General features: G+C 36.0%; 5 protein-coding genes across 15 annotated transcripts in view; 4 read left to right on the top strand and 1 right to left on the bottom strand.

The window, feature by feature from the left end:
• The window catches only part of sec24d (SEC24 homolog D, COPII coat complex component), a 47,487-nt gene extending 35,957 nt beyond the window's left edge, over window positions 1–11,530 (bottom strand). For 5 of the 6 annotated variants that reach the window (XR_015494758.1, XR_015494759.1, XR_015494757.1 and 2 more), the window contains exons 1-6: window positions 11,462–11,525; window positions 6,127–6,325; window positions 4,105–4,207; window positions 3,877–4,019; window positions 2,159–2,401; window positions 13–167 (exon numbers count right to left, since the gene is read on the bottom strand). Coding sequence is in view for 1 of the 6 variants with exons in the window: in NM_001177932.2 (NP_001171403.2) it covers window positions 13–167; window positions 2,159–2,401; window positions 3,877–4,019; window positions 4,105–4,207; window positions 6,127–6,277 (795 nt within the window). In the remaining 5 variants the exon portion in view is untranslated. Of the gene's footprint in view, window positions 1–12; window positions 168–2,158; window positions 2,402–3,876; window positions 4,020–4,104; window positions 4,208–6,126; window positions 6,326–11,461 lie in introns of all 6 variants that reach the window. The other variant, NM_001177932.2, reaches the window with a different exon arrangement.
• A 4,826-nt stretch (window positions 11,531–16,356) lies between these two features.
• Window positions 16,357–44,155, top strand: synpo2a (synaptopodin 2a). The gene is made up of 4 exons (XM_087262334.1): window positions 16,357–16,524; window positions 31,955–32,106; window positions 35,021–35,697; window positions 37,193–44,155. The coding sequence occupies exons 1-4, from the start codon at window positions 16,414–16,416 to the stop codon at window positions 40,897–40,899; spliced, it is 4,647 nt and encodes a 1,548-aa protein (XP_087118460.1). The 5' UTR covers window positions 16,357–16,413; the 3' UTR covers window positions 40,900–44,155.
• A 6,053-nt stretch (window positions 44,156–50,208) lies between these two features.
• Window positions 50,209–53,409, top strand: LOC147836226 (uncharacterized; the record flags this gene model as incomplete). The annotated part of the gene is made up of 1 exon (XM_087260118.1): window positions 50,209–53,409. A coding segment is annotated over one exon (642 nt), but the record flags the coding sequence as incomplete, so codon positions are not given.
• A 7,926-nt stretch (window positions 53,410–61,335) lies between these two features.
• myoz2a (myozenin 2a) lies at window positions 61,336–78,012 on the top strand. 4 transcript variants are annotated; one of them, NM_200899.2, is given in 7 exon segments: window positions 61,336–61,400; window positions 65,621–65,707; window positions 70,677–70,843; window positions 71,432–71,546; window positions 75,262–75,445; window positions 76,839–77,655; window positions 77,988–78,012. In NM_200899.2, coding segments are annotated over 5 exon segments (795 nt in total). In that variant the 5' UTR covers window positions 61,336–61,400; window positions 65,621–65,625; the 3' UTR covers window positions 77,086–77,655; window positions 77,988–78,012.
• Window positions 78,013–89,064: 11,052 nt separating this feature from the next.
• Window positions 89,065–105,000, top strand: part of usp53a (ubiquitin specific peptidase 53a) — a 90,518-nt gene continuing 74,582 nt past the window's right edge. For 2 of the 3 annotated variants that reach the window (XM_087262247.1, XM_087262246.1), the window contains exons 1-2: window positions 89,065–89,136; window positions 89,270–89,358. The gene's annotated coding sequence lies outside the window, so the exon portion shown is untranslated. Of the gene's footprint in view, window positions 89,359–105,000 lie in introns of all 3 variants that reach the window. The other variant, XM_087262245.1, reaches the window with a different exon arrangement.

The raw sequence follows: 105,000 nt of genomic DNA, 5'->3' as shown, positions 1-105,000 counted from the left end.
ACATAGCATTACCGTGCTTGGAATAGAGTCTGGGTCCAGCTTCTTCTGGGGAGGGCCTGCCATTTGTGCTGGTCCTCCAGCAAAGCCTCCTGGGAAAGCGCCTGTCTGTGGTCCTGCCATCTGTGGTCCTGCCATTTGTGCACCATACGGGCCAGCGATCGGGCTCCCTTTAGATCACGGAAAAAAATAACGGTTATTGAAGATAGTCAGTGTTTTGTGGGAAGAGGTGAAGTGTGTAATTTCTGCATTGAAAAAAAAAAGAAAAAGAGTAGAAGACATTAAGCTTTTGCAAACACAGACAATCCAGTTACAAATTCACACCATTGGTTAAGTTAATGCTGCTGTATTGCTTCGAGCTTAGTTTAGTGATGCATGAAATATTGGCTGCCATATCAATATCAGCTAATAAATGCTATTTTATACATTACCGTTATCGGTCTGATGACACAATTAGTTTAGGGACACTAAAATTAATTAAGGGTTGAATAATATATCATTTTGTCAATATCAGCTATTAAATGCCATGTTTTATATTAACGTTATCCGCCTGATAACAAAATTAGTTAAGGAATACATGAAATATCGGTGGCCATATCAATATCGGCCGATAAATAGTATTTTTAAAATTAACGTTATATGTCTGAACAAAATTAGTCTAATGATACATGGTATATTGCCATATTAATATTGGTCAATAGATGTTTGTGTTTATATTATCGTTATCAGCCGGATAACAAAATTAGTTTAGAAATACATGAAATATCGGTGGCCATATCAACATCGGCTGATAAATGCTATTTTTAAAATTAATGTTTTTTTGCCTGATAACAAAAGTAGTTTAGGCATGCATGATATATTGCCATATAAGTAACAGCTAATAAATGCAATTTCTTTTGTTATCGTGATCTGTTTGATAACAAAATTTGTTTAGGGATGGATGAAATATCAGTGGCCGTATAAATATGGGACTATAAATAATTGTTAGAGATGCATGATATATCATCTGCGATATCAATATTGGCTAATAGATGCAAATTTTAATATTATCATCATCGGATTGATAACAAAATTAGTTAAGGAATACATGAAATATCTGTGGCCATATCAAAATCGGCCGATAAATGCTATTTTTAAAATTAACGTTATTTGTCTGATAACAAATTTAGTTTAGGGATGCATGATATATTGTCATATTAATATTGGCCAATAAAAGTAGAGATAACAAAACTAATTCGGATAACAAAATTAATTTAGGGATGCTTGAAATATCAGCAGCCATAACACGATTGGCCGATAAATGCTATTTTAATGTTATTGCTATTGGTCTGACAACAAAATTGATTTAGGGATGAACGATATATTGCAAAATTAATATCAGCTAATAAATGCTATTTTTTATATTATCATTAACGATCCGATAACAAATTTATATTAGGAATGCATGAAATATCAGTGGCCACATCCATATCAGCTGATAAATGCTCTTTTTAAGATTATCGTTATTGGTCTGATAACAAAATTAGATTATGGATCCATGAAATATCAACAGCCACATCAATACTGGCTGATAAATGCTTTTTTTTATTATCGTAATCAGTCTTATAACAAACTTAGTTTAGTAATGCATTATATATTGCCATATTAATATAAATGCTGATAAATGCATTAATTACTTTAGGAATGCATGAAGTATCAACACCAATATCAATATTGGCTATTTTTTTATATTTTTGTGATGGTCCAATAACAAAATCAATTTAGGGATGCATGATATATCGGTGGTTATTTCAATATTATTTCATATTCTAATTTGAGAGTAAAGATGCTACAAATTCAGCTGCCAGAAATAAAATACATTTTAAAATACAGTATTAGCAAAAAGAAAACTGTTCTTTTAAATTGTTACGATATTTCACATTTTTAATGTTTTAATATATATCCGATCAATATAAAAATTCTAACATTGGTGATTATAAGACTTCCAATTTCCGCTTTTTAAAAATCATAATTATCATTATAAGCATTTAACCAGTAGAGTAAAAGGCTTTCAAATTTTTAAAAATTGAAGAAACTATATCAACATAAAAAAAAACATAACCTTTACCTTTAAATTGTAACACTTTTAATAACACGCTTTTCATTGATGCTCAGTTTTTACCGGGTTGCTGTGGATATCCCTGTGGTCCATGTGGCGGCTGGTGGACTACTGGTCCAGGCGGGCCAGACATTCCCATTGGTGGAGCTGGCATAGATCCCATTGTGGCCATTGGTGGAGGAGATCCTAGAGGAGACGGCTGCTGTCCTGGTGGAGAAAGCGGTGGATGTCCCATCACAGGTGGAGGTGGTGAAGTTTGGAAGTGTGCTGGTGCTGAGTTTGAGGGAGACTGCACAGGCCTTTGACCTAAAAATCAAGAGCATAAAATGGGTTGATTTGCTTTAAAAGAATACGAAATGCCATCTAACTTAACATATCCAGGGTTTCTGCAGGTGTCAGTCAAATATAAGACTTTTTAAGACGATTATGAATAAAATTTCAGACTTAAACAGGGCTAACGAGTAATGCCGAGTTCAGACTGCATGATTTTCAGAGTAGTCGTGTCACAGATGTTTTCACACTGCATGACTATCTGGGCTAGCGTTTCGTCGCTGCTTTGTTTACACTGCAAGATGGATCGGCGACAGGGACATTCACATTGCATGACTTTACTATAGGAAGAATCGCTAACAACTTCGTCCAAACTACGTCTCACAGCCAAAAACACATAGTATATCTTTTGTTATTAACTATTGAGAAAGAAGCCTTATGCCCAATGGGGTAGAACGTACATGTTTGCTCACCTGGGTTTAAAGGTAATTAGCCATTTCTCCTCAACGCTGATAATAAACTAATTTCCTTATGTATGAAACGTCAAACAGACACGGTTGCTCCTGAGTCCTGTCAAACCTCCACTAGTTTTTCCTCCATTTCGTGGGTCCAAATAAACCGAGAAAGAGCGCTTTTAACTTCTCCCCCAGCCTCCCGCTGGCCTGCAGCAGGTATACACACACAGGCACACACAAGTGAATGCCGCTCTCTCATTGGCTGTGGGCGATCGCTGATGTTATTTTCAGTCAAAACTCAATTCACACGGCATGATTTGAATCGCCGACAGCTCCAGATATTCAGCACGCCAAATATCCCGTAGGCATCAGCGACTCATCGGCGATTCTCTCAGATCGCGTCTTTGATAGTTCATACTGTGTGATTGTCACTCACGTGCACGAGCAGCGATTTGCCTGTGATTTCAGGCATTTGTCGGCGATTTCTCAAAACCTGTCGGTGAGCCAAAATCGGGGCTAAAATCACGCAGTCTGAACTAGGCATAAGGACTTATTCTATAGGCCTGGTTAGGCCTTTACATGCCCAAATTGGTTATATCTTAGCCACATCAAAACAAGCAAAGCCTAGTTGTATACATGCATTTTTTTAACATAACATATCTTTAAAAAGTATTTGACAAGTTTTTAGAAACTATCATAAACTACATGTACAACAGTCTGTACAGGCTAGTGTCCTCACCATTTATGGTCCATAAATACAAATGTTATTGTAAGAAAGATATTTAAACCATATTGGTAAATTGAGTTATAAATATATAGAGTATATACAGTATAGAGTTCTATTAAAAGTTTCATTGCATTGGATTTTTGGTGATTGGATGGGTGTTGGCCCAATTGTTTAGTCTAACATGGACATATAGTAAAAAATAAGACTCGTTTAACATGATTTGAGAACTACAACACAATATTTCTGTGTCTTTTAAGGCCAACACCTTTGTTTTTTTAAAATTTAGGACGGTTTAAAAATTTTAAGACCTCACAGACACCCTTGCTTACCATATCCTGCAATATTCATGGCACTCATTTGATTGGTCAGCTGCTGAGTTGGAGGCAGGGCTTGTGCCATACTATGAAAAGCAGTTGGAGGAGGCTGACCATAAGGAGACATAGAAGGAGATGAAGAAACTGGAGGAGGGAAACTGAAGGGAGCACCAAAAAATGCATTAGACACAATATAGTAACAGAACTTTAAACAGTGTTTTATTATAGTGAGTTCATTTTTACCTGTGTGGATGGGCGCCGTTCTGCTGAATGTTAGTGCCATACTGGCTGGATACCGGTGGTGGAGGCATCCCAGAAGGAGAGGAGGCAGGAGGCTTGAGCACACCTGAAAAATCAACAGTAAATTACAGGATTTGCAAGCACTGTATGAAAACAAAAGAGCACTAAGGCCATGAGATATTTAACATTTATGATAACATGTACAGTTGTGATGCACGGACGGTGGTTATATCCACGGGCACTGCGGCACTGTATAATGCCTTAATCATGTTAAGTTATCACTATAATGACTTTTGCCATAATCACGCAGCCCTTCAAAAGGTATTATGAGGAAAACTATAATGAAGAGCAGGGTCCTTATGGGTTATAGACCCTTTTCAGATTTCCGGGTTTCTCAGTAGCGGAAGACGTCATGGCTGGGTAAACTTAGAGCGAAGTGAATGGAAGAGTACGACAAATAGTTTTTTTTACAATGCTATTTGCTGAATTAATAAAAGAAAAACGCCACGATGGTGTAATCAAGACTTTCAGAAAAAGGAAAAAATAGTGCGAGACTGATAACAGCAGCCAGACGACAGAATAACGTCATATTTACTCTCAGCACTATAGGCAGTTGTTACAGTCAGATGTACATGCCTGTTTGTTTTGCTTGTGTGTGTGCGCTCTCTTTCTCTCCCTCTCTCGCTCGCTTGCTCCCTCCTTCTCTCTCTGTCAATTCTCAGGTTCGCCCAGTATCCCATTCGTCCGTGAAGACGTCAATCTCAATTCCACCTTGTGACGTCATCATCTTCACAACCAATCAGCATACGAGCTCAAAGTTTAAAAGGGACGCGAGCGGGGAAGCTCGTTCTGCTTTCGCTCTGACTTACTTGCTGTCTTTGCTAGCTTTTGTGTGTGTTTTTGGCTTGTTGTTAAGTGCTGTGATGTTGACGTGAACTTAGTTTTGATTTCGGTCTTGTTCTTGTGTTGATCGCTGTTACCGTCTTGGATGTGTATATGTGGCAATCCCCTGAAGTCTGGCGTCAGCCTTTCCTTTGGATTCGAGGAGTTTAGATGTCACGAGCCATACACTTTGCATCACGCAGATGACTCCACTGTCTAAACACACTAGTTTAGAAGCGAGCGCCACGCGCTGTAAGTTTTCTCCGTATTTTTGGTTAGCAGAGTAGTTTAGTTATAGCGTGTTAACGCTGAAGATGTTTTGTTTGTTTATTTTGTATTAGTCAGTTTAGAGCAGGGATGGGCAAACTTAATCATTGAGGGCCGGTGTCCCTGCAGAGTTTTGTTCCAACACTAGTCAAACACACCTGAACAAACTAATCAGTGTCTTCAAGATCACTAGAATCTATAAGCAGGTGTGTTTGATTAGAGTAGGAGCTAAACTGTGCAGGACACCGGCCCTCCAGGACCGAGTTTGCCCACCCCTGGTTTAGAGGGTAAATATTAGTTAGATTTGGGGTTTTTGTTATATTGCTTTCATTTATTTGGCGCCACTTAATTCTCGTTTCCCCCACCATCCTTAATCTATATTGATTGATTTATTTAATGTTGTAAGATCTTGTAAATAATACTTTATTGCTTTTTGACTTCCTTTGACTATTGCAAATAAATTCACTTATTTTTGCAGTATTTTGGTTGTCGTGTTGATATTTTGCCACCAACTCACCACAAAATATTATCACCTTAAATGTTACCTTTTAAACCCTAGAGACAAAACTTAAAAGTCGTAACAGCAGTGCATTAGAAACGCCTCGCATAAGCAGTAATTTGTTTTGTAATTTAACGCAAAGATGACAGCACATTCATAACTGCATTTAAATGTTCATACATTTAAAAAAAAAAATTTAAATACTAAAATCTTTTTTTTTAAGATTATGATGACCGTTAAACGCGTCATAACAGGCTTGTGAAAAGGGTCCATTGTTCATCTGAGGCTTTGCTAATAGTATGTTATTGCTACAGTATATTATAAGGGCAAGGTGAAACATGCAAGTCAAAAAAACAACCAAAGCAAGTTTATTTTACCTGTCGGAGGGGCTGAATAACCCTGTGTTGGAGATCCATAGGCCCCATAATGAGACTGAGGTGGAGGGTTCCCGAAACCTGCAGCGTATCCCCCCATTCCAGCCTGGGCCTGGGAGTATGGAGGGGTGGCGACATAACCTTGCTGACTCATCTTACTGTTATACCTCTTTCATTACAGTTTGGCACAAAAAAAGGTAACCTGAAATAAACACATCATTTACATGTTATTATACACCATTATGCACTGTAGTTTCAATTTCTACAAGATGCTATTTAATGAATTTAACAGTGATTTTAGCAGAACTTCATAACTATTTCTTCTACTTTTTGTGTTTATTTCATTTTATATTTTATTTTAGTTATTTATTATACGTAGTTTCATTTCTTACTTTTATTTCCTTCAAACATTTCTTACTTCTTTAGAAATAATTATTTCTATTGTCTTAGAAATCTGGCTACAGTATATTTCCTGCTTATATTACATAGATATACAATCATATATTTGTAATTCCGTGAAGCTGTAATTTAGACATTTTCAAATATATTAACACTTTATTTTAAGATGACCTTCTCACTGATGTTACATGTACTTACTATAGTATTAATTATGCATATTAGGCAATTATGCATATTAAGCATGCAACTAACCCTAAACCTAACCCCCATTCAAACCATAACCATAGTAGGAAATAAAATGCAAGTAATTAACATCACCCAGTATTAAATGAATCGTCAAACTGGTACAATGGTCACCGTAAAATCAAGTGTAACCTAAATTAAATATTGAATACAAGTACAGTTCATATTACAATTCAATATCTGCTTTGCTGTGTTAGTAAAATTATTCAAAATAAGCGAATGAAAGTCAAAAGTAGTGTGCTGATATTGATAAAGGTAAGATAATATAATCTTGCCTTTTGTTTAGAGTTTACCTGATATCATTAGCTCAACCCTCGCACGTGTGAACAGAACTTTGTCACCAAGATAACAGCAGTTTGACGATAACACAATAAGAACACATACCAGTACAGATGTTAATGTCATTGTTTGACTGTTGCTTTCAGTTTTCAAATTACTTAAATGCATAAGTTTGCCGTAAATAACCCAGTAATGTACTGCCAAAGTAATAAAATGGTTAGCATTGTAATAACTGTACATTTTCAAATCCGTATATGTAATTACATCATGCAATGTTAATATACCAACCTACAGTATATGAGCGATTAAACTCTGTGTTACTTGAAAATATATAGTTTTGATAGTGGTTATGACTCTGTAAAAAATGATTTCAACGGTGGAAAAAAAACGGAAAAAATACTAATGTAATAATAACTAACAAATGTAAAATTATAAGCAAAATTACCCAAATAAATACTAAGCAATGTTCTCTGGATTATACATTTTTGAAATATCTGAACACTAGTACCTGGTCTTCATAATAATGACTGTCATGAATGACCCGGTTGAGATATCAAGTCAGTATTTCTTCAAGAGGCCTTTAATATTTCTTGCATTAATTTATATACTGTACTTCACCACACGGTATTTAGTATAGTAATGCCATAATACAGATGCTTGAGTAAGACACATGTGAGACAGCTGGCCTAAAAACAGCATTAAGGTACAGAACTACTTATGAAAGCATTCACTTTTAGACATTAACTATTATCTTTAACAATGTGGAAATGCAGGAAAACACGCATACATCAATAGGTTATTCTTACTTTGTGTTCATTTAAAAAAAAATAAATATATATATATATATATATATATATATATATATATATATATATATATATATATATATATATATATATATATATATATATATATATATATATATATATATATAATTTTTAATTTATTAATTTATTAATTTTTTACTTTTAAAGCTGATTAATAAACATGGTGTCACTGTTTTTACATTACAATCACTAACATTGCCAGTAATGATAGACCTAAAGTTTGCAAAGTTTAAAAAAAAAAAAAACTAATGAAAGTAAAATTATAAATAAAAATTCCTAAATAAATACTAAGCATTTCCCAGAGATAGCTTGCGGCTGGAAGGGCATCCGCTGAGTAAAAACTTGCTGGATAAGTTGGCGGTTCATTCCGCTGTGGCGACCCCGGATTAATAAAGGGACTAAGCCGAAAAGAAAATGAAATACTAAGCAATGTCAACTGGATTATTAAATAAAATTAAAAGAATCTTATAGCTAATAGTCAGCTAATAGTGACTGTCACGAATGACCCGGTTGAGATGTCAAGTCAGTATTTCTTCTTAAGGGTCTTTAATATTCCTTCCATTTAATTTATAAACTTATACATTTCTAAACTATTCATAAATTTATAAAGTATCAATGTAATAATAATAATGCAGCTTGAGTGATACACATTTGAGACAGCTGGCCTAAAATCACCTAAAAACTTAGAACTGCAAAAATGTACCTAAATAAAAGCATTAACTTTTAGACATGAACTGTTATCTTTAAAAAATGTGGTTTGTGCAGGGAATTCTCTACACATTATTATGTTGTTCTTACTTGGTCTTCATTTAAAATGTCTTTTTTACTCTTGAAGCTGATTAACAAACATGTTGTTAATGCGTTTACATTATAATTACTAACATTGCCAGTAATGATAGGCCTAGAGTTTTAAAAGCGATCAAAATAACTCTGAAAACTGGACTGACACGGTTTCAATTTACTAGAACTTCTATGTTAAGCTGCTTTGACACAATCTACATTGTAAAAGCGCTTGAGAACTAAAGATGAACTGAAAAAACAACTAATAAATGTAAAATTATAAACAAATTTTGCAAATAAATATTAAGCAATGTCCTCTGGATTATTACATTTTAAAAATTTAAGCACTATTCAGTCTTCATCTAATAATGACTGTCATGAATGACCCGGTTGAGATATCTGTTTTTCTTCAGGACGCCTTGTATTTAATTTATAAATTTGAACGCACAATATTTAGTACAGTAAGGCCACAGTAGAGAGGCTTGAGTGAGACACATGTGAGACGGCTGGCCTAAAATGGCCTTAAAACAGTATAACTGTATAGAACTACATATGAAAGCATTAACCTTTAAACATTAACTATTATCTTTTAAAAATGTGGTTGGTGCAGGGAATTTCCATTACATCAATACATTAAAAGATTATTCTTACTTTGTGTTCATTTTAAACATTTTTGGTTTGTTGAAAATTATTTTACTCTTGAAGCTGATTAACAAACATGTTGTTACTGTTTTTGCATTATTCATTCATTCTCTTGTCGGCTTAGTCCCTTTATTAATCCGGGGTCACCACAGCGGAATGAACCGCCAACTTATCCAGCACGTTTTTACGCAGCGGATGCCCTTCCAGCGGATGTCCTTCCAACCCATCTCTGGGAAAAAGCTTTGCATTATAATCACTAAAATTCCAAGTAATTGTAGGCCTATAGTGTGCAAAGTTATCAAAATAATAACTAATGAATGTAAAATTATAAACAAAACTACAAATAAAGACTAAGATAGAGGTAAAGTTGATTTTATATTCGCACATTCGTGTATTTAGAAGTCTCTATATAGTTTACTATACTAAGTTACTTTAAATATACGATCGGAATTAGCAAGCAATTATGACTTGAAAACAACATTAACACCGTTTATTTGACCATGAACAATGTTGTACTTTGATAGTCATTGGCTGCTGATATGATTTCGCTATTTAGAGTTTGCAAATAATACTTTTATGAAATTATATTATTAAGGGGAAAGTCAGAATGTGCGAATATAAAACCAACTTTACCTCTATAAGACTAAGCAATGTCCTCTGGGTTATTACATTTTAAAAATTTAAGCACTATTCGGTCTTCATCTAATAATGACTGTCATGAATGACCCGGTTGAGATATCTGTTTTTTCTTCAGGACGCCTTTAGTATTCCTTGTATTTAATTTATAAATTTAAACGCACAATATTTAGTACAGTAATGCCACAGTAGAGAGGCTTGAGTGAGACACATGTGAGACGGCTGGCCTAAAATGGCCTTAAAACAGCATAACTGTACAGAACTACATATGAAAGCATTAACCTTTAGACATTAACTATTACCATTTAAAAATGTGGTTGGTGCGGGGAATTTCCATTACATCAATACATTAAAATATTATTCTAACTTTGTGTTCATTTTAAACATTTTTGGTTTCTTGAACATCATTTTACTCTCGAAGCTGATTAACAAACATGTTGTTACTGTTTTTGCATTATTCATTCATTCTCTTGTCGGCTTTGTCCCTTTATTAATCCGGGGTCGCCACAGTGGAATGAACCGCCAACTTATCCAGCACGTTTTTACGCAGCGGATGTCCTTCCAACCCATCTCTGGGAAAAAGCTTTGCATTATAATCACTAACATTCCAAGTAATTGTAGGCCTATAGTGTGCAAAGTTATCAAAATAATAACTAATGAATGTAAAATTATAAACAAAACTACAAATAAAGAGTAAGATAGAGGTAAAGTTGGTTTTATATTCGCACATTCGTTTATTTAGAAGTCTCTATATAGTTTACAATACAACTTTAAATATACGATCGGAATTAGCATGCAATTATGACTTGAAAACAACATTAACACCGTTTATTTGACCATGAACAATGTTGTACTTTGACAGTCATTGCCTGCTAATATGATTTCACTATTTAGAGTTTGCAAATAATACTTTTATAAATTTATATTATTATGGGAAACGTCAGAATGTGCGAATATAAAACCAAATTTACCTCTATAAGACTAAGCAATGTCCTCTGGATTATTAAAAAAATAAATCTGAACACTAGTACTTGGTCTTTATCTAATCAAGGTCAGTATTTCTTCAAGAGGCCTTTAATATCTCTTGCATTTATTTTATATCAGTCAACACACTAACTTAGTACAGTAAATCCATAATAGAGTTACTTGAGTGATACACATATAGCGAATGTACAGTTTCAGCCACTGCCCTGAACTGCCACGTCAAAGACCGTTATGACAGTCACAGTCAGACCTGTAATAGCCTATATTCCAGCTGACTTTACAGAATAAAGTCCACATTGAAGCATTTGAGTCCACACCACGAAAACGATCGATATATTGATACGGAAGCGCGTGCACCAGCTGTCACCACAGTGATACGAAGTTACGAAATACCTTCTGCTACACACGGAAACCGACATTCATGACAAACTTACTAAACCTGTGTACAGAATTACGCTTTCAGACTACTCTAGAAATACGGCTGCCTTCATGATAACATTACAGGTTGTGTTTGTTTATTGGAAAATAGCGAAATGAGAGAGACTGACCTGAAAGAAATTGATGAAGAGCGTCCTTTCCTCTGGTGATGTTGAATTGCGTGCCGAAAGTGCCACGTCAAACTCCAGCACAACACCGGTGTGTGCGTACACAGCGTCACAGCGCGCGTCCGTCCTGCGCATGCGCACACTGAAGGGAACCGCTACACGTCAGCAGGGCATACAGATGTGCGTATTAAGCGAATGGCATTCTGGGCTGCCTTCACAGAGGATGATGATAATATGGTTATAAATAGTTGATTGTAAGTGTTCATAAACGTAACATTGAATCATTAAAGCTACTGAGCTAAAGCTACCATGCTACTGTTGTAACACTGTGATACTTATACAATACAGACAGTGTAAAGCCATCCAATTCACTATTTTAAGAGGCATGTTTTCCCAGCACACAGTATAAACACAGTGGAGACCAACAATCTCAATTAACTTAATTAACAACATGTTGTCATATAGTCACAGTGGCCTGAAATGCTGCGTTGTCTAAAGTAGAGATGCCCCAACTAGGGCCTGAGGGCCAAAGTTGGCCCATGATAACCTTTAATTTGGCCCGCCATCCCATCTGAGAAGAGAGGGAGAACGATGTGCATGGTTTCAAGGTTGTCAAATTTAATGTAACCTTTTGTTTGTTTGTTTGTTTGTTTTATTGTTAAAGGTTTGCTGTTTCAATTAAATCCCTGCTGAAAAATCCTACTTAAACCAGCCTAGGCTGGTTGGCTGGTTTTAGCTGGTCGACCAGCCTGGTTTTAGAGGGGCTTTGGCCATTTCCAGTCTGGTTTCCAGCCTGGTCTTAGCTGGTCAGGCTGGAAAATTTCCAGCCAAATCCAGCTAAAACCAGCTTGACCTGCCTGGTTTAAGCTTGATATAGCTGGTTTTGGTTGGACTTCCAACTTGGCAAGGCTGGTCGAGCTGGTTTTAGCTGGTTATCTCCCAGCCTGACCAGCTAAGATCAGGCTGGAAATGGCTGGAAAACCAGCCTGGAAGTGTCCAAACCCCTCTAAAACCAGCCTGGTCGACCAAACTAGCCAACCAGGCTGGTTTAAGCTGAATTTTTCAGCTAGGATGGTGTAAATGAATCAGATTTTGTTTAGACACTGTCATACTGTGTATACTGATAATCCAGAGACTTTGGTTAGCAAATCAGATTCTGCTTGACTAGTATTCAGCATAGGTAGGTAGGTAGGTGGGTAACTTTATTTATACCCGAAAGTAGATTTGGTCTCTCACAACAGTGCCACACTAGGAACTCACATAACAACAACAAATGAACATTAAGACAAAGTGTCCACCCCCCGACTAAAGATAATGTTTAAAATGATGTAAAATATACAAGTGACTGAAACAGCTCTGCTTCAGTCTATTCCTTATTTGAATGTCTAATAGCTGCTGGTATGAAACTATTTTTGTATCGTTTTATTCTACAGCTTAACACTAGAAACCTGCAACCAGAAGGAAGGAGCTAAAACTCTGAGTGTAGGGGATGAGCAGTGTCACTTAAAATTGAATTTGTGATTCTCTCTAGCTGCCTAGTGTACACAGCCCCTAGATTGGCTAGTGACAACCCGGTCAGCTTACTGGACCCCTTAACTATTTGATTTAGTGAGTTTTTATTCTTGACAGAGAGATTTCCAAACCAAAGTTAAAACGGATTCAAGAAACGCATGATAAAATGAGTCATCATGAGATTATCAATATGGAAATAATTTATCTTTCGCAAGCAAAATAGTCGCTGGTGCCCCTTTTTACACACTGCTGCACAATTCTCCTCAAAGGAAAGTTTAGAGTCAATAATTGTACCAAGGTATTCGTATGATTGTACACTTTCCACAGTCTGATTTTTAATGGAAGTGCTCAACTGTGTGTGAGCAGCCTTCCTAAAATCAACGACCATATCTTTCATTGAACTGAATCTACGTTATAAATGTGATTGTGTTATTAATGCAATGAGTTGTCATTTAAAAAGCTGTACTGCATTAACTAATACCATATAACGTAAGGTTTTTCTATTGATTTTGAAATATTATTAAATAACTTCGCCATGTTAGAAATTAGCCATGGCAACTTTAATGTAATATACTGTACTTTGGTATATATTTACCTTCGGCCAAAAGCTATCAATGACATTTGGATTTTGGCCCTTTATACGAAAAGTTTGGGCACCACTGAACTAAAGTATATCAATCATAATACAGTTTTTTCAGCTATATTAAACGAGAAAACAATAATAAACTAAATTAACATCTGCAAATACATTAATAATATAAAGTAATATTCCTATTATCACAAAATTTAGACAGTACAGAGCATAAATAAAATAAATAAATAAACAGACAAGGGGAAAATTGATTACTAAGTAGTTGTTATGACTACTTTTATCATTCTAATGTCATTTTAAAAACATATCATGCCTATTTAACTCATTTTAAAAGTATTTCTCAAACTTAACATCTAGTTAGGGGAGAGTGGCGACGAAAGTAACGTGGGACAAAAGTAACAAAGCAATTTTCTCGAAGCCCTGACAGATTTCCAGGCTATAACAGCACATTCAGCATGCAACCCTTGGTGGAGCTGCTGCTGTAAATATCATGTGATGTGTGTCCCGGAGTTAGCTTTTTTCCTTATTACATGTTGTGTTTCTCTTTTCATGTGTCACAATGATCAATCTACAGGTTACTAAATGCAATAACACATCTTTAAGTTTGAAATGAGTTTTTCAGTTTAAAGGTAGATCAGGTTTAAATGGGGTTAGGGCTGAAAGTGACACAGACAGTGATTTATCTGCTAATAGCCATGCCTTATTTTTCACTTCCACATTAGAGTTTGCAGTGCTTTGACTCATATGTTTCATAAGATTAATGCATATTGCCAATAATAATTTAAAAATATTTTAAAAATTGTAGAAAAGTTTAACATTTTGCATTGGTGGGTTGCCTTTGAAACATTTGATGGATCAAAAATGAAAATGCAGTTTAATTTTTTTCTTCCAAAAATAAAAGACAAAATATGTCTGCATTGAACTTTAACAAGGTCATAATCAGATATATTTAAAATAATAAACAAATATTGTTGTATTACTTTTGACCCAGGCGTGTGTTACTTTTGCCCCTGCTGATGGGGTCAAAAGTAACAACGTGCAACGTTTATATAAAGTGAAGTTATATCGGAGTTGTTCTACACTGATACAAAATAACCTTCAGTTATAAGTCTTAGTAACCACAACAAAAATGTATTTCTGCTAAAAATATTTAATCTTTAAAAAAATTTCTACCCAAATTTTGGGTTGAGGCATTTGGGTAATTTTTTTGGGTAGTTATAACCCAGCTCTTTGCGTCAAATCAACTCACAGCAGGGGCTGACTGGAATACCACATATTATATACTAATTTGTTTAAATGCAATGAAAATAGTGTAGCATAAACACAGATTCCTTGCGTTTTCAGATGATTAAAATGAGATTTTTGCCCATAGCAGCCCTTAGTCAGACCTTTCTGAATTTTTGAATTTCTTACTTTCACCTTTTGTACACCTGTAATCAAAGCTGCACACCCCCCACCGTACTTCAGTGACACCAAGTCACAACAGCACAATTGGTGGGTCATCTTTCGTGGACATTTTTGGATCAAATTAACCTTTTATTTAAGTAATAAATAAATAACCAATTATTGGGTAGAAAAAACAACCCATTTATGGCGTTAAAATAATAACCAAATTACTTGGGTTAATTTAACCCCTACCCAGCAGTAGGGTTAAAATACAACCCAATTGGGGTAGTTTTTAACCCTGTGTTTTTTTAGAGTGTATCAGCTGTTTAGATACACCTTTAAATTTCTATTCACAATTACTTGTCAAATACTGTTAATCCAATTTATCAGTTAATTGGTGAATTTCTTTGGAACAGAATCTATGAATTTAGTAATTTTTATATAATATATTTTTATTGAAATGCAATTATTTATGTGCAACTATCACTTAAGCGAGGCAGTGGCGCAGTGGGTAGTGCTGTTGCCTCACAGCAAGAAGGTTGCTGGGTCGCTGGTTCGAACCTCGGCTCAGTTGGTGTTTCTGGGTGGAGTTTGCATGTTCTCCCTGCCTTCGCGTGGGTTTCCTCTGGTTTCCCCCAGTCTAAATACATGTGGTAAAAAAATTGAAAAAAATACCGTATTGTATGAGTGTGGATGTTTTCCAGAGATGGTTTGCACCCGGAAAGGCATCTGCTGCGTAAAACTTGCTGGATAAGTTGGTGGTTCATTCCGCTGTAGTGACCCCGGATTAATAAAGGGACTAAGCCAACAAGAAAATGAGTGAATGAAACATAAGGTCCATTCCTCTATAACTTCCGCATATATTCGCATTTGGTTGTTTTGGAAACGAATTAAGAACGTTATCTGGAAGCGTTCTCCATATGTTTCTTTGGGTTATCAAAAACGAATCTTCTAGCAACGTTGCAGGGAGGTTTTTGTAACAATTTAAAAATAACCTAAAAGAAAATGTTCTGGAACCGACAAACTAATGCTGTTTCTGTGGTATTTGAATAATATATTTTAGATTTTGAAATTAGAATTATTTAAATAAAATCAAGTACATAATAAATTATGTCATGATTTGATTTGATTTTTGGAAAGCTGCTCATCCAATCAGAACGTTCTCCTAACCATGTCGTAAAAGATGTAGGTTACACTTTTTTTCAAGAATGCTAAAGTGTAGCTACTTTACTTTTTCATATGTTTATCTTTTTTTCAGTACTCAGGACGCTTATTCTCGTGTTGTTTCTTTAAGCACAGGTTAAGTTAGAGCAGAGTTTATCTCCTCAGGATGGTCCCTGAAAGCATGACGCAGAAAAGAGGGCCGGACTCCAGCTGTTGTGCTTTTCCACCCACTGAAGAAAGCCTCAGAAACTGCAGTGAACACTAATTCGCTTTCTGTCAGACTAGAGGATCTGCTTGCTTGATGATGGGAACCGGGGAGTTTGTGTGCGTGACGCTGCGCGGCGGCGCGCCGTGGGGATTCAGACTCCGCCAGAGCGCGCACGAAAGCCAACATCCAATCCAGCTGCTTCAGGTGAGACCAATGGCTCTTTTTTATGATTCTACAATCCAGTTAAACTACATGTGGGAAGAGATCTAGTTAGAGTGACGAATTAATTATTTATTAATTTGTTATTGTGCATGAATAGCTACTGGTTTCATTTCTCAAGATCTTTAATGGAGTTATGGAAATGTAGAAAGCTGGCTGACCTGATAAAAACAGCCTGGGCAGACTATAAAGAGCAGTAAACTTAAGTTTTAGGTTGGTTCGAGCAGCTTTTTAGTCAAAATGATAGATTGTTATATTGATTAATGCTAATTTTACATCTAAATAATGTGTCTGACTCTGTCCTGACCCGCTATTATTATGATTTATCAATAATCCAGTTTACACCACCTGTGAGCAAAGACCTGGACTGATATCTATTGTATTTTTGACTGTGCATGAATTCACTGGTTCACTTTCTCATGATCTTTAATGGGGTTTTGGAAATTTAGTGTTGCCAAGAAAGGGATGCCAGCTGAAAAAAACAACTTAGACAGTCAATACAGAGCAGTAAACCATGTCTTAGGTTGGTTTGAGCTGCTTTTTAGGCCAGACTGATAGATTTGCTTAGTGATAACATCTTATAATACTGAACTGTGACTCCCAACTCGCGTTTGATTCAATACTCAACACCAGTGGTTCTCAAAGTGGGGGTGGGGGGTCGCCTGGTGATTTCCAAAAATCTTTTTATTTTTATTAAGCCATAAGAATGACCATATTTTATCCATAACCTACTGAAAAAAATAGTTGTTTATAGTATATACTATATAGTAGCTTATAGTAACTAGTTCTAATGGATTGCGACCCCTGAGGTAATTACATTATATTAAAGACTGATGCAGCAGGCTGATTTTATAATGTAATATATTATAAAGTAATTTTATAATTAAAAAAAATAAGCCAAGAATAGACTTCGGTCTATTGGTACATGCAATTGCATGCAAGGTTTCTGTATTTATAGCCACCTCAGAGGATATTGGGGGTCGCGAGTCACTGCCATTGTTATTTTGGGGGTTGCAGACTGGAAAGTTTGGGAACCCCTGCTCTGTGGGCAGAGAGAGTGACGTATAACACATTTATAAGTTATCGTGCATGAATAGCTTCACTGGTTCACTTTCTTAAGATCTTAAAATGTGTGAATGTGTGATTCCTGACTCTCTGTGATTCAACAATAGTCCAGTTTTCACTAGCTGTGGGCAGAGATCTGGTGAGAGTGATGAATATCTGTTGTCTTTTCTATCATTATTGTGCATGAATATCTTCACTGGTTCACTTTCTCAAGATCTTAAATGGGGTTTTGGAAATGTAGAAAGTGATGCCAGCTAGCTGACCAGCTAAAAACAACTTAGACAGTCATTTCAGAGCAGTAAACCATGTTTTAGGTTGGTTTAGGCTGCTTTTTAGGGCAAAGTGAGAGATTTGCTTAATGATAAATGCAAGTTTACATCTTATATTATGAATGTGTGACTCCTGACTTGCTCTTATTATAATTCAACACTCCAGTTTACACTACCTGTGGGCAGAGATCTGGTAAGAGTGACGAATAACGAATTTATTTGTTTTTGTGCATGAATAGCTTCACTGGTTCACATTCTCAAGATCTTGTAATACTGAGTTCTGACTTGCTCATATTACGAATAAACAATAAGCCAGTTTACACAATTGGTTTACACTAGCTGTGGGCAGAGATCTGGTGAGAGTGATGAATATCTGTTGTCTTTTCTATCATTATTGTGCATGAATATCTTCACTGGTTCACTTTCTCAAGATCTTAAATGGGGTTTTGGAAATGTAGAAAGTGATGCCAGCTAGCTGACCAGCTAAAAACAACTTAGACAGTCATTTCAGAGCAGTAAACCATGTTTTAGGTTGGTTTAGGCTGCTTTTTAGGGCAAAGTGAGAGATTTGCTTAATGATAAATGCAAGTTTACATCTTATATTATGAATGTGTGACTCCTGACTTGCTCTTATTATAATTCAACACTCCAGTTTACACTACCTGTGGGCAGAGATCTGGTAAGAGTGACGAATAACGAATTTATTTGTTTTTGTGCATGAATAGCTTCACTGGTTCACATTCTCAAGATCTTGTAATACTGAGTTCTGACTTGCTCATATTACGAATAAACAATAAGCCAGTTTACACAATTGGTTTACACTAGCTGTGGGCAGAGATCTGGTGAGAGTGATGAATATCTGTTGTCTTTTCTATCATTATTGTGCATGAATATCTTCACTGGTTCACTTTCTCAAGATCTTAAATGGGGTTTTGGAAATGTAGAAAGGGATGCCAGCTGGCTGACCAGCTAAAAACAACTTAGACAGTCATTTCAGAGCAGTAAACCATGTTTTAGGTTGGTTTAGGCAGCTTTTTAGGGCAAAGTGAGAGATTTGCTTAATGATAAATGCAAGTTTACATCTTATATTATGAATGTGTGACTCCTGACTTGCTCTTATTATAATTCAACACTCCAGTTTACACTAGCTGTGGGCAGAGATCTGGTGAGAGGGATGAATATCTGTTGCCTTTTCTATCATTATTGTGCATGAATATCTTCACTGGTTCACTTTCTCAAGATCTTAAATGGGCTTTTGGAAATGTAGAAAGGGATGCCAGCTAGCTGACCAGCTAAAAACAACTTAGACAGTCAATAGAGAGCAGTTTGGACTGTTTTCAGCAGCTTTTATTTAATGGCAGAATGAAACAAATTTCTTTTGGACAAATGTAACTTTAATAAACATCTGTAATACGCTCAAAAATATATATATACTTGCTGTTTGTTCAAACTATACGTTAAAAATAAGCTGAAACAACACAATTCTTCAGTGTTTTTGGGACAACTTTATTATTTTATGCTTAATCCACTTAAATTTGTAAAAAAATAAATTAATTAATTAATTAAAAAAACAATCGATTGTGTGTAACCCAGCATTTTTTTTTACATTGTAATAATATGTGACCCCTAAGAGTTGTTTATACAGTAATAAATGAAGATTTTACAGAACATAAAGGCAGTTCTCCTATAAGGATACAGTTAAATAGGACAAAACAGCGAGCGTTATTCGTCTGTGTTGTATGTATACGGGCAGTGTTGTATACAGATTCCTGCATAATGACAGCATATCTCAGTGGCCACCCTCAGAGTTCAGACTGGTCAGTTGGTTTGATAAATGTTCACTGGCAAAGTTGTTTTGCTTGAGCTGAATTTTTACAGGCAGATCTGTGCTGCGCCTGTCCCAGACTGGAGCAGGGGTCCTTATATGGTCACAGCAAAGCTAACAAAGTTTGTTGGCCGAGTTTAGGCTGTCTGTCATCACTCCCATAGACATCAAGAATCTAAACTGTTAGTATTGAGAAGCTGGAATTATTTGTTGATCCCTTTTTTTTTGCTGATTTAGTGCTTGTGTGAGAATTGGTGAGACGTTTTGTGAGTGGGGAATGTATAGGATATCATGCATATGTTTTATGTTCTGATGATGGGGTATTTGTATGGAAATGCTCAGCACAGCCTGTGGAGACTCCTGTTTATACTTAAATGCTTTGCTTACTTTACAGTTTAATACATTTAAAAGATCATCGCAGCCGTTAAATATATTTATTTAAACCAGCTTGACCAGCCTGGTTTAAGCTGGACAAAGTTGGTTTTGGCTGGGCTCTCAGTCTGGCTAGGCTGGTCGAGCTGGTTTTAGCTGGTCATCTTCCAGCCTGACCAGCTGACCAGGCTGGAAATGACTGGAGACCAGCCTGGAAATGGCCAAAACCTCTCTAAAACCAGCCTGGTCGACCAGCTAAAACCAGCCAACCAGCCTTTTTTCAGTAGGGCAGATTTAGCCAGGATGCCGGGGTTAAACCCCTACTCTTTATCGAAGGACATCCTGGGATTTTAAATGACCACAGTTTAACGTCTCATTTGAAAGACTGAGCAGTATAGAGTCCCTGTCGCTATACTGGAGCATTAGGACCCACACATACCGCAGGTTGGGTGCCCCCAGCTGGCCTCACTAACACCACTTCCGGCACCAACCAAGCTTTCCCATGTGGTTTCCCATCCAGGTACTGACCAGGCGCAGCTTCAGTGGGCGACCATGTGAGAGTTGCAGAGAGCTTAATAAAGGCATAAACACATTAAGGGTGTTTATTTGTTGAAATTCGTATTAAGATGAACTAAAGTTTAAAATACGATATCGTACTAAAGCACCACCAGTTTAAAATACTTAAAGGCATAGTACACACAAAACAGATCACCCAAAAAAGGAAAGTTTCCTCACAATTTACTCAAACTTAAGTGCATCTATGCTGGAATTAGTTAGCTAAAGGTCTGTGTATTATTCTGGAGTACTATAAGTCTCTGGCATCTAATAAGGGGTCGAATGTTGAGTTCATTAAAAGTACAGATTGATACAGGCTCTTTTGAACGTGCACCTACAAAAATATTTTCATAATCAGCCGTTGGAAGGCGTTCAGAAAATTGTAGTAAGGAGTTGTGTTTAACTTGAAGTCATTTAGCTTTCAGCATTACAGCTGGATTCACTCTGGTAAACCGCTACCCGACTTACTGCACGAGTTTATGAAAGTTTGCCCTAATGTGGATTTAACAATGGGAACGTGACCGTCGGTGGACCACCGTGGTTAGTTTTACCTGAAATGTACGCTGGAAACACTGAAAGATAATTGCTGAAAGCTGTGGGAGGCAGAAGCTGCCTGAAAGGCACAGGAACTTTCCAGAACGCCGCTTTTACTCAGTGTGGGAATGAATGAGAGCGAAACTAACCATGCATTTCTTCTCTTTCTCTCTATTTCGGTGCCAAATGTTGTTGGGTTACAATGTCCAAAAACAAAGGGTCTATAACAAAATTAGCTTTGCTTGCAGACATATGAAAATCAAAGTGTTTAGTAACAAATGCTCATGGTTACTTTTAAAGCAGCAAGACATTTATTGAAAGACTTATGAACCCTTTCTTTACATGAGCAACATGTTTGCAATATTGTAAAAAATTAAAATGTTTTAAAGGGCTCCTACTGTAACCTTTACAAGATGTAAGATAAGTCTTGACCACAGAGACCTCAGTTTAACATCTAATCCGAAAGACGGCGCTCACTGACAGTACAGCAACCCCTTCACTTTTACTGGGGCGTTAGGACTCACACAGACCACAGGGTGAGTGCCCCCTGCTGGCCTCACTAACACCACTTCTAACAGCAACCTAGTTTTCCCATGTGGTCTCCCATCCAGGGAGTAAGGGGAAGCTGCAGGCCCGGAGACCCAACTGCACGCTCAGACCTGCGCGCACAGATCTGCACTTCCAGACCAGACAGTGCCCACTGCTGTTGGGTTGGGGGAAGCAGCAGGTACGGAGACCCAACTGCACACTCAGACCAGCACTTTCTAGTAAGTAGCAACATCAGAAACGTCAGTAAGGTTATCGATTATTAAAGCGATTCCTGAAAATTACCAAGTTTTATGGCATAAATCAATGTGGTGTAAGATATTACACTAACAAACAATTATTTCAGTGTTTGATTTGATCAAAATTAGTGTCAAAAGAGCATTATTTTATGATATTTACAGCTTGCACTTATTTTATGAATGATTGTACCATTCTGGGACAATTTTCTAACAATGTTTTCTTGCAAAATAAAAAAAACTTTAAAGTAAAAATGTTAAAATAAAATGTAGGCTATAGCACAATTATTAATTGTAACGTATTTTAGTGCTGTATAGGTCTACTGTTCATATTACTGTATTATCTATCTGAAAGTGCTACGAAAGACAATAACAGTAACACAATAACAGTTTATCAATTATTTATAAGTTCTGTAATGATTACAAACACGTTTTTTGGAAATCAAAATATCAGTTAATCTGCATAGAATTTACAATATGAGCTCTCTTAGGTGAAATCAAAAATAATTTGCTTGTGGTGTGTATTTTTCCCCAAATTTATATTACATTTAAAAAGTGGGTCTCTGCCAACACTAATACAATGTGCCAAAGATTCCAGATATTTCCTGTTTTTTGCTCTAGTAATGAAAAATCTCCCCAATAAGAACGTAAAGCATTTATGTTATTTTCTGCGTAAAAAATAATTTTTACTCCAATTATTATTTTTCACAATTTTTCTATGCATTGTTTACAACTTGACTTGTAGGACCTCATGAAAAAATACACAAAAATAAAGTTTGTTGTGAGACAATTACTTGTATGTGAAGAAATTTATTGTATATGAAGATAATATTCATTCCCTCAACTCAATACGAAACAGTGATAAATCCTCAATAATGAAAAACAACAACAAATGTCTGACAATATTGAAGTAACTGAACAATATCTATTTACAAATACAATTAATAAAATACAACAGAATTAATGCATTTGAATCCAAAATCTAGCATGTTTAATATTTCATATAATAATTTATTCAATCATAGCCTGATATTTTATAGTAGAAAAATAGTTAAATTACAATTTAGAAGCAGCTGAAATCAGGTTAGTCGATCTTTTAAACAGCAGGTGGCACTGTGAAGGTCTGGAACAAGTGTGCCGCAAGCCTACGTTTGAGTGAAGGTTTCGGTCGTTAGATCGCCCCCTGGGGGCTGGCTGCAGTACAAGTCATAAAGCCCGCCTCCTCCGTGTTAATGAAGGAGACTTGAGCCCAAATAAAAAAAAATATTACACTTGCAATAAAATGTCCCGAAAGATGGTTCTGGTCGATTAAGGCACTGGTTATTGTGCTGAAATAGGTGCAGATCTTCATTTTTGTAAACAGTTTGTTTTTAGCAGTAATTTAATGCTGGGCGTGTCATCGTGATTGACAGCTGTGATTGACAGTTTCTAAAAGCAGCGCGTCTGAGCTTCGGCAGGAGACTGAAGTAGACTGAAATGTTATTATTCGATTTCTGTGTTATTTTACCATGACAAAATGAGTTCAGCAGTAAACTATAGTTTCTGACATACATGATCCTGGTGGAACACTGTTTATTCGCTAAGTTCAGGGCTTTTTTCGGGCTTTATTAGTTTGCTGATACACGCCTAGCCACCCAGATAGCAAAACACAGTTCCGGCTAGATTCTCGCCTGCCGGAGACTTATCTCTTAGAGCTCAGACTGACTAATGTTACCTCTGCTGGACCTACTCCGGATGCCTGGACTCACTGCCCGATTCCAGTCCGAGTCAATCGAGCCAGATGCGGCGGCCGAGCGAGCCGGTGCTGCCGCATGCGAGCCGGAATCAGCCCGGGTCTCCAGGCCTGCAGCTTCATACTATTGCATCCAGGTACTGACCAGGTTCAGCCCTGCTTAGCTTCAGTGAGTAACCGGTCTTGGGCTGCAGGGTGATATGGCTGTGGCTAACTTTAAGATCTAAAGTTTTTGTGGAAGGGCGTGTTCGTGGCGGACTGACATAGTTCAGTGCTTCGCCATGGAGAAGGAAGTACTTATAACTTATCCACAAAATGTCTGATCTGCCTAAAAAAAAAAAAAATCACAGGTTCGATGAAATTCCTCTCCTGAAGACATGCCGATATTGAGTCACAGTCATAGCGCCACCTGCTGACAGATGGAAGTTTGCCATACATCAGTGATTTTCTGTGTGTATTTATCAGCTTAAATTGTTATTGTCCGCTGTTCTCTGTCATCCTAAGGCCACCGGGCGGTGGTGAGTCCAGGTGTGAGGTCCCTTTCATCGCTGCTTGCAGCTTTAATTTTGACTTATTCTTTCTGAAAGCAAGGCAATATTTTTTGGTTGTCTAGAAAAATGCTACTTGATTAAAGAATTTGTAGATATTTAGACTAGAAACAAGACAGAACCTCTACGTAAGAATGCAGTGTGTGTGTATATGTGTGTGTGAGCAATGTGTGATTTTTTTCTGTTTGTTTTATTCGTGCACTGTTAATATTCTAACCATAATATTTTAGGCAGGAATGTAGGGATAATCTTGACCGGAGACCTTAAAAACATCCCGTTTGTCGTCATCCCTGAGGATTAAATATGATTTACTGTGGTCACAGTTTCGATTATCTTTTGGTTCCCCTCCATTTTTGGATGCACTTTTGTGTTCAGATCTTTGTATCTGAGCAGTGATTGTATAGGCTCGGTCCCTCTGTACAGCCCTTATACGGTGACCGGAGCGGATTCATAACAGTCCATGTTTTTATTCAATTAAAGATCCTTCACCTTTAATCCGGGCCTCGTGCCAACGGCTTTAAAAGGCTTTGCTGTTTTAACCAATTGTTAGCTCGCAGAATATTACAGTTGAGTACACTGCAAAAATGCTTTTCTTACTTAGATTTTTTGTCTTGTTTCTAGTCCAAATATCTACAAATTCTTAAATCAACAAGCATTTTTCAGCAAAACATTTCAAGAAAATGTTTCAGAAATAACATGCCAAAATGAAGTGAGTTTTCCCTTAAATCAAGCAAAATAATCTGCCAATGGGGTAAGCAAAATAATCTTGTTTTTCGATTTGTGATAAGATTATTTAGCTTACCCCATTGGCAGATTATTTTGCTTGATTTAAGGGAAAACTCACTTCATTTTGGCTTATTATTTCTTAAAACAAGACAATATGTTTTGCTTGTCTAGAAAATGCTTCTTGATTTTAATAATTTGCAGATATTTGGACTAGAAACAAGACAAACATTTTAGTAAGAAAAGCATTTTATGCAGTGTAGCTGTATTTGTAGACTACTTTGTTAATGATTTAGAACAGGAAATACAAGTAAGTGTTGGTTTATATATGCGCCACACTGCAAATAATATCTGTAATTACCAGTTTCCCTATTTTTAATCTTTCGCTGTCGGCTTCTGATGTTGAAAATTCAACTTTTTTAAACAAAGTGACATATTTATTAGTTTTTAAATAATAAGAGAAATCATATATAAAGAAATAAGTCTCTATATATTAACTGAAAATGTACTGGCAGTTTATTACAAGTTTCTTGTAGCGTAATATGTTGTACCAACCCATTCAATATATCACTTTCAACTATTAAAAATGTTAATAAAAGCACCTTTTTGGTTTAGATCAAGGTGCCATAATGCAATTCATAAGAATAAATATACAAAAAAGGAAAAAAGGAATCACAAAATATGGAAAACTTCTAATTTACAGATACTTTTTACAGTGTATAAAGCGGCATCAGGCCAAATACTGAGTAATAGTTCACCCAAAAATGAAAAACTCTCCCTTTACTTACTCAAAACCTGTATGAGTTTCTTTCTCCTGTTGTTTCAAACAAACAAAAAAAAAGATATTTTGAAGAATGCTGAAGCCGGTAACCATTGACTTCCATTGTTTTGTTTTTTTCAAACAATGGAAGTCAATGGTGACCGGTTTTTAGCTTTTTCCAAAATATCTTTAAAAAAAAAAAAAAAAAAAAAAAACAGAACCAAGAAACTCATAAAGGTTTATAACCACTTCAGGGTGAGTAAACAGTGAGTGCATTTTCCACCAAACTTTCCAAATATCTTTTTGAAGAATATTTTTGTCCAGTAAGACTTATGTCAGCTGTAAGAAATCATTTGCTTTACAGATTTGAGTTTGCTTGCTAGCTTGTATCTTGTACAGTGAAGAAAAAGTGAAACTACTATGTCTTTCATTCAAAGTACATATTTATATTGGATTAAGTGAAATAAGGTTTCTTATTTTAACCTGTTTTATTCATTTTGCCCTAAACAAAAACAAATCACTAGGTAAACCTAAAAACATAATTTATTCACAAAGTAACACATTTTTACCTTAAACCAGCAGCTTTCGTGTCATGTGACTACATGAAAAAGAAGCTTCTGTTAACAGGGAGTAGTACATTATTATTTTTGGGTGAACTATCCCTTTAATGAAACATGTTCATCTGTTTTTGGCCAGTTTTATATTACATTGTATTTGTAGTCGTGCAGTTTGGTTTAAATAAATTTTAAAGAAGACAGAAGCTTTCAGTAGATCATTGACAAGCTGAATTATGACAGGGTTTGGAGTTTCAGAATCGTGTTTGTGTTTATTTTTCATCTGAGAATACTTGGAACGTTCTTTCTTGAGTGCGCACTGCCCTCTTGTGGTCAATAAGAGGACAGATTGTTCTCTAAAATTGATCTAACATTATGCAGTAAATACATACTACTGTACTACTACTACTACTAATAATAATAATAAAAATAATAATAATAATGTAAAAACTTGATACAAGATCTTTACTACTACTACTACTAATACTACTACTACTACTAATAATAATAATAATAATGTAAAAACTTGATACAAGATCTGTACTACTACTACTACTACTACTACTACTACTAATAATAATAATAATAATAATGGAGACATCTGACACAAGTTCTAGAATGGTGGATGGGCAATTTATTATATTCATATGACCTTAAGAATAGTTAATTTTTGTCAAACTGTGTTATTTGAATATGCTCGGATTTGAATAATTTTTTTGCTGCAATGTCATCTGTATATTTACACTGTATATTTAAACTCGGCTTAGTCCCTTTATTAATCTGGGGTTGCCACAGCGGAATGAACCGCCAACTTATCCAGCATATGTTTTACGCAGCGGATGCCCTTCCAGCTGCAGCCCATCACTATGGACATTTAAGCTTACCCAATTCACCTATACCACGTTTTTGGACTTGTGGGGAAACCCATGCCAACACGGGGAGAACATGCAAACTCCACAGAGAAATACCAACTGACCCAGCCCAACACTGAGTAATTCAAACCTTCTTGTTTTGTGACTTATTTGCGTTATGTCAAGTGATATAATTGTATAAACACTATATAATGTAAAATATATACAGTTGAAGTCAGAATTATTTGCCCCCTTCGAAATTTTTTCTTCTTTTTAAAATATTTTCCAAATGATGTTGAACAGAGCAAGGGAATTTTCACAGTATGTCTGATAATATTTTTTCTTCTGGAGAAAGTCGTATTTGTTTTATTTCGGCTAGAATAAAAGCAGTTTTAATTTTTTTAAACACCATTTTAGGTCAAAATTATTAGCCCTTTTAAGCTATATTTTTTCTTGATAGTCTACAGAACAAACTATCGTTATAGAATAACTTGCCTAATTACCCTAACACGCCAAGTTACCCTAATTAACCTAGTTAAGCCTTTAAATGTCACTTTAAGCTGTATAGAAGTGTCTTGAAGAATATCTAGTCAAATATTATTTACTGTCATCATGGCAAAGATAAAACAAATCAGTGATTAGAGATGACTTATTAAAACTATTATGTTTAGAAATGTGTTGAAGAAATCTGCTCTCCATTAAATAGAAATTGGGGAAAAAATAAACAAGCAATCTAATAAGTTAGGGGGGCTAATAATTCTGACTTCAACTGTATATTTTAAAAAATCTCAAAAGGGACATAATTATATTAAATGTATTTTGTATTCCAGCCAAACTAAAAGTAATAATGATATTTTCTCCAGAAGGAAAAAAACAAATCAGTGGGGAGATATTTGAAAAATAATTAAAATTTCACATGAGGGGGCTAATCATTTTGAACTGTACAGTATGCATATATATAGAATATAAACATGAACACAATAATATTTCCTTCATGAATTAGTTCACTGTATAAGGTTTACGCTGACATCAATTCCAGTATAGTAAATATTTAGTAAATTCATTCATTCATTTTCTTGTTAGTCCCTTTATTAATCTGGGGTTGCCACAGCGGAATGAACCGCCAACTTATCCAGCAAGTTTTTTACGCAGCGGATGCCCTTCCAGCCACAACCCATCTCTGGGAAACATCAACACAAACATTCACACCCACACCCATACACTACGGACAATTTACCCTACCCAATTTACCCGTAGCGCATGTCTTTGGACTGTGGGGGAAACCGGAGTACCCGGAGGAAACCCACGCGAACGCAGGGAGAACATGCAAACTCCACACAGAAACGCCAACTGAGCCGAGGATCGAACCAGCGACCCAGCAACCTTCTTGCTGTGAGGCGAACGTGCTACCCACTGCGTCACTGCATCGCCTATTTAGTAATTATTAGCCACTATTTGACATGGTGGCTCAGTGGTTAGCAGCAAGAAAGTCGCTCTTTCGAGTCCTGTCTAGTCCAGTTTGCATGTTCTCCCCGTGTTTGCATGGGTTTCCTCCGGGTGCTCCGGTTTCCCCTACAGTCCAAAGACTTGCGGTACAGGTGAATTGGATAAGCTAAATTGTCTGTAGTGTGTGTGTATGGATATTTCCCAGTGATGGGTTGCAGCTGGAAGGGCATCCGCTGCGTAAAACACATGCTGGATAAGATGGCGGTTCATTCCGCTGTGGCGACCCCGGATTAATAAAGGGACTAAGCCGAAAAGAAAATGAATGAATGAAGGAATTCACCTATAGCGCGTGTGCTCGGACTGTGGAGTAAACCAGAGCACCCGGAGGAAACCCACACCAACACAGCGAGTACATGCAAAGCTCCACACAGCTGGGACTTGAACTAGAGACCTTCTTGCTCTGAGGCAACAGTGCTAACCGCTACCATGCCACCCTTATTATCTTCTTACTAGCTTGTATCTTGTGTCGCTCGCTGTATAAACGTCTGTAATACCATGCGCTAAATTAAGCATGTAGACGGCAGCACAATTACTAAAGGCGACCTCAGATGAACAATTGCAGAGCTTTACGACTTGACCTTAAAGCCCAGCTGATTTGTGATGCATACAAGTGACAGATGACTGATATTAAATCTAATGTTGAAGTGTCTCTGCTTCTCTATGCAGGGTTTACGGGTTACAGACCGGCTTTGGCCACTGTTTAGTCATTTGACATGCAGCTGTTGTGATGCGTAAATTAGTGCCACTTGGTCTAAATTAAGACGCGGTGTCTGTGAACCAAGTTATATAGTTCTTTATCCAGTGTGTACAGTATTACACAGCACGAGTGAGTACAGGTCTCTATTTTAAAAGCGATCTGTATTGTATTGGTATATTGTGTATTAATTTATGCTGAGCACTGTATGTGTGTATGAAGCAACAAAAACACGAATAAACTGTTCGGTGTGGATTGTTTTTGTTTGTTTAAAGTGTGTTTGTGTATTTTCCCTCCTCTTAATTAACACCATCAACCTTCATAAGCATTAAAATAAAGATTTTTATTAGATGTAATTTTTTAAATTAAATATACACTCACCGGCCACTTTATTAGGTACACCTTACTAGTACCGGGTTGGACCCCTTTTGCGTTCAGAACTGCTTTAATCCTTCGTGGCATAGATTCAACAAGATATTGGAAGCATTCCTCTGAGATTGTGCTCTATGATGGCATCACGCAGTTGCTGCAGATTTGTCGGCTGCACGTCCATGATGCCGATCTCCCGTTCCACCACATCCCAAAGGTGCTCTATTGGATTGAAATCTGGTGACTGTGGAGGACATTTGAGTACAGTGAACATGGCGTGTAATCCTATTAGAGGTAGCTATTAGAAGATGGGTACACTGTGGTCATAAAGGGATGGATATGTTCAGCAACAATTCTCAGGTAGGCTGTGGTGTTGACATGATGCTCAATTGGTACTGATGGGCCCAAAGTCTGCAAGAATATATCCCCCACACCAATACACCACCACCACCAGCCTGAACTATTGATATAAGGCAGGATGGATCCATGCTTTCATGTTGTTGATGCCAAATTCTGACCCGACCATCCAAATGTTGCAGCAGAAATGTAGTCTCGTCAGAGCAGGCAACGTTTCTCCAATCTTCTATTGTCCAGTTTTGAAGAGCCTGTGGGAATTATAGTCTCAGTTTCCTGTTCTTAGCTGACAGAAGTGGCACCCGGTGTGGTCTTCTGCTGCTGTAGCCCATCTGCCTCAAGGTTGGACGTGTTGTGCGTTCAGAGATGCTCTTCTGCAGACCTCAGTTGTAACAAGTGCTTGTTTGAGTTACTGTTGCCTTTCTCTTAGCTGGAACCAGACTGGCCATTCTCCTCTGACCTCTGGCATCAACAAAGCATTTGTGCCCCCAGAACTGTCGCTCACTGGATATTTTACATTTTTCAGACCATTATCTGTAAACCCTTGAGATGGTTGTGCATCAAAATCCCAGTAGATCAGCAGTTTCTGACATACTCCACCAATACAGCAACAACCATGCCACGTTCAAAGTCACTTAAATCCCCTTTCTTCCCCATTCTGATCCTCGGTTTGAACTGCAGCAGATCATCTTAACCATGTCTACATACTTAAATGCATTAAGGTGCTGCCATGGGATTGCCTAATTAGAAATTTGCATTAATGAGCACTCTGACAGGTGTACCTAATAAAGTTGCCATATTACAGTTTTACTCAGTCGCTTTGGTGCATTTCTCACTACACTATTTACATCTGCACAACAGTTAATGCATTTCTCAAAACAATTAGTGCAAACTGCAAAACCTGGCTGATAACCTGCAAAAGCGCGTCACATGCTCAAAATAGATAGTTCATTCGTCAAAAGCAAGTATTCATGTCAATCAAAGAGTCAGTATCATCAAAATGAAAACTCCTGACACCACTGTTTATGAACAAGATAGTCAAATGGCTTAGTCCTGTTTTCATTATGAGTTTACTCTGTACATTTTTTTCCATTGCAAAAAAGTCAGATGTTGGTGACACTTCCTAAAAATGCTCAAGACAGCAATTAATACTATTTACAGAACCATTTGAAAACTACAGTAAAGTTAGACATCACTGCATTTAGTGAGCTATCTGAGTACAAGACACTGAATATGTATGTTTCACATTTTTACTGCAGATGCTCTTTGCAATTATAATTTATTCACAGCATTGGGCAAAAGAATAAACACACCCTTATTTACAACAAACATAAACTCCCTTTGGGTAGAGCTGTGCACAACTGTAAACAATATTGCAGAACATATTGGAACTGAAGCTACAACATACACAGGTCTGTAAATCATTCATGAAATTGTTCAATTTTGAAGACATTTTCAGGAAAATAAAGATTTAAATTTGTTTTTAAAAAATTTGTTTGACAGATTTTGACAACTAGTTCAACAGTTTTGTATGTGATGACTCAAGTAATGAAATGAGGACTATTAGTTTTATATGGAGTGACTATTCAGCATTCACAAGTTTAGTTCCTTTTGACTGACATGATATGAGCAAATGATAATGTTATAAATAGCAGGGAGTTGTATGAAAGCGATTGATGCATGTCCAAAAGCATTCACAATTTGTTGAAAAGAATGAGAAACTGCTACTATGATGTGCACAAATGACTAATTGTTTTGAGAAATGCGTGAACTGTTGTGCAAATGTAAATAGTGTTGTGAGAAATGCACCAAAGCCACTGAGAAAAACTGTAATAATGGTATTAATTTATAACAATAAGATATTAATTAATAATATGTTTAATGTAATTTCTAAAGTGACTCTTGATTAATGTTTCCTGCAGATCGAGGCTGGCAGTCCTGCTGCGCTCGCTGGCCTGTGTGAGAATGACGAGCTACTGTCAGTCAATGGAAAGCCATGCTCGAACCTCAGTCTCTCCGACACTATAGATCTCATCGCGGCCTCAGCTGACTGTCTGCAGCTGCTCGTCAAAAGGTATTTTATGACATGCACAAATGGTCCTTTGTCAACTATCAGTGTATTTGTCAATGCTAAGCTTGATGTGAAAAATCGTGGCTTAAACAAATTGATTGAGATTATTTTACCAAATCTCCTCCCTGCAGATGCTGTTTTCTTGCTTTTTAGTAAAGTTAACTAATCGCTTTAAAAGCAACAGGTTTACTCACATTTATAAGTCAACTAATTGTTTTTTTAAAGCAATAGGGTTTCTTACTTTTTAAGTAAAGTAATTTAATTACTTTAAAAACAAAGGATTTTCTTACCCTTTAAGTAAAGTTTACTAATAAATAAAAAAAAACTATGGGTTTTCTAATTTTTATAAGTCAACTAATCCCTTTAAAAGCAAGGGGTTTAATCACTTTTAAAGTAAAGTCAACTTATTAATTTTAAAAATAATGGGTTTACTCACTTTTACAGTATATGTAAAGTCATCTAACCGTTTTTTAAAGCAATGGGTATTTTTGCCTTTTAAGTAAAGTTAACCAATTAATTCTAAAAACATTGGGTTTGCTCACTGTTATAAGTAAAGTCAATTAACCGCTTTACAAGCAAAGGGTTTTCTAATTTTTTACAGTTTTTCTCAGTGGCTTTGGTGCATTTCTCACAACACTATTTACATTTGCACAACAGCTGATGCATTTCTCAAAACAATTAGTCATTTGTGCACATCCTAGAAGCAGTTTCTCATTCCTTCCAACAAATTGCAGATGCTTTTGGACATGCATCAATTGCTTTCATACAACTCTTGGTTGTTTATAACATTATTATTTGATTATGTCATGTCTGTCAAAATTAACTAAACTTGTAAATGCTGAATAGTCATTCCATATAAAACTAATAGTCCTCATTTCATTACTTGAGTCATCACATACAAAAATGTTGAACTAGTTGTCAAAATCTGTCTAACAAATTTTGTAAAAACAAACAAAAAAATTATCTTTATTTTTCTGAAAATGTATTAAAATTTGAACAATTTCATGAATTGATTTACAGACCTGTGTATGTTGTAGCTTCAGTTCCAATATGTTCTGCAATATTGTTTACAGTTGTGTACAGCTCCACCCAAAGAAAAATTGTTTGTTGTAAATAAGGGTGTATTTATTCTTTTGCACAATGCTGTGAATAAATTTGAATTGCAACGAGCATCTGCAGTAAAAATGTGAAACATACATATTCAGTGTCTTGTACTCAGATACCTCACTAAATGCAGTGATGTCTAACTTTACTGTAGTAAATTGTAGTACTGTAGCATTTTCAGGACGTGTCATCAACATCTGGCTTTTTTGCATTGAAAAAATGTCCAGAGTAAACTCATAATGAAAACAGGACGAAGCCATTTGACTGTCTTGTCCATAAACAATGGTGTCAGGACTTTTCATTTTGATGATACTGACTCTTTGATTGACATCAATACTTGCTTTTAAGGAATGAACTGACCATTTTGAGCATGTGACGCACTTTTGCAGGTTATCATCTAGTTTTTGCAGTTTGTACTAAATGTTTTGAGAAATGCACTAACTGTTGTGAGAAACGCACCAAAGCGACTGACAGTTTTTCTTGTTTGCTTTGACCTGGTTAAAGAAACTAGGTTCCACTTCATTTTCATTTTCACTATCCCAGCAGAGCAGAAGACCGGTCTTGCAAATGTGTAAACGCTTTCTCATTGGGTTGACACATTTTCCCCACCATTTTTCAAAACAGTTAACACAGATGTCATTCAAGCAGTCCAAACTCCATTGTTTTAGTTATGGTAACCAAACAGAAACCATCTATTTCTAACCATTAGAAACTACCAACATCAATATGAATTCACTGAAGCACCGGTTTGACACTCCTTCACACAAATCTTCAATAAGCAATCAGTCTGCAAACATTAAAAACGGTGGAAGGTCTGTGTTGTTCTGTGCCAGCATGGATGGAGGAGGTCAATAATGGCTATGTCCTATACTCCTAATAGATTTGACTGTATATTGGTTTACATGTGTTTTCTCTAATGTTTAGAGAAAGTATTTTATTACTTTTTTTCTGCTTTAAAAAAAAATAAAAAATAAAATATATATATATATATATATATATATATATATATATATATATATATATATATTTTTTTTTTTTTTTTTTTTTTTTTTTTTTTACGTTATTTCAGTTTTCAGCCACAGTTTGAAAAATGTCATGAATTCAATATAAGTTTAATCAAAGCATTTTTTTATTCTGGATCCAATTCTTTACAAAAAGGCAAATTTGACAGCCCAAATAGAATTCACACTGAGTTCTGTGTTTTGTTTTTTGTTGTCCATTGTCTAATGATTAATTAAAAGTGCTCAAATACTTGTTTGCAAGTTGTGTAGTTTGAAGGTAAAATTAGCTTTTGTTGCATATTTTAAATGTTTTGACACGGTATGTGCATTTTGCAAGCATAATGTTTCATTTTGACCATGAGGCCGCTGTTTAGGCCTGTGTGTTAACTGTTTCGAAAATGTGGAGTTTCAGTTGACGGCTGCATCAAGGCAAACAAGAAAAACTGTAAGTAATGAAATGAGGACTATTAGTTTTAAATGGAGTGACTATTCAGCATTTGCAAGTTTAGTTCCTTTTGACTGACATGACAGAAGCAAATGATAATGTTATGAATAGCAGAGAGTTGTATGAAAGCGATTGATGCATGTCCAAAAGCATCTGGAATTTGTTGGAAGGAATGAGAAACTGCTACTATGATGTGCACAAATGACTAATTGTTTTGAGAAATGCATCAGCTATTGTGCAAATGTAAATAGTGTTGTGAGAAATGCACCAAAGCCACTGAGAAAAACTGTAATGATTAGCTTGATGTTAAATATTGTAGTTTAAACAACTGGATTAACGTTATTTTACCGTGATCTTCTCCCTGTAGATGCTGTAGCCAACCTCAAGAGGGCGTTGAACTGGTTAGCACTACTTTTCGGATCCCTTCTCCATCGAGGCCTCATGAATCTCAGCCACAGGACCTGTACATTTCCGAGTCCCAGGATGAAGCGTATTATGGGGAAACAGACAGCGATGGAGAAAGTGCTGTGGGAACTCGATTGGTCCGGACCCAAATTCAAATACCTGCATCTAGGAGTAAAGAAAGAGGAACTTATGCACAAGTCGGCGGAGGATCTGTGGTCGAACTGCAGCTCTCGTTGTCCAAGACCACCCTGAAGGAACCGGATTGTACTGCACTAGGTAGTGCATGTGGAGTTGTGGGAGATGTTTATCACAGGGAAACGGATGAGAGCATCATCTCTCCAGAAATCCCGCTTTATGTTCCCAGACAAAACCGGCAACCCCTTGGTCAGCGGGGTGTGTTGATTAGCAAAGCCAGTTGTTTGCCAGGACAGGTGGAGGTAACAGTGCAGCAGATTTCTGCTTCAGGAAAGGAGGGGGGGAAGGCCAGTGAACGGTTGGATTCTGGTGGGGAAGAAGGAGGGAACATTGAAGAAGCTCCCACCTCCTCCTCTGTGTCCTTTGGACTTCCCTCAGAGGAGTGGGACTCCGAATCGGAGCGGGAGGTCTACCAGCCCAACAAGCACCGGGCAAGGCACGCCAGTAAGTGACATCTGATTTTCATTGCGCTGCTTCTTATGGTGTGGTTTGGTATCTGTTTGCAAGAATAGTAAGTGTTTCGTTTTTTAAATGCTTTAGAATTGATGGAGTCTGTGGATTGCTTGTGCTCATAATGTTTAAAGTACTAAATGAAAAGGGTTTAACAAGTGTATGCGCATTTTATATGTATTTTTAACCGCAGTTGTTTGTGTATTCTGAATACTTTCTGTGATTTGTGAACAAGAGCATGCATAGATAGATAGATAGATAGATAGATAGATAGATAGATAGATAGATAGATAGATAGATAGATAGATAGATAGATAGATAGATAGATAGATAGATAGATAGATAGATAGATAGATAGAATAAAAAGGAAAGGAGCATTGATTCACTGTGGCAGTTATGGGTGGGGGCTTGCAGGGTGACATGACTGGTAAAGTTAAGAATAAAACACGGGCATGCTAATGATGCTGGCAGAAGTGCCATTTGACAGACATCAGCATGTGTGACTCTGGCCTGTTACCCGATCCTTTAAAATTGGCCATCTTAGCAGCACTGAAAAGGAAGGAGCGCTCAAATCTTCACCTTGAGATTGGAAAGACAAGAATTAGAAATGTGTCACATTTTAACCAAACCTTTTTTTTTAAAAAGACTGACACAGTCAGGTGGGACTATGGGGCTTTAAAGCACTTCTGTGTAAACAGACTGCAACAGGACAGTGTCTTTATTTACAGCTTTGGGAGCTACACATATGGGCTTGTATTAGCACTCATGCCACTTGCAAGCCTACTGGGCTATTTTTACCCCTTTTTTTCTTTTGCTAGGTTTGCTATTGGGTTAACCTCGCTAACGTGCTCTAGACACATTCTCTGTAAGTGTCCTATGTTAGTGTCTGGCTGTTATACATGGATCACAGATTTAGTTAATTGGCGAGAGTGATGTCAGGTCTCTTATTGGAGCAGGATTTATTGGATCATTGGGAATAATATAGGTCAGAGGATGTAAACTCTTGTTGTTTCTAGACTCCATTATCTCGTATTGTCCAGTCTTTTAAAATCCTGTGTTTCAAACAACATCTCAATTAAAATTGCCATTGCCACAAATTTTAAACCAGGGCTGCTCAACCCTGTTCCCTGAGATCGACCTTCCTGCAAATTTCAGCTCCAACCCTGATCAAACACACCTGAACCAATTAAACAGGACCTGAACAGCACTTGATAATTACAGGCAGGTGTGTTTGATATGGGTTGCAACTGAAAACTGCAGGAAGGTCGATCTCCAGGAACAGGGTTGAGCACCCGTTTTAAACATTTTAAACAAACAATTGTGGCTTTGGTTTCAAGTTATACTAGTTAACTGCTCACATAGCTGTGCTATTTATATGCTTCATATGCACAGTTCAGTGAATAAGGCCACCAGGGCAAGCCATGAGCAATAGCTCTTGTTTATGACCTCAGCCGCTCGATACCCTAAACTCCTTTTTTGTCATTCTTAGGGCTCCGGCGCAGTGAGAGTCTTTCAGAGAAGCAGGTGAAAGAGGCCAAGTCCAAATGCAAGCGCATTGCTCTTCTGCTGTCTGCTCCGGCCCCCAACCCCAATAATAAGGGGGTGTTGATGTTTAAGAAGCATAGACAAAGAGCCAAGAAGTATACTCTTGTCAGCTACGGTACTGGTGAGGACGAGTCCGATTATAAAGACGAATACGACGACAGTGACAAGGAGGAACATGCTGTTGAGTTCACTGTCCTAGCCACAAGTGAAAAAGAAATTGGTACCGATTTCTTCACCAATGCCTCAGCTCAGAAAAGTATTGTGAGCTTTGATTGGGATACTGGATTACTCGAGATAGAACGCAAGCTTGACAACCAGCAGGATATGGAAGCTCTGCCTGAGACCAAGGGTAAAGGAGCACTCATGTTTGCCCAGCGCAAACAGCGCATGGATGAGATAGTAGCTGAGCATGAAGAGCTGAGACGTAAGGGGATCCCTGTTGAAGCAGTGCAGGAGCCTGAGACTCATCAAACATACCAACACATGGAGGAGCATGCTTATATGCATGCCCAAGAGACCCAGAATTACATGGATGTAAATTTACACCACAGCATGTCTGCTCAAAAGCAGCAACAGCAACAGCAACAACAATATCATCAGTACCAAGAACAATACTATCAACAGCAGCAGCAGCAGCAGCAGTATCAAGACTACCAACAGCAGCTACAATACCAACAACAACAACAACATCAGTATCAACAACAGCAAGAATATCAGCAGCAAAAAATGTATCAACAAATGCAATCATACAATCAGCAACAACACTTCCAACAGCAGAAAGTTGAACAGTACTCACATCAAATGAATGGGATGTATGATCAGCAAACGCAGAATGAAATGCAGGCATCAGTAGCAAACAGGAGTGCCAAACCATTTTCAACTCAAAACAGAGTAGCTGTTCCATTTTCCTCCCCTCCAAATGCAGACAATCAAGAACAATCTGGGTATTCTTTAGGGCAAGGTGAACAGATCGCCTCCCGTGATGAGCGTATATCTGTACCTGCTATCAAGACTGGTATCTTGCAAGACACAAGGAGGAGGAATGCCAGTAAACCTATGTTCACTTTTAAAGAGTCTCCCAAGGTTTCACCTAATCCCGCTCTGTTGAATCTCCTTAACAGGAATGACAAGAAAGCAGGTTTTGAGTCTTGCCCAGAAGAAGATTATTTAAGCTTAGGGGCTGAGGCATGCAACTTTCTTCAGTCCCCTAAGATGAAACACAAAACTCCACCTCCAGTAGCTCCGAAACCTCACATTAACCCTGCTTCTCCTCCATGGACTAGTCCAGAAAACGCTGACCAACCTAACACACTGCAAGTTGAAAACAGTGTCCCAGGACCTGCAGAAGCTCCAGTCACAATGGCTGATGCTGCTCCTGTCCCCACCCCTAAATTGGGAGTCCAAGTCACGTCTGAAGAAGAACCTACGTTGGCCTCTGAATCTCATGATGTTTCACACAGTCCTGAAGAACTTGCTCCAGCTCATGCCTGGAAACAACCGGAAGCTCAGATGGAGCAGAACCAGCAACCAGAAACCTGGAATGAGAAACAGCCACAGCTACAAATGAACTCTTCTCATCCTGTGGCACCACCTGTTACCCAGTCAGATCCATCTGCCAGATCGTGGGATCCAGCCTTAACCCAAGGTCATGAGCAGAATCCAGTAAGTAGTTGGGGTCCAAATGAAGTCCAAATGCAAGTCCCATCTCAAACACAGCCACAGTGGATGACGCAATCTCAAGCTCCTCCAGAGGTACAATCACAAGTGCCTCCTAAAACTCAGTCCCAGCCTTCTTGGGTAACTCAGGTTCAATCCTCACCCCAACTCAAGCATCAGCCACAGCCTCAGTCCCAAATAAATGCTTGGGCACCAAATCCAACATCACAAGCCCCATGGTCTCAACCATCACAACCATCTACTGGTGTTTGGCAACAAGATCAAAATCAAGCTCAAGAACAACCACCCTGGACCCAGGAGCAACAATTCCAAGAATCTCAGTTAATGCCACATTGGGCACCACCCCCTCAGCAACAGCCACAGCCTCCTTGGGCTCAACCTCAGAGGCAGACACAGCCACAGCCACCTTGGGTCTCTCAGGCCAAACAGCAAGAACCAGCACAGCCACCGGTAAATGCATGGACTCAATCACAGAGTCCAATTCAAGCACAGCCTCAATGGCCTCAGCAGAGTCAACCACCGCCTCAGCCCACAGCACAATTGCAGCAACCTGTGAATCCTTGGACACAAATGCCACCCCACCCCCAACCACAACCACACTGGGGACAAGAACCTACTTCTCAACAACACCCTCAACAAGTAATGAACTCTTGGGCACCTGAGCAGAATCAAATTCAGCCTCCCTGGGCTCAAGGAATGCCACCAACTCATCCCCAGGCACATCCTCCATGGGTACCAAAACCTCAACAGCAAGCATCACAGCCACCTGTGAGCCAATGGGCACCACCACAGTCTCAACCAGCTGTAAATACTTGGGCTCCCCAAAACCCACAAGGTTCAGTTGAAAGCCAAAAGTTGCCTGCCCAACCAATTAAGCAGTGGAGTCCACCTCAGCCCACTCCTCCACGTCGAATCAACTCGTATACCACTGGGACAAAAGTACCATCTCCCGTGCCAGCAAGCAGTACTGTGGCATCCCATGGTTTTGGTTCGGCTTTTGAGATGCCGGCATTGAAAGGGAAAGGGGCAGAACTTTTCGCCAAGAGGCAATCCAGAATGGAGAAGTACATTGTGGATTCTACCACAGTGCAGTCAAATAAGGCAAGACCGTCTTCACCTTCTCCTTCTTTGCCAACTTCCTGGAAATATTCACCCAATTGTCGGGCACCCCCACCTTTGGCTTATAATCCAATTCATTCACCATCATATCCCCCAGGTGCTGTCAAGCAGTCTCCCTCCTCTAGCTCTTCCACAGCAAACAAAAACAAAAGCAAAGACAAGGGAAAACCTGCCCCGAAACCTCTTCATGTTCTTGATGTCATGAAGCATCAGCCCTATCAGCTGAATTCCTCCCTTTTCACTTATGGCCCAGCGGCAGAGAAACTTGCTGCAGAAAAAGAGGCAGCTGAAAAGCTTGCAGCTCAAAAAGCAGCTGAGGCTCAGGCTCAAGCCCAAGCCCAGGCTCAGGCCCAAATTCAAGCTCAAAACCAGCAAATGGCATATAACCAAGGCCCTCCCCCTTATGGTTTTATGCCGCCTCAGGCCCAGCAACCTTACGGGATGGCTGGTCAGCCACCAATGCATGATGGCATGTACCACCAAGCCCCTCCAAATTCATATCAACCTACTCCTAATGTTTATCAGCAACATCCTCATCAAGTCCAATATCAACAGGAATACAACCCCCAACAAGCTTACCAACAACCCCCTTTAAATGCATACCAACAGGCACCAAGCCCTCCCTACCAACAGTCCTCCCCACCCTCCTACCAGGCAGGTCCTACTCCAGCCTATCAAACTGGACCTGCAATGGCCTACCAACAAGCCCCTAGTTCTTATGTTGTTCCATCTTACCAAGTAGCAGCAAGGGCTGACTCTGCCTCAGGAAGCAGTGTTACTGCTGCCCCCAAGCCTAAATTTTCAGCCAAGAAAAGCGCTGCCCAGGTTTGGAAGCCAGGCACTGCTGAAAAATAGTTTTTTTGAATAGGGATTTTCCGACATGTTATTACCTCAATGCAGGGGTGTCCAAACTCGTGCACCCTGCATATTTTAGTCCAACCTCAATTAGACACACCTGAACTAGCTAATCAAGCACTTTCTAGGTATACTAGAAACTTCCAGGCAGGTGTGTTGAAAGAAGTTGAAGCTAAACTATGCAGGACATCGGCCCTCCAGGGCTTGGACACCCCTGCCTTAAAGGGATAGTTTGCTTCTAAACAAAACTTGTTCCAAAGATGTTTGAGTTTTATTCTTCTGTTGAACACAAAATAAGATATTTTAAAGATTTAGTTTTTTTTCCCAATGCAATCACACATTAACTCATAACATTTAGACTTATGGGATATTCATATTCATTTGTTCAGTCTCATGCGTACATTATAGTATGAATTGCTCACACTCCAATGATGGATAGGTTTAAGGGTGGGGTTTAGGGGCACGATGGCTCAGAGGTAAACACTCATGCCTCACAGCAAGGAGGTCGTTGGTTCGAGTCCCAACTGGGGCAGTTGGCATTTCTGTGTAGAGTTTGCATGTTCTCCCTGTGTTGGCGTGGGTTTCCTTCGGGTGCTCTGGTTTCCCCCGGCAATCCAAAGACATTCGGTATATGTGAATTGAATAAGCAAAATTGGCCGTAGTGTATGTGTGTGAATGCGAGAGTGTATGGGTGTTTCCCAGTACTGGGTTGCAGCTGGAAGGACATCCGCTGTGTAAAACATATGCTCGATAAGTTGACAGTTCTGACAATACATAAAATATTTACGTTTCCTCGTGAGATCAGGCTGGGTTTTCCTGCAATGGATGTCAGTGGCTACAACATTCTTCAAAATATCTTATTTTGTGTTTGACAGAAGAAGAAAAAAAAAACATGAAACACTGGAACTACCTCAGGTTGAGTAAATAGTAAGTAAATGTTTATTTTTCGGAAAACTATCCCTTTAAGCTGAGATGCAGATATTTTAAGTAGAAGCGCAATGTTTCAAAGACCTACCAGATGGGTAACATTTTGAAGCCATTTCAAAATACAAGCAATATATCACACAGTGTTTATAGAAGAATGCTCTGCCGAATACTGATATTTATAGACCTTCACATAAGCATTCTTGTATTTAACTCAAAAATAACCAATTAAATGCTTAAGACTTTATGTTTGGTCAAAGGGAATCAGTGTTGAGATTGAGAAAAGAAAAATGAAGGCTTAATAATGTAGATGAAAAGGTAAGAGATGATAGCAAAATCCGCTTGTTAAGTCGTGATATATCAGTAGGCCCACATGGAATCTGCGAGCAGATTTTCTGCAGATTTTAAGCCCATCATTGATTCTGTTTATTTACTTGAGTAAATGTGTGTAATATCTATATTTATTCAGTTTTTTTAATTAATTACAGTAATATTATTGATGAATATGAAAATGTTCATCTGATTTATGTTACAATGCAGTGTGTAAAGTAATATTTTCTGTCTTTTAGTAGAGATATTTTATGAGTGACTTGCTTTGTTTACCAAATTAAATGGATCTAATTGTATTTGCATTTTAAACATTAAATAAAATTTTAAAAGATATTATTTTTATTTCACATATTAAGGTTTTAGTTATGATACAACCAAAATAATTCCACAGAAATCCGCAGATTTTTACCAAAATTCTCTGCAGAAATAGCTAAAAAACGTCCACAGATTCCGTCTGGCCCTACATACCGGTGATGTATGTAATACTATTTCCAGGTCCATATGCTACTCATTTCAATTGAGAAAATATTTGTTTATAGCCACTTTTTAGTCATATCACACATAAAATTTAAAATAAAATTATGCTGTACACATCAATCTCTGGACTTGCTGCATCAAAGACAAAAAAAAAATTTATTAAGACATATATATATAGCGATTGTGATTTTCGAAATTATTACAGAGCTTTGTAAACGTTTATTATTACCACTTATTGAGTCTCCCCATACAGTTTAATCTAGAGCGCTTGGATCTGGAAGCCGCTTCGCGTGACGTCACACTTAACAAGCAGATAGTCTGTTATGAGGATTTCTGAGAAACTGATTTGCAATACAGCCTATACAAGCTTTAGATGACATCCAGAGGGGTTTGCAGTATCAGTTTTTCCACACTAAACCTCAGCGGACACACAGAAATATATAAACAATTGAGGTCAGAATTATTAGTGCCACTTTGAATTTTTTTAAATATTTCCCAAATGCTGTTTAACAGAGCAAGGAAATGTTCACAGTATGTCGGATAATATTTTATCTTCTGGTGAAAGTCTTATTAGTTTTATTTCAGCAATAATAAAAGCAGTTTTACATTTTTTAAACACCATTTTAAGGTCAAAATGATTAGCCTCTTTAATAGATTTTTTCGATAGTCTACAGAACAAACCATCATTTTATAATAACTTGCCTAATTACCCTAACCTGCCTTGTTAACCCTTATTAACCTAGTTAAGCCTTTATGTCAATTTAATCTGTATAGAAGTGTCTTGAAAAATATCTAGTAAAATATTATTTGCTGTCATCATGGCAAAGATAAAATAAATCAATTAGAAATGAGTTAATAAAACAATTACGTTTAGAAATGTGTTGAGAAAATCTGCTCAAAACAGAAAACAGGCAAAAAATAAACAGGGGGGCTAAAAATTCTGACCTCAACTGTATATATGCACAGTGTAATGACAGTTGGAATATGCAAGTAAGCAATGTATTAACTTCTGGCAGAGCCAACAGGAGAAACTGTATGACAAAGAGACAGAATGTATTACGATAAACGAAGTTCAATCATTTCTCAACCTACGAGGGGAAAAAAAAACATTGTTATCTTTTTAACTTTCAAGAGGATTTTCAATACAGAAATGAATGTACTCAGAGTGTGAGTCTTTTAAGTAGGTTGAATAGTAACACCCATTTAACAGCTGGTGCATAGTCGGAGCACCTTCATTTTTACTTTTTATGTCGATTAAGTTGACTTTGTGTTGGATTATTTTATTTTAAGGAAGGAATTTATATTCACTTTTTTGTTTGCTTTAATATTTCTAGCAGATCTACTAGAAGAACTTTAAATAAAACAAACTTAGGGAGGGAGGTAGTTATAAAAATGTTCATTTTTAGTTTGACTGCTGTCTTCTGTTCATTTTCATTTCGCTTTCTTCTGTTCTTTTCTTTGTGTGTTTCTTCATAATACGCTATTTGTAAAATGTACCACAGTGCCATTAAAATCATTGTCTTCAGTTTTGTTCATTTGCTTTTGCATGTACTGCACTGCACTGTACTGTACACACGTCATGATTTTGCCAAGTGCGATGCGATCCTGGATTAACATCTCTGTTGATCCTGGAACATCATTTTTGTTGGAAAATGTAATACCTATTCGCTACACCCAATTGTACATAACTGTATATTGTTCACAAAATCAGAGGGGAATAATAGTTGGATTACATTCATAGAACTGCATAAACCTAATCGTAAGCCATAAACGGTAAACATATGGCTTAATTCTGATTGGCTGATTGGAATGTTGTTCCAGGATCAACATACAGTAGATGTGAATCCAGGATCACGCCCTACTTGGTGAAATCAGGTTGGTGGTACTGCCCTGTACCTCAATCACTTTCATCTTTATAATCATTATCACTACAACATCCTCTACCTTCAAAATCCTCTTCTTTATCTGTCTTTAGTAAATTTATTGTCAGTTTAAAGGAGGTAAGTGAAATGTTAACTTCATCATTGCAGTATTTATCCCCTTTTTGAGTGCAACATATAAAAGTCAGTGGATATTTTGATGAAATAATGTTCATAGAATATTTATTAATATGAATATTTATTTATTTGTTATTTAAATAAATTTTTGTTAAATTTTTTTCAGTAACACTAGTTACTTTACTGTAGCTTCTTTGTGTTACCGTAGTACTTTCTCGATTTACTTTATGGTATTGAGTATATTATTTAAAAAAAAATTGTATTCTATAAAATATCCATAATATTTATACCAACAATAGAAAATGTCTAATTTTGAGCTTTTATTATTATGATTTTGATTATGATTATTATTATTATTATTATTATTATCATCATCATTATTATTATTATTATTATTATCTTAATATCTTTATTATTATTATTATTATTATCATTATTATTATTATTATTATTATTATCTTTATTATCTTTATTATTATTATTATTATTATTATTATTATTATAACTTTAAATTCATTTATCTGTTAGTTTATTTTATTTAATATAACAAAAATATTTTGAATTTTACAATTATTTGAAATATAATTAAAAATAAATATTTATTATTATTATTATTATTATTATTAAATAAATATAAATATTTATTAAAATTATTTTAGAAAATAATAATTATTATTCACTTTAGTCAATACAATACTAATGTTTTAACTCCAGAAATATAAATTAATGAATCATTATTTGACAATATTTATCCCAAAAATAAAAAATGTCTAATTTTGAGCTTTTATTATTATTATTATTATTATTATTATTATTATTATTATTATTATTATTGTTATTATTATTATCATTAGTAGCATAATTACTTCATTATTATTATTACTTTATAATTAATAATAATATAATATTATTTTTCCTTATTATTAATATTTTTATTACCTTTATAATTATTATATAATTTATTATTATTGTTATTATTATTATATTTACTATTATTTTTACTTTGTTATTATTATTATTGCTTTATGATTAATATTGTCTTTATTATTAATATTACTTACTTATTATTATTGTTAATATCTTTATTATTATTATAACTTTAAAATAATAATTTTTTTGTTTATTTTATTTAATAAAACAGATTTTAAAATTATTTTAAATATAATTAAAAATAAATATTTATTATTATTATATTTAAATAAATATAAATATTTATTTAAAATTTATTTTAGAAATAATAGTTATTATTCACTTTAGTCAATACAATACTAATGTTTTAACTCCAGAAATATAAATTAATGAATCAGTGTTTACATTTTTGTTTGATTTGGAGGAAATCCTTTCAGACATTTATGAAATACATCAAATACTATTATTTTACTCCAAACCCATACGAATACAGAGAAACTGTGAATTTTTCTCTTTTTTTCAGACCTGCACATTCTTTTTATAATATTATATTTCTATTATGGGGCGGCACGGTGGCTCAGTGGTTAGCACTGTCGCCTCAAAGCAAGAAGGTCACTGGTTCGAGCCCGGATGGGTCAGTTGGTGTTTCTGTGTGGAGTTTGCATGTTCTCTCCGTGTTGGTGTGGGTTTCCTCCACCACTTTCCCCCACAGTCCAGTCAGACATGTGCTATAGGTGAATTCAATACTAACTAAATTGGCCTTAGTGTATGTGTATGAGTGTGTCTGGGTGTTTCCCAGTACTGGGTTACAGCTGGAAGGGCATACGCTGTGTAAAACATATGCTAGCATAGTTGGGGGTTCATTCCGCTGTGACGACCCCTGATAAATAAAGGTACAATGCCAAAGAAAAATGAATGGATGAATCATTTTATTATTATATTTATATTGTACATCCATTTTCTAATTCTACTTATATCATATTCAGCCCTGATTGCAATACTTTTATATGCAGGAATGTGATTTAAAAGTGAAGTGTCTGCATGGAAAAATCAATGATCTAAAATGCAATAATAAGTCAAGCTGGAGTGTGAGTATTGTTTTAAACGTGGGCCTGTGTTGCATCATAATTGACTAGAGCTGAAGTCATACTTCATAATTGGGGGAAAATGATATGAATGAAAGCTGTGCGTGGCCTGCTAGAGGAGCTATATTTGTAGAAATCTGATCTCTGGTCCCATGATTTAAAAGCGGCAGAGAAGAGCACTACTCTTTACTCCACCTGTCACTCTTATATCACTACGCTTAGACTTATTTTTATAAAAAGTCGGTGTCAAAATGAAAATCTGCAACAGGGAAGACTCAGATGTCACGGCGGGCAGTGTTGGCATTGAAAACGTAATTAATGACACTATTATTTATTTAATATATAGCAATATCCGCTTACAGGGCGACACGGTGGCTCAGTGGTTAGCACGATCGCCTCACAGCAAGAAGGTTGCTGGTTTGAGTCCCGGCCAGGCTATTTGGCATTTTCTGTGTGGAGTTTGCATGTTTTCCCCGTGTTGGCGTGGATTTCCTCCGGTTGCTCCGGTTTCCCCCACTAGTCCAAAGACATGCGCTATAGTAAGCTTGAGTAAGCTAAATTGTCCGTATTGTATGTGTGTGAATGAGAGTGTATGGGTGTTCCCCAGTGATGGGTTGCAGCTGGAAGGGCATCCGCTGAGTAAAACATATTCCGCTGCGGCGACTGTATATTAATAAAGGGACTAAGCGAAAAAAAAAATGGATGAATGATTTTAAAAAATATTAATTGTTAAAAAATAATTCAAATAATTAATACAACTATTGTTCGATGACATCACTAAATTCGTTACGAATAATATTAATATAATTAATAATTAAATGTCAATAAAACAGATTTCTTTCCACATATAAATATTATTCCTTGTCATCTCAGAATTAGATTTTTATATTAGAATATTAATTTATTTATCCATTATTTAAGCTCATCGCATAATGCTCCCTAAAAGCAAAGGAGCCTGAATATTTTTTTACAAACGCTAATATTACTCATTTAGTTCTGTTTATAAAGATTTTATTTATAGAATTGAGTTGTGTTACTGTAAATACAGTCATGCATATTCACATCATTACCACACGAGGGCAGCATTGTCATTCCTGTTAAATTTGGTTACATGTTCAGTACATTCTGTAGACGGTATGCTCAGTCTATATGATGCATGGTAGTACATTTTCTTCACACACACACACACATATACACGCACACGTTTACTTAATTATCTAAATGAAGACAATCTTTATCTATCTATCTATCTATCTATCTATCTATCTATCTATCTATCTATCTATCTATCTATCTATCTATCTATCTATCTATCTATCTATATATATATATATATATATATATATATATATATATATATATATATATATATATATATATATATATATGTATATATATATATATATATATATATATATATATATATATACAGACCCCAAATATACTCTTCACAGAAAACATTTAGCTTAATAAATCTGACAGGATTTGCTCACTGTAGGGTATATGGCGAGCTAGTGCTGTTCCCATGATAACCTGATAACCATTGATAACGCCCATTCAACTGAGTGCTAACATTTGATGCGGGTGCATATTTCTGCTAAAGTATATCTTGTTGCTCAGTTCAGGGGTTCAAAAGCTCATCCTTATCTCGTAACATAATTTGGGAGATGTTTTGAAAAAGAAGAAAAAGAAATGTACAGGAGGGCGAATCATTTTTACTTCAACTTTATAACCTCAAAATAAATGTGTTTCGCTCATTTCAGGGGCTCAGAAGCTCATCCTTATCTCCACCAGTCACCTGCGGCGACTGTAGATTCATAAAGGGACTAAGCAGAAAAAAAAATGGATGAATGATTTTAAAAAATATTAATTGTTAAAAAATAATTCAAATATTTAATACAACTATTGTTTGCTAATATCGCTAAATTCATTATGAATAATATTAATATAATTAATAATTAAAATGTCAATAAAACAGATTTCTTTCCACATATAAATATTATTCCTTTTCATCTCAGAATTAGATTTTTTTATTAGAATATTTATTTATTTATCCATTATTTAAGCTCATCGCATAATGCTCCCTAAAAGCAAAGGAGCCTGAATATTTTTTACAAACGCTAATATTACTCATTTAGTTCTGTTTATAAAGATTTTATTTATAGAATTGAGTTGTATTACTGTGAATACAGTGATGCATATTCACATCATTACCACACGAGGGCAGCATTGTCATTCCTGTTAAATTTGGTTACATGTTCAGTACATTCTGTAGACGGTATGCTCAGTCTATATGATGCATGGTAGTACATTTTCTTCACACACACACACACATATACACACGCACACGTTTACTTAATTATTTAAATGAAGACAATCTTTTTTACATATATATATATAGACCCCAAATATACTCTTCACAGAAAACATTTAGCTTAATAAATTTGACAGGTTTTGCTCACTATAGGGTATATGGCGAGCTAGTGCTCTTCCCATGATAACCTGATAACTATTGATAATGCCCATTCAACTGAGTGATAACATTTGAGGCGGGTGCATATTTCTGCTAAAGTATATCTTGTTGCTCAGTTCAGGGGTTCAGAAGCTCATCCTTGTCTCGTAACATAATTTGGGAGATGTTTTGAAAAAGAAGAAAAAGAAATGTACAGGAGGGCGAATCATTTTTACTTCAACTTTATAACCTCAAAATAAATGTGTTTCGCTCATTTCAGGGGCTCAGAAGCTCATCCTTATCTCCACCAGTCACCTGCGGCGACTGTAGATTAATAAAAGGACTAAGCAGAAAAAAAATGGATGAATGATTTTAAAAAATATTAATTGTTAAAAAATAATTCAAATATTTAATACAACTATTGTTCGCTAATATCGCTAAATTCATTACGAATAATATTAATATAATTAATAATTAAAATGTCAATAAAACAGATTTCTTTCCACATATAAATATTATTCCTTTTCATCTCAGAATTAGATTTTTTTATTAGAATATTAATTTATTTATCCATTATTTAAGCTCATCGCATAATGCTCCCTAAAAGCAAAGCAGCCTAAATATTTTTTACAAACGCTAATATTACTCATTTAGTTCTGTTTATAAAGATTTTATTTATAGAATGAGTTGTATTACTGTAAATACAGTGATGCATATTCACATCATTACCACACGAGGGCAGCATTGTCATTCCTGTTAAATTTGGTTACATGTTCAGTACATTCTGTAGACGGTATGCTCAGTCTATATGATGCATGGTAGTACATTTTCTTCACACACACACACATATACACACGCACACGTTTACTTAATTATCTAAATGAAGACAATCTTTTTTTATATATATACAGACCCCAAATATACTCTTCAAAGAAAACATTTAGCTTAATAAATTTGACAGGTTTTGCTCACTATAGGGTATATGGCGAGCTAGTGCTGTTCCTATAACCTGATAACCATTGATAACGCCCATTTAATTGAGTGCTAACATTTGAAGCGGGTGCATATTTCTGCTAAAGTATATCTTGTTGCTCAGTTCAGGGGTTCAGAAGCTCATCCTTGTCTCAACACATAATTTGGGAGATGTTTTGAAAAAGAAGGCAAATCATTTTTACTTCAACTTTATAACCTCAAAATAAATGTGTTTCGCTCATTTCAGGGACTCAGAAGCTCATCCTTATCTCCACCAGTCAGACTTCCATCAGTGGGCCTCAATGCCAGGTCAGTTTCATCTTCTCCATCACCCAGACACCCCTCACCCAGCATCCGTCCCACCCCAGGACAAACTTTCACAAGATCTCAAAAACCGCCCTCGCCCTGGGAAGCGGCTTCACGCCACCCGCTGGGACTCGTAGACGAAGCTTTCACGTTTCTGAACATCCAGCAATCCATCGCCTCCAACCTGCGCTCCGCTGCTCAGAGTAAACGTTTACCTGAGCCGCCGGCCGAGTGGAAGGCAAAGGTTGCCTATGAGCCTCCGCCGAAAAGCCAGAAAGACAGTATAAGTCAATCACCGTTGACTTTTCTGTCCCCGACCAAGAGCACGGCATCAGCTCCGGCTGGGCCTGTCCCTTACGGATCAGCCTTCAGACAGATTCAACCACAACGGTCCATGACGGTGGCTGATCTCGGGGTCCCACAAGGAGAGATAAAACATACGGGACCCCGTCCGCTGAGGCTCTACAAAGCCAAAGACAGCAGCACATGGAGGCGTTAGAAGAAACAGGGAACTACGGTGGCCTAAAGAGCTTAAATATGCTGTACAAATTCTGCAAATAGAAAAACACACTGCAAATTAAAAGGGGCACCTATTTTGCCCCTTCTTTAGAATGTGTCTGTAAAGTTTCAGCTCAAAATACCCATCAGATTATTTATTATAGCCTCCAGAATCTGAAATATTATAGCCTTTACTCTCAGAAATAAAAGTACATGAGTTGTCACTGGGGTGGTGCCTTTTCAAAAGGTTTGCATTTGTACCTAAAGGGTCCATATTAATACCTTAAGGCAGGGCTATTCAATTAGTTTGGCATGGGGGGCCGGTTCATGAAAAGCATCCCAAACAAAGGGCCGGAGAGATATGACTTGCTATATGAGTGATGACACAACTACATATAAGAGCCAATATGCTGTATTTGTGCTCATAAAGACACTCACGATGGCCTTTTCCACATTAAAATGTTAATATATTGTATTTTAAAACAACTGCATTGTCCAATGGACTTTTTTTTGTTTACAAACATTCAAATGTTGTATTTCAGAGCACAACAAAAGCAGTGCATTGCTGAATATAGGCTTCGTCTACATTCAGACACATTCATGTTATGTTTTGAACAGCAGAACAATTAGTGATGCAACAATATAGATTTTGGTTGGTCGATATAGTCTGAAAAATAATCAAGCTTTCACGGTTATCACGTCTACTGTAATTTAGAACAACAAGCTTTATATTTGGGAAGTAGCTATTTAGATTAACTGTTGTTATCATCCTGGTTCATGCGTATATAATCATTTTAATAATAATTCGTCTAATATATATTTTGTTTGCAACTCTCACCGTGAGATGTTTTCGACCGCGTGCGCCCGGAAAGAGGCAAGCGCATTGCTCCGCTTGTGCATACATATTGTCATTCTTACATTGGAAATAACAAACTTGCAAGCAGAAAAGACGTGATTTGGGAACGGCCGATGCTATAGATAATCCGGTGTGCGTGCGTAGTAGCCTCGGTGTACATACTTTGAATTTTAAACTAGCGCACAGTTGGCAACTTATCATAACTTTTCCGTGCAACAAAAACGCCAACACAATCTCACGGCAATTCGTAACTTTTTCATTTAGTGGCTAATTCGTATGAATTTGTATGATCTAATTCGTACAATTTAGTACGATTTGCTTATCCCCCAATGACGGTTGGGGTTAGGGGTGGGGTCAGGTGCCATGCCTCCTTTTTAAAATCGTACGATTTCGTACGACTGAATTCGTACGAATTAGCCACTAAACTGGCAAAACGTTAAATACTTATGTTTTCTCGTGAGATCAGGCTGGAAATGCGACTTAGAGAAGCCTCTACGATTATTTAACTATTACGAATTAAAGTGCAGGTAATAGTGAAATCAGCTAATCGTTACATCCCTATTAATGATTACAGTGCATTGTACAAAAGGCATTTTCTACAAAACATATCCAAATGTTTTCGGCTGTCTGCACCACTCGCTTACGGTGACCCACGTTCTGCGCAGCCTCTGCAGCTCATACTGAATTGAACAGACGCACAACACTTCATAGCTATAGCGGCCGTTTTTCGACTGAACTAAATAATTTTTTTTGTCTTGGTCACACTATATGGAGGGCCAAAACAAATTGCCTTTGGGGGCCGGGTTCGGCCCACGGGCCGCCAATTGAATAACCCTGCCTTAAAGGTACATATTAGTACCTAAAATTTACAAAAGTGTTCCTCTTAAAATTTTTAAGGACTAATATATAATTTTGACGTACCAATATGGACCCGTTAGGTACAAATATGTACCTTTTGAAAAGGTACCACCCCAGTGACAGCTCATGTACCTTTATTTCTGAGAGTGGAGCTGCTTTTGTAGCCTGTGGCTTTAAATGCAAATGAGCTGCTTCTCCCCGCCCACCCCTCACTGGTTCCAGAATTTGTCCCATATTGAAATACTATTGTTGTTATATCATGGATTTTTTTAAATGGACTTTTTTTATTTACAAGAGAGGCTAGAAAATTTGTAAAGCTCTACATTATTGTTGTTATATATTTATTATTGTTATTATTTAAATGGTGGGCCATCACAATGTTCTCCCTGTGTTGGCGTGGGTGCTCTGGTTTCCCTCACAAGTCTAAAGACATGTGCTATAGGTATATTGGGAAGGCCAAATTGTTCGTAACGTATGTGTGTGAATGGATGTGTGTGGATGTTTCCCAGAGATGGGTTGCAGCTGGAAGGGCATCCGCTGCTTAAAACATATGCTGGACAAGTTGGCGGTTCATTCCGCTGTGGCGACCCCTGATTAAAAAAGAGACTAAGCCGAAAAGAAAATGAATGAATCACCAATAAAATTAAACAACATCTGTCTCTTTAGTTTAATTTCTAAACGTTTGAATCACACAAAATCTGCAGATTTTCACATCTGGTCCTGCGATCACCGATGGGCTCCTGTACTAGTAGGCGGGGCTTCATTCGCCAATTTGAATGTTACACGTTTCCTCATTCAAAACTACACGAGCGACACGTCTTGTCTATTCTATAGTCTCTAATAATAAATGGGAAATAAAAGTGGGCGTGGCTTGCTTTTTCTACTGAGAGCTGATTGGATGTAGTAGGCGTTTCATTCAGAAAGATCCGGAAAATGGATTTAGAAGAGTTTTTACAAGCTAACAGAGAGCTCCTCCACCTCGCCGTTTCTGTTTGGTGCTAAGACTGACAACTGGTGAGGCGTGGTTAAGTATGTCAGCCACACCCAATACCCCAGTCAGATCTAATCTGAGAATTAATCTGAAAACTAACAGGAAGTGCATTTTCAGATTTTAATTTTAGACTACAGAGCAAACTACTGCATTTTTTCCTTATGACATGCACAGATCAATTGTTCAGCACAAAACTAGCAATGCGAGCTAATAAAGTCAATATGGTTAGTTTTGATTTCATGAGTACTTTAAAGGCACAGTGTGTCATTTTGGCCACTAGAGGGCGCATATTCACAACAAACAAAGGCATCATTTGATTACTCAGTGTGGAATCATGGGGTTGTGGTCTTCATTGTTGTCAAATTGATGATGTTTTCTCTATTTTTTAGTGTTTTTCTGCTTGCATGTGTTTTTTTCGCAACTTGCAGTGCAGCTGAGCTCTCTTGGCCACCGTAGAAAACTCTTTTTTTATGCAGGTCATGAAAGTGAAATCAAATACTGAATGAATTTCGCTGGAAAGTGAGTTGGTCACAGTTCTTATGCACTGGAGAGAATATCTGTTATTGAACAGTTTTCATATTTTGTGATTCACAAGTGTTTTCTGTTTATTTACGATTGCGAATTGCATTATGGGATGTTGACCTCTGCTCTGTCGACTTTTAATGTTAAAATTCAATTCTAAAATTTAACAAAGTGACTTTTATTGACATTTTAGTCATTTGAAAATAATATAATGTTTAAGTAATAATATATATAGAGTAATAAGTCTGTAAAATAACAGACAATTTACTGGCGGTTTATTACAAGGGTTTGCACTGTAATATTCAACACCAAACCAGACACTGTATAACACTTTAAACTTTTAATAATGTTCATAAAAGTCACTTTTTCTTTTCAAGGTTAAACGTTGTTGGGATCAAAGGATCAAAGTCTTATAATGCAATTAAAAAATAATTCATAGTTTCAAAAATTCAAAATTTCATAAATAAATGAATGAATGAAAACATGAATCACAAAAAACTGCTAATTTACAGATATTTTTTCACAGACTGAATACAAAAGTTGAGGGTCCAAGCAGGTCAGAAGGCGATACTAGAAGTCTTACGAAGATTGTTTTCACAGATACATTTGAGTGTTTTACACCTGGGTTTAATGAAACTTACAACAATCACCAGTTTTGACGGTTGAACACGCATCCCCTTGTGAAAAAGAAGTCAACCTGAAGGATTACTTCACTCCAGAATTGAATTTTCCCATTAATTTATTGACGCCGATGTTATTTTCATGTCTTTCCTGCTTCAGTTGAAAGGAAATTATTTTCTTAGATTTTTTTTTGTCTTATTTATAGTCCAAATATCTAAACATTCTTAAACATTTCGTAGACAAGTAAATAATATTTGCTTTCAGAAATAATATGACTATTAAAAAAAATGTAGGCTACACGGTGGGGAAGGTCGCTGGTTCGAGCCTCGGCTGAGTCAGTTGGCGTTTCTGTGTGGAGTTTGCATGTACTCCCTGTGTTGGCGTGGTTTCCTCCGGGTGCTCTGATTTCCCCCACAAGTCCAAAGACATGCGCTATAGGTAAATTAGGTAAGCTAAATTGTCCATAGTGTATGTGTGTGAATGAGTGTGTGTGGATGTTTCCCAGTGCTGGGTTGCAGCTGGAAGGGCATCCGCTGCGTAAAACATATTAGGGAGCCCCGGGCTCAAGGACCTTTTGGGCTCAGGGCTCTCTCCCGGGACAGCAAGCCAAACTTGCTGCCAAACTTGTGTGAACTCTTAAAACAATTATTTTGAACAAGCAGCAAAATGACTTTTTTTTGTGTGTATAAAAAACGCTTTAGAGTGTTTTTAGCACCGATTTGACCTTTTCAGTACACTTTTATTTCACTAATATTATAGCATCTGACTATAGCATTACATTTTTTAAAATATGAAGTATGCTTCTTTTTCACAAGGGCCTCACATTCAGTTTTATTGTGTTGCACTAAAGTGATTGTGCATGATACATACTAAAAATGAGAGATCTTCATATTGTGAGACATTTCTGCTACAGCATGTCAATGATCCATTAGCTGCAAACAATATATCACTGCAAAAAATTAAAGTTTCAATCAAATAATTCAATAATGAGAAGGTTTCAGATGTGGCGATGACAACTACAGTCCAGGGCCGGAGTGGGACTCCTTTTCAGCCCTGGAGTTTCAAAGCCTCAGACCGGCCCACCTCAGTTCACAACTGACTATATTAAAATAAAGTCATTTCCAATTCAGTTTCTAATGACACTATCACGTCTTTTTTGAGAAAACAGCTGCTTTAGAACGTCAAATGTTCAACAACCCTAACAGTATTATATGTCTTAACAATAAATATGAAAAAAATAAATTACTTTGATGAGGACCGAACATGGGTAAGAGACGTCGTAACCTAACGTGCTAACCACTGGACCACAATCTATATATAGAAGGACGGCTCATCTGGCTTATTAACCTGCAGGCTGCATCAACCTGAGTAGAGCTGCGGTATAATAATGAATAAAAAGGCTGTGGTCAAGTAAATAAATAAATAAATTTTTAAAATGTAACTGCTGAGAGCAACAGATTTTGGAGCTAGGGAAACCGGCCCTCGTGGCCAAAAAACAGACCGGCCCACCGGGAATTCTCCTGGTCCTCCCTATTAGCCAATCCGGGCCTGCTACAGTCTGTTTGCTCGTAAAATTCACTGTAAAAAATGCAGGGTTCCACACAAATCCATTAAGTTAACTTAATCATTTTCACAAATGTAAGTGGATTGAACTTAAAACAATTAAGTTGTCCATAAAAACCTCAAGAATTGTGTTGATTCATTCATTCATTTTTCTTCGACTTAGTCTCTCATTTATCAGGGGTCGCCACAGCTGAATAAACCACCAATTATTCCTGCATATGTTCAGCTGGAAGGGCATCCGCTGCGTAAAAACTTGCTGGATAAGTTGGCGGTTCATTCCGCTGTGGTGACCCCGGATTAATAAAGGGACTAAGCCGACAAGAAAATGAATGAATGAATGAATGTTTTATGCAGCAAATGCCCTTCCATCCGCAACCCAACACTGGGAAACACCCACACACTCTTGCATTCACACACATACACTACGGCTAATTTAGCTTATTCAATTCACCTATAGCATATGTCTTTGGACTTGTGATGGAAACCGGAGCACCCGGAGGAAATCCACACCAACATGGAAAAAACATGCAAACTCCACGCAGAAATGCCAACTGGCCCAGCGGGGACTCGAACCAGCATCTTTCTTGCTATAAGGCGACAGTACGTACCACTGAGCCACCGTGCCACCCTGTTTATAAAATTGGAAAGAGAAAAAACTAATTTTGTCTGTGTGCTACAAAGCTATTAAGCAGAATCTGTTGAATCAGTGACAGCCATACTCGTTACATAAGCCTCACTTTAAAAGATTAAATCATTCTTTAGTGACCTGGTGAGACCCTTTAGCACATGCCCTGTTTGCCCAGACCCAGAACTCCCTTTAAGTCAAGAAAACATGTTCACTGAACATTCAAAGTGTCACTTTTTTGTGTGTTATTTTAGTCTTTATGCAAATATTAGCGAAAGCATTAAGAAAATGTAATTATTTTAAGTCATTAAGAATTTGTTTTTTATTTTGCAAATAGTACAGGAACGTTAGTTCTAGGGTTTTTATTTTAAAGTCTGTGTGAAATGAAAATCTACAATGTTTATTTTGCTAGCACACAATTGACTATGTGGACATCAGTAATAGAATGATTTGCCTTAATCTAATTAAGACGATAATATGATTAAGGTGTTTACATGAGTTGCTTTTTGAATGTTCCTTGCATGATTCAGTTTTACATGTTTTCAAGAGTTCACACTTAGCTGATGATTTATAAAAGCTTGTTTGGCATGCTGTCCCGGGAGAGAGCCCCGAGCTCAAGGGCTCCTCGAGCCCGGGGCTTCCTCCCGTTGGCAGAGCAAGAGGGGAGCCTGAGCTCGGTGGATCTCAGAACTCCCCGGCTGCGGTAGCTAAGGGAACACAAGGGGTTAGACAAAGCTTGATTGTTATGTATGTTGAATGTCTTTGGATGGTGGGAGGAAACCGGAGAACCCGGGGAAAACCCACGCAGACACGGGGAGAACATACAAACTCCTCACAGAAACACCCACCGGTCATGTGGGACCAGGGCCGGCAGTGTTCTTGCTGTGGGGCTCACAGTGCTAACCACTGGGCCGCCGTGCCGCCCAATCAGAGGTAAAGGAGGAGAATAGGGGAGGAAGGGGGGTTTCTTCCAAACGGAGATAAAATGAGCTGAAAACTGTGGTTATTTACAGTAGCTTAGGGCTCGTGTGATTGGAAGATAATAATTAGCAAATGCGAGACCCGCCGTGATAAATCATAAGCACCTGATCCTCTCGAAATTAGTTTATGAATAAACTTCACACAGTGTACATTAGTAATGCGTGGATGGCGGTTATATCTGCGGATGCTGCGGATAATCCGCGGGTCGGTCGGGTAATAAAAAATACTTCAAGTTTATTTTAATTATGTTGAACACAAAAGAAGCAACAGTGGTTAGCACTGTCGCCTCACAGCAAGAAGGTCACTAGTTTAAGTCCCGGCTGGGTCAGTTGGCATTTCTGTGTGGAGTTTGTATGCTCTCCCCATATTGCCGTGGGTTTGCTCCAGTTTCCTTCACAGTCCAAACACATGCGCTATAGATGAGTTGAAGAAACTATAATGGGTTGTAGTGTATGAGAGTGTATACGTATTCCCCAGTTCTGGGTTGCAGCTGAAAGGGTATCGCTGTGTAAGACATATGCTGGATAAGTTGGCGGTTCATTCCGCTGTGGCGATCCCTGAAAAATAAGGGACTAAGCCAAAGGAAAATTTATGAATGAATGAATAAATGAAAAGGCAAGGCAGTGGCGCAGTAGGTAGTGCTGTCGCCTTACAGCAAGAAGGTCGCTGGTTCGAACCTCGGCTCAGTTGGTGTTTCTGTGTAGAGTTTGCATGTTCTCCCTGCCTTCGTGTGGGTTTCCTCCGGGTGCTCCGGTTTCCCCCACAGTCCAAAGACATGCGGTACAGGTGAATTGAGTAGGCTAAATTGTCCTGTGTGTGTGTGTGTGTGTGTGTGTGTGTGTGTGTGTGTGTGTGTGTGTGTGTGTGTGTGTGTGTGTGTGTGTGTGTGTGTGTGTGTGTGTGTGTGTGTGTGTGTGTGTGTGTGTGTGTGTGTGTGTGTGTGTGTGTGTGTGTGTGTGTGTGTGTGTGTGTTTTCCAGAGATGGGTTGCGGCTGGAAGGGCATCCGCTGTGTAAAAACTTGCCCGATAAGTTGGCAGTTCATTCCGCTGTGGCGACCCCGGATTAATAAAGGGACTTAGTTGACAAGAAAATGAATGAATAAATGAACGCAGGAAGGAAGATATGCTGAAGAATGTTGAGAGGAAAAACAACTATAGACTATTTTATTTTTCCTTCCTACTACACGTGTTTCAGAATGAATGTTTTGTGTTCAACAGAATTAAGAAACTCTTAAAACCACTCAAGAGAGAGTCATTTTTGGATGAACTATCCCGCTAGGACATTAATGCTTGTTTGATTTACAGTCTGCAGCTCCACATTCTGAAAGTGACTGAAACAAAACCCTGCTCTGCACCTCTATTAAAGTAACATGTTCAGAAATCTCTACATGGATTTAGTTTGATTTTTAGAGGAGAAATGTGTGTGCAGACGTCAAGCAGTCTAGAAATCAGGCCTGGGGGAGAGTTGCTTTCAGCACTCAGTCTGTAACAAACCGCTGTCTTGTTATATAACGTTTGGGATGGTCTGGCTGGACGCCTGAACTTGTGCTCGTCAAACTATGCGGCAGCTGACACTGAAGACTGAACCCTGTTTTAAATATGGCTTCTGCTATTAATCTGCTACTTGTGATAAATAATATACGCCGAAGGAAAACGTACGTTGGAGTGCTGAAAAAAAATATTCAGAGATGATTTATTGGATTTACTCAACTTTTTATGTTAAGTGGTTGTAAACAATTTATTTGTGTTGAATTTAAACAAACAAATTAGGTTGAACATTATTAAACTTAATTTGTTTGTTTAAATTCAACACAAATAAATTGTTTGCAACAGTTCTGCATGCAGGGCGAGGCAGTGGTGCAGTAGCCTCACAGCAAGAAAGTCGCTGGGTCGCTGATTCGAACCTCGACTCAGTTAGTGTTTCTGTGTGGAGTTTGCATGTTCTCCCTGCCTTCGCGTGGGTTTCCTCCGGGTGCTCCGGTTTCCCCCACATTCCAAAGACATGCGGTACAGGTGAATTGGGTAGGCTAAATTGTCCATAGTGTATGAGTGTGTGTGTGATTGGTGTGTGGATGCTTCCCACAGACGGATTGCAGCTGGAAGGGCATCCGCTGCGTAAAAACTTGCTTAATAAGTTGGCGGTTCATTCCGCTGTGGTGACCCCGGATTAATAAAGGGACTAAGCCGACAAGAAAATGAATGAATGAATGAGTTCTGCATGCAACACTTTTTTCAGGGGCCATACTAGATAGGATGCAAAAAATATTCCCTAACACTTTAATGAAACGGATGCTTATAAGGCTAAGACGCAACTTAGAGTTGTGAGGCATAAATAATTATGTAAATTTCAATTTGCAGGACGTAAAACTAGAACTATTCCTACATTTTACAAATAAAAAAAGTTTACATCTCACAATTATGATTGTGTGTCTCTAAATTCTGATCATTATTTCTTGCACTTGAAAATTGACATCTTGTAGTTCTGACTTTTTGTAATCTACTTTTACATCCAGCTAATTTTGACAATTGAAGAGTTCAGATGCGAAAACCTCTAAGAGCCATCTGAAATGTTCGTCTAATATGAGCATTTTTTTCAGGCTCTTTTCTTAATTCTGTAATTTTATGGCAAAGAATAGTTTTTTTTTTATCGATTTTAATATGAAATAATTGAACATAATCATAAGAGGCTGACAAAAATGCTCATTGTTGAAGAAAATTCCAGATTTTCGCATCTCAATTCTTGCTTTACATCTCCTGGTTCTGATCCTACATCTCACAGTAGCTGCGTCTCATTTCAGGGTCTGCATCCTCCAAAGGATGCATTCAAAGAGCATGTGTCAAGTTGTGCTTGCTAACATTAGTTAACGCACTGTGAGTTAGCATGAACTAACATTATTTGATGGCTGATCAGACATTTGCGTTAACAAGCAGTTGGACAGGTGTACCTAATAAAGTGGCCGGTGAGCGTAAGTCTGTAAAATAACAGAATATGTATAGTGGCAAGGTTTTTGTAGCATCATATACAACACCATTCAGACAATATATCACTTTTAAACTATTAAAAATGTTAATAAAGGTTCGTTTTTAACCTTTTCTAGGTTCAAAGTTGCTGGAAGAAAGATCAAGATCCCATAATGCATATGCATAAATAAACAGAGCTAAAATAAAAAACATGAATCGCAAAATACAAAAAACTGCGGATATTTTTTTACAGTGTCGTCCATGTTGACCACAACTTTGTTTGACCAATCCCGAACCCCAGAACGACCCGTAATGAGTGAACTGTGCAAACACAGTGAAGTCATAACCTGAGCAGACACCTGCTGTCTCCGTTACACTCCAAACGGTTAACGTGCGTCTGTCAGTGTGTGTGATCAGTGCTATTTATAACCGTGTGCTATTGAAAGCGGACAGACGAGCAGCCGGTCCTCCCTCTGACACCCTTCACCCCTGCGGTCCAGAGGGTCTCAGTCCCGTCCCACACAGGGAACAAGCACATTCAGCCCTCATCCAGACACAACTGACCCAGCACAGGTATAGTAAACCAGTCTGATGCACGTGATTATCGCATTGCATGAATTTGTGGGTTGTGTGTGCACTGTAAAATAAGTTGCTGGCTTCAATATTTAAGTTGAATCTAGTCAGTTCCACTTACTAACAGTACTTGTGCACTGTCAAAATTGACTACCCTTTGGTTATGTTCGGGGCTGTTTTTGCCCCATTGACTTCCATTGTAACCACATTTTTATGATTGCAAAGACATGACAGCATACAACCTTGTATTCTTGATTGTTGGTGGTTTTCTCTGCTGGGAAGAGGTCAGATTTGTCATTTTTATTGTTGATAATCAGTTGACAGTGATAGCCTGTGCAAAACAGTTTCTGGCATTTACAGTATATGGAATTTCATGGTATAAAACAGCAGATTATAGTGTCTGTGTGCATAAATACACTTACTACTTACTATGTTTAGAGAGCTGAGAGGTTTATTTTGATTTTATAAAGCATATCAAGGTATATGTGCAAAGGTCTTTCTCTCTCTTTCTCTCTCTCAGACATACACAAGCACACACACTGTACTACATATAAAAGCTAGAAACTAAGCTTTTTTTTTGCACTGCAACTGATGATAAACAATGAAAATGACAAGTTTGATCTCTTCCTAACAGGAAAAACCAGCAACAATCATGAATGCAAGAGGTGTCATGGCTTTGCAATCAAAAAACGTGATTATAAAGGAAGTCAATGGGGGCAAAAACAGCCCAGAACATAACAAAAGGGTAGTAAATTTGCCCAGAGTGCATTGTTGAGTTTTTTAAAAATGCCAAAAGCATTTTCCCAAAATATGTGCCAAAAAGAGATTTGTTACCAAAAGTCATTCCATTTGCTGAAACAGAGGACGTCATGCCAGATTAAGAGTCAAAATCACCCACATGCCTAACAGCACACACAGGCTAAGACTCTAAGTTGAAACTAGCATAACAAAAAAACAACTAAACTGAAATGTGACCTTGGAGCACAAAACTTAAGTAAAGTCTTGAGTTGGACACACTCTAAAAATGCTGGGTTACTTTAACCCAGTGTTGGGTCAACTATGGAAACCACCAACTATTGGGTTTAAAAGTGTTATTTAAATTCAGTTGAAAGATTTACGTAACAATTTTAAAACTTTAAAGTTGTCAATATTTGACCCAATGTTGGCTTAAAACAACCCAGCATTTTTAGAGCGCATTTATATTTGTAGGAATAGCCAAAAGCACATTGTATGAGATCCAATAAAGTATTTATTTTGTGCCATCCCAAAGAGGGAAGAAATCACTTTCACGAACGCTCACGCTCAATCTGCCCAGTTGGTGGAATGAACTCCCTAACTGCATCAGAACAGCAGAGTCACTCGCTACTTTCAAGAAACGACTAAAAACTCAACTATTTAGTCTCCACTACACTTCTTAATCTGCAATTGCCTCTCTGAATATCACACTAACTGTACCCCAAAAAAATAAATAAATAAAAAAAAAAAACTAATACTACTAATACTTCCCTTCTTAGACTTTACAGAACTGAAACTTGCCTATAGCACTTATTCATTGTTGCTCTTAGTTGTGTAAATTGTTTCCTTGTCCTCATTTGTAAGTCGCTTTGGATAAAAGCGTCTGCTAAATGACTAAATGTAAATGTAAATGCCATAATTAAAAGAAAATTACATACATTTTGTAAATATTTCACAACAATTATATCAAAGCGTATGGTTTGATAAGTAATATGCACTGCTAAGAACTTAATTTGAGCAATTTTAAAGGTGATTTTCTTTTAAATGTGTATGATTAAAATCTAATATTCATATATTACTGTAACTAGTTTATTTTTGAATAGTTTTAGTGCATTAGAACATTAACACTGGTGGGTGTTCGGTCCAGTCGAACCAGCTTTTCCAGGGTTTCTGCAGGTTTCACCAAGTTAAATTTAAGACTTTTTAAGACTCATAAAGGGCTGAACATTAATGCATTTTTCAAATGGCCCAGATGGAAAAGTTTTATTTGCCTTTTCAAATAAATTGTATTATAATTGAATACATCTTATAATACAATTATATATTAATAACAAAAATATATATATTTTTTAGATATTTCTAAGCAAAATATTTTAAATATTGTATAAATACAAGCAAGCTCCACTTGTATCCACCTAGCAAGCACACAACTTCATAAGACGTTAATATTAGGTTCGATTTAGGTCATGGCGTCCAAAATTCAATGTCTAGCCAGCATCTAAGGATAACGTTATTTTGACGTCCAATAACAACGTCAACTTACGTTGATATTCGGTTGATTTTAGGTTGTGTTGAAAAGTGACCAAAATCCAACATCTGATAGATGTCATAGTGGTAACGTCCACACATTGTCAATGTGTAACATGACATTGATATTTGGTTGATTTTAGGTTGTGTTGAAAAGTGACCAAAATCCAACATCTGAAAGACGTCATAGTGGTAACGTCCACACAACGTCAAGGTGATTAGACATTGATATTTGGTTGATCTTAGGTTGGACGTTGGACATTGACGTTGGCCTGATGTTGGGTTCTGACGTCAACCCAATTTTCATTTCCAAACAAAGTGCAATGTTCCCATGACGTTGGGGTGTGTTCGGGTTAAACGTCAATATGACATTATGTTGATGTGCTGTGCCTGCAGGGCATACACTTTTTTTTCCAACATCATTTTTAAAATAAAAAAAATGATCAAATGTTTTAAACGTTTTAATAAATTTAATAAACTAAATCTATCCACAACAATCTGTTCAGGCTGGTGCCCTCAGCAGTAAATACACGGACCACTTTTAAACAAATGTTATTGTAAGGAAACTAATTAAACCATTTTGGTAAATAGAGTTAAAAACTACCTTTTTTAAAATAAAGTTTTATTGAGATGATTTCTTTAAAATGTGTATGATAAAAATCTAATATTCATAAGTTACGGAAACTAGTTTAGTTTTGAATAGTTTTAGTGCATTAGAACATCAACACTGCTGGGTGTTGGCCAGATTGTGTAGCAATACATGAACAAAGGAAAATTAAGACACGTTTAAAAAAAAAATTAAGACCTACAACACAATATTTCAGTAAATTTAAATACTTTTTAAATACTTTTTTAAGGCCTAAAATTTAGATTTTGAAATTTAAGATATTTTAAGACTTTTTAGGCCCCACTGAAACACTGTTTTCATGTTTTTAATTAGTTTTTTTTATATTTTTAATGATGAATCATTTAGGTGCCAAAGCAAAATTTATAATCTTTTGGCCAGCGGAGAAATTAAAATGGTCGTGCCCGACTGAGTCTGCTTCTCTCAAGGTTTTTTTTTTTTCACTCCTATCAGGTGAAGTTTTTTTCCCTCGCCGCTGTCGCCACTGGCTCGCATGGTTCAGGATTTGTAGAGCTACGCATCTATGAATTTGCTCTTCAGTGTTTGAACTCTCAGTAATGACTTTAAACCTCACTGAACTGAGCTAAACTGAACTGAACTGAACTTAAACACTAAAAACTGAACTACACTGTTCCAGTTACTACGACCATTTATGTGAAGCTGCTTTGACACAATCTACATTGTATAAGCGCTATACAAATAAAGCTGAATTGAATTGGAATTAATATACATTTAAATGTTAATAATTACATTATCTAAAATGTATAATCTAATATTTTTATATAACAGAAACTAGCCCTGTAAAATACCCTGTAAAAATGCAGGGTAATACCAAACAATTCATTCATGTTCTCCCTTAACAAATTTAATTGGAGTAAACATAAAACTATTAAGTTGTCCCCCAAAAAATAAAGAATTGTGTTGATTCAGCTCATTTTAAAATCATAGTTTAAACAAGGAGCAAAATGACTTTTTTTAGGGTCTGGTCAGTAGTGTATGCCAGCTGGACTGGTTTGGTGTGACGTCACATCCTGGGCCGCTCTGTTTTTGTCCTGAATAGTCTGAATGAGACGTATGGATTCTCCGTCTCTGCTGAAGCACACAGAAGCGCCTCTTTGCTCTTACGTCATGTTTAAATGCTGCTGGTTATTTAAAGGGATCTGCTTGTGTCAGCCTTCCAGCAGCTGTACTGTAATAAATGTCACCACTCCACTGTCAGTGTGATCATGAGTGTGTGTTTGCTGTGTTGTGTTGAAGTAAGTGTGAGATTGCGAGGGGCAAATTGGAGATTCGCATTCCCAAACTGTGTGTTTTTTGTTTGTTTTATCCACAGACAGCATGTCTCAGCATAGTCTGATGTCAACACAGGAGAGGAAAATGCAGGCAGCGGCTATTTGTAGAGAGATCCACGCCAACGAAGGTACAAACACTGATTTATTACCATTGAGTTGGGCTAGGCAGAATCTGAATCAGAATCTGAATTTTTTTTTTTTTTTTGCGCAGAATTGTGTACAAAATCAGCAGATTTATGCAGATGATTTGGAGAGTCTTAACACATGAAATTAAAAATAATAACTTTGTAACATTTATTTAAGATTTACAATGCAAATTCAATTAGAAGTCAGTCTCTCATATAATATATCTATTAAAAGACAAAGTCTGACTCGCTGTATTGTACATAAATCGGTAACACTTTACAATAAGGTTCATTAGTTAATGCATTAACTAACATGAACTAATCATGAACAACACATGTACAGCATTTATTAATCATAATTGAACATTTACTAATGCATTATTTACATCCAAGTCCGTGCTTGTTAACATTAGTTAATGCACCATGAGTTAACATGAACTAACAATGAACAACTGTATTTTCATTAACTAACAAGAACAAATACAGTAGTAAATTTATTGTTCATTGTTTGTTCATATTGGTAAATGCATTAATTAACATTAACTAATTAACCCTATTGTAAAGTGTGACCCATAAATCATGTAAACATTTGAATATTATTCAAGAATATTACTGAAATAAAAATAAAACCTGAATAAATAAATAAAATAAATAGACGGACTTAAAAAAATCTACTTATCCAGCATATGTTTTACGCAGCGGATGCCCTTCCGGCTGCAACCCAGTACTGGGAAACACCCATACACTCTCACATTCCCACACTACGGCCAATTTTGTTTACCCAATTCACCCATAGTGCATGTGTTTAGACTGTGGGGGGAGACTGGATTACCCAGAGAAAACCCATGCCAACACGAGGAGAACATGCAAACTCCACACATGCCAACTGACCCAGCCGGGACTTGTACCAGCGACCTTTGTGCTGTGCTAACCACTGAGCCACCGTGCCACCCTTATTTATACACAGTTAAAGTCAGAATTATTAGCCCCCTTTGAAGTTTTTTCTTTTTTTTTATATTTCCTAAATGATTCCTAATGGAAATTTTCACAGTATATCTGATAATATTTTTTCTTCTGGAGAATGTCTTTGTATGTCAGTTTGTATTTTTTTTAAAGCCATTTTAAGGACAAAATTATTAGCCCCTTTAAGCTATTGTTTTCAATAGTCTACAGAAAAAACCGTGGTGTAAAGTAATACTCAAATGACTGTAATCGAGTAGTTTTTCTCAGGAATTGTAATTTACTAAGTAGTTTTATAAATATGTACTTTTGCTCTTCCTTGAGTACATTTTCAGTGCAGTATCAGTACTTTTACTCCACTACCTTCCTTAAACCTGCGGTCACTACTTTATCTTTTCCTGTTTATGGGGATAAGAAAAATCAGTCCTGTGATTCCTGTACAATCAAATCACACATAGAAGGTAAATCGCCTCATAACGAACTACCTCAAGACATGGGCGATTTATAATTGCAGCAAACTGTTTGGAAGCATTAAAAGTGTCCAAGAAGATGTCCAACATTTTTACACACATTGACCCAGTGCCTGTTTAGATGCAGGTCACTGATGAGAAGATGATGGATGTGCACAGTATGATGACCGAAATGGCCTTAAACACCCAGCAGGCACAAGATGTGAACATGACGTTAGAATGACGTTGTACCCCAATGTACTCCACTTTCATTTTATTTGGAAATGAAAATCATATTGACGTCAGAACTCAAAGTCAGGACAACGTCCAACCTAAAACCAACCAAATATCACCGTCTATTGATGTTACAGCTTGATGTTGTGGGGACGTTACCAGTATGACATCTATGAGACGTTGGATTTTGGTTGCCATACCTGACAAATAAATGTCAGTATTTGATGTCAATATGACGTTGGTTTAAGATGTTGGCTCCATGTTGGATTTTGGTCACTGTCTAACACAACCTAATATTCCAGTCAACCAAATATTTGTCGTTTGATGTTGTTATTGGACGTTAAACTAACGTTGTCTTTAGACGCTGGCTAGATATTGAATTGTGGTCACCTGACATCGCTATCTAAATCTAACCTGATGTTAATGTCTTATGACGTTGTGTGTCCGCTGGGCAATAACTAGATGCACTACAGAATGTTACGTTTACACACACATGCACAAATTACATGTAAATGCATCAACTTTTTACATACCCACTACTCACTACTCTTGAGTACTTTTGAAAGCTGTACTTTTTACTCATACTTTGAGTAAAATTTACAACAGATACTTTTACTCTACTTTTATCACATTTTTAGTCAAGTAATGGTACTTTTACTTGAGTATGATTTTTCTCTTTCCACCACTGACACCATCGTTATACAATAACTTACCTAATTACCCTAACCTGCCTAGTTAACCTAATTAACCTAGTAAATCTTTAAATGTCTTGAAAAATATCTAGTCAAATATTATTTACTGTCATCATGGCTAAGACCAAATAAATCAGAGTTATTAAAACTATTATGTGCAGAAATGTGTTGAAGAAGTCTTCTCTCCGTAGAGAGAGAGAAAGTTTGTTTTGAAGTGTATTTCGGGAGTGGACTGCAAGACGATGCTGGACAGCTGTAAGAACATTCCTGCCGGATTCATTTTCATCCTTTGATGTTCCTGAAGAGCCCCGAGTGACCCTCAGTAATAACTCAATCTGATATCAGCGGGAAAACTACACTAAGGGAGTACTCACACTATGCTATCTGTACCGTGCCCAGGCCCGTTTCCTGGATCGTTTGAGAAGTGTGAGTGCGCTGAATCACACTCAGGCACGGTTCACTTAGCCGGCCCTGGCCCGGTTGGAAGAGGTGCGCCTGAGCCCGGTTCACTTGGGCTTTGTGTGAGTGCAAAACGCGCCAAAGCCCGAAACTGAAAGCGAGACGTGACTTTTTCATATGGATTTATTAATCATTACTGTTCAATGAACGCAAACTGACGTAGTTTATTGAAAACGCAAACCCCTCACTGCATGACAGCTGCACCTTCAGCAAACCTCCTAATTCCTGTATCACGAGGACTTTATGGTTGTTTATGAGCGCCAAAAGTGGCTGATTTGTTCGGCGAAATATTTGACTGCGTGTCACCGCATCCCTAACGACTAAAGCGATATAACTAGAGAAATCTCCACTGTGCTGAGTGAGAGCGCTTACTGGACAGCGCGGCATTGATGAAGTAAGCGTGCCCAAGCCCGAATGTAATGTGAATACATGCGGGCCGTCGGGGGAGGCGGGAGGGGGGACAAGCGTGCTTTGGAGCAGTTCAAGGCAACTGTGTTCACACCAGACGCGGAACGCGCGGATAAATCGCGCTATTCGCTCGTAAATAGCCGCGTGAACATTTGAGTTTACCCGCTTCATTCGCGCGTCAAACCCCGCTTCATTCGCGTGTCAAATTCACTTCAGAACAGACGCAGATTCACGTAACAGGCAGGGCTTCTGTCTGCCCGAAGACTCTAGCTTCATAGCTAAATGGCTAACATGGATTTTATGAAGAAAATAACAGTGTTTATGTGCTTTATGAAGACTGAAAAACAGCGTCGATACGTTTAGGGTCGTGTCTGAGTCCACTACATCCTTTCAGAGGTGCATCCAGGTCTGTGAGCTCATAAACTCCTCCAGAAACTGAACCTGGATGACAGAGGCTTTCAGCGGTGCTTCTGACTGAGCCAAGCCGAGATTGATGAACTGTTGTCGGTGAGGCTGGAGGATTTCCCTCGGAACACCGACAACAGGTTCTACGTCACAATCACGCCCCCACAAGAGCAAGCTTCTGATTGTTTAACGTGGCGCGAATGTACGCTGAAGCTTAGATTTTCGAATTCGAGAGATTCGTGTGAAACGCTCGTTAAGCGCGTCAAACGCGCAAAACGCTCAATTTGCCCCGCGCCATTCGCACAATTTGCATCATTCGCGCCGCGCCATTCGCGCGTATCGCGCCGCAGGGTGTCTATTCGCGCGTTTGCATTGACTTAACATGTAAATCACTCGCGCGCGTGCCGCGTCTGGTGTGAACGCAGCATAGTGTGAGTACGGCCTAAACTGTTCTTGCGATGATCATTAAAACTACAATGTGAGTAAATCATACGTAAACTAGCCTAGTTCGATCAAATTTTACACGGAAGTGATTAAATTATTGATTTACACGTGAATCATATTGTTTGCTGGTGTCGGTTCCTTCAGTTTTTGGCAGGAGCAGCAATTCAAAGGCGACCGCTTGTTTTATGACCACCCGCATATCCAGTTATGTTCAGGGTTGCCAGATATTTGCAACAAAACTAGCTAAAAGTCAAACTAGCTCACTATAAGCTCAAAATGTGAGACATCCATTTGTAAAATACATATGGTTTCTTTTTGAAAATCACTGTTTGTTGTTAATTATGCTTGGTAATCTTAAAGGGATAGTTCATTTATTTTCTTTTGGCTTAGTCTCTGATTTATCAGAGGTCGCCAACGTGGAATGAACCGTCAATTATTCAAGCATATGTTTTATGCAGCGGATGGCCTTCCAGCTTCAACCCAGTACTGGTGGTTAGCACTGTCGCCTCACAGCAAAAAGGTCACTGGTACGAGTCCCAGCTGGGCCAGTTAGCGTTTCTGTGTGGAGTTTGCATGTTCTCCCCACATTCGCTTGGGTTTCCTCTGGGTGCTCCAGTTTCCCCCACAGTCCAAAGACAAGTGGTTTAGGTGAATTGAATAAACTGTATTGGCCGTAGTGTATGTGTGTGAATGAGTGTGTATGGGTGTTTCCTAGTATTGGGTTAAGGATAAGTTAGCGGTTCATTCAGCTGTGGTAACCCCTGATTATTAAAGGGACTAAGCCAAAGGAAAATGAATGAACAAATTATTTTTGAGAACGATCTAATGGCAACTCAGCTGCCAAGGTGTACTTAGAGGGTTGAGTATGGTGTAGCTGTATTGTTTTGTCTTTCAGCTTTTAGTTTTCCATCTTTTTCGCAGAAGCAGAGATGGATCTGGGGAAGAAAGTCAGCGCACCAAAGGAGATCATGTTGGAGGAGCTTTCCCTGGCCTCAAACAGGGGCTCACGTCTCTTCAAGATGCGTCAGAAGCGCTCAGAGAAATACACATTTGAGAGTATTCAGAATGAAGTCAACGTACAGCACAGTGTAAGTGTCATTTGCCACATTGCATTAATTCTCAACATGGGGTCCAGGACCCACATAGAGGGCCTCAGCAGTCTTCCAGTGGAGCCAAGATATGTAGGCGTTAATAATATCTCTTAAAGGGAGATTCATTCATTCATTCATTCATTCATTCATTCATTCGTTCATTCATTCATTCATTTTCTTTTGGCAAAGTCCCTTATTTGACAGGGGTCACCACAGCGTAATGAACCGGCAACTATTCCAGCATATGTTTTACGCAGCAGGTGCCCTTACAACTGCAAACCAGTACTGGGAAACACCCATACACACTCATTCACACTCATGCACTATGGCCAATTGTGTTTATTGTGAAGAGAACATGCAAACTCCACACTGAAATGCTAACTGGCCCTGCTGGGACTCGAATCAGCGACCTTCTTGCTGTGAGGCGACAATGCTAGCCACTGTGCCACCCCAACCTTTGTTCACAACTTTTCACTAAGCTAATATAGATGTAGAATATAGAAGGTGTGGCCAAATATGCATATGGTTATATACAGTAATATTCAAGTAAGCCCAATGCTGTGACCATGTCATTTTTTTTCTCAGACTGATGCTGTTTTTCCTGGTCCATGTGCTGAGATGACAAACATTTTAAGTGATGAAAACTGTCTTGGAGTTGATCAGGCACCAAATCCACTCAATCCTGACAACATCGCTCCAGGTTAGTCCACAGCCATCTCTTAAAGAGCATCCGATACTGTAATTATATTGCATTGATGGGAATTTGTTTATTAACTGCAGAAATGTAGGATAATTTCAAACTCTCCTTTACAATTCTGATGCAGATTTATACTAATCCAGTGGTGTGGCATGGCGCAATTTGACCTCTATTTGCTCAATGCAATGTTCAAGCTTAACACAATTTATTATGCATATAATAATAAGTGGTGCTACAAATAAACATTTCATAAATCCTCTCTTTCCTCGTACCTATGGTTTTCAAAAAATTTTTGGAAGAAGTTTTGATAATAACGCAATAATAATAATAATAATAATAATAATAATAATAATAATAATAATAATAATAATTATTATTATTATTATTATTATTATTGTAGTATTATTATTATTTTGCTATTGTTTAATATTGGTATTATTATTTCATAATAATTATAATAATTATTAATATTTCTATTATTATTATTATTTTATTATTATTATTTTATTTATTATTATTTTATTTGTATTATTATTTTACTATTATTTATTATTATTTATTATTATTATTTTATTATAATTATTATTTTACTATTATTTATTATTATTATAGTATTATATTATTATTATTATTATTATTATTATTATTATTATTATTATTGCTTATTAATATTATTATTATTTTATTATTATTATCATTATTATTATTATTGAATTAATATGATTTATTATTATTATCATTATTTTATTATTTTTATTTTATTATCATTATGCATTTTTTTATTTTTATTATTACTTATATTGGCGATGCAGTGGCGCAGTGGGTAGTGCTGTCCCCTCACAGCAAGGTCACTGGTTCGAGCCTCAGCTGGATCAGTTGGCGTTTCTGTGTGGAGTTTGCATGTTCTCCCTGCGTTCGTGTGGGTTTCCTCTGGGTGCTCCGGTTTCCCCCACATTTTAAAAACATGCGGTACAGGTGAATTAGGCTAAATTGTCCGTAGTGTAAGTGAATGAGTGTGTATGGTTGTCCCAGAGATGGGTTGCAGCTGGAAGGTCATCTGCTGCATAAAACATATGCTGGACAAGTTGGCAGTCCATTCCACTGTGGAGACCCCAGATTAATAAAGGGACTAAGCCGAAAAGAAAATAATTGAATGAATTAAAGAGCCATCTTTATTTCTTCTTTCATTTGCAAAATTTTTATATAAAGACATACAGTTGAAATCAGAATTATTAGCCCTGCTGAATTATTACCACCTGTATAATTTCTGTTTAATGGAAACAAAATATTTCCAACATATTTCTAAACATAATAGTCTCTAATCTCTAATAACTGATTTATTTTATCTTAGTCATGATGACAGTAAATAATATTTGACTAGATATTTTTCAAGACACTTCTATACAGCTTAAAGTGACATTAAAAGGCTTAACTAGGTTAATTAGGTTAACTAGGCAGGCTAGGTTAACTAGGCTTTTAAAAAATTAATAACTGCTTTTATTCTAGCCAAAATAAAACAAATAAGACTTTCTCCAGAAGAAAAAATATTATCAGACATACTGTGAAAATTTCCTTGCTCTGTTAAACATCATTTGGGAAATATTTGAAAAAAGAAAAAAACGCACAGGAGAGCGAATCACTGCGACTTCAACTGTATATTGTGTGGCATTTTAGCCTGTTGTTTGAGTCAAATTTTGTTTACTTCTTCTCCTGCATCTGCTCATGTGTAATATCTGTGTGAACGGTGACCATCAAGTCCCAACAGGAAGTTAGTTAATTGTTTCCTGTGTCCTTTTAGTGTCCACAATTACATCTTAAACAGATCCTATCCTTGTAACTCCCATGGGCTGATTCAGCATTCCTACACTGAAAGATGAACACAGATTTACTGTACACGCTGCTATTTTAGTGACTTTGAGGCTTCATTTAGAGAGGGAGGAGATGATATGAAAACCAGAGGAGGAATTTTTGGTGATAAATAAACAAGATTCAAATCAGATGAAGTTTCACAACATGAGAGAGCGAGAGAGATAGCAGCCGCTGGTGACACGCTATGTAGCAATTATTTATTTATTTATTTTTGTTTTATTAAGATGTATTATTTTATATGTTATCATGTTATGTTATTTTATTTTTATTTTGGGGAAATATAGTATATCTTATTATGCATTTACTGATGGATTAGGTTTTATAATATTATTTGCAACTAATATTTTATTCAATTTATTATTTTTTATTTTATTTTATAGCTTTGCAAGTAAATTCGTTTAATTTAATTTCTTTTTTCTTTTTTTCATTTTATATTTAATTCTTATATTTTTTATTTGATTTTTATTTTTTTTATTTTAATGTACTTTATTTTATTTTATTCCTTAGCATTTTATTTTGTTTTATTTATTTTGTTTTATTTTTCATTTTATTTTTTATTTTATTTAAAAAAGTTTTTTTTTTTTTACAATTTTTATTTGCATTTTATCTCGTTTTATTTTGTTTTATTAATTTTCTTTATTTAATTTTTTAGTTTTTATTTATATTTTTATTTTATTTTATTTTAGATTTTAATAAATATATTATATTTTATATTTTATTTAATTACATTTTATTTATTTTGTTTTATTTTTCATTTCAATTCATATAAAATGTTTTATAATTTTTTTTATTCAAAACATTTATTTACTTATTTGCATTTTGCTTTGTATTTTTCATTTTTTTCTTTGATATTTTTTATTTATATTTATATATTTTTATTGCATTACTTTTATTTTTTCAATTTCCTTTCTTTTTATATTTTATATTTTGTTTTATATTTTTATTTATATTTCATTTTATACAAAAAATTGTATATATTGTTTATTTATTTGCATTTTATTTTGTAATATTTTAATATTTAATATTTAATATTTTTATTTTATTTTATTTTATTTTATTTTATTTTATTTTATTTTATTTTATTTTATTTTATTTTATTTTATTTTATTTTATTTTATTTTATTTTATTTTATTTTAATTGCATTGCATTGCATTGAATTGCATTGCTTTGCATAGCCGAAGATATAGTATCTTAATAAAATCTAAATTTGTAACTTGATTTGGCTTTTGGTCACTTAAATGCATTACAAAAAGTTATTAAAATCTCAAATATTTTAATTATTTTTAAACAGCAAAACACTTCTGTTTCTGTAGTAAACAGAAACTCCCCCCTAATGAGAAATGTTTCATAGCTCAGTCACTCTGCCTCATAAAAGCAGTCCCCCTGAATCCCCCCTGCTGTTATCATGCTTTCTCTGTGGACTGCTGATCTGCCCATTGCTAAAACTCCAGCATTTCCTTCATGCCTATAAACTCAGGAAGGAGATTGTCCACAGCGTGAGCCTGATATGTGACAGAACACCCACATTACGTAACGCTTGTTTTTGGGCTGCCAGTGAACATCGGTTTGAGGGATACTCATTCTGAAGGGTCCCTGCATCCCTCCACATCGTGTTTAGGAGATTATGAAACCTTTTACTGTAGATTAAATGATAAACTAGCTGATATGCTACTGTAGCGATGGCTAACAGGGGGTGCTAGCAGTCATTTTAGAGTAATGTGAACACTTATAATGGGTTTCCTCTTTAGTCATGTCACTTCGCTTATGTCAATGCGCTGTGGAAACCTAACTAGTCAAAATGTTGTTGGTACTTCAATCACCTCAGGTTGTTTTCCATGTGTTTGATAGGTTACGGTGGTCCCTTGAAGGATGTTCCAGCAGAGAAGTTCAACTGTACAGCTATGCCCAAATCCTACCAGTCTCCTTGGGAGCAGGCCCTCACCAGTGACCCTGCCCTGGCCCAAACACTGCTGGCCCGCGTCCCTGAACCTGAGAGCAAACAGCAGATCCCACAGTACAAGAGCTTCAACAGGTCTGCTGGTTTTGGAGGCTTTTATTACCAATAATTTTTAAAGCAGCATAAATGAGAGTGTAAATTACAATGCAGAATTTTGCCAAATTATTTATTTTAATTTATTAAAAATTCGTTTGAAGATACTTGACATTTTTTATTTATTTATTTAAATTTTTTTTAGTTTTAAAATTTAATTTAATTTATTATTTTTTTATTTAACTACATTTTTTTATTTTATTTTAATTGTTTATTTTATTTATTTTTTATTTATTTATTTTTATTTTATTTATTTAATGTTTTATTTTATTTTTATTATCCTTTAATTTTTTTATTTTTTATTGTATTATATTATTTTATTGTACTTTAGTTTATTTATTTTATTGTATTGCTTTGCATTTTATTTTCCTTTATTTAATGTATTTTGTTTAGTTTTTTTCATTTGATTTTATATAAAAAAATTTTGTTTTTAATTTACTTTAATGTATTTGCAGTTTTTTGTATTATTTTATTTCTTTTCTTTATTATATGTTTTTATTTTATTATTTTTTGTTTAATTTAATTTATTTTTTAATATAACTTCATTATTTTAATTTAATTTAATAAATGTTTATTTTTATTTTTTTGTGTTATTATTCTTTTTATATTTTAATATTTTTATTTATATTTTTATTTTTGATTTTATTTTATTGTACTTTATTTTATCGTGCTTTGCATTGTATTTATTTATTTTTTGTTTCTTGATTTTATTTTATATAAAAATGTTTTAGTTTTTAATTTAATTTATTTACAGTTTATTTTGTATTATTTTATATCTTTTTTTTTTCTTTGCATTCTTTTAAAAATATATTTATTTTGTTTTATTTTATTTGTTGTTACATTGGCCAAGTTAATGCAATCAATGAATCGTCAATAGTGAAGACGGGGGAGGTGAGGAAGGGGATGGGTTTTTGGGGGTTTGGGGGATGTCGATGTTGGTGATCAACATCGGGGGTTACATTGCCAGGGCCCTATGCACTCTGTACCCCTTTCACCCCCCACTAGCAACCCTTATTTTTTTATTTTGTATTCATTTTTGTATTTTACTATAATTTATTTTTGTTATTTTTCTGTACTTTTTTTTTTTTACTTTATTTCGATTAATTTATTTTTATTTATTTGAATTTGTTATTTTATTTCATTTATTTTATTTATTTATTTATTATTTTATTTTATGTGAATGTTTTCATTTAATTTAGTTTAGTTTTATTTTATGTCAAAATATTGAAATTGTTAATTTACTCTTATTTTTACAGTAAAGTGGAGAAAAACACCTAAAATGTTGTTCTGTATATTTATGCAGCATTTATATGCTTTAAAGTTCTCTCTGTGTTAAACCGTGAAGCTCTAATAAATGTCTCTCCTGTATTTAAAGGGTGGCTATTCCATTCGGCGGCTTCGGCAAGGCTCCCAAAGTCCCTGTTAAAGCTGTAGATTCGGATCCAGAACTCGTCGTTCCTCGTCCCGCAGCTGAAGTCCCTGCTATTGTCAAACGACCCACCTTCAACAGGACGGCCTCAGGATGGGTCACCGACAGCGCCCCTCTGACCTTTCCCAGCATCCCTCTGGAGCCCATTTCATCCATGTCTTCCACATTCATCCCCGAGTCTGATGACCTCTGAACCTCAGCCTTGTTTACATGAGCATGTCTCTTGTTCATTACCATGGGGGAATATTTTTTAATGTCTTTGCAAGAAGACTTGATGATCAAAAACGATTTATTATTAATAACAAAAACTTTTTCCTTTGGTTGAAGCCACAAAATGATGAAAAAACATCTGGCTGGTAGTGTAAAGCAGAGGTGTACACTGTATAACGGAGTAAATTTAGCATAATGAGAAACAAAGTAAGTAAAGCTTTAAAGGGATATATGTGACTGATTTCTGTTTTAGAAATGTCCATCTGAACCAATTCACAAAGCTGAAGGAGAGCTTTAGAAAGAGTTTGTTCATATAGACCTGTAAATATGTATTTATGAAGGGCTGTGACATCGATTTATTTAAATTATTGAATACAGAAAACATTCACTGAACTTGTGTTTCCGTTAGAGTATTTTTAATTTACATTTAATAAATTACACTCAAAATACTTTTCTTTATAAGTTCATGCTCTAAAATTATTTACAAATGTTTTTTGATTCTCTGATTTTTTTGTTTGTTTGTTTTGAAGCAAATAAAATAAATAAATAAATAAATCTATTTCACAATCATTTAAATAATTAACTTCCTTATAGCTTGGATGGTTTTAAATGAATAAATGAATGAAAGAATGAATGAATGAATGAATGAATGAATGAATGAACGAATAAATTAATGAATGAATGAATGAATAAATAAATAAATTAATGAATAATTGAATCAATGAATGATTGAATATATAACTAAATGAACAAATGAATGAATGAATAAATAAATTAATTAATAAATGAATGAATGAAAGAATGAATGAATGAATGAATGAATGAATGAATGAATGAACGAAATGAATGAATAAATGATTGAATTATTGACTGAACAAATAATAGAATAAATAAATCTATTTCACAATCATTTAAACAATTAACTTCCTTATAGCTCGGATTGTTTTAAATTAATTAATTATATTTCACAATTATTTAAATTAGTGTCTTTTTCAAATAGTTTGGATGGTTTTGAATAAGTAAATAAATGAATAAATTAATTAATTTATGATTAAATTAATAAATAAATGAATGACTGATGAATGAAAGAATAAATTAATGAATGAATGAATAAGCAAATGAATAAATGAATTAATTAATGAATTATTGAATAAATGAATAAATGAATGAATAAATAAATAAACAAATAAACAAATAAATAAAATTAATTATTTAATTAATTAATGTGTGAGTGAATTAATGAACGAATGAATGAAGGAATGAATGAATAAGTAAATAAATAAATAATTTAATTAATGAATTATTGAATAAATGAATGAATGAATAAATAAATAAGTAAACAAATAAATAAATAAAATTAATTATTTAATTAATTAATGGGTGAGTGAATGAATGAATGAATGAATGAATGAATTAATGGATGAATGAATGAATGAATGAATGAATGATAGAATGAATAAATAAATAAATAAATAAATAAATACATAAAAATTTATTTTACAATATTTTTAGTAACATTTCCTAGTAGCTTGGAACATTTTAAATAAATAAATAAATAAATAAAGGATTGAATTAATGACTGAACAAATAATAGAATAAATAAACAAATCTATTTCACAATCATTTAAATAATTAACTTTCTAATAGCATGGGTGGTTTTAAATGAATGAATGAATAAATAAAAAGTAAATATGTATTTTACAATTATTTAAATAAGTGACATTTTCTAATAGTTTGGATGGTTTTAAGTAAGTAAATGAATAAATAAATGACTGAATAAATGAATGAACAAATAAATAATTAAATTAATTTAAGAATAAATAAATAAATAAACAAATAAGTAAATAAATAAATAAGTAAATGAATAAATAAGTAAATAAATAAATAAATAAATAAATAAATAAATAAATAAATAAATATTTCAGTGGTGTAACATAATATATTTTCCAGAACTAAATGAAATTCATTAAATTGATTGGCTTCCAGCTAACTCTATCAAGCCTTATCAGCTGCTCTAGAACGCAGCAGCACGAGTGGTCTTTAATGAACCTAAAAGAGCACATGTCACTCCGCTGCTCATCCGTTTGCACTGGCTGCCAGTTGCTGCTCGCATCAAATTCAAAGCTCTGATGTTTGCCTACAAAGCGACTTCTGGCTTTGCTCCTTCTTATCTGCTCTCGCTTCTGCAGATCTATGTGCCCTCCAGAAACTGCGTTCTGTGAATGAACGTCGCCTCGTGGTTCCATCCCAAAGAGGGAAGAAATCACTTTCCCGAAGTCTCGCATTCAGTCTGCCCAGTTGGTGGAATGAACTCCCTAACTGCATCAGAATGGCAGAGTCACTCGCTGTTTTCAAGAAATTACTAAAAACTCAACTATTTAGTCTCCACTTCACTTCCTAATCTGCAATTGCCTCTCTGAATATACCACTAACTGTACTCAAAAAAAAAAAAAAAATTTACTAATACTTTCTTCCTTAGACTTTACAGACCTGAAACTTGTCTACAGCACTTATTCATTGTTGCTCTTATAGTTGTGTAAGTTGCTTCCTTGTCCTCATTTGTAAGTCGCTTTGGATAAAAGCGTCTGCTAAATGATTAAATGTAAATGTAAATTTTGAGAATACAATTTTAATGATTTCTTTTAAAAACACATTTACATTGCTAAAATTAGAAATGGATTTGTAGTATGAGTGCTATTTTAAAAGAAAGACAAATGTTAATTAAATATAACACAATTTCATTCCTCTAAAATGTAAAAAGAGATCATATTTTATTTGAGGAATTACACTTTCGCTCCATTAGCGTCCTGTTGGGTGGTTGAAATTTAATTCACATTAACAAACCAACATCACATGCTGCCAGCTCTGTTGCTGTTTTTAACGATTAACGGTCAATTAACCTCCTGATCCAATGGCTGCTAATAACCAGCCTGCAGTCTAGACACTGAATAATCACACCGGGTGGTCAAATACCATAAGACAGCAGCATGATCATGCGGACACGATGGCACGGTGCATTGTTGATGGGGCTGGGCTGATGAGTGTAACCAAAAATACTTAAAGGTCAAGAGCAGGTTGCTGCAGGACGTGGTAGAAAGGTGTAAGAAAAACAAAATCCATGCTGAGCATTAATGGAAAATACACAAGCCGTGCACCTCGTGTTTTAAGTCATCAGAGTCAGCATTGATCTCTGGCACGATGCCATTACATAAACTGACAGAATGTGATTATGACTCACACACACACACACAGACACACACACACACACACACACACACACACACACACACACACACACACAGAGAGAGAGAGAGAGCAGAGCAGATATTCAGAACTGCATGTAATGTAATTAGAGGTGCTCGCTAAAGTATGCATTACTATTACTACTGCTGATACTTAGGATTAGAGATTTGAACAAACTACTTGACCTAAATATTAAAGGAATGCTCTGCCTATTTTGAAAATAAGTTCATTTTCACTAAACTAGAGTTAAAGAGTTGAGTTTTATCATTTTTTGAATCCATTCAGTCGATCTCCGGGTCTTGCAGGAGCACATTTTAGCATAGCTTAGCATTGATCATTGAATCGGATTAGACCATTAGCATCTGTACAGATCTGAAGAAATAACTTGACATAGTTTGAAGGGAATGCTACACTTATTTTGAAAATAGCCTCATTTTACACTCCCCTACAGTTAAAGAGTTGAGTTTTACCATTCTTTATCTATTCAGCAGATCTCTGGGCCTTGCAGGAGCACTTTTAGCTTAGCTTAGCATAGATCATTGAATCGGATTAGACCATTAGCATCTGTAAAGATCTGAACTAATAACTTACCCAAAATATTAAAGGAACCGCCAACTTATCCAGCACATGTTTCACGCAGCGGATGCCCTTCCAGCCGCAACCCTTCTCTGGGAAACATCCATACACACCCATTCACACTCATACACTACGGACAATTAAGCCTACCCAATTCACCTGTACCGCATGTCTTTGGACTGTAGGGGAAACCGGAGCACCTGGAGGAAACCTACGCGAACGCAGGGAGAACATGCAAACTCCACAGAAAAACGCCAACTGACCCAGCCAGGGGCGGACTGGCCATCTGGCAGACCGGGCACTTTCCCGCTGGGTCGACATACTTTTTGGGCCGGGCTGATCATCGTCTTATGATCTGATTGGCCCATAAAAGACTTAGCAGCCTATCGTTTGACGCTGCTGTGATCTATGACTCTCTGAAAGTAGATGCAGACAGACCGGGCCGGCCCATGTGACACTCTGCAGCCCATTGGTTCTTTTCTGTATTGACATTGGGCTGGCCCAATCACAGACTCCTATTTTGGGCTCTGTATGAGCATGCATCGTCTGTGTGTATTTGTCAAAATAGTCGAGAGTCAGAGAGAAGAAACGGAAGGGAGGCGCAGAGAAATCGCGGGAAATACACCAGCGTTTCATTCAGCGGTTTTGAAAAGTTCTCCTTTCATTCTAGTACACGGCTAAAAACGCAAATCACGTGACCACACACACACTGCCAAGAGCTGCAACCAGTAGTTCAGCAGGTGAGCATAAACCCCAGGTGCTGGAATAGTTGGCAGTTCATTCCACTGCGGCAACCCCTGATAAATAAAGGACTAATGCGAAGAAAAATAAATGAATGAATAGTGTATTTTTAAGAACTCAACAAATATCTTAATGGACAGTATACAGAAATTAAATTGAGATTAAAGTTTGTATTTATTTATTTATTTCATATATACGGCTTTTGTACTTTATAAAATATGAGTTGATAAAAAATATTGGACGTGCATAGATAGAGAGCATTTTGATTGAATGTAGTGGGCCGCTCTGACCCAAAATGCCAGGGCCGATTTTTTGCCCCAGTCCAGCCCTGGACCCAGCGATATATTTTTTTTATACAACAGTTCTGTCTGGTTCTCAAATCTGATTGGCTGATAGCCGTTATATATTTAAGTAATATCAGCACCCGTACAGCCTCTTTACCCTTTGTGTATTACTCCGCCCACATACAACCAGCAAAAAGCAGAGACACTACAGATCTAAAGTTTAAAAGATGCTTGCTCAGCTGTTTAACTGTCAGCTTATGATTTGAATCCAACGTGGAAGAAAGTAGTTCCTCAAACAAAAGGGTTTTTGAGACTCCATGTTTGATTTAGTCCTTATATACACAATTATGGCATCAAACTGTTGAATAAACGCAATATCACACTCGTAGCAGTGCGATATGGCTGTATATCGGCACTGGTGGGGGCACTGAGGCACTCGGCTTGCAGCCTCCTACCAACGCACGCCTCCCACCAGTGCCGTTATACAGCCATATCGCACTGCTACTCGTGTGGGAGTTTGCATGTTCTCCCTGCGTTCGCGTGGGTGATCTATGAGTGTGTGTGTGAATGCGAGTGTGGATGTTTCCCAGAGATGGGTTATGCTGGAAGGGCATGTGCTGCGTAAAAACTTGCCGGATAAGTAAGCGGTTCATTCCGCTGTGGCGACCCCGGATTAATAAAGGGACTAAGCCGACAAGAAAATGAATGAATGAAATACTCATGAAAATGTATAAATATACAATTACGTGTGCCAAAAATCAGTAAAGCTGGACTTAATAAAAATGTAAAGTATTAAAAATACCCACTTAATTGCACATAGCACAGACATAATTATATTTATCTATTTATATAGTGCATGAATAAGTAGATTGATATGTGAATGAAATGTGTGAAGCGAAATCAAAATGACTTACAAAGAGACCAAGTGTAAATAGCCCATCGAGACTTCAGAGTGGCCTCTATTGACTGCTTAGAAACCACTCAAAACACCCTAGCAACCATTCAGAGCACTTTATCAAGTGTAAAACCACACCCACATTGTGTCTATGTGCGAGTCCCCTGCAGGAAACACTGCTCATATTTCTCCACAAAGCGCTTTTGTGAGGAATTTCCTATTTCAGTGTGGCGCACAGTATGGAAACCATTTGTCTTATATATATAGGATATGTACAAGATGCGGGACAAGGCTCTTCATTTTGTTTATATATACCTGGCATCCTCAGGAGCCCAATTAAACCAGAGTACACTAGAGTGAGAGGGATACACCGTGGAGTTGATGCAGTCGATGCAAGAAGAGAGAAAGCATAACGATAAAGCAGTTGCATTGATTAAATACATAAATCAAACCTAAATGAGCGTAGATATCATGAGAAATAAATGTTTTAGAGGCATTTAAGTGGGACTGTGTTAAGTGGCACTGAAAATGTTTTCTCAGTTGGTGTGTCAGTGGAAAAAATAGGTTCTTATCCTAATTGCAAGAGCCAGTATGTCTACTCTAACGGCCAATAATAAGACAGCCAGTGATAACTATGGCAAGTGCTGCCATGACTACTGTAAACATACAAGCAAAATACATCACAGTCAATGCATGGTAAACATCTTACTGCCACTAAACCTGTAGTCTGCAATCCAATTCAAAATAAAGGCACTGCAAATAGAAATGCAACTGAAATAAGTCAATTAAGAGATTTAAGGCTTTTTACTTGGCACAAAAAAACATTTCGATATACACTCTAAAAAACGTTGAGTTTTTCATTTAACCCAATGGTTGAGTTAAAAATATTTGGTGCTTTGTTGGATTATTTTTAACTTTTATTGGGTTATTTATTAATAACTCAACCAATTGGGTTAAATAATTGGTGCTTTGTTGGGTTATTTTGAACTATTATTGGATTATTTATTTAATAACTCAACCAGTCGGGTTAAAAAAATTTGATCTTCAACAGTCAACTGACGCAGAACAGCAGTATTAACATGCGTGCCTATGTTGTTTTTGTATTGTAAGGTTTATTTAAGCTCTAATGCAATAATATTGTTTTTTTTATTTTTTATTAAATTACCTCTCCATGTTGTGTTTTTTATATCCGTTTGACCAGCACTCTTAAGTATTGATGATGCAAACACTTTTCATAGTCAATCCATATTAAACACTCCACACTGGCTTCAAATGTATATCCTCATATAGGTTCTTTCCATGTGGGAGTTTTACTTTAGTAAAATAACTTTGATAATAGCATGATATAATAACATGATATTCACTCAGTTAAAATAGTTGGGTTAAAAATACAACATATAACTCAGCTATAGGTTATTATAGCACCTTTCCAATGGGTTATTTTAACCCAATGCATTGTGTTATATAATTTAACCCAATGCATTGGGTTATTTTGATTAAATGTAATTTTTTACCTTTCTGGTATTTCTATTGCTACTACTATTCATTTTATGTTATGGCTGTGTAAATAAATAACATGCAGGGTTTTTTTTTAAATATTGTAAATACGTTATTTCCACAACATTTTAGATTCCAGACACTTAAGCTTTTTTTTATCCATAAGATCAGCAACGAAGCGGATGTTTGTATCATAAATAATTGAGAATTCTGGTGAAACGGATAGAAAAAACACAACACGGAAAGATAATTTGATAAAAAACAAACAAAATAAACTTGAGCCTATAATACAGCTGTCCTGCATCAATTAAATCAGTAGACTGTTGAAATTCAACATTTTTAACCCAACTGGTTGAGTTTTTAAATAAATAACCCAATAAAGGTTTATAAAAACCCAACAAGTGCCAAATATTTAACCCAACTGGTTGAGTCATTAATAAATAATCAAATAAAGGTTAAAAAAAAACACACAGCATCAAATATTTTAACTCAATCATTGAGTTAAATAAATAACTCAAAGTTTTTTAGTTTGAAGATAAAAACCCTTAAGTGTCTGGAACTTAAAATGTAATGTAAATAATGCATTTTCAATATTTAAAAGAACTGCATGTCATTTATTTACACAGCCATAATATAAAATTAAAACTAGTACTAGTGATAGTAGCAATGGTAATACCAGAAAGGAAAAAATAGCATTTAATCAAAATAACCCAATGCATTGGGTTAAAATAACCCATAGTTGAGAAGGTGCTATAATAACCTATGGCTGGGTTATATGTTGGGGTATTTTTAACCCAACTATTTTAACTGAGTGAATATCATATTGTTATTATATCATGCTATTATCAAAGTTATTTTAGTAAACTAAAACTCCCACATGGAAAGAACCTATATGAGGATATACATTTGAAGTCAGAATTATTAGCCCCTTTTTGAATTTTTTTTTTCTTTTTTTGAAGGTCGCTGGTTCGAGTCTCGGCTGGGTCAGTTGGCGTTTCTGTGTGGAGTTTGCATGTTCTTCCCGCGTTTGCGTGGGTTTCCTCCGGGTGCTCCGGTTTCCCCCACAGTCCAAAGGATACCCTAACCAGCCTAGTTAACCTAATTAACCTAGTCAAGCCTTTAAATGTCACTTTAAGCTGTATAGAAGTGTCTTGAAAAAGATCTAGTCAAATATTATTTACTGTCATCATGGCAAAGATAAATAAATCAGTGATTAGAGATGAGTTATGAAAACTATTATATTTAAAAATGTGCTGAATGTTTTTTTCTCTCGGTTAAACAGAAATTGGGGAAAAAATAAATGAGGCTAATAATTTCGGGGGGCTAATAATTCTGACTTCAACTTTATGTTTGAGCTAATATTATTGGAATGTTAATTTTTTTTATTTTAAATTGCTTTTATTCTAGCTCAAATAAAACAAATGAGCTTTTTTCCAGAAGAAAAAAACATTATAGAAAATACTGTGATACTGAAAAAAAATACTGAAATATTTGGAAAAACAAATCACAGGAGAGCTAATAATTTTGACCCCCTATATTATTTTTAATATAACATTAATATACCCTGATACACATTAATAAATCACAGCACCCTTACATTTACATTATATAGACACTTTCAAAGGTCTCTGCACCAGACTGACTGATTAAGCCAATTCAAGACCTTGAATATCAGAGGAGGAAGCGTTTTATGTTCCCGAGGGAAAGGATTTGCAGAAGGAAAATGCATTGTCTGTTAAATGGACTTTCCAAGTACTTCCTTGGGAAAGGAGTGTCCTGTTCTGATACACTATGACCTCTTTAAGAGCACTCAAATAATGTGCCTGATTTCCTTGTACACTCTTGTCCATTCAAGCGTGGAATGGATTTCAGCTTGTCAGATCACAGGTCATATGCTTACCTCCCAAAAAAAGCGTATTTGGACAGTAATGATTAAATGAATATATGACTCAGCTGAGAAGCCTGCGCACTGCACATTGTTGTGGACTAAATGGTCGGAACGCAGTTAAATATTTTGCCCCCATCTTTTTATGTAACAGGATTGGACAGATGGTGTCCAGATAACAGCAGTCTTACATCACATCGCACCAGACAACGGCTTTCATCACCAGATAGAACAGTATAAATAATACAAAGCCATTAAAGGTCTAAAGCTGACAATACATGAGCACCGATTCAGACATATTAGGGAAAGGCTTTGGCCGTGTTCACATTGGCTATTAGTTCTGCTTAAAATATATATAATGTGTGACATACAGTCAAAATTATTAGCCCCCCTTTGATTCTTTTTTAAATATTTCCCAAATTATGTTTAACAGAGCAAGGAAATTTTCACAGTATGTCTGATAATATTTTTTCTTCTGGAGAAAGTCTTATTTGTTTTATTTGAGCTAGAATAAAAGCAGTTATTAATTTTTTAAACACCATTTCAAGGTCAATATTATTAGCCCATTTAAGCTATATATTTTTTAAATAGTCTACAGAACAAACCATCGTTATACAATAACTTGCCTAATTACCCAAACCTGCCTAGTTAACCTAATAAACCTAGTTAAGCCTTTAAATGTCACTTTAAGCTGTATAAAAGTGTCTGTAACACTTTATAATAACTACACACTATGAATCATTTATTAAGCATTAGCAAATAGTGAATTCATTATCTATTAAGCATTAACTCTGCATTAATAAACGTTAATAAACAGTTTAAACATGTTCTCCCTGCGTTGGCGTGGGTTTCCTCCGGGTGCTCCGGTTTCCCTCACAGTCCAAAGACATGGGGTACAGGTGAATTGGGTAGGTTAATTGTCCGTAGTGTATGAGAGTTTATGGATTTTTGGAAGGGCATCCGCTGCATAAAATATATGCAGGATAAGTTGGCGGTTCATTCCGCTGTGGCAACCCCAGATTAATAAAGGGACTAAACCAAAAAGAAAATGAAAATGAATATATATATATATATATATATATATATATATATATATATATATATATATATATATATATATATATATATATTGCAATGACAACAGGCAATTTCAGTGTAATTATTACTTTAGATTTGACAATTTTAAAGAAGTATAACAATGACATAGTAAAAGAAAGAGAGAGAAGGAATGCATCAATAAAAAGGGGGCCAAAGGAGCGAGGGCACATGAAAAAAAAAATAAAAATAAATGCTGAATATTAAATAAAGCACATTTTAGGCGTTTTAACCACTTTCTTGATACGATACTCTGAAATTCACGTATTGCAAATAGAGGTAAAGTTGGTTTTATATTTGGATATTCAGACATTCTCCTTAATGATATCATTTCAGAAAAGTATTCTTTGAAAATTGTAAATAGGAAAATCAAAGTACAACATTGTTCACAGTCAATTAGACAGTGGTACTGTTGTTTTCAAGTCATACTTGCATGCTAATTCCGATCGAATATTCAAAGTAACATGGTAAACAATACAGAGACTGCTAAATGAACAAATGTGCGAATATAAAACCAACTTTACCTCTATGTATTGCACTATTACATTGAGTACTGAAGATTGCAACTGCATAAAAAGCCCACTTTCTGAATATTTCTAAAACTTGTTCATGCTTTTATCAGCAGCAGGGTTTATTACTGTAATGGACTCCTCACTGGTCTTCCTAAAAAGACAGTCAGACAGTTGCTGCTCATCCAGAACGCTGCAGCCAGAATTCTAACCGGAACCAGAAAATCAGAGCACATCACACCAGTACTCAGGTCTTTACACTGGCTGCCAGTTACATTCAGAATAGATTTTAAAGTATTATTACTGGTCTATAAATCATTAAATGGCCTAGGACCTAAATACATCACAGATATGCTCACTCAATACAAACCTAACAGATCACTCAGATCTTTAGGATCATATAAACTAGAAGTTCCAAGAGTTCAGTCATAGCAGGGCGAATCGGCTTTTAGCCACTACGCCCCTCGCTGCTGGAATCAGCTTCCAGAAATGATCAGATGTGCTCCAACATTAGGCACATTCAAATCAAGACTGAAAACACATCTGTTTAGCTGTGCCTTTACTGAATGAGCACTGTGCTGCGTCCGATAGATTGCACTATCATGTTTTTCTCTTCTTCTTCATTCTTTCATATCACATTTTACCTGTTTTTATGTTTTGTTTTTATGCATTTTTATTATTTGTTTTTATTTTTATTTTACTTGTTTCTTTTATTCTTGTTTATGTAAAGCACTTTGAATTGCCATTGTGTATGAAATGTGCTATATAAATAAACTTGCCTTGCCTTGCCTTAAAACAGTAGATTATCCTATCTGTTTATATGCATTGCATTCTTTCATGCTACAATCTTAAAGTGATGTTCATCAGACCCAATAAGCTACCCAGCAAGACAATACCCTATTATTTTTCGTTGTTTCGTCCAGTTTGCATCAGACACTCGTACTTATCTCAGCTGAAGCGCTGCCCCAGCTTTTTCATTTGTTATTTACTTCTTTCTAAAATGCTGCACAGTTATAGCTCGCTCATGTTTGAAACACAGCCACCGAAGTGAGTAACCGCGCCGTGTCTGAGGAGCCAGCAGAGGAAAGTGTGAGAAAGCAAAAGAAACCCCTCCCTCCTCAGTGCTGCACTGGGACACACAGACTGCAGTGCACACTGTGTAGTGTTGATCAGAGGCGGAGTTTCACCTCAGCACCGAAACCAGCAGAAAAAAAATTCAGGTGTCCGCAGTTCAGTCACTCAGTCAGTAACTCATACCAGTAACGCACACGGGACTACTGCGGGGACCAGAACACGGGATTTTAACTCCGTAAGAGCAAGTGAAAACAATATTAAGCCATAAGGACGAACGCGTTTTATTGTGAACGGCGGTGTGTTTGTATTGAACATCTTTTCCCCCGGTGTGTTTTCGTTTGTCGCTTCCGCTTTTTTTCCTCGTCCAGCAGCAGGAGTCAAGTGGGAATTTCGGATTCTCTGGAAACTGCTTCACTTGGACACTGAGAGGAATATCAAGTCACTTATTGTTCGTGTGGTGAGTACATGTGTGTCCTGTCATGTTTGTACGTTTTTGTTTTGGTCAAACTTTTCTTCGCCATGTTTCAGTCGTCAGTGCGCATGTGACGGAAATGCACCTGAATCAGGTAACTGTTATTAGACGCACCTCGGCGTTTGCGTTAAGATCAGATAGTTTAGCTTTATTTGACAAACCTCCAAACATTCTCCTTTATAAGAATTTAAGAGCTTGCAATGTAAATTGGTGTGTGTTAATAATGGCTACTAACATTAATGGTTTCAATACCATGTCACTACTGCTGGGTCAACTTTTCAGTTTTAATGTTTAGGCTAAACACAACATAGAGGTAAAGTTGGTTTTATATTAGGATATTCTGACATTCTCCTTAATTTCATTTCAGAAAAGTTTTCTTTGAAAAATGTTAATAGAAAATCGTATTAGCAGAAAATGACTATCAAAGTACAACATTGTTTACAGTCAATTAGATAGTGGTACTGTTGTTTTCAAGTCATACTTGCATGCTAATTCCGATCGAATATTCAAACTAACACGGTAAACAATACAGAGACTGCTAAATGAACAAATATGCGACTATAAAACCAACGTTACCTCTATAAACACAACAGATCAATACACAGGTTTGGGGTCAGTAGTTTTTTTATTGTTTTAAAATAAGCTTATCCTGCTGACCAAAGCTCCATTTATTTAATCAAAAATACAGCACACATTGTAAAACTGTGAAATGTTATTGCACTATAAAATAACTGTTCAAAAGTACTTTATAATTTAATTTTAATAATTTATTCCAGTGATTGAATGATGAATTATCAGCTTCATTACCCCAGTCTTCATAGTCACATTAACCTTCAGAAATAACTCTTTATATTATTTATTATAATAATAATTATTATTATTAATAATAATAATAATATCATCATCATGATCATTATTATTATTATTAATGGTAATAGTAGTAATTGCATTTGAAACTACATAAAATAAGAAAGCAGTTCTTTATTAGTTATTTTTTTAAATAAATATTTAACCATTGTTTTTCATTTAATAAATACCGCCTTGATGAACAGAATAATTTTCTTAAAAAAAAAAAAAAAACTGACCCCAAACTAGTAAACTGTTTTACAATAGAAAACGCGCTTCACAAACAAAAATGTATATAAACTATCTATACATCAAAAGTTTGGGGTCAAGGTTTTTTTTTAAATAAGCTTATTCTGCTGACCAAGACTCCATTTATTTAATCAAATATACAGCACACATTTTAAAATTGTGAAATGTTACTGCACTAAAAAATAACTGTTTAAAAGTACGTTATATTTTAATTTGATAATTATTCCAGGGATTTAAGAGTCAAATAAACCTTCGCAAATCACTCTAATATTAATTATAATAATTATTATCATTATTATTATTATTATTTATATTAAAATAAAAAAGACTGGAGTAATAATTGCATTTGAAACTACATACAATAAGAAAGCAGTTATTTATTTTAATAAATGTTTAACCATTGCTTTGCATTTAATAAATATCAACTTGATGAAAATAATAATTTTCTTTAAAAAAAAAAACTGAAGCCAAACTTTTGACTTTTGTAAGTTTTAAGATACTAAAAACCTGAATTTGTTCGGCAACGGCAAGGCATGTTTATTTGTATAGCACATTTCATACACAGTGGTAATTCAAAGAGCTCTACATAAAGAATAAAACAAACAAATAAAAGAAATAAAAACAAAGAATAAATATGATTAAAAACTGATTAAAATAGGTTTTAAAAGGAATTGAAAAGAAAAGAAAGACATACGTATAAATTTTTGGAAGTTATTTCTTTATTGTGTCTAATTTATTATGACATGTAATCGGTCATACTAATGTAATGCTTTATGCTTTTTTGCATGCAACTTACTAAATTTAGTGAGTTTCTTAAGTCAAGAAAGCAAATCTAAAATATTATTTAAAAAATACTGTTCTGCAGTTTTGCCATTAAAAATATTTTCTTATTTCTCTTAGAATATAGACACATTTCAGTGGGAAATTTACAGAAATGCTGATTAACTAGCTCATTAGATCTACATTGTTCAAATATTCCATATAAATTATTTAAGTAATAAAAATTTAAAATAATTAATAATGATGATAATAATAATAATAATAATTAATATTATTATTACTACTACTATTTGTCTTAAACACTTTTTCTTAAATACACTTTTTACCCAGATAAAAAAACAAACAAAAAAAAATTCAACTTTATATTTACTATATATTCGCTTAATTCACAAACAAGTCTTTTTATATATTTATATTTACACAATGGTAATTTAAAGTGCTTTACATAAACAACAATTAAAAACAAGTGTAAGAAATAAAAACAAAGAATAAAAATGATTAAAATGTCTTAAAACATGGTTTAAAGGAATGAAAAATAAAAGAATTACATAATTATATACAGATATTGAAGCTATGTCTTTTACTTTGTCTAGATTATGACATGTAGCATATTTAGTCACACACCACTGAAAATTGGTCATACTAACGTAAAGCTTTGGGCTTTTTTGCATGCACCTTACTGGATTTAGTGGGTTTCTTGAGTCAAGAAAACAACTGTATAATATTATTTAAAAAAACTTATTGATCTACAATTTTGCCATAAAAAATATTTTCTAATTTTTCTCAGAAAGAATATATGATGCAAAAGCCACTAAATGCCATCTAAATTTTACTCCGCCTCCCATGTTTATGGACAGTTATTTCACTTTAAAGGCAATGACAATCAAATATTTATCGTCTCACAAGTGAAACATCTGGTCATAAACACAAGATCCTGAAAAAATTGGTCATTTTAGAAGAAAATTTCAGACGGCACTTAGAGGCTTTTGCATCTGAACTCTTCATATAGATACATATTTCAGTGGAAACTTTACAGACGTGCTGATTTCATGTCTAATTACATCTACATTGTTGTTCAAATATTCCATATAAAATATTCTTGTTGGGCCCTTAAAGAGAAATTTATCAAACTTGTCCTTAAATAAATAAATAAAAAACAATTAGCTTAAACACTTGCTTAAATAAACTTTTAACCCAGATATGTAACTTTTAAAAAGAACTATTTAACTTATATTTACTATATATATTCACTTAATTCACACATTCTAATTGGAAAAATAAGTGATTGTGGTATAAATGTTTGATTAGTTCTTACATGAATTATTATTATTATTATTATTATTATTATTATTATTATTATTATTTATTTATTTATTTATTTATTTATTTATTTATTTTTCATTTTATTGCTGGGCCCTTGTAGATTCAAAATCAGTGAGTGATTATATTTTTCTCTGGAAGCATAAAAGTTGTAGTAAAGCTATTTCATCTAGGGATGCAAATGCTCTTCATTCGTTTCTTTGCCGTAGACATTATAGCTGATTAAATTGGCTCCACACACACCTGCCAAAGCACTCTTCTCATTAAAGTTTGCTGCCTGTGCGTTTCATTTCAACACCATGCGATTGCAGAAGTTTGACTCTTATGCACAAGAAGCTGGTTTATGTTATGGCTCATTCAGTCGGACAAGAAAAAAAAAACTGCATGTTAATTTTGGTTATTGGTTTTTGCTTGTATACATTACATCACTCTGAGTTTAAGAAAAGCACAATCACCAAAATGTATTATTATTATTAATATTTCCTTTCTCAATATTCTCTATCCATAATTATGCTACATTGGCTCATTCTGAAAACTTGGCCTTACATACATTTCTTAAGATCGTGAATTATGTAGCCAGAGGTACGTTTGGCTGCATTTCGTCTTTAAAACGAACGCTACAGGGTGGTATGATGCGGTATCTTTTCACGCTTTCTAGCTGACCGCTTACCTCTGTATTGCATGCCGACCACGATGACAGGGTTCAAGTCTAACGAAGAACAGTCCCGGAAACCCGGTAAGACAAAAACAAACGGCAAAAAATGAAATGAACAAGTAAAATAAATAACCATAGCTGTCAACATTAGGATGTGAAAATAAGGGATATACCCCTCCCCACACCCCCCAAAAAATCCCCAAATTACTAAATATGTTCACATGGAGCTGGTTCGTTGTAAATAAACAGTTAAATGGTCAATAACATGTTTTATTATTGTTATTATTTACAAAGGATAGAATAAATAGTATACATTAGAAAAAGCTGCAAATAAATTGGCAAACAGTTTAGCCTATTAAAATTAATAGCTATTATAAAGAAATTGACTCAAGTTATCAAATCTCATTATTCTTTTCTTTACTGTTTAACTTTAACATTGTTTAAAGAGCAGCGAATGAGTCTCTCATTTAGATTTTTCATTTGATTACATTAAATAAGAGGCGTCACTTTAAAATGCACAGATCTAACATTATAATGAAAGCCTTCGATTGCTTTTCTAAATGTTTATGCTCATTTAGGACAAAATTTGTTGTTTCAAAGAAAACTTTGAAGATCGACATCTTTAAATGTTGTTGTTGTTGTTGTTGTTGTTGTTATTATTAGTATATTATTCATTCATTCTTTAATTTTCTTGTCGGCTTAGTCCCTCTATTAATCCGTTGTCACCACAGCGGAATGAACCGCCAACTTATCCAGCAAGTTTTTACGCAGCGGATGCCCTTCCAGCCACAACCCATCTCTGGGAAACATCCACACACACACATTCACACACTACAGACAATTTAGCCTACCCAATTCACCTGTATCGCATTTGGGCTGTGGGGGGCTGTGGGGGAAACTGGAGCACCCGGAGGAAACCCATGCGAACGCAGGGAGAACATGCAAACTCCACACAGAAACACCAACTGAGCCGAGGCTCGAACCAGTGACCTTCTTGCTGTGAGGCAACAGCACTACCTACTGCGCCACTGCTTCGGCCATTATTATTATTATTATTATTATTATTATTATTATTGTCTATATGTTAGTTTAAACACGCACCCAAAACCCAGACTTGGCTCCTCTTCAATTCGCATGTACAGAATCCATTTGGGAAACAGCATCAGTTTATCACCATGGATCGTGCCCGACAATCACACACTGCTACGTGAACTGACTGTTTTGAGGATTGCATAGGAAGGGCAACGGCACCTGTAATAGAAATGAAGGGAATCCTGCCATTTTAATCATTATTTCAAAGTGTTTTCATGCCTAAACAAAACGAAAGCACAGAACAGATTCACATTTAAGAGCAAGGGCCGTCCCCTGGTGGTCGGCGGTATGGGTTGTGTATAGGGAGGATCGGCTTCTTAATGTTTATTGCCACTCTTCATATGAAGATTAGAAATACGGGAAAATACGTTTACAAGATGATAGCGAGATAGAACTGTAAAATACAGGAGAATCCCAGGAAAAAACGGGAGGGTTGACAGGTATGTAAATAACAGGGTGAGAATGTGGTAAAATATGAAAACGTGGTAAAAATCAGGCAGCCACTAGGGGTTTATTTTTCTGGATTGTTTTTGAAAAAAGTGTCGATTGGGTTTAGGGAAGGGCAGGGCTCGAAATTAAACTTTTCTTGGTAGCACCGGTGCTCCTAACTTGAAAAATTTAGTCGCACTCACCAAAAATGATGAGCACCGTTACTACACGTTTTATATTAACATATTCTGTTATATATTAACACACTAATCACAATTAACAAATAAACTAAAATTTGCATGCGCTCCCGGCCCTGCACACACTGCTCCATGTAAATGAGATGAACTGATTCAAGAATAATGAGTGTGCTGTTCTCACGGGTGCTGTCTGATACTGCACAGATGATATATGCTCAGGGCCGGAGCAAGCTGAACTGCCGCTGTAGGCAGAGAACGATCACACCGCCCTCAACCCCAATGTGAAAACAAAAGTGACCGGTTATAAAAATGAAGTGGTGTTGCAGACCTCTATTCTGCCGCCCTATGCACAGATATAACTGAGGACGCGCGGGTGCTGAGGGAGGGAGGTGTCGCGGACGCTGCCCTCTTTATTCTGCCGTCCTTTGCGCGGATATAACTGAGGATGCGCAGGTGCTGAGGGAGGGAGGGAGGTGTCGCGGACGCTGTCCTCTCTATTTTGCCGCCCTTTGCGCGGATATAACTGAGGACTCGCGGGTGTCACGGACCTCTATTCTGCCGCCCTATGTGCGGATTTAACTGAGGACACGCGGGTGCTGATGGAGGTGTCGCCAACGCCACCCTCTCTATTTTGTCGCCTATGCGCGAATATATCTGAGGACGTGGGTGGTGAGGAAGGTGTCGCGGACATAACTGAGGACGTGGGTACGCGGGCTGTAAGGGAGGTGTCATGGACGCCGCTCTCTCTATACTGCCGCCCTAGGCGGTCGCCTAGGTTGCCTCTATGGACGCGCCGGCCCTGTATATGCTCTTTAGCAATGGTGAACACTGTTTCAGCCGCACGACTGACAGCATCATGACTATTAAATGAAGGATTAAATAAAGTTAGAACATCTCGTGCTTAAAATATGTAGATTCAGGGTCAAACGCTGTTACCTGAAAACTCCATCCTACCGGCTTTATGCTGAATGGCTTTAGTCATTTTCAGAGTGGACTTTAGTCACTGGAAGACTTTTATCCACTCTTCGAAAAGTGTAAATGCTGGATTGACATTCAGCACATGATTACTAATCAGATGTGCCATTATTTGTGACTTTAGGTGGTTTCTAAAACTAAATCTATCAGTGTTGTTTTCATTCTCTCCGATCCAGACCTTTACATTTTCGCGGCTTAGGCTTCCTGTCATCGAAACTGACAGCTGATATTAACCAATCCATTCGCGTTCTGTTCTAGCGCAGTGGGCCAATAAGATGAGCTTAAAGGCAGGGCAAGCATTGCCGGCTTTGTTTACAGCAGCAAGTTGACATGTCTACTGTTTTAAACCATTCCTGACTGCTGTGTTTGTTGTTTTAGGTGCATAGTTGCTTAATGCTTGAATGCCTCCTAATTCTACGCATGTGCATGTGCTGTGAAAACCGGTCTCACGACATCGATTTTAAACACGCACAAATGCTCCCAAATATATTTTGAGGTCACATAGATAACATTTCGGGTGTAGGCAGGTCAATCGGTGCTTTTAAAAACACTATCAGTTGGGTTTAGGGAAGATCGATGGGGTGGGTCAGTAGATCGATTAGTCCAGGGGTGTCCAAACTTGGTCCTGGAGGGCCGGTGTCCTGCATTGTTTAGCTCCACCTTCCTTCAACACACCTGCCTGGAGCTTTCTAGTATACTCGGAAAGAGCTTGATTAGCTGGTACAGGTGTGTTTAATTGGGGTTGGAACTAGAATATGCCTCCAGGACAGAGTTTGGGCACCCCTGGATTAGTCAGTCAGTCTTTCGACAACAGCCTCTAGTGGATTTACAAAAGAACAGCAGGGGTGAATGGCACTTGCGAGAGAAATTTTGAGATCTCAAGCGGTCATACACAGTGGTCTCTAGCGGATTCATGAAAACAAAAACTGCAAAAAATAGACCTCCTTGGAACATATTTGGCGCTCTCCAGAAATGTACATAGAGGTACATTTTCAGAATGAGCCTGGATTGTACTTGTCATTATTTACATTTCAGATATTCTCATGTCAGGGTGACTCTTAAGTTTAAGTAGGGATGATTGCATATTGATTGACGACAAAGTTTAAAGCTAATGCATTTTTCTTTACCTTATACATGTGCTCTGTCTACATTTCTCCCACCACCATTGAATCATGATGGTATGCGGCAGAACCGGCTCTGTCTGTCCTGTCTCTGATCAGTTTTCTTGTTCAAACCATCCACAATTCACTCATTCACATGCGTCTTAAACACTGACTTCAGATCATTTTGCGGCTGTCAGTCAGTTTCCTGTTGAGAATTAATGGAATTGTCCAGGGAGGAGTTTCGTGGTAAAGCCAGTTAAGCAGATCGAGCTTGTGGAAACAAGGATGATTTCATATGTAGCATGTGCTTGTCTTTTGCATAGGCGCATTCAGTAAGCATAATTGTGCATGTGTCTGCTTGCATGGCCGCGGGCATGTTTGAAAGCGAGATAAACATATGACTGTTTTAGCACAGGCTTAACGATGATGTCACATTTATGAATCATAACTGGACGGACGACATTTACAAATGAACATTTTGTTTTAGGATGTGGGTTGACTCATTTTGAAAGGCAAACAGTGCAAACATTTATTTAATATAGATGCATGGATATTGAATGCTACGAGATATGAATTTTTTGTGCTGGCTTAATGATGATGTCACATTTATGAATCATAACTTGAAGGACATTTACAAATGGACATTGTGTTTTAGGATGTGGGTTGACTTATTTTGAAAGAGAAACCATTTAACGTAGAAACATTTTAGTAGATGCATGGATATTCAATACTATGAGATAAATGTATGACTCTGTGCAAGCTTAATGATGATGTCACATTTATAAATCATAACTTAAAGGATATTTACAAATGGGCATTGTGTTTTAGGATGTGGGTTGACTCATTTTGAAAGGAAAAACTATTTGAAATATTTTTTTGGCAGATGCATTGGCATTTAGCACTATGAGATAAGCATATGACTCTTTGAGCAAAGTTATTGATGTCACTTTTATGAATCCTAACTGGAAGGACATTTACAAATTAGAGGTGCATGATTCTGGCTAAAATGAGAATCGCGATTTTTTTTGCTTATAATAAAGATCACGATTTTCTCACAATTCTGTAGATGTAAAATAAAGGTATGGTAAAAACCAACATAGATAATAATATTATGTGTAGGTCTACTGGTTTCTATAAATAATTCTATTCTACTTATAATAATTCTGATGTTGAATTATTATGTTTGAGATATATGTTTGCAATCTGTCATATTAGACTATTTTAATCACTGGTAAAATCACTGGTTAACTTGTTTGCCTTTCAAAATGAGTCAACCTACATCCCAAAACACAATGTACATTTGTAATAGAGCTGCACAATTAATCGTTAAAATATTGCGATCTCGATTCGACCCCCTAGACCACAGGTGTCAAACTCAGTTCCAAAAGGGCCGCAGCTCTGCACAGTTTAGTTTCAACCCTAATTAAACACACCTGATCAAACTAATTGAGTCCTTCAGGCTTGTTTGAAACCTACAGGTAAGTGTGTTGGAGCAGGGTTGGAACTAAACTGTGCAGGGCTTCGGCCCTCCAGGAATTGAGGTTGACACCCCTGCCCTAGACGATCTTAATCCACCATTTCTACGATTCCGTCAATCATGTTCTTTTCATTGCTTTACACACGTTGCTCAGTGACATTGACACCTCCAAATGATGTTGAATGAGTCACATACTGTATTTATAAAGTATAATTCACCTTAAAAAGTCATTATTTTCTTGTTTTTACAATCGGGAAACCACACGTGACATGAGCTGCTGACCGTGAGCTGTTATCACAGAGAGGGCGGGCTCTACTTAATGATAGATGCGCGCGCATCTACTTTAGTGAACAGAACCTGCATATGTTGCGAGTAACAGGTAATACAGTTGTAAATAATATTCAGTTTGTGTCACAGAGTGATCGTTTGGGAGCCGCGCGCGAAGTATGAACAAGCACTTAGCAGTCAGAATGAAACCGAAAGTGTGCACTTCATTTAAATGATCAAATCACATTTTAGAGTTATGATTACGACAAGCGTTTGATATGTTTTTTCTTTCATAGCGAACACACAATTGTGCATGAAAATAAATGTTTACAATGTGAGTATAACTACTAGCCTATATATTGTTGAAAATAATCTGATAATGGCAAATGTCTGATTTTACCAGTGAATAAAATTGTCTAATATGGCAGATTGCAAACATATATCTCAAACATAATAATTCAACAACAGAATTATTATAAGTAGAATAGAATTATTTATAGAAACCAGTAGACCTACACACAATATTATTATCGATGTTGTGCCATGTTTGTTTTTACCATACCTTTATTTTACATCCACAGAATCGTGAGAAAATCGTGATCTTTATTTTAAGAAAAAAAATGGCGATTCTCATTTTAGCCAGAATCGTGCAGCTCTACTATATGATGCTCGAAACTAATATAACGTTCAGTCTTATGCTTGTCAGGATGCTCCTCAGACACTAACTGACAGGTGCTTATGGGTAAATGCAACTGAGCGCTGGCACTTTTTTTGCTGATCTCACTGAATCAAAATAGACCCCATTTTTTTCAGCAGAGCATCCATGCTGCTTGGTTTGTTATTGTTTACAAGGAATCCTCGGCTGAATATCTGGAAGTGTCTGACTAAGCACCGCACTAATAATGCATGAAGCCACTGACGCTGAATTAATGTTTTAAACCCTGCCGGAGGAAGCCATTTTTTTTCGGCTGAAAAATAAAAGGAAAGCGAGATGGTGGCCGCATTGTGGATTTGACATTTATTGGCAAGCTGTTAAGGAAAACGAGGAAACGTTAAGGAAGTGGAGTATGTTTCTGAGAGGATATTGTACTTCAGTCACTGATAAAAGTGAACGTCTGTGTAAATCTGTTTGTGTTTGTTCGAGAGTGGCTTCGTCACCTCTGTATGAATGTATTGTGTGTTTTAATGGCTGTGACCTGGACTCAAAGTGCTGACCGTGTGCTGGAACGCAACGCATGAGCGACAGGAAGCCCACGCAGGAAACATCCGCTGCATTGTTGCTTGAAGCCAGAACTGCCTTTTCCATTCCTTCGGGAGTTTCTGCCGCTCCCTCAATGTTGTTTCAGGGTTTCAGGAGCGTGTCATGTTTCTCCTGAGATGTGTGGCCGACTAAGGCCTTTTTTTGTGGCAGTTGTTTTCAGAAAAAGGATGTTTTTCTTCATTGAGTGACGACCTGTGTTTTAGCGCTCTCTTCTGTGGCGTGTTTCATTTTCCTCACAATGGCTGTTTGTCCGTTTTCAATATGACAGAGTTGTTAAGGCTTCTTGAATATATGGCATAGGGGATGCAACGATTAACTAATTTCACTATTAACCGTGCTTTAATTCGTCACGGTTAATTAATCATGAAGGCTTTTCAACACCGTGTTTCTACACGGAACACAACTGCTGCAACTTAACAAAGTAATGCTAACGGAGTGCTAGTTTGAAGTTCTGAGCTTGTACTGTACACCATGCACACTGGATTAACTATGGCTGAGGCTATTAACTAAGGGCCAGTCACATGTCGCATCTTTTGCACTCGCAAGTTCCTTGTTTCCAATGGAGGTGCGTGGCTTGCATATATGGAGTGAGGGACTCGTGCTTTCCAGATGCACCTACTAAGAATGCTGTGAGCGCCCTACACTGAGGAAAAAAATACAAAATGATATATACAAAATGAAAAATACCCAAAAATTTTGTTATATAGTTGATCAAAAGGTTCAGCAGCCTTTTAATGCATTTCTTCACTGTAAAAAGAAAATATGTTAGCTATTATGTTACTCAGATTTACATTAAACAAATATTACTTTTATATTTATTAATTTATTTATTGATTTTTAATTTAAATTATTTATTTAAATTTTATTTTAATTCATTTTAAAACTAATTTTTAATAAATTATTTAAAATTGATTTATTTATTTTTTTTAAATATATATTTTCATTTATTTTAAATTTATTTACATGTAATTAATTCATTTATTTTAATTTATGATTTTATATGAAGTTATTTAAATTTTGTTTATTTAAATTTAATTTTTTTTATTTATTTAAAACATAATTTTAAATTTATTTATTAATTTATTTAAAATTCATTTATTTTTTATTTATTTACATGTAATTAATTAATGTATTTAAATAAAATTTAAATAACTTCATATAAAATCATGAATTTATTTAAATTTTATTTGTTTTAATTTCTTTAAATTTTTTTTTTTATTTATTTCTTAATTTATTTAAAATTCATTTATTTAAAATTTTGGATGTAAATTTTTGTAAAGTCAATGTGTTGCTTTTTAAGGCAATTGATTTACTCGCTTTAAGTAACCAATCACTTTTTACAGTCTAGGGCAACTTTCTGCACAGGTTTGACTTGACCCAAATACTGCACTTGACTCTATTTAAGTGGAGTCAACTAAAAAGCTGCATTTTCAACATACTTGCAAGACTAAATTGACTCTAAAATCTGATTTATTATGCAGCACTAGCTCTTGTTCAGTCTTCCTCTAAGTTTCTAGCATCTGCACTGCTAAATAAGACTCCTGTTTTTTTTTAAAGCTCATCTGTTATTTATAGATGTAAAAATCATTGTTTTATTGCATTGCATAACTATCCATCTGTCATTTTCTGCAGCCGTTTCTCATACAAATGATGTTACGACTCCTCCCTCAGTTGGATATTTTTGTCATGCTTGCATTGCGATATTATGATCCAGTTCAATCAAACGCGTCGTTACGCTGCAGTATGGCAGTCAGCAGAGCAGATAGTTGTTGACGTGCATTAGTTTGTGTAATCTGTCAGATGTTTTGTCATTGCTTAAACACATAAATGTGGGATTCATTAGCATCCGTTTCCCAGCTTTTGACTTTTACAAAGAATGGAGATCGTCTAGAATAGCATGATGTTTCATTGCTGTACAGCATGTAACCGCAAAGTTACACAATTTCTTATTTAAGTCAAATCATCATGAGTTACGAGGACAAACGGAGTAGCAGTTGAAGAATGAGTCAAGGAATAAAAACAGCTTCTTAAACTTGTGAACTTTGCAGAGGGTAGTATTGAAGAAACCATCATCTTATTTTAAATGAACAATAATATTTATTCTGTGTATTATTCTACACTCATTGGCCACTTTATTAGGTACACCTTAATAGTTGTGGGTTGGACTCCTTTTGCCTTCAGAACTGCCTTAATCCTTCATGGCATAGATTCAACAAGGTACTGGAAATATTTCTTAGAGATTTTGCTCCATATTGACTTGATAGCATCACGCAGTTGCTGCAGATTTGTCGGCTGCACATCCATGATGCGAATCTCTCGTTCCACCACATCCCAAAAGTGCTCAATTGGATTGAGATCTGGTGGCTGTGGAGGCCATTTGAGTGCAGTGAACTCATTGTCATGTTCAAGAAACCAGTCTGAGATGATTTGCGCTTTATGACATGGTGCATTATTCTGCTGGAAAAGCCATCAGAAGATGAGTACACTGTGGTCATAAAGGGATGGACATGGTCAGCAACAATACTCAGGTAGGCTGTGATGTTGACACGATGCTTAACTGGTACTAATGGGTCCAAAGTGTGCCAAGAAAATATCCCCCACATCATTACACCACCACCACCAGCCTGAACTATTGGTACAAGGCAGGATGGATCCATGCTTTCATGTTGTTAATGTCAAATTCTGACCCGACCATCCGAATGTCGCAGCAGAAATGGAGACTCATCAGACCAGGCTACGTTTGTCCAATTTTCTATTGTCCAGTTTTAGTGAGCCTGTGCATTTGTGCCCACAGAACTGCTGCTCACTGGATATTTTCTCTCTATCGGACCATTCCAACCCATCTGGCACCAACAACCATGCCACGTTCAAAATCACTTAAATCCCCTTTCTTCCCCAAATGAAATGTGCGTTAACGAGCAGTTGGACAGGTGTACCTAATAAAGTGGCCGGTGAGTGTATGCGTATTAGCAGTGATGTAAAATGATCTCTTGATTAATTTACACCTGCAGGTGCTTCTTTATGCTGGAAATCTACAAACAAAAAGAATAGAGGGATCTTTATTATAAAGATATTAAACCATTTGTGATAAGACAATTCAAGTCTTGCATTTTGATCGTTACAGCTTCAATTATATAGTATAGATAACTTCATATAAAGTAATGAATAATATGCTAGTGGAAGAAAGAGCCATTTATTACTTCAACTTCAAGTATTTAATGTCCATGACAGACAAGCTGATATGGCAATAAACTAACAAATCAAATCGATCTTGCCATGAGGATAGTACTTAATATTTGACTAGATCTTCAAGATACTAGTCTACAGCAATTTAAAGGCTCAGCTAGGTTAATTAGGCAAGTCATTGTATAACTGTGGTTTGTTCTGTAGCCAATCAAAAAATATTGCTTAAAGGGTCCAATAATATTCACCTTAAAATGGTTAAAAAAAAATTTCAAACTGCCGAAATGGAACAAATAAGACTTTCTCCAGAAGAAAAAACATTATAGGAAATACTGTGAAAAATCCCTCGCTCTATTTGAAAAAGGCTAAATATTGCACAGTAAGGCAAATAATTTTGCTCTCAACTGTGTATTCAGAATTTATTTTTAGAAAAGGATATTTTACAATAAATGCCAATGATATCCAAATCTGTTTAGTTGCCAACATTCTTTAAAAAAAATGTTAATAATAATAATCATGTTAATAATCTTTAAAAATACATTTTGGAGAGTGAGCTGTCTCTCTAAATGTTTTTATTTTTTATTTTTTTAAATCATGACTGCAACTAATGATGTTCCTGTATATAATTTTAGCACAAAAATGTGACATTTTAAGTGAGTCATTAGGGTGAAAATTGTAAATTCGGAAGCTGATCAAAGGCGTAATGAGAACACGGGAAATGATGTCAGCTCAGAAATTTCCGCCTCGAAGGAGTGGGGGGTGAATAGTCACATAACTGAAACTAGACTGTCATCATTACTGTCTGTTCGGGTGATGTAATTACAAGCATAATACATTTTAAAATAGACATCTTTCTGACGAATGGGTAAAACGTGGATTGAAGGATTGAAGGATTGAATCACAATTAATGAGTATCATGAGGAAGCACTGAAATTCACATGTTCTAAATGGGCGAATGAGACAGCAAATGACATTTTGTTAATGTGATTGGTTATTAATATTAAACAGGACACATTCTGATATACTGGAGGAAAATGTATTTGATGCTTTAAAACCTATTTTCATCTTTAAACCATATTTTAGAATTGGATATGACAGTCTTTTCTGACACTTATGTTTGTGAAATTAAATGCTAATTTAACATAGTTTAAAGTTTTGCATTGAAAGCTTTTGTTTTAGAGGGCTTTTTGCACTAAAACATACTTTAAAGTGTGCCTTTTCCATTCTTTTATACTAAAATAAAAATATTAAATTATGTTTAATATACCAGTTTATATTATATAATTATCAGTTCAATATTTAACTCTTTCTTTAAAATACTTTTCCGAAAACCTAGAGTAAGACTCCTGGGTTTATTACAAGGCTTGAACCTTTGTGAGTATATGAAAAGGAAAATGTTATTGTAATTCAGGTGTGTCAAACTCAATTCCTGGAGGGCCGAAGCCCTGCACAGTTTAGTTCCAACCTTGCTCCAACACACTTACCTGTAGGTTTCAAACAAGCCTGAAGGACTCGATTAGTTTGATCAGGTGTGTTTAATTAGGGTTGGAACTAAACTGTGCAGAGCTGCGGCCCTTTTGGAACTGAGTTTGACACCTGTGTTGTAATTGATGTAAGGCAAGGCAAGTCTGTTTATATAGCTCATTTCATACACAGTTGCAATTCAAAATGCTTAATATAATCAGGAAGAAAAGAGACAAGTATAAGAAAATAAAAACCAATAAAGCCTATAGCGCAATAAATGCACTATATGAATACACATTACATTACATTACTATTAGACTGTGAAGAGA

Source organism: Danio rerio, chromosome 7, assembly GCF_052040795.2.
Source record: "Danio rerio strain M-AB ecotype USA chromosome 7, GRCz13ab, whole genome shotgun sequence".
Lineage (NCBI taxonomy): Eukaryota > Metazoa > Chordata > Actinopteri > Cypriniformes > Danionidae > Danio > Danio rerio.
The sequence above is the reverse complement of the archived record's forward strand: the minus strand, read 5'-3'. Positions and strand labels throughout refer to the sequence as shown.

Coding starts and splice junctions, on each gene's coding strand:
- synpo2a (XM_087262334.1), top strand. CDS start 16,414: ATGATGGGAACCGGGGAGTTTGTGTGCGTGACGCTGCGCGGCGGCGCG. Junction 32,107..35,020: donor CTGCAGCTGCTCGTCAAAAG/GTATTTTATGAC, acceptor TTCTCCCTGTAG/ATGCTGTAGCCAACCTCAAG. Junction 35,698..37,192: donor GCACCGGGCAAGGCACGCCA/GTAAGTGACATC, acceptor TGTCATTCTTAG/GGCTCCGGCGCAGTGAGAGT.
- myoz2a (XM_087259006.1), top strand. CDS start 65,626: ATGTCTCAGCATAGTCTGATGTCAACACAGGAGAGGAAAATGCAGGCA. Junction 65,708..70,676: donor AGAGATCCACGCCAACGAAG/GTACAAACACTG, acceptor TCTTTTTCGCAG/AAGCAGAGATGGATCTGGGG. Junction 70,844..71,431: donor AAGTCAACGTACAGCACAGT/GTAAGTGTCATT, acceptor TTTTTTTCTCAG/ACTGATGCTGTTTTTCCTGG.